Source organism: Sinohyriopsis cumingii, chromosome 13, assembly GCF_028554795.1.
Source record: "Sinohyriopsis cumingii isolate HCF-2022 chromosome 13, ASM2855479v2, whole genome shotgun sequence".
In the NCBI taxonomy this organism is placed as follows: Eukaryota; Metazoa; Mollusca; class Bivalvia; order Unionida; family Unionidae; genus Sinohyriopsis; species Sinohyriopsis cumingii.
Genome location: NC_142973.1, coordinates 42,337,923 through 42,458,257, shown reverse-complemented (window position 1 = coordinate 42,458,257; position 120,335 = coordinate 42,337,923). Strand labels below are relative to the sequence as shown.

At 35.1% G+C, this 120,335-nt stretch overlaps 1 protein-coding gene, 1 long non-coding RNA gene and 1 pseudogene across 2 annotated transcripts; 1 reads left to right on the top strand and 2 right to left on the bottom strand.

Annotated features, from left to right (window-relative positions):
- Positions 1-26,382: 26,382 nt before the first annotated feature.
- Positions 26,383-76,849, bottom strand: LOC149785293 (protein limb expression 1 homolog). Its single transcript, XM_089979169.1, has 4 exons — positions 76,049-76,849; positions 56,984-57,147; positions 38,537-38,677; positions 26,383-37,661 (listed from the first exon to the last, which is right to left on the bottom strand). Exons 1-4 carry the CDS (start codon positions 76,311-76,313, stop codon positions 37,248-37,250), a joined length of 984 nt encoding a protein of 327 aa, XP_089835295.1. The 5' UTR covers positions 76,314-76,849; the 3' UTR covers positions 26,383-37,247.
- On the bottom strand, positions 66,648-68,201 carry LOC149785294 (uncharacterized; annotated as a pseudogene).
- Positions 76,850-77,022: 173 nt separating the features above from the next.
- On the top strand, positions 77,023-89,176 carry LOC149785292 (uncharacterized). Its single transcript, XR_016413498.1, has 3 exons — positions 77,023-77,097; positions 80,477-80,690; positions 89,048-89,176. It is a non-coding gene; the product is annotated as an uncharacterized LOC149785292 (long non-coding RNA).
- The last annotated feature ends 31,159 nt before the right edge of the window (positions 89,177-120,335 follow it).

Below are 120,335 nucleotides of genomic sequence, written 5' to 3'. Positions count from 1 at the left end.
TAAAGATTTTAAGTTAGAGGTGAGGAAAATAAACCACAAACAACAACACATACAGACAAAGATACACAACACACACTAAAAAATACTTTTTTAGTATTCACACACCAACTATCAGACTAAACAGGGAAGGGTTTAAACAATCTTCATTATTCCAACAAACATTCTATTCATTACACCACCTAAACCATCCAATACCTTTTCCCCACCCACAATTGTTACGGTACTGAGGGGGCCCCTAGTGGCCGAGTGGTCTAAAGCGCTCTCCGTTACGGCTCACTGCCATCTCACCTCTGTCTGCGTGGGTTCGAGTCTCGGATTCAGGCAATGTGGGTATGTGAGAAAGCTTGCCAGTAGCTTCTCGTGGGTCGGTGGTTCTTTCCGGGGTTTTCCCGGGTTCTTCCTCCACCAATAATACTGGCCGCCATGTATAGCCTATCGTGTACTGAAAAATGGCGTTAAACCGTACAACAACTACAACAACAACTTACTGTACTGAGCTTCGGTACAAGGGATGGTGCTCTCGTCTCGAGATGAGTGTTTTGAGAGAGAGAGAGAGAGGCTCTGTTAATTGTTTTGCGGTATGATAGGACAAGGAGAAATTAGCATGAGCATACCTTGATTTTTTAAAGACAACGATACATTCTATATGAGAAATGTTGTTCGTTGGTTTTCATTCATTCATTAATTTCATAAAAAGGTAGTGTTATATTTAGTGTCAACTGATTTGCTGTATATCCCAACTTTTTTAAAGATATTTTATTTTTGCAGTACACGTCGGAAGATTACAATGTAGCAACATTTTCAAAAAAACTAAAGACAGATAAAAACAGCACCAAAACAAAGTCTTGTTCTATTGTACCGATAAAGAAGCTGAGAATAATATAGGTCAAATATTGTTACATTTGTTTCTCCTCTAAACACCAGTATTGACCCTCAACGATCGTTTACCACAGGACGGGTGATACAATGCATTGTTACTCGCGTCATTGTTAAAAGTTGTCTTTTGTTTGTTGTTTTCTTCTTCGGAAAACCGTAGATCCAATGTTACAAATTCGTCTCGTGACACACTGCAGTGCCAAAATAAGACAAAGCGGAAATGCACAAGCACAATTCAGTAAGACAAAGCGGAAATGCACAAGCACAATTCAGTAAGACAAAGCATAAATGCACAAGCACAATTCAATAAGACAAAGCGGAAAATGCACAAGCACAATTCAACTCAAGATTTATATTTACCTCTGAAAGAAGGGAAATGTTCAACCATTTTTTTGATAAAAAATGACAAGTATTCCAATAAAATTACAAAACAAACGGAACAGATCTTGTGACTAATGACTACATTTTGTGGAGAGGTATTTTAACACTGCAACAAAGACCATTCGAATTTCAATCCAAATCATTTTATACGAGACTCTGTGTGTGTGTGTGTGTGAAACAGAATTGACATTTGGATGGACATAGATAGGTAGATGAAATTGTATTCCTACCTTTAAAATTGTGAAAAATAGAATTGTCATTACGGGGGGGGGGGGGGGCAGGGACGAGAAAAAGACAGAGAATATGTTATTCCTACTTTAAAAATTATCACAATTACCTTTCTATGGTATATTTCTTTATGAAATTTCAAAAACACACATTCCACTTAGAAAATCACATCAGTAGGAAAAGATCACATTTTCGGTAAAATATCACAAGAATGAACCGAAGACATAATCGACTAAAATCCTTCTTTTTTTTAAAATTTCGATGTAATGTTTTCGGGTTTTAAAACTGACAAAACTATTTTTCACTTGCACATTTTTGACATACATACACTAAGTAGAGAGCTGAGAGTTATTCTATTTATGGACAGTTTTTTCAAACTAGTGAATTTGGGGGTTTGAATGAAGTGAAGATTTCTGGTCACATTGAAAGTGTGCGTGTGTTGAAAAATGGCAAAGATTTGATAGAAATTTGTCTTGTGACACATGTAAAATGGAGAGTTTGTGCAAGTTTCAAAACTAAAGCCATGTAGCTTTCTATCGTCTCGTAGGCATTTCGACTTTGGAAAATATGAAGTAGAGCAGGTCATTTTCACAAACAGAAGTAGAGATAGGGGCGTGACATTTGTTGTTTGGGTAAATCCAGTAAACTTTGTAGCACACCTGATGTTTTTATGCTCACGTGGACAACTCAAGACATTTTATACTTTTTATACACGTTTAATGGTGTTCAAAGTCACAACATTTATTTTACATAGAGCTGAAAAGAAGGAAATGAATTCTCACAAACATGCTGTCGAGCATCCCATACAAACACTATCCAAAACGTCTTGTGTTAGCTTAGAGTTTAAGAGACTTGTATGAAATTTAACAAAATTACTCTCACACACAACCTATACTATCCAACATCCAATACACACTATCTAAAACGTCCTTTGTTAGCTTAGAGCTTAAGAGAATGGGGTTAAATCCACCAAAAATACTATCCATCACACCATCTGTATCATCCAATACACCATACACACACTATCAAACACTTCGAATTTAAGTGAAGGCGATGAAATCTAACATATCACCTGTACTATCCAACACTCGACACACTATATCCAAAGCGTCTTGTGTTAGCTGAGACTTTAAGAGACTGAGTTGAAATCTAGCAAAATACTATCCATTACACCCTCTATACCATCCAATACCAAAGACACTCTATCCAAAACGTCTTGTGTTATGTTAGAGTTTAAGAGAAGGGGACGAAGTCCAACGAGAATACAATCCATCACACCATAGCCGAAATAAGCAACAAAATTACTATCGATCACACAACCTATACTATCAAACACTTTGTGATTCAACTACAGCAAGAAGACTAAAGAAGAAAAAGAGAAGAAGATAAGAGAATGTCTGAAGGAGCACAACAGAATGACGTTGAAAACCAAACGTTGCGTGTGCTATATGACATTTTGGTAGAGTTAAAGTATCTGAGAAAAATGTATCAGACTTCTTTAACTCCACCCAAAAGAACAAATCCTTCGCGAGTCAGGCACTCCAGCCCAGCCGTAACTATACATACTCTCACTACCACTGAGATACCAGTAGTAATAGTGACTACCAAAACATCCCCATTAGTAGGAGAAGAAGTAAGATTTGTAACGGTAATTATTTGAGAACGTTAAATCGCATCATGTCAAATACATAGGTTTGTTAAAAGAACAAACACTTAATTGTCCTGTTCAGAGTCAGCCACGTCTCTAGAAAAGAGATACTACTCAAAGATTGACAAATCAAGTAAAATTTAATTCTTTTTCACATGATTTTGAATAGTATACGTGTGTTTATCCATAATATAAAAAATCTAGACAACATCAACTAAATTTGGTTTAATAGATCGAACATCATAGAAATGTCGGAAAGGAAGAAAACGCAATCTAAATGGTTTTAAATGAGCTAGAGCTCAGAGCGGCGACAGTTCTGACGAGATGGATTTAGCAACTACAAGGCTGGAAGTTGCAGTAAAATCCATAGAATTTATAATCCTCTGTTGACTTCTTGCTGTGATTATTCTTTATGGGGTTTGGTGCAGTACCTTTCTAGGAAAAAGCTGATTTAAAGCAAAGTTTTAAAAAAAGGTAAGATAGTTACATGTGCAATAAGTACTCTAACAAGTAGATAGGATATGGTGAATATGTGTTTATTGAAATCAATCGTGAATACTTTAATTTGATCATTACTTAGTATAGCAGATACAAAGAACACTTAAGAGCTATAAAAAAATACTTTTGGAGGAATGAAACCATTTGAAAGAGAAAAATTTCTCTAGATTTTTCGACAAAATAGTAAATATGTAATGATCATAATAAAGGAAGGACGTTTAAGAGAAAAGAGATTACTCTAGTTGCATACATTTCACTTAGATGAAAGGAAAGTTAGATTTCAATAGAAAAATCCCCTCTTACAGAAACGCTACACTATCCGTTCCATTGTAGGGAATAAATTGTGTTGTTGGTTATTGCAACAGTTTCACTGAACTAAATAATTACTCAACGAAATTGATTACATCAATGAAACAAGGACTTTGAATCAATAACGGTGTCTATTACCGTCAAATGCACATGGTCAAAGTCACTCCAAATGCTAATAATGACAGTGAAGAAAGTACCATTACCGAATGTTTGAAACCCCACCCCACCCCATAAACGTTAGTAATATTCAATACGCAGATACCTATAACGATATCTACTAAATCTGATAGTCTGCGGATTTCTAAACTCAAAAATTTCAGCATTATTTTTTCTCATGTATAACACCAAAAATTATTTTAAAGGTTACCATTATTATTTTGCAAGAATCTCTACCTCTTAAAAATGATTTTCGTGGTGACTTTCTTCTGACCGTGTTTATGGTCATTATATGCAATTACAAAGAGGTAAATAAACATATTGAACATTATAATAAAGAATTTAGTTGTAAATGTAATATATTTTTCACGAGATGTATGTAAAACAAAATTCATGGCAGGAACATGGAGTAGATATTTTTAAGAGGTTCTAATTTCTTTCTATGGAGAAGAAGGAGGTGAAATATCTCATTTTACTTAACAAAGACCTAAACTTGAATAACAAGCATATATCTAAATAAAAGCATTTTTATCAACAAGATTTGATGAGGATGACATACAGTTTAGAGCGCCCTTCTCGGATGAAGAGGTCGCGGGTTTGACCCCGGGCGGAGTCATGCCAAGACTTATAAAAATGGTACTAACATCTGCCTTGCAAGGCGCTCAGCATTAAGAGATTAATGTTAGACTGGTCGGCCTCGTGTAAGGATAATGTGACTGGGTGGGACATGATTTGATGCTTCATGCCGGCGGCATGATGCCCCAATGCAAAATTTCATAGCAAGATAACTGCAATACCAATAATATATCAAAGTTGCAAAACTAGAAGAAAAAAAAACACCAAAGAAACAAGCCCCAGCCCCCAGTTGAAATATAAATATATGCAAGTCAACATACAATAACTAGTTTAAGAAAAATTATAATTTGTCTGGTACTGATTTAATTGACAAAATTAAAATGTCAACGCTGATCAAAAATATTTCATAATATCGGTAGATTACTGGGCAGTATCAACATATAAGATATTAACGAGCATGAAAAGATTTTAAAAACTTAGAAAAATCGTTAAGGTCGAAAACGGTTATTTCTAAAACTGAACTAAAACAGACATATGGAGTCTTGCATTGGGTTTTTAAAACGAATATTCAAAAATTAATTGTTTTATATTAACAAATAGGGTCTGTAGAGAAATCCAACTAATGTCCGGGTGTATATTTGCTTCTTGAATTTCACTTCAAGTAAAAAATGTCCAATTGATATTGTATCATAGGCTAGACAGCTAGGAAAAATAAATTACCAATGAAATAGCGGAATGTGGTAGTATTAATCCTGATTACGAAGAACCAAAACGGGTCTGCATAAAACATTTTCTACTCCATCCATCCACACCCACACACAAAATTACAACAAACCTAGCCAACATTAATATAGAAGGAGCTACTGGATTACGTAGAAACCAAAAGTGAGATGACAAATGCCTCTATTGCACTTTTACAACATGTAAAGAACCTAATACCTTTTCGGGTTTTGACATGGAACTTGTATCTGATGTCCAAACTATGTATTAGAAAGAACAAAATGACATAATTACATATGGTGATGCAAATCGTGTAAAGACACTGTTTACAGGAAATTTGATAGAAACGGAATTTTTAAAAATCCATGTCATTGTTGGCCTAATCTTTATGTGCAAGAAAACATAAACAAGGAAATGACTTTTTAGAATCTACAATGTAATTGTGATAGATCTTCATGATAAATTTGCAAAGTGGTTGAATAGTAATGTTGATTTTTTACCAGGGTACAAATACTCATTCGTGATAGATGCAAAGAAGAAAGCAACTAATCTAACCAACTGAGCATTCAGAGATAGACATTACACAAATATTCTCCTTGTTCTTTTTTTACCTTGTCAGGTTCCTTGCCTTCCCCCGACTTTGTCAGGGATAATAGTTAAGAAAAAAGAGAAAAGCAGACAAAAAATAAGCCCCCCCCCCCCCGTGTGATCTATTTCTAGATTTCCAGATATTAGCGGCTTTATATTATTTCTGAAACACATAAATATTTGGGTCCTCTCAGTGCTCGAAATTCAACAGATAATTGTACACCTTCCCACCATGTCATCATGTGATGGGCGCTATTTTGCACTACTCTGGGTTGATTATGAGGAGGGTGTGCAATTAACTGTTGCCCTGGTGGTGAATGTAAATATGTAAATATGTAAATTGTAAATATGTCAAGTTTTAAATATGTAAAAATATGTAAATTGTAAATATGTAAATACTGTAAATATGTAATTACTGTAAATTATGTAAATGTGTATAGAGATAATTTTAGCACTGAAGTGAGAGTGAGAGTCTCTGACAATAAAAGAAAGAAAATGAATCTCATGAAGCAGCGGCACTGTTCTGACAATGACTGGTTCATGAGAACTTTAGCACTGTACGTGAGTCAATGTGTGTGTGTGTGTGTGTGTGTGTGTGTGTGTGTGTGTGTGTGTTTGTGTGTAAAACCTGAGATTGCATTCCCGCAAAACTTAGGGATGCCAGAAAAGTATGTTTATTGTGCTGTCCTTAGAGTTAAGATACAATTAAGTATGTGTATTGGGCCGTCAATGCATTGCGAAAATGGTTTTATTTGTGTTTCTACGAAAATTTTTAAACGCGGTTACATGATTAGAATATTCAGATCTAAACGTGGTCAGTCCATCATTAATTGTCATTAACGAGGTCATCTTTGCGATGTTCCCATTGTCGACATATTTCTTCGTTGCAACGTCATCGTTTAATTCTGGTTCTCGCAAACCAACAATTCCATTATTGGCCATATTGAGATCGCCAGTCATTGTATCACCGCTTTTATCAACGCATTACTGATCTAAGTTCTGATCGTGGCGTTGTTTTTGTCCACGTATTTTGTTGTTGTTGCCACATCATCATCTGATTTTGATTCTCTCATATTAATAACTGTATTTTTGCTCATGTTGGGATCGCCACACATAATATCTCCAATTCATCTCATGCGTCCAGTAATCTCTCCCATGAGTGTTTGAATTGATTTCTCCAAGTGTTTAATTTTACTGTTTTTAGCAAACACCACTAAGTTATCTTCGGTCACAACTGGAACTTTCAGAATATCTTTAACCGTCCTTGCTGATCTTGAAACACAACTTCGTTTTGGTCCACATCTGCGAGACGCAAAAGATTAGCGGGCTCATTCTTGACCTCCTCAAAGGTTGCACATTTAGATAAGTCACCTTGGGTTTGTCTTCAGCAAATCTTCCGTAAATATCTACCATTGTATATTACACTAAGACCTGTTTAAAACGACCAATTGTGTATTCGTGCACGACTTTATGAGACGGTGTCAGGGACCTTAACACGGCATCGAGCACAGTCAGTAATTCACGGCCACATATTGATGGATCAGTTATTGTCTGTGTTGGTAATGTTGAATACCAGATCGGCGGAATGCTATGCATTCCAGTGCTGACATATTTGAAAAATTATCTTGATGGCGCCAAACCATACGAATCAAAATAAATAACTCCACGTGGATCAGCCGCGTATGCAACGAAGTGAGTACATGAAACAGAACTTCCATATACCGGTTTCAACACGGTTTGGTTGTTTTGGTAATTGATCACGCATAAAAACACCTCTGAAGTTTTGATTGTTTAATATCTTAGCAGCATAAAGTAAAGCAAAATTGGACATGGGAAGCATCAACGATGTGTCCCAGGCGCAGTCTTAGACCTCAGCCGCTCACGGCTTGACCGTATCATGAATGGTGGGTTTCTGGCAGTCTTAGATCCCGCCCTTTTTTGGAAGTTTTTAGTCCATGACCTGGTGTTTTTTTAATGCCATCCCGGAAGCAGTTCAAAATCACAAAGTGCAGCTGCTTTTGCAACAGCTGGGGATGCAGCTGCTATCAACGCTGGTATAACTGCAAGAAGAGGAAATATACCGGCCATCTTGGTGATGTCTTTAATGGTACACGCAGAAAGATCAAGTCTAACAACGGATTTTGATCGTTTGGCGTCATTGAAGTGCCTGAGCTGACGTTCCGTCAGTGATAGTTTAAAAGGACCACGTGCGACCTGTGCTGCTTTCAGTAATATTTCTTTCTAGAATTATTTTTGATCCTGATTGTAGCTTTTTAATCTGACCAGGATTCAGAGTAACATTAACATGATGATATGACATTATTTATATCATGGGTGATTAAATTACTAATCGAATGATCGGGTTCGGTGACACGTTTTCTACTTGGACATATATAATCTATGTTGGGGTTTTGACCGAGACAAGGAAATCCCAGTCAAGGGGTTATATTATTTGTCTAGCGACGAGGCTTGCCCGAGTGGGGAGACATATAATGTAACCCCGCGACTGGAATTTCCTTGTCTCGGTCCAAACCCAACGTAGATTATTTTTCTCACCCAATAGTTTCCTTTGAAGTAAAAGGAATTCTTCACTAGTGTTTACGTCCAATGTTTACATGCGGCCCATGATATAAATATGTTAATGAGGGCTGTGGTGTGACCGTTGCGTCCAAAGTACACAGTTTATACGCTTTAGCAAAGAAAAATAAAAACATAAAACGTCGCATAGTAATGAGGTAATATCACATTTAATATATGGATGTTATATGAAATTGACAATAAATAATTAATATTTATTACAAGAAACTGTTTTATTTTCATCAGTTCTAGTTTTGAAAAGGTATATTGTAAATAATAAAACGATATTGGCTACTCAGCTCTACTGTAGTTATACTTAGTACAAGATATAACGAAGAGTAACATGGTGCTTTAGATTATTCGTGGGTAATTATAGATCTGTGTCACTATCGTATATAACTATTCTTTTCTTTGGAGGAGGTGAAACTGTTTGTGACATACTTGTGTTGTCATTAAAATTGATTGTAAAATTACACACGTGTATAATAGACCCTCCAAAAACGAACTCTACCGAATAACCATAAGCTAAACTTTCAAGTTCACGGATTCTTTGAACATTTATTTTTCTGTTCTGGAAATATGGCAAGTGCTACAGTGAAATTTGCTTATGGATTAATGTGTTGACGGATAAATGATTCCTTCTGGCTGATAAGTGCATTTTTTGTCATTAAATATTGTCGGTATATTTTTCATTCAACCGGGAAACAACGGAGATGCTTAACAAAATTAGAATAAAGCATGTTGTATATAACACTTTTCTGGATGTTACTAAGTTTTACGTAGTTGTTAAGAAAGTTGGGAGGCTTTGAAGATTTATAGGTCTATAGTCTATGTGCATGGATCAGTGTTTTCTGTTATAGTTCATTTCACACAGCATTGAGAATTTTATCCTATCTGTAGCACAGTCATTTTTCAGGTAAGTGTCATTAAATGTAGTTAATAGTATATAATTTGTTGTACACGAAGTATTTAAAACTAGTTAGGTAGCTTTAGCTACATTTAACGACGCTAAAATGTACTGAGCTAGGCCTCCATGACCGTGCTGTGTGGAACGAACTAGCATGCTATCAAAAAGCTCGACATCGTATGCGTTCGTGTCTTTGTCTCTCTCGAAATGTTTTTTTATGGTGTGTTCTCAAAGATGGATTTACCTTAAGTTATGTTTTTGTTATATATTTATTGCTGTTTTTGTTGTTGTTTGATTTTAGTACAACTACGTCAGGCAGAGCAGAAGACAACAAGGGTTTCTTTTTTTTTAAAAGTAGTTCTGAGCGCGTGGACACCTTGACTGAGACAACTGGTCTGAGATGACTAGACTGAGATAAGAAAAGTAAGGTTAGGAAAACAGCTAGATTCCTCTGTCGTATGGGTGAGAAATCAATGACTCTCATTCGTGCACCAACATCTTCAATCAGCATTGTTTTGTCTGAGAGTAAAACAGCGATTGCTCTGTAGTTAGCAATAGCTGCTCCTCTTGTAACACGAGCTCAAAAGTATATATCAACGACATATTGTCTAAACAAATTCAGGTGTTCCAGTGAGAAATAATAGATCGGGTATAATGTTGTGAAATCTCGCTGGGATATCTGCAAACCAGAACCAACATTTTGATCACGTCCAACGAATGTCATCAAACGATGATATGCACGTGAAACGTGATTATTTTTAAAGATTAGTAATACTTCTTTAGATGGTTCTCGGTGTCCGTTTATCCTTATTTCAGTTTCAGTAACACCAAGTTTGTCAAATATCATTGCACTACGTAATTGTGAGTTTATTCTATCAGTATCCTTGAAAGCAATAAATATATGTCGCGGTGCAGATATACCTTGATGTGATGCTACCTGCCATGTAAATAAACCATTAATGTTACTTTGAACAATATCTGTGGTCATTTTCAAACAGGACAATGTTGATTTACCACCTTGATCCATAAAAGAAAATAACCGTTGTTCTTCGGTCAGTGATGAAGTCATTGTTGGCATCCACAACGAAAGTTTTGTCAGTATTACTTTTCTATGAAGTGCCGCGGTTGCAGCTGGATCACCTGCTTCAGCATGCCGTATTGCATCATTGTCAGTGGTTTTTCTTACACGTTCCAGTGTGTTTATCGTCAAATATAACTTTTCTAAAATGTCTGCAAAATCAAAAGATATGTGATAGTGGAATTACACATGAAAACATTCTTCATCACCGTTTAACATTGATCGACGTGATGCGAATCCCAAGTTGAAATTTTCATTCATCGATGCAACTTCAGTTCCAGCTGCATTCAGTCTCACGTTGATGCTATCGGGTTGATTAGTGGTACCTTTTACAAACATCATTGACAGACCAGCTGACCTCGAGTAATCATTGCTGAATCTTGCAAGGCCAAATATCGGAGTAGCAACATTAACGTCATTATGACAAACCCCAATTTCCCGACCATCAATCAAGGACGTTCTTGGGACAAAGTTTTTCAAGGCCACTTCCTCGAGTGACCCAATCGCTAGAGTTGGACAGGCCACTTCCAGTTCCTTCTTCCTCAATACGAGGTGGTCTAAATGATGATCTTTTGGGCAATAATGTATCTCCAAATAATGGGGATTTTCTTGCTTCATTGACTTTTTTTTGTAAAATCATGAAAATCAGGCCGAATTTTTTTAATACTGATTTTACTTATACAACGTGTCGTTCGAAATACGAACGGAAACCATTTTGATTCTAAAATATCAGCAGTTTTTTTAAAATCTAATAAAGTACTACGAATGGAATATCCTACTGCACCAACCGCTACGGGATTCTCTCGAAGTTTCCTGAGATCTTCGTCGGTAAATTTTTTTAGAGATTTTTTAGGTTCTGTTTCTTGTTCTGGTTCTGGTTCTGATATAAGATCCTTTATATCGGCTACTTCAGAACGACGCCGGTCAATATTATCAAGTATTTTTTTGTGTTTATGTTTGTGGTTGAGCAGCAGCTATTTCAGCTGGAACCTCAAGTAAAATCTCTTTTGTTTGTTTTAGTTCCTTCTGCTATTTTCCCAGTTGCTTCAGCGGCGTGCTTTAACGTGAGAAGACGATTTTTGGTAGCCTTTGTAACTCCTTCGGTAGCTTTGTAACTGGTTTAAATAACTGTTCTGTACCTTCTGTAAATTCCACCTGAGACTCTCTGACGCGATTGTAGTTGTTTCTTGACAGAATCATGAACTGGAAGATACTTTTTAATTGCATCTAGTCGCTCTCGAGCTAGTTAAGCTGTGCCAGATTCCATGGTTAGCGTAGAATCGCTCATTATTATTAATATGATAATGATTTAATTACACCACTTGACCAATACCTTATTTTTTACACACCGACGGGGGATGGGGTTAGGGGCGACGGTCTGGGGTCGGTAATACATCAATGCGCGAATCCAGTTAGAGGTCTCCGTTTAACGTTCTGTTCATTTTCGTAGGAAGCTTTTATGTTAAAAAATAAACCCTCCAGAAAATGATATGTTCACCCTACCTGCTGCTAATACATCATCCTAGTGGTCTGTTTATCATCACCTTAAGACAATTTTCACAACATTGGCTACCCATGTAATGCTAGTATTCCGTTAAATCTGAGACAAGCATGCAGAGGAACTGGAATCTCCCTACCCAGATCACCAAATATCACACATTCCCAATTGATATTAAAAAGAGGTTTCCATTTCACTGTAAGATCATAAGTTGGATTTGTTAGGTAGCAAAACAATTTATTCATAGTACATATTTTGCAAACCACATAGCTCCAACATTTCATCAGTAACATAAAAACAAAGGCATCCTTTTATATGCAAAACCATTTTGATAATTCAGAATAAGGCTTGATTGGGTTCGGTGTGGTGGTTTATGGCACAGGTGCACAAGTAAGTTATTTAGTCTGAGGCAATCGGAGTAAAGTGTCTTGCCCAAGGACACACCATAGTAAATCCCCCCAGGCTGATCTGAAGGAAGAGTTAAAACCTTCACCATGTTAGCATCGACTCCCACACAATAGTCACTAAGCGACCATGGCTCCTATCGCATTGTCTCAAACTATAATGCAAGGTTAACTTACGAGTAGCAAAAGGAGGTCTTAGACTGACATTTTTTCCTTTACAAAATATAGATCAGAAAGGATAGGAAAAATTTGTTTCTTTTGGTATAGATAATAGCAAAATATTAAATCTTAACTGAATTAAAGAAAGGTAGAAAATATAAATTGCTTTATAAAAAAAAAAAAACAATGCAACAACTAATTTCAACTTGTGACCTAGGTAAACTCAACTAGGTTAACATTCCGATGTCATATTCATCCATTCTTGCGCCTTTGATCTTATTGCTCAACCAATTAATTGTAACCTCATTTGCAATTCGAAAGGGAACTGGCAATATCTATCAGTACTATGATGTTCCAATCCCTATGTTATATACAGTCCCTGAAAAGAAAATTAACACATCAGTTTTTGTGCCATTTTTGTATCAGCTGATAATTTACCATTGATCTTTATTTAAAATTTTGACCAAAGCCCATCTAGTCTGTCAAAGACAGAAATTCGTCGATGAAAGTTCTGTGCATCAGACCATCTCTGGGAGAGGATCCATCGACTTCTTACTGAGAATTGATGGATCACATGAGCCGAGATAGCTAAGTCTATTTATCAAGATTTATTTAAATATTAAAGTATTTATTTGGCGAAAACTTCCATTGAAAGTACATTGAATTCTAAGTATATACTAACAATTTATACGAAGGTTGTATCAGAAATTTTGAAATTATGACAATTTGAGGTTATATATCTTATACAGAGGCAACATTGAAGGAGAAAGTGATGCTTTAACAAACTAGACAACACGAACTTACTTGCACACTCATACGTATTCAGTGATAACAGTGGTGAGCAGTCTATGGTAGGTGGTCTATTAACGTCTGACTGATGGGTACACAGAGTAAGCAGTAAATATCTGGAAGGGTTGTTACTGTCAGCTTGATTATTATTTAAATACTAATTTTAATTTAACCTCATTGGAACCCCCATGTGAAACAAAAGGTTAGGAGCTCCACAAGCAATGCAAGCTTTAGTCATTTGCAAAAGTATCCGTATCCCTCAATGGATTATAGTACCTGCAATGTGAAGCAATCACCCACGTGTGTCTCTTGGCACTGATCTGATGCATAACTTCCAACCACTCAGGATCTCAACCCAATTACACAGTTATACAAATGATGCATTGACGAGCGAATAGATGTGGGGAAATAAGAGAAGAAATTTATAAAGCTCAGGCATTACTTAAACCTATACTGTTGAAGTAGTTTGGATCTGTGTTCGAAATGACTTATCGCTACACTACAAAAGATGTTAAAATTAAACCTTAAGAAGAAGAAGAAAAAACATAATAAGATATACCAATTAAAACTTATGATTCGAGTCATTAATTTATTTTCAGGTTAGATACATACTAATGCAGAGATGCTACCGGCATTTTATATCAAGAGGGGGAAGGTCTCACCCTAGTCGCAAAAAAGGGATGGAGAAAGAAACTGAAATAATTCCATATTTATCGAGCATGTCAATATCCGTCTCTCTGTCTTCCTGTTTGTTAGAACTCTATTGAAATAAAATATTTCAAAGATCTCGCCTCTAGTTCTATAAGCATTGATAGGACGATTGTTTCGGAGCTTAATATATGCCTTTTCTGTGTACAAATATTGTTCTGTGCTGAAACATACCCCCCCCCCCCCTTCTGTCTGAAGGGCTATATACATAGCTAGCTTAGGCTGCTTGAGTAAGCTATTATGTACAATTTTCCAGTGCTCATAGGTATTTTCTTTTGCATACTTCTGTTCCAAAACAAGATTTTTCACTAATATAAGCACTGCCAAAGTTCTACTTTCTTCAATCAGTGCTTTGCTCACTATTATGCCAGATTCTTAGCTGCTCCATAATGCTAGGGTTTTAAGTCCATTAATGCCATAGTGTAATTTTATGACAGACCAACCTTATATGGCTGTGTAGTTCTGTAGCAGGACTAGTTTGTTTGAGAAAATAAATTAAGCATGCACTATAATTTGAAATTGTCTGTATTTTCATTAGACTTGGTATTCTGCCTTTTCTACATTTAATTTCGAAATACCGTTCAGAGAAGGGTTGACCTTAATGCCGCCAGTTCTGCCCATGAAGCATGCACACGAGACTCGTATTCAACATCATTTTCGGGGGCAAAATCACTCACTGGTAGTTTCATCAACACTTTCCCAACTCCAAAGATCTGATCTAATTCGTAACATTAAAATCATTATTGTCGTCACTATCATCATTCATTATTTGACGTACAAAATCGTCATCTGAAGATGAACAACATTGGGAATAAGCCATTTTGGTGTTCCAGGTAGCCCGCATTTTAAATATGCATTGTGCACAATTTCCTTGATGCAAGGATCAAACTACGACATAATGCTTGTTCCAGGGCACAATGTTCCAGTCAATTTAGTTTAATAACCACTCATGTCAAGCCGAAAACCCTAAATGTGTAGCAGTAACATGCTCCCCTGGCCTCCCATGCTGCTCCACGCATGAGGCCAGGCATACATTACTTTATGACTGATACTTGGACTCAGATCACAATTATTACTTCCGGTTCACTGGACTAGGTCCACAATTTCTTCCGGTTCAGTACCTTTTCCTCTCTCATTTTAGTATTGATACAAGAGTTAGATTTAGTCATTCTTGGTATTGATTTAAAGGTAACTGTTTATTCTCTAGAATATGAGCATTACCATGAGATTGTCTGTGTATTTCAGGGACAGTGTGCAGCGAGTAATGAGGAATTAATGCTGATCCGGAAGTGAAATCTTTGACCCATTGCACGTTGCTTTGTTACTGTCCAGACGCTCAACAACAAAAACTGCCGGATTAAAGTTGACAAGAACTTCACCTTGAGTTCATGAATTCATATTATAGATTAACATATGATTTATTTGGGTTTGGACACAGTGGAAATTCGCTACTAAGAAGCAAATGTTGACACTATGTAGGAAAAATAAGTTAAATCGGAGTTCACCTGTGGACACAAATTCAAGATGGTGGCAGTAATAAAAAAAATCCATTGGCAATAAAGAGATATCATTAAATCAGTTAAATCAGTCGGGTCGCCACCGACTTTTGCTTTGCATTAGTCACAACTATGTCAATTTAACAAGTACTAGGCGTTTGTTTAAAGTATCACTATGGAAAATAATAACCGATCAAACTGACAGTATTTGTCAGTTTGATCGGTTATTATTTTCCATTATTTTGCATTAAATTTCAACATTATCGAACACACTGACTTTCCTGTCGTGCAACATACTTATATTTTAAAACGCATTATCGGAACAGATAAATAATGGAGTTGGCGTGGATGGTTTAGGTTGGTAATGCAACAGTCCCCTATTTATGCAATGCAGTTTTTTGGAGTTTTACAGCTTTTGCCATTTCTATCTTGTTTAGAAGAAAAAAAATATTTTGCTAATTACAATGTGATAGCCACAGTTGGAAATTTGGACAGTTCAAGTACTAATATTAGTAGTACCCAAAATACATGATCAGAGAATATATATATATATATATATATATATATATATATATATATATATATATATATATATATATATATATATATATATATATATATATATATATATATATATATATATATATATATATATATATATATATATTAAATCACTGATTCGTTCTAGCATAGAAATTATTAGATCTATGTAGAGAATAAAGAGCACTATTAACATAAAGAAAATGTCCTCCGCTCTAAGGCTGAAGCTCGGATTACCTGGTCGCTTTTGAAGACTTACGATCTTAAGTAAAAAGTTTTAAACATAACTCATCTTAGAATTTAATAATACTTTCCGTTTTAATTAAGCCAGACATTGATGATATTTTGACTCGATGATATAAATTACTTGATATTAAGTAATATAGTTTCATGTCATTTTATAAACGAAAAATATTCTTAAGTTGCCGACAGATACAAAATGCATCAATACAGTTGCAACTTGATGAAACATAAATGCTCATGGTAGTGCCAATTTATAAACTACTGTCAAATAAGTTACCACCTAAATGAATCAAATGAAGCAACTAAGCATGCACAGATTTAAGGTTCTATTTTTAAAGAAGTGTCCAGGTTTTAATTTTCTGTTTACTTACTAAGTTGATAAGCATACCTGGTCAAATAAGCAGGACTCTTATGACTGTCTATGACCTTTTCGAACTACTGCTTACAATGTGACAATACAAGAGTATATCAAAATAATACTCATGCAGCTCTGGAAATTTTAAAATACGTCCAAATTGTGTCTAAGGCTCAGTTGATTGGATTTGATATTGCTTGTTGTTAAATATGTAGATTGTCTTTATAGAACTACTGCTAAATATATGTACTATTTTTTTAAAAATGATGACTAGGAGTGCGTCATTTCTGAAAAATGGATAATTTTATCATCATATCATCATCGTGATATTGAATTTTCTAGCTCAATGCTATCAAATTACATGAATCAATCGCACAATTTTGCAGATGCGATAATTCACCTTTATTACCCGATATTATGCAAAATGTATAAAGAAATATACCCAAATATTATCAGTTTATGACACAAAATGTATAAAGAAATATACCCAAATATTACCAGTTTATGACACAAAATGTATAAAGAAATATACCCAAATATTATCAGTTTATGACACAAAATGTATAAAGAAATATACCCAAATATTACCAGTTTATGACACAAATGTATAAAGAAATATACCCAAATATTGCCAGTTTATGACACAAAATGTATAAAGAAATATACCCAAATATTGCCAGTTTATGACACAAAATGTATAAAGAAATATACCCAAATATTACCAGTTTATGACACAAAATGTATAAAGAAATATACCCAAATATTATCAGTTTATGACACAAAATGTATAAAGAAATATACCCAAATATTACCAGTTTATGACACAAAATGTATAAAGAAATATACCCAAATATTACCAGTTTATGACACAAAATGTATAAAGAAATATACCCAAATATTACCAGTTTATGACACAAATGTATAAAGAAATATACCCAAATATTACCAGTTTATGACACAAAATGTATAAAGAAATATACCCAAATATTATCAGTTTATGACACAAAATGTATAAAGAAATATACCCAAATATTACCAGTTTATGACACAAAATGTATAAAGAAATATACCCAAATATTACCAGTTTATGACACAAATGTATAAAGAAATATACCCAAATATTACCAGTTTATGACACAAAATGTATAAAGAAATATACCCAAATATTATCAGTTTATGACACAAAATGTATAAAGAAATATACCCAAATATTACCAGTTTATGACACAAAATGTATAAAGAAATATACCCAAATATTACCAGTTTATGACACAAATGTATAAAGAAATATACCCAAATATTATCAGTTTATGACACAAAATGTATAAAGAAATATACCCAAATATTACCAGTTTATGACACAAATGTATAAAGAAATATACCCAAATATTACCAGTTTATGACACAAATGTATAAAGAAATATACCCAAATATTACCAGTTTATGACACAAAATGTATAAAGAAATATACCCAAATATTACCAGTTTATGACACAAAATGTATAAAGAAATATACCCAAATATTACCAGTTTATGACACAAAATGTATAAAGAAATATACCCAAATATTACCAGTTTATGACACAAAATGTATAAAGAAATATACCCAAATATTACCAGTTTATGACACAAATGTATAAAGAAATATACCCAAATATTACCAGTTTATGACACAAATGTATAAAGAAATATACCCAAATATTACCAGTTTATGACACAAAATGTATAAAGAAATATACCCAAATATTACCAGTTTATGACACAAATGTTATTACCAAGATTATCTGTAAAGCTTCTGAATTCTTTTAATCTTATCTCATAGGGGTGGGTCATATAGGAAATAAATGTTTTTGAAATTAAACAGGTGTTGGGTGTTTCAAAGCATTGTTATCCCTCTTTTATTGAATATATACTTGTTATTTCTCACAAGCAAAGAATCTGTCCAAAAATTCTTCTCTAAAAATTTGGGCACCATAAATAGGTATCTATTGTATTACATACCTAATTTCACCCACCCGACCCCGTTAGGTTTCATAAATGTATTCTAAAATGAAAGTATGCATAATAAGACAAAAATCCGTCTATTATAAAATGTTTAAACTTAAAGTAAAATAATGGTAAAATACTTTTGATACAACTTTAATTCAAATAAAGCATCACAAACACACACGCACGCAAAAAAGCACAACCATACAATTTCGCAATCTCTGACCGTACACAATCCACCAACCACCATTCATATAATGGCTGAAAATGATAGTATTGCATAGTGACACTTTAAACCAAAGACTCAGTATTTCTTTAACTGACATAGTTGTGATAGTTGTGACTAATACTATGATATAGCCAATGGCGACACACCTGGAAATAATTGATTTAATGCTATTTATTTATTAACAATTAATTTTTATATTACTTCTGCCATTTTCAATTTCACCACAGGCATCTGAGGATCAATGGTGCTTATCTGGCCTCGTGTGCACAGCACCACTTAAAACTAACCTGCGGGAGTTATCACGTATCACTGCTGTCTAAGTGCGCGTAATTTGTTGCGCGATTCCCGTTTCCTCGTGCCCAGGTAGAATCTTACTGGTGTCACCAAGTTATATATTTCTTTGTGAAATTTAAATATTACAGTGAAGAAAATGCATTTAAATACATGACATGTTTTGCCATTATTAATTTATTATGATGCATTCAACCATACAAAATATGTGAATACCAAGATCGACCTTCATACAGCTCACTGATTTCCAGATATTTTGAAAATTATTCAACGACATAATGACTAAAATTCATTAAAATATTAAAATGTAATAACTCTTCACTGTGCATAGCAAACATACTACTATTAACATAAATATTTACGGTTTCCAAATTCGTTAACACATAATTACAACAAACGCTATCACTAGATACAGATTTTTCATCCCCATTATGGCATAGGCATTCTATCAAACAGAAATAAACATACATAAACAAAACAACATTCACACAATACTGCAGTTTTATCCTTAAACGTGGCGAAACTGAATGACGAAGATATTTCGACAAACTGAGACCTGTTTCGCTTATTATATCCGTTTAAGTAATCAGATGGATAATGAAATCTTGATACTTTCTAACCAAGACAAAATTGTTTATTTTCTAGGGTGCAAAGTTCTTGTCATAATGTAATTATCTGGAGCTGACATATCCGATGGTTTCCCTCTTTGTAAAGACTCCTGCTGAAGGTGCCTTAAGATCCAGCACTCCAACTTTTCATATTGTCTGTGCGAATACCTTATTGTCCGTCATTAGCAGCCTTGATGATACTTATGCCACATTTTATTTCGATGATAACATAACAGTAACGAGTATTGAATGCAGAAAATTTCAAGTATCAAATTTGTACATCTATGTAACTCGCTTTACTGGCATACTAAGTTTGGTTGAATGACCTTGAATGGCTGGAAAGTTATGCTCCAGAAACAACAATAGTGCTTTGAAGGGACTGATGCTGTACTGTCTAAAACGTACTTCCAGGAATTTAAGATAAGCGCATTTCTTTTCAACAATTCCTGAGTGTTGAAACCATCTCTGATAACCTCCAACGACAAGTTTTTCAAATTATCTGTTGTGGCAGCCATTGTAGATGTAAGATCAGCAACATTTTCATTTAGAAGACATTTGGTGAAAACCCCACTCCAATATGACCATCCAATCAGGACAATTTGTGGGCAGCATTTTCAGTTTGTTCATTGTGTTCGCCATATTGGATATATGCAGGGCACTATTTTCATTAAGGCCCAACAAGATATCATAAGAAGTCTTTGGTGAAAACATTTCATTAAGGCCCAACAAGATATCATAAGAAGTCTTTGGTGAAAACATTTCATTAAGGCCCAACAAGATATCATAAGAAGTCTTTGGTGAAAACAATGTCAATATAACCATCAATTCTTCTGGAGTAGTGATAACAAGATTACTGCTTTAATGGCCATACTGGAATTACATTGACATAATTTCCATTCAGGAACATAACAAAATCAAAAGAAAATCTTCTGATGAAAACTCCATGCTGATATTAGTTTCCATTAAGGAATAGCAATGAGAAGATTTTCTTGATTGTTGACACTGGATCCAAAATTTGAGGTCAGATCAGCATCAACAAAATATCATACAAAAAACCCATGATGATACGACTTACTGTTTTAGAAGAGTAACAATAGTAATACTTTCAAGATGGCTGCCATGGTGGCCATATTGCATGCCAGATCGGCACCATTTCCGTTTAGGTCCAACTTGCCATCATAAGAAATCTTTAATTTAAAACTCCATTTTGATACGACCAGCCATTTCAGGTGGATTAGTCGTAATTTCTTTTCAAGACAACAATGATATGGTCCTGTTGGAGTCAAGGCAGCACCATTTTCATTGGACCAACTGTCCATATGACCATTTATTTATTCAGAAGTAGTAGTGACAACATCATTTTTAGGATGGCTGCCAAAGTGGTCATGTTGTGACATTGGCATTTAGGAACAACTAGACTATGCGCTGAATGTGTGGAACATCAAAGAAACAGGAGTCCTTTGATAGGACTGACACTCTACTGGGCATAAAGAATATATAGGAATTCCAAAAAAGATAATTTCCTTCCTTTTAATTGCAGAGTGTTGAGACCATCTCCGATATTCTACAGTTATAACAAAAGTTTCAAATTATCTGCCATGGTGCTCATATTGGATGTCAGCTTGGCATCATTTTCATTTAGGCCAAAGTAGATATCATTTTAAGTGTTTTGATGAAAACCTCATGTCATAATAATCATCCATTCAGGTGGATTAGTGACAAAATTTTTAAAGAGTAATTTTAGCAGTCATACTGGATGTACAAATGGCACCATTTTCATTTAGAACTAACAAGGTATCATAAGAAGGTTACTAGTAAAATCCCCATATTGATGTAGTCGTCGATTTAGAGAAGTAGAGATAAAAATATTTTTCAAGATATGACTTTCCCTTCGGTTGTACTAATGACAAGATTTTCCAGATGGCTTCTGTGGTAGCCATATTGGAGTCAGATTGGCGTCATTTTCATTTAACGGAAACTAGATATCATAAAAAGTATTTTAGATAGCATGAGTAGATATAACAATATTTTCAGAATGGCTGCTGTGTTGTGGCCATATTGGATTTGAAATTAGCAACAGTTTCATTTAATACTAACTATACATCATAATAAGTTTCTAGTGAAAACCCCATGTGGATATAAACATTCATTCAGGAGAAGTTGCAATAACAAGAGTTCTAAAATGGCTGCCATGGTGGCCAAATTTAGCATCAGATTGACGCCATTTTCACTTAGGATGAACTAGGCATCAAAAGAAGTCTTTTCATGACAATCCAATGTTGATATGACCATCCTTGCAATAACAGATTTTCAAGCTGGCTGCTGCGGCCGCTAATATTAAATCTCCAAGCAGCAGCATTTTCATTTACGACTAATTAGACCATGGGATGAATGTGTGTAAAGTTTAATGGTGATCCTCTAAGTAGTTCAGAGGAATAGCAATAACAAATTTGTGCTAATGGATGGATATCAGATGGATGATGGATGGAGAAGTAATAAAAAAGATTTTCAAGATGGCTGCTGTATTGGCCACCTTCAATATCTGTGAAACACTGTCTTCATTTAAGATCAACTAGACCAGTGCTGTCCAACCTTTTTGACACCATGGGCCACTTAAAAATGTTTTTCTTGAAGCCGAGGTCAGCAGAAGAAAACTGAAAAGCATTGACTATATAGCTGCTTGAGCTCTGGCTTGCCATTTAAAATCAGCCCGCGGGCAGCGGGTTGGACAGCACTGAACTAGACCATGAGATGAATGCGTGTCTAAATTCTTGGCAATCCTCCAAATAGTTTAGGAGGAGTAGCGACAAGAAACTTGTACTAACAGACAGAATGACAACAGTCACCAGGACATCCCGTAAGCTCTTTTAGTGAATTAATAGCAGAGATAAAAAAGGTCTCGCAAAGGGACTCACACTCTACTGACTACATTTTTTAAAGGAATTCAAGAGAAGACCATTTCTTTTCTTAACTGCGCTGAGTGTTGAGACTATCTCTGATATTCTTTAGCAGGAAGATTTCAAATTAGCTAATGTGGCAGCAAACGGGCTGTAAGATTGGCATACATTTCCTTTATGACAAATTAGAAATCAGTAGATGACTTTTGGTGAAACCCCAAATCGATATGACTATCCATGCAGGATTTTTGGTGACAAAATTTGCAGTATGTTCATTGTGGCAGCCATACATTAGGTCAGATCAGAATCATTTTCATTCAGGACCAACAAGATAGCATAATTAATCTTCCAGTGACAACATCTGTGTCAATATCACTTTTCGATTATGAGTAGCACTAACAAGATTTTTAAGATGGCTGTCATGATAATGGTGGCCATACTGGATTTCAACTCAGTAACATATTCATTTATTACCAACCAGACATTAAAAAAATCGTCTATGTAAACCCGATGTTGATATGACTTTCCAGCTAGGAGTTGTATTAAGATTTTCAAGACAGTTGTTGTGGCCATATTGGACATCAAAATGGCTCCATTTTCATTTAGGATCAAGTAAGCATGATTGTAAGTCCTTTAGTGAACCCCCACCCCATGTTGATATGACCATCCAATTCGGAGTAGTGATAAGAAATTAAAGATACGGGGTATGGCAGCCTGAATAAGCACCCTTTTCATTAGCACAAACTAGACCTTGGGATAAATGTGTTTGTAACATTTCATGGCAATCCTCCAAGTAGTTTAGGAGGAGTACAGATAGTAAATTGAAGTTAAAGAACAGTCGGATATTGGATGACAGATAATAGGCCATCCCATAAGCTTTTCTGGCCTATGACTAGTATTGCTAAAAATGTCATAGGGATATAATGAATAATGAAAAGAGTGATGGATGGATGGAAAAGCCAAAGGAAAAACAACACACAAAAGAATGCCAGGGCCTATATGTCAAGCATAGTATTAATGTACTGCTGTAAAATATTTCACCTTGATTTCAAGGTCAAAAGTTATGAGACAAAATATCATAGAATGAATTGTCAAAGCTTCATAATGATTTATCAAAGGTACAAAGATAATTGATCACAGGTTTGTTTAGGAAATATAGTATAAACAAGAGAAACAACTTGAAACAAAATCTAAACAAAGTTTTTCTGCGGGTGTGAGGTCGACTCCAAGGTCAAAAAGACTAACAAGCATTACACAGAATTAACTCACTTAGCTTCATAATGATTCATCTCAAGTATTTAAAAAATCCATCTATGAGTTAATTAAATATAAGTATATGAAAACCTTTAACCAAACATTAGTTTAAACTTTCTATGACTTTGACCCTAACTACTGTACATGGTCCTAGGGGAAAGAAGCATCTCACAAAATGAATTTTCCTAGCTTCATAGCCTTTCAAGCCAAGTGTGATGAAATCAACCAAGGGTTTTAAGAAATGTAAGCAAATGAAAAACCTTAAAACTATTTACTAGTTATCACTGGCACAGGTGCTGAAAAAATGACTTATGTCTCACTTACCATTAATAAAAGCTAATAAAAAATATCGAAACTGATAAATTTCAAAATGTATAAGACACATGAAGACCACTGGTCTACTAGATGAATGTGTACAAGTTTCATTAATATATTTTGAATGATTCTTTACTTCTGGTCTGGTCTGAAAATGTGAATAAAGGATAAATGGATAAACTGACAAATGGATGAAAATCTTAAAAAATACTGAAACTGAAGCAAATGACATATCTGGACAGTGCATAGTCTAATTATGCACCAAGTGTCATAGAGAGATCTGGACAGTGCATAGTCTAATTATGCACCAAGTGTCATAGAGAGATCTGGACAGTGCATAGTCTAATTATGTACCAAGTTTCATGGAGAGATCTGGACAGTGCATAGTCCAATTATGTACCAAGTTTCATGGAGAGATCTGGACAGTGCATAGTCTAATTATGTACCAAGTTTCATAGAGAGATCTGGACAGTGCATAGTCCAATTATATACCAAGTCTCATAGAGAGATCTGGACAGTGCATAGTCTAATTATGTACCAAATGTCATAGAGTGATCTGGAATATTTTTGGAGTGCTGCTCCATTAATGAAAATGTGACAGACGGATGGAAGAACAAAGGCAACACTATATGCCCCTAGCACTGTTAGAGTGCAGCATAACAATATTCAAACTTAAGACTAATCACATACACATGTATAACATATACCACTGTTGTGATGGGGCATCAAAGAGCAGACTTGTGGCAGACACATCTATACTATACCACTTTTATGATGGAGGATCAAAGAGAAGAGACAGACACATCTATACTATATGCTCCTACCATTGTCGTGATGGAGCATCAAACTAAAGACTTGTGACAGACACATCTACACTATATGCCCCTACCATTGTCGTGATGGAGCATCAAACTAAAGACTTGTGACAGACACATCTACACTATATGCCCCTACCATTGTCATGATGGAGCATCAAACTAAAGACTTGTGACAGACACATTTATACTATATGCCCCTACCATTGTCGTGATGGAGCATCAAACTAAAGTCTTGTGACAGACACATCTACACTATATGCCCCTACCATTGTCGTGATGGAGAATCAAACTAAAGACTTGTGACAGACACATCTACACTATATGCCCCTACCACTGTTGTCATGCAACATAACAATATTCAACATGAAGACTAGTCACAGACATGTACAATATATGCCACTGTTGTGATGGGGCATCAAAGGGGTGACTTGTGACAGACACATCTACACTATATGCCCCTACCATTGTCGTGATGGAGCATCAAACTAAAGTCTTGTGACAGACACATCTACACTATATGCCCCTACCACTGTTGTCATGCAACATAACAATATTCAACCTGAAGACTAGTCACAGACATGTACAATATATGCCACTGTTGTGATGGGGCATCAAAGGGGTGACTTGTGACGGACACATCTACACTATATGTTCCGACCACCATGTATAATTGTAATGTATAACAATATTCAAACCGAGTACCTGTGACAGACACATCTACACCCCTTGCCGAACAGTGACTCTAGTTTCATACAGATATCTTGAACAGTTTTAAAGTTCTGTTCTAGAAATGCAAGTGTAATGGAACAAAGAAACAGAAACAATAAAAGAAATTTGAAAATAAAGAGTTGTGATATCACAAGGCACATATCCACAACTAGTCTAACATTTCCCCAAATTCATTGAGATGTTTTGGTGTTTTGCTTCAGAAATAGAAGTGTGGAAAATGAATGGATGGATCGATAGTAAAACATGAAAAATATTGAAATAGAAGATATGTGAATAGCAAATCTGGACCAAAAGTCTGATGTTTACTAAGTTTCATGGAGTTATCTTGAATGATTTGAGAGTTATGCTACAGAAACAAGTAATGCTTGCAAACTGAGACACAGGCAGAGTCAGAGGGATAGGCACAAGTTATATTCCACTGTTATTACATCCTGGGAGGATAATAGATTTCATAAGTAATAATTTGCTGACATAAGTTAACTGCTGCCCATTTAGGAAAAGAAAAAAGAAAACAAAAGATGTTTTATATTTCTGTTGTTTTATTTACACAAGACTATTATGCAGAGTTAGAACAACAAAACTATCGACAAACAATAATAAAAAGAAAAAAATAACTGATTTACAAGGACATATGAGAGTAATTAGAGTGAAAATTTGCTGAAAATAAATGTGCTTTCACATTCACAAAATTAGCAAATTAAATAGTTCATTGGTTTTAATGGCACTTTAGACACACTATTGGCTTTATCATACCAAGGATACAGGAACTACCGGTAAGTGGGAATTTCCCAAGGACACACCAGACCAGTTGCTCTAGGCTGCTCTGGGTAGGTATTCAACTTGTGATCCTTGAATTACCGGTACAACTATGATGCTCTACCATCTGAGCTACCTGGTTTCTCAGAAAAATCTACAGATCTCATATGTTTTATATGCATAAAAATCTACAGATCTCATATGTTTTATATGCATAAAAATCTACAGATCTCATGTTTTATATGCATAAAAATCTACAGATCTCATGTTTTATATGCATAAAAATCTACAGATCTCATGTTTTATATGCATAAAAATCTACAGATCTCATATGTTTTATATGCATAAAAATCTACAGATCTCATGTTTTATATGCATAAAAATCTACAGATCTCATATGTTTTATATGCATAAAATGATCCATAAATGATAGGGAGTGTTACACGTTTCATATCTAGCAATATAATGTTACATTAATCCAAAAATATACATTCATAGAAAAACTAGAAACATGTCCATGGAATACAAATGCCCCAGCAGAATACGGTACATACTTATGGATGATATGTGTACAAGGGTAACTCATCTATCCCTAGCACATTCCAAATAGGGGATTTAAGAAAAAAAGAGTAATTAATTAAAGAATAATTCTAACGAGAAAAAGATAACATTGACTGATGATATTTTTCCTTTTCTATAATTTAAAAAAGAAAAAAAAAACATTTGCATAAGACACATTTTTCATATCTGAGATTTAAACATTACAATTAGCACACATATCTTCAAATTCTTCTGGTGTTGTATTGGGTGCTCCTTTGCATAATTGTATGCGCAGGGTATGTTCTGGCACTTATGACCAGAAATATGGTTAAGACTCCATCACAACTCAAATGTTATGGTGACTTTGGTTTTCTGCTGTCTTATAAACAGGAATCTTTTCTTTCAATACAAATAAGCAGTTACCAACACACCTGAACAATGAATTAAATGTAAAGCAAGTTTCTGGTCACAGCACCAAAACAGACCTCAGCAATACTGTTGTACTGCTTTAGTCCTGGTGTAGACGAGCTGGTCATGCAGTTCTGGCCTGGTTTTAGCAAGAAAATTAGCAGAAGCTGAGGAAAGCTAATTAGTGTGAGAAGAAAACATGATTACTGTGCTTATTTTATGAGAACATCTAAATCACAGATGATTATCGTGATCAGGACACATGTCATTTTGGAATCGAATTGTTTCATAGAATAGTGATGTATTAGTTATAAAAAAAGTTTGTTTTATGCACACTATAAAGACGGGTGATGTTTTTTATTTTATTTTTGGAGCCTGAAATGTATCCATGTTTACTTCAAAATGTACATGGAGATACTGCTGAATATGGTCTTGTGAGTAAACACCAGCAGGCCAGTTACATCACACACATTATTGAAAAGAAAAGTCTTCTTAAGTACAATGTACAGGTGACACACAATTTACAACATATATGCATTCCCGAGGTAATGGTATCAGTAGAAAGTTATTGCACTCTTTCGGTAAGCAATGAGATGTACATGCATGCATGTAAGCTGCACACGAGTCACAGTGCTTTCAACACTATAATGAAGAAATAACATTCCTTTGCATAACAGTGCTCATTTTTATGCCATCGATGCGCTGCACCTTTGTTCCACCTACCACATTCTTATGATGGTATGTAGATCTAGATATACCATCACATAAAGTGTTATTCTCATGATTATATGATGACCCATATATGCAGTCACATAATGTGTTATTATTCTCATGATTATATGATGACCCATATATGCAGTCACATACTGTTTTAGTATCCTCATGGTTATATGATGACCCATATATGCAGTCACATCTGTGCTGTCAACCTGGGTCTACTTTGTTTATTTTACTTATATTTGTACAGAGACATTGATCACTGTTCATTTTACTTATATTTATATGTAGACATTGATCTACCTGCATATTATGCAACAAGAGGTCTGAGTTAATGCTATTTGTAGCTGGGTGCATGTGATACAGTAAAATCAAAGTACTACGGTATTGTCTCCCCACTCCACCCCACCCAGACACCAGAAGTGCAAGAAGTACCGTGTTAGGAGGGCAGGGTGAAGCACTCTCAAAACACTGGCTAAGGACAACAATGAACAGAAAAGTCACTTCTAGTACATAACTATGCTCCAGAAAAAAGTTTTGGCTTTTGAAGCCTATTTATTTGCTAGGGTGTTAAAACATGGTACAGTGTGACCCCGCTATAACGCAAATATAACGCGGTTGTGGCATGGCTCCTGAAATTTCATATATTCATTCGCACATTTAAAAAAAAATATTTCTTCAAAGTATGTGAAATAGTGTATAAAAAAGATATTATCGTTTTGGGGAAGAGATCGTGTATGAATTTGAATATAATATGATCGTGGCATGGTTCCTGAAATTTTAAATACACGTACATGTATTTTTCTTGTACCCGGAAAAAAAAATCTTTTTAAAGTACGAGAAATAGTGTGTAAAATGTTTATTATCATTTGGGGGAAGAGTTCGCACATGAATTCGAATATAATATGGTCATGACGTGGCTTCTGAAATTTAACAATTTTACCAGGTACTTGAAGTGTTATGCCAAAATAAACATTATTGGAAATGTTACTTGTTACTGATCCATGAGTAAAGCCAAAGTCGTCTTTGTGATTGTCTTCAATTAATTCTGTATACATTCGTTGCTCAAACAATAGCCGACATGTGTTTCTTCTTTAACTGCATACACAAACAAGCAGCAGACTATGCGGTGGTTGATGAAAGATTCGTACCATATAATAAACATCAAAAAACGAAAGTCGCCAACATGCTTGCTGGGCTTGGCAGTGTTATTAGACGCAATCAATTAACCAGTAAATAATGTCCACTTTATTAGCTGGAAATTGAAAGGGTAGGAAATTGTACATGTGTTCAGCTTAAAAATCTTTATAAAAGTATTTTTCACATGTTTCTTTTGATATTCACAAAATCTTAAGTAAAAGTTATATGCATGCTGAAAGCATGTGTTGTTTGTTAATTATTCTTGCTGTACAAATGAATAGGCGTACAAGTGTTAATTATTGGGAACTTAAAATGGATAAAGGTACATGGAAACACATATGAGAAAATTTTAGCAGTATGAAATTTGTACAGACACCATTCATAGACCCTGGAACGTAACCATACATGTACTTCATCTTTCTTAACCTAATTTTGCAGTTAATGATCTGTGACAAAATTACTGAATAGTTTAAATATGTATGCAATTTTTCTATGGTATTACATGTGTTATGGATTAAATGCATGCCACGATGGTATGATATTAGATGCTGAAATTAGACGCAATTATCGGTGACCAAATTATTGAATATTTTAAATCTGTATGCAATTTTTCAATGGTATTACATGCATTATGGATGAATCGTATGCCACAACGGCATGACAGTAAATGGTGTTGATACCATATTCATGATATGCATTAGACATGAATAAACTTATATGTGCCAATGCGTTGTTCTCTGAAAAAAGAGAAATACTGTAAAACCCCACATCAACGCGACCCCGCTATTAACGCGATCCAATTTTTTTTACCCCAATTATTGTGTTATAGTGGGGTTCACTGTAATTTTAAATTAAACAGATATCGTAAACTCTTCAGCCTTGGACAATTAGTCTAACAACAGTGTGCCTTGGAGATTGAGCAAACTATTAAACAGATTTTTCATTTGACTAGATATATTAAACATTTCTTTCAGAAATAAAAACTTGTTCAAGGAAAGAAATCTCAATACCTATTGATACTGATTGAATATACCTGACTTAGTCAAAAATGGGTGGAAAAATAAATGTTTGTGGATATGAAAGTATTGTGATTTCACTGTTTCATGAAATACTATTTGTTGCCAATGTTGTGGTTGCTAAAAAAAAAAAAATTCTAAGACATAATTAAAATTACCCTTCTGTGGAAATGATAGTACCCTTTTCCAATTCATTGATTTAAGTATTCCAATCAACAAAAACTGATAATCAAGGAAATAAATGAATTCATGGTAGTTTATACATAAAAATGAACTTAAAAGCTTTGAAAATATGTAAACATAATTACAAGTTTTTGCTCAATTTAGAAGAAAAAAATGCAGATCTAGACAAAATAAGATATAAAATATCCTTGTAAAACAAGATCTCACAGATCTCTTATATACTATGATAAGAATGATCTTTCCACAGAACACATGAATTATTATATCTGTACATGGAAAATGACAAATCAATTCAACTTTAGGCACATTATAGGACATAAGCACAATAAAGAAAAACAAATATATCTGAAATATCATTATATACTTTTACAGTCAGCTTTATACACAATTTAAAATTTATATTGCAGTCTATAACTCATATGAATTCATTAATTTAATTAATGCTTACATTTAAAAAGCAAAGAAACAGTAACAATTACATTCCATGGGATATAAGTTATTTCTGGATATATAAACCCTTTGCCAACATGCAAAATATTTTATGAATGACATCATTTGTTATGAGTTAATGGACTGTGCAATAAACAAAGCATGTGATGTAAATGAGACATTAGTTCAGCTAAACTAAAAAGCAAGCTTGCACTCTTAAAGTTCAGTACTGAATCTCTAAATGCATTAGTTCTTAAACAATAAATGACCTGATAAAAGCCACCAACACAAGAGTCCCTTGAAGGGACAGACACTTTACTGGCAAAAATGACATTATAAGAATTATGATGAGTCTGTTTCTTGCCTTCTTTCGCTCATTTTAATTCCTTAGTATTGAAACCATCTTAACTTTTCTTGAAATTTTTAAAATCAAATTTGGTAACAACAAATATCTTTCAGTTAACATTTTCATAAGGTAAATGCGGTACAAACATTGTTGTCTTTTGCACTGACCTTGAGCCTGAGACCTGAGAGGGATTGTTTGTAGGTTTAACAGCACCTTTCATACCTAATTGGTTAGACCATGCCAAGGAAATAGAAACTGAGTGCTCTTCTCCAAGGATACAAATATGAGGCAACTGATCAATGCTGGCTTGGGCAGGTATTGGACCTGCAACCTTTGGATTATGAGTCCCATGCTCTACCAACTGTGTTACTGATATCATGATCTGAAGATCCCTGAATATGTCTCAGATACTATGAAGATACATCTATATGCTAAGTTTTCTTGTCTCCATAATTTAATACTTTTGAAGAAATCCAAATTAGTGAACTGGAATTTCTCAAGGCATTCTTCAGATATACCCACTGACTGGGTTTTACAAATACAAATATTCATTAAGACCCCATCCAAAACCTCAGACCTTGAAATCAATAATGGACTGCGATACACTTTTTAATTTCTTAAAGTATCATTTGTATCTGTAAAAGTAATTTTGTTTACATGCTCAGTGGAGTACAAAAATGCAAGCTGTGAATTTTGTCTTCACTCCAATGTCACATTAGTTTAATTTTCACAACAGGACCCCTTAGTGGCTAGGCTTCAACATTTTTATTCCAGACAGAAATTACATAATTCCAGAAGATTTGTGGTGAAAATTCTATAACAATGACATCATTCATTCAAAGGGATTAGTGAAAGCTCAATATCAATGACATCATTCATACATAGGGATTAGTGAAAGGTCAATATCAATGACATCATTCATTCAAAGGGATTAGTGAAAGCTCAATATCAATGACATCATTCATACACAGGGATTAGTGAAAGCTCAATATCAATGACATCATTCATTCAAAGGGATTAGTGAAAGCTCAATATCAATGACATCATTCATACATTGAGATTAGTGAAAGCTCAATATCAATGACATCATTCATACATAGGGATTAGTGAAAGCTCAATATCAATGACATCATTCATACATAGGAATTAGTGAAAGCTCAATATCAATGACATCATTCATACATAGGGATTAGTGAAAGCTCAATATCAATGACATCATTCATACATAGGGATTAGTGAAAGCTCAATATCAATGACATCATTCATACATAGGAATTAGTGAAAGCTCAATATCAATGACATCATTCATACATAGGAATTAGTGAAAGCTCAATATCAATGACATCATTCATACATAGGGATTAGTGAAAGCTCAATATCAATGACATCATTCATACACAGGGATTAGTGAAAGCTCAATATCAATGACATCATTCATTCAAAGGGATTAGTGAAAACTCAATATCAATGACATCATTCATACATACGGATTAGTGAAAGCTCAATATCAATGGCATCATTCATACATAGGGATTAGTGAAAGCTCAATATCAATGACATCATTCATACATAGGGATTAGTGAAAGCTCAATATCAATGACATCATTCATACATAGGAATTAGTGAAAGCTCAATATCAATGACATCATTCATACATAGGGATTAGTGAAAGCTCAATATCAATGACATCATTCATACATAGGGATCAGCAAAAATCAGTGACATCATTCATACAAAGGGATCAGCAAAAATCAGTGACATCATTCATTCAAAGGGATTTGTGAAAACCCCATATCAATGACATCATTCATTCAACAGGATTAGTGAAAATCAATGACATGATTCACTCAAAGGCATTTTTTAAAACCCCATATCAATGACATAATTATTACAAAACGATTAGCCAAAATTCCAAATCAGTGACATTATTCATTCAAAGGGATTCATGAAAAACTTCATATCAATGACATCATTTGCTCAAAGGGATTTGTGAAAACTTCATATCAATTACATCATTTACTCAAAGGGATTCATGAAAAACTTCATATCAATGACATCATTTACTCAAAGGGATTCATGAAAAACTTCATATCAATGACATCATTTACTCAAAGGGATTCATGAAAAACTTCATATCAATGACATCATTTACTCAAAGGGATTCATGAAAAACTTCATATCAATGACATCATTTACTCAAAGGGATTCATGAAAAACTTCATATCAATGACATCATTTACTCAAAGGGATTCATGAAAAACTTCATATCAATGACATCATTTACTCAAAGGGATTCATGAAAAACTTCATATCAATGACATCATTTACTCAAAGGGATTCATGAAAAACTTCATATCAATGACATCATTTACTCAAAGGGATTCATGAAAAACTTCATATCAATGACATCATTTACTCAAAGGGATTCATGAAAAACTTTATATCAATGACATCATTTACTCAAAGGGATTTGTGAAAAACTTCATATCAATAACATCATTCATTCAAATGGATTAGCAAAAATCAATGACACCATTTACTCAAAGGGATTCATGAAAAACTTCATATCAATGACATCATTAATTTAAAGAGAGTAGTGACAGATTTTGTTTTAATATGGCCATTATGGCTGCCATATTAGAAGCCTGATCCTCACAATTTTCATTGAGGACCTGCTACTGAGGACCTGCAACATGTGGTCATGTTTTACTGAAACTCCATCTCAATACTAACATCTACTGAGGACATGTCATCAAAGCGTTTTACTTACTGAAAACCCCATCTCAATACTACATCTACTGAGGACATGTCATCAAAGTTTTACTTACTGAAAACCCCATCTCAATACTACATCCACTGAGAAGTACATATAAAAGATTTTCAAGGTGACTGTCAAGGCAACCATTCTGAAGGCAAGTCATGATTTTAAAATAGGTTAAACTACATATTGCTGTAAGTGTTTTTGCAAAAGCTCCACATCAATAGAACCATCTTTTTGGGAGCTGTACCCATTACAAAATTTTCAAAATATAGCCACCAAAGCAACCAAGCTGGGAGTTCATATTAGCACCATTTTCATTCCAAACCAACAACAAATTGCGAAAAAAAACCCCAAAAAACAAATTAAAACCCTGTATGAATCTATTTGTGTATAAGAAAATATGATGAAAAAATAATTGCAAAGCTGGCTCTCCACCCCATGGGTCCATCTGATGAGGCTTTGATCAGCACCATTTTTATTGTGGACACACCAAGCATCATAAGAAATGTTTCTGTTGAAACCACAATGTGTTCATAAAAAAATTTCATTCAGGAGGAGTAGCCATGATAAAATTAAGATGGTCAGAAAAACTATCGTCACTGGAGAAACTACTGTCACTGGAGAAACTATTCTCACTGGAGAAACTATGTATCATAGGAATACTTTAAATGAAAACCACATGCCAAAGTCACAATCCATTTAGAAGTAGCTAAAATAACTGCTGATACTGCAACCATGTTGGCAATCAAACTGGCATTATTATCATTTAGGTTGATATGACCATCTGTTCAGGAAAAGTGAAAGTAAGATTTTCAAAATGTCGTAAGACTTGTCAAAACTGCAATAGTAAGACCATGGTGGTCATGTTGGAACTAGTATTGGCACCCTTTTCATTTAAGAACATTTACATTTCAAATGACACTGTTTAGTCAAAAATTGATGTAAATAGGACTATTCTTTCAGGAGATGTGATAACAAGTGTTATAACATGCTGTCCACATTTGACATTACATTGGCAACATTTTTATTTGGTGCCATTTACATTTCAAAAGAAATTGTTTAGCCAAAAATCCATGTAAATATGACTATTCTTTCAGAAGGAGATGTAATAACAAGCATGATAACATGCTCACAATATCTGATGTCACATGGCAACATTTTTATTTAGGACCATCTACATATCATGAGAAGTCTTTTACTGAAAACCCCATGTCAGTATAGTTTATGATGTCTGGGGATCACCATTTTCATTTCGAACCAACTAGACCTCAGGATGAAATTGTGTGCCAAGATTCATGACTCTTCTCTGCTTAGTTTACAAGCAGTAGTGATAACAGACAATGAATGCTGGACAGATCCAGGACCACTGCATAAGTTTTTCTGGTCTTTGACTTGTAAAGCTATAAACACATTGTATTGGACTCGCCTCATGAAAAGTACGAGTAACAATAATTCAAAAGAGAAAGAACCTATTAAAACTCTATGTTGAAAATTGAATACCAATTTTAAAAGGGTGATAATATAACCAGACATTTAATCTTGGAACCCAAAATCCAACTGTTATCATGCACTGTTTGCAGACACTAAAATTAGGTTTGATATTCATGGATTTAATTATAAGAAATAAATTACAATATGAATCAAGTTTTCACTATATATGAACTGCTTAAATTTTCTCCCTTGCTTGAGTGGGTTTGTCTCCCCATAGTAGAATTTTGCAACATAGTATCTAACTGCAAGATTTGTTAAAAACAGTTGACAATTTATCGACATAAAATTGTATTTATGTGAAATAATAATAAGAAATAAGCAGATAAAGTAGTTTAATATCAAATAGTATCAGCTAAAATAAACAGATGCTATATTTTCACCATGTATTGCTGAGGAAAAAGCTAGCTATACGGCTAGTAATTCCTTTATTAGAAATAGAAGCAACCTATTATGACAGTAAAAGAGTAAATATGTCTGCAATACTAGTATGGTGAAATATCCCTCGAATTAAAAGAATTTGGGAAAAGGTTTTTTTTTTTAACCATGAGTCAAATGTACTTTTCTGCCTATCTAGGAAATAAGCAAAAAAGGAAAGAAGGAAAGAAAAAAAAAACTTACTGATAATAAATAATGGACTATAATTGGATGACCACAAAAACTGTTAAGGAACACAGTGTGTTATTTTTGGTTGTTTTGAAAGCTACTTAGGTAGGTTAAAGTTTCCTTGAAGATTAAGGTGAAATTATTCATAAATGACAGCAACGAAGTTCTTGAAGTTAACTTGTAAGTACAAGGTTGTGCAAAACGTGGTGCCCCACCTGTGTTATCATTCTATAATGTACTCTGACTGTACATGAATTGCAAAAAGAACATCAACACACTTTACCATAACATTTTAACACATACTCATCCTGTTGATGTCACTCGTAGAAAAAAGATCTGCTAAAAACTGGCTACCCTTCCCCCACCATCTTTAAGTGAAATATCTAACCGTGTATCAATGCAGCTGCCTTTTTTGTTGCTGCATTATCAGATTAAACTATAGTTCAACATAACCATGTGGATACATCATTCCAGTATTTGTGAGAAAAAAATACTTCACCATGTTAATACAAACCTTGACAACATGATAGTTCAGTTTTTGCAGTAGGTTAATGAATGTAAATTACAGTTAAAACTAAAAAAAATTTTTTTAGAGACATGGTCCTATGTAATGGAAATTCCAGTAAAACAATATGCTCCATCAATACAAGACTGATATCAAATTCAAAATATTACCAATTATGACTTGCAAAAATGGATGACTGATACAGGAATTTCCATCATTTGCTGCAAACTGTAACTGAAATTGAAATTCTTTTTCCGAATCAAAATAACTGAGCATGTTGTCAAGGTCTGTAGATATAATTTTTTATTTTGTGATGTATTTTTTTCCAGAAAACTGTAGGGGTTTGTCTTTTCAAACATTTTTTTTGTTAAAGAGACTTTAATTCTTCGTGCATGAAAATTTAGAAACTTGACGTATTCCATACACTGAAAACAAATTCAAAACAATATGTACAAATTGTTTGCGTTAACGTGGAAAAAATCTGATGCATCTCACGCCAAGCTTTCTGCTGGTCCAATCTGACTTAGGGCTAATGCCAGAATATCTCTCTTTTCTTTGAAAAATCTCAACTCCCTTCCCGCTAATCTAGCAGTTTCTAACTCCTTCTCTGCAATAACCAGTTCTTTTGCAATTATTCCATGTGCTTCTTGTTCTCTTGCTATCCAATCTAAGGCCATCTGTGAACGCATGTCATCATCAAGGGCTCTGTGTGAATAATGTGCCAGAACTTCCTGTCTTGAACAATTCCGTTCACGCATGGCTTTAAGGCTGCCATTCCAGTGCAGCAACTGGAACACTGTCATTAATTCCTGGAACTCCAGCATTGTCCTTCCCCTGTTGGCTTCCAGCATGAATCTAAATGCTCCAATTCCTGTGTTGGGATTATCTGCTTCATCAATGTTTCCCTACAATAAAAAAAAAAAACTTGCAAGATGGTCACAGCACACCAAATTTATCATAAATCACTAACCACCAAAACCTCCACTCCCTTTAGAAAATAATATTAAACTTGTATGTTGCACTTTAACTTTCTACATTGTACATAACAACTAGTATTCTAAAAAAAATACATTTTGTCAAATTATCTGCAGTTGGATACAATATTTTGTAATGGTTCAAGAGAATTAGCATTATTAACTAAACAAAATAATTCCATCTGATTTTTACTTTTTTAAAACAGGTTATTTAATACTAGGTGCACAAGTTAAACCATGTATTATCACTATTGGTGTAAATTAGTCTAAATGTATATGATACATAAAACTGTCATAAATATCAAGTAACATTAATTTCCCTCCTAAGCCACCTTGTACTGATCTTATTTTTGATAAAGGTATCATTTATTACTTGCAGTAAGATACAAGCCATTAATCACCTTATTTTAATTATTGACTAAAAGGCTATATCTTTAAAAAGACACCTTATAAATGTGCCGTTAGTCACTGCTGTTTTCTTTCACTCTAAAAGTTCCAGCTCAAAAACAATATGACAATGTGTCTAAACTGGTGAGAAATAAATAATTAGTGTTCTACTTTGTGATCTAAGCAGTAAGTCCAAATGTCGTTGAAAAAAAACAACAACTTTATCAGTAAGTGAAATTAAGCCAAAATAAAAGTCTAAAACAGATATGCTTCCCAAAGCCATTATCATTTTCTTTTATCTTTAAAATGAATATGGAAAAGCTTTTCATACATTCTCCTACAGAGCATACCTGGAGAATTATCTGCAGACTAAGACAATGAAACCCAAAACTGCTAAGACAGAAGCTATTTAAACATACTTTGAATGAAGCTTGGGCATCACTGACTGCCTTTGCAATAAATTCATCTGAGATTTTTCTAGAAGGATGCTCGTTGAAGACAGAATTCATCAGAGCAATCTTGGCTGCACTTCGCCTGGCTTCAGCTTTTGTAGGGCAATGCTGCGGGGAGAAAAAAGTGATATATTAAAAACAAAATTTAATACTATTTGAAAATTTATTGTTCTGCATTATTAAATGCCAGGAATTCAACCCACAGTCATCGTGTGACTTGCATTTCATGTGGAGTCTTATCGTTCAATGATCACTTCATGGCATTACCCTTTTCATTGTTATTTATTTTAACCCCTTTTGTGTTTATGAGATATGCATTATGGGTTCGCAGTTATTATAATGCATTGGTAACTTGAACAATTACTCAAATATTGCAAACTCAGTATTTTTCATGAGTTGTCAATATTTGCAGATTTCAATACTGATACAAACCACAAATCTAGATTTAATAAACCATGGTTATTATCTTTCTGTGAAAATAATATGTCCCCTTAACAAATCCATGAATTTAGCTACCAATGAAAATGTCATTTTTCACAGAACCAAACAAACTGATAACCAGTGGGAATGAAGGAATTTACAGTTCTTTGTATCACTTCAATAAGTTTTTAGCATTATGCCTTCACTAGACTGAGTCCTGGAATTATTTTTAAAAAGTGAGAATTTAAACTGTTCAGAGCACTTTGAGTTGTAGCAGCTCAATTATATTTATATTTGGATTAGTCACGCAACTGATGTAAAACATGTAACTTTCACTTTTTCCCAAATGTTGATTACCTTTTTTGTTTTCCTGTTTGTGATAGGCGAATATATGCACAAAGCTTGAGATGGCAAATTTTTGGTAATGTTGACTGGTCCACTTTGGTCAAGCTACCTTTTTTACTTTTATTTGAATCTGATAGATTTCCGAGGTCCATTTCATTTTATGGATATGTATTTGCTTGGATCTATCATGCAGTCAAATGTAACATACCTGATCTTATCACAGAACATGAATTTTAATGCATGGGAATAGTGGACAGAGTGTTTGTTGTCATATTTATGGGTTTTGGTGGGGTAGATTTTATTTTCAAATTTACCTTAAATAAGGTAGGATGGACAAACAAACATCTTAACATATATTCTACCTTGTGGCAGATGTATAAAAATGAGTAAGAAATGCAGCTTTTTGTGTCTTAAATGTTGGTACTCTGGTTTTCTGTTCTTCTTATGACAGTGCTTAAAGGTCACAAAATAACTTATGCAATTGGCATAAACAGGTGAATATTAATAAGCATGCATTGTTAAGGGACCAACCATTTATTCCTTGAAGAGGCCCATGCATTTTCTTTCTAACCAGTTTCTTCTTTTATTCCACAATAATTTAAGTTTTTTAAGAACTAGTATGATGAATAGAATTATACATTTTTTCTACACATCAGGAAATAAGTATTTTTGAGTTTCATGCTATTTTTGGTCATAATTACCCCCCCCACCCGCCCCAATAACTGTTTCCCAAGGAACAAGATACCATTTGTCCATATGACTGAATAGTTCAAAGAAGTGGATTATGTATATTCAACATTTTACTAAATATGATGAACATAAATCAGTCTAGTGATGTTCTACTGTTTCTGGTGTGATAAATCAATTCAGGAGTTTGACTCAGAGTGAAAACTTTTTTCATACTACAAGGAGGGGTGGTTCATTGGTTAACATGCTGGACTCTCAACCAATAAAGTGCAGGCTAAAATCCTACCATTGGATCAGCCCAGGTTAGCTACACAATTTCATATAAATAAGTACTTTTAAGGGTAAAAACTGATCTGAATTATGTAATAGCTGCATCCACCTGCTACTCTTGCATTGCCTTCCTTTCTTGGGATGCTAAGTCCCCATTTGATGCCATGTCTCCAATCAAAGCTAATATTCCTTCTTCCAATTTGTAACTTAAGGCCCAGAATTGAGAAGAAATTATTTCTCTTTTGATACCGACAAAGAACATCAGGTGGAAGATTTTTCTGTTGTTGTTGTTGCAGGGTTTAACGCCATTTTTCAGCACACGATAGGCTATACATGGCGGCCAGTATTAATGGTGGAGGAAGAACCCAGGAAAACCCCGGAAAGAACCACCGACCCACGAGAAGCTACTGGCAAGCTTTCTCACATACCGACATTGGCTGAATCCGAGACTCGAACCCACGTAGACAGAGGTGAGATGGCAGTGATCCGTAACGGATAGCGCTTTAGACTACTCGGCCACTCAGGGCCCCTTCAGGTGGAACAAGGGAAACTCTGCAATAATGGCAGGTCAGTAAAGATGAGGAGGAAAGAAGAGTGAGGGTTTGATCATATGGTTGTCACTAGTGATCAGAATACAAAAACTATGAGACTTATGCACCCGTGGAGGGTTAAATACACTGTCTACAATTCTAGGTTGTTTATATGAAGGGTCATCTCTTTCTGAGATCAGTCTGATGGAAGCAATTGGTAAATTTTGTTTACTACCATGTCAAACATCCAGGTTTGTGATGATGACACATAACCCAACAATACAAAAGCTGCTGGGGACCCTAAAGGTGGGGAAGGACCCATCATAGCAGATTCCTCTAGGAACACATTTCAGTCTGCTATGATGGAAAGGACATCATTGTCCTGAGCCCACTTCCAAGGTGAGACACAACTGTCTGTGACTCCCTCACTGAAGAGAGAAACTTTCAATGGAATTGCCATCCTGTATCTGGTCATATGGGTTAATGGGACTAACTCTAATAGTTGTCTTACAAGGTTAATGAGATTGCTTATCTCTTCTTGACAGCACTGGAAGAGAGTGTTGGGCACTTTAAGAAAGTGGTGGCCATACTGGATATCAGATCAGCACCACTGTCATTTAGGATCAAGCAGACATAAGAAGTCTTTCAATGAAAACAATGCTGATATGACCATTCACTCATGGGTAGTAGTGATAGCAAGATTTTCAAGATGGCCACTGCTGTGGTCATACTGGATGTCTGAGTAGTAGTATTTTTATTTAAAACTCACTAGCCTTGGGATGAGTGTGTGTGTTTGTTTGTAAAGTTTCACGGCAATCCTCCATGTAGTTTAGGAGCAGCAGAAACAATTGGACAGACGGTCAACATACAACATGCCTTCCCATAAGCTCTTTGAGTGTATGATCAGTAGAGCTGTTCAAGGGAAACATATTCAGAAGTGAATCTTAGCTAAAATTAGATGATAAAATGACTAGCTCTCAAACAACAACAAAAATGCATTTACACACATTCATGCACCTAAACTGCTTAATTCTCCTGGACTTTTAAAAAAATAATTTTGTCAAGCTGCTAGAAAAATGATAAATTTTCATGACACAGAACACCAAAACCAATTGGCAAGGACAGTCTCAAGGATTATATTTCTTAATCATATCTAAGTATGGATAAGTTTAAAATGAATTTTAATGAGAAATTTGTATGCAGTCAGTCATTAGTCAATAAGATGTAACCACATTATTGGGATAATAAGTGCCATGTTTAATAGATCATCATTATGATAAACCACTAATATCCTACACAATATTCTATGGATTAACAGCACAAGACATAATACAGCTAGTTCCCTTTTCACATGATTTATTATACTGCTTTAATTCCAAGCATTTGAAATATGAAACGATACTTTACAAAGCAAATTTTATAATGGATGAAAGCATTTAAGTGTTTACACAAGAAAATTATTATGACTGACTGACTAGATCAGGAGAAGTAATACAATTGGTAAAACAAAACTGGTTTGCTCTTGATTAAAAGGGAAGATATGGTGGCCATTATCTACTGAATTCAAAGGCTGACCTATTGTCGCTGGGAAACATTTTTTCACACAGGTACTTTATTTGCCCTCCTGGCATGTATGTTATATCTTCAATATCTGAACTTTTTGTACTGTTTTTGACCTTGCTCCAACATACCTGACTGATAAAAGATCTCCAGCATATTATACAGTGTAGCAACAAGTGTCATGCTAGTATGTATTAATATTTAAGAATAATTTATTAATTTTTGTTTCCATTTTGGACTTCATTGGCTTAAAAATAGATAGACTTAAATATCAGGAATAAAGTCCACTCATGCCCTTTATTTCCTTGATTGGCAACAAACACTGTATAAAAAAGGAGATCATATTTAATTAGCATCTGTTTCTGGAGAATTCTCTAGCATTTCTGTTTTATCTTCAGAATTTTCTAACATATTGTTGAGCATTTAACATTGAGTTTATAAGATGTCAATGTAGGTCTGCTAAGATTCTATGGTCTTAAACTAATAGGAAAGAGAAAAACCAACAAGTTTTGAAAATTCAACAAATAATTTATTTCCCTAGAATGCAATGTATAATTTAAACAGAACTTACAGTATCATAAACTAAATCCCAAATACAGCAGTACTAAAAGTTCTATCACAAGTCCAAAAGTATATAGTTCCAACTGAATTCAAGTGGTATTCCAATTAAATTCCAATACTGAATGTGTTGATCTGCCTGCAGTCTCGAATGTGATAGGTAACAATGGTCTGGAATGTGGCATTATGTTAAAAGTCTGTTTATGTCTCACAATAATATAATCCAAATGACCTCAAATGAATTCACTATAATTCCAAGTTAATGTTTCTGTCTATGAATATTATTGAGCACTTTCTAATTCCACTGAATAATAATCTGAATAAATAAATCCACCCAAATGAAAAACACAACAATAAAACTGATTCTGCTTCAGACATTAAGGCAAGAATGAATAATCCTTAAGTAAAAGGTTTATATACCCCTCCACCTGACCTAGGTCACAATTACCATTTTCTGAAAATACGTCAACTTAATGGAAAATTTATTTTCTGGAACTTTCTAAGGTTAGAATCAACACTGTCTCTTTACTCAAACTGAAGTAAACATTTTACAATTAATAATGATCTGAATATTTAATCTAAAGTCATAGAGAAATATTAGCTGTGCATTATTTTATTTACAAAATAAATGTCACTGGTCAGGTAGACCATTAACTTGATTTTGGACTAAGGTCAATTACAAACTACACATACATATAACATATAATAACTGAGAAAATCCAACAAAGCAATACAAATTAAATATACATAACAGGTCAAACAAAGTCAACTGGCAATCTGACCTTTCTGATACAGTATAAATTAGTACCAAGTACCGCAGGGAGCTATACTAGCTCAGCTGGTACAGTGACAGACTCATAATCCATGTCAGTTTGCGTCAGTGTGTCCACAGGAAATTCACTTAACTGTCATTTCCTCTGCATGATATAGGGAAAGATGTATTAAGTTACTTTCAGAACTAACAAAATACAAGTGTAATCATAGATAACATTGCTTACCCCTACTACCATTAGTCTCCTGTTCCCATTAAAAACATGCTCATACAGAAAATAAATTTAGACAATAGAACCTAAGCTAGTAAAATATGAAAAATGGATCATAGTGACAATAAAAACATGAAATACCAAAATCAACCAAAGTCAAACATGAATTATTGGTCACAGTGACCAAAACTTGTGATGCCAACTACTCATCATGATGCATCCCATGAATGTATGTATGTATGTATGTATGTGTGTGTGCATGCATATATGTATGTATGTATGTATGTATGTATGTATGTATGTTGGCACATCAGCACAATCCTGGCTATACAGTGTATATTAAAAGTTAAGAACTAACAACATAACTTTATCATTTTTAAAACCACTTTGAACATAGACCCTTTCATATAACAGTAAACATTTACTCAGACAAGATAAAAAGAAAACATGTTAAAATACTTTAAAATGTATATTTAACAAAAGATAAAACTTCAAAGGTAAAAAAATAATGATTAGTGTAGCTTGACAACATAAGGGCAGATAATGAAGCACACACATATCCCTCCAGCTGAATAGCACAGACAGCTTTCTTTCCATTTCATGGTGAATCAAAAATTCAAACTTCAAAAGGGACTGTAATTCAGATTTTGACTTGGTCTTCACTATTTTTGTCAATCATATCTGACTGCCATTTTAACATTGCGCCTAGACAGTGTTGGATAGTTGTTGTTGTTGTTATAGGGTTTAATGCCATTTTTCAGAACAAGATAGGCTATACATAGTGGCCAGTATAACTGGTGGAGGAAGAACCAGGGAAACCCTGGAAAGAACCACCGACCCACAAGAAGCTACTGGCAAGCTTTTTCACATACCCACATTGGCTGAGCCTGAGACTTGAACCCACACAGACAGAGGTGATATGGCAGTGATCCATAATGGTGAGCACTTTTGACCACTTGGTCACTCAGGGCCCTGACAGTGGTGGATGGAAAGATGGTGGAAATAATCAGAAAGAAATCAAAGTCCTTGGTATGATAGCCTTCTGAGACAAATTTTTGGGGCAACACAATTTTTGGCAACAGACAAACATTTTAAATCAAAATATGCTGAAAATACTTTTATTTTGTGCAATCCTTTAAATTTTCTTTTCAATCAGTACACAAATTAATGGAAGGTGGGTTAGTAATTTTGAAAAATTGTCAAGATTTGCTACTGATAGAGGGGAAAAAAAACGAGTAAATGTACTACCAAAATTATCTTCTGGCTGATCTTTGGAACATCAAATATTGGTTTTGAACTTTAATGAAATTTTTGGTTTTAATTGTCACACTGAAAATTCTTCCAATTATTCTGAAGAGAAAACCCTACTAACTTAAGATGATGAAACTGCTCAATTAAAATCAAAAACAATCCCGATTGTTAAAATTATTATTGTTGGGGATCTAAATACTTATACTGGTTGTAAGCCTGATTTTATTGAGGTGATACCTAAAAAGAGCTGTATCAATATATATGACACTTTTTGCTGATTCCTGTCTGGACACTGCAATGAATGTAATAGTAATCCAAATTCTCACTATTCAGAGAACAGACACAATCACACTAGAGCCTCTGTACAACATGCTTTTCAAAATGTTCTACATGAAAGCTTTCTCAATTTCCATTTTAAGATGTTATTTATATCATAAGTGCATCATACTTTGATAATGCTTTGAAAATACTGGCACAAGCTCTACATCATGCTATTGAAGATGCTGGGATGGAGAAAGCTAGAATGAAATATATCCACTGCAAAAGAGCTTGGCAAGATTATCATGTAAAAATGCAAACATGATGACTGTTAGGGAGCTGGGAATTTTTTTAATCTGTCAGTCTTCAAGAGCATATTTAATAAAATAATATTACAAAAATTAACTTCAACAATAGGAATTCTGTAAAATGTAAATGTCTTGCCTCCTCTATTGGTATAATCCAAAAACCTTTCAAACCTACTAGAGCAAGAAAAGAAGGTCATGCTTTTATCTATGTTAAGTAGCACTGTCCAAGAGGAATAGACCCATCAGTCAGAGCTCAATATAATTGTTGTGTTGAATGAGTAACGTACCCATCATATTGAAATTTAACAAGTAACCAGCAATTATCAGTGAGTAGAGCACTTGAAATTCAGACTTATTATACTTTTGATTATACTTCAAATTCTTGGGTTGTGCTTGTTTGCTATAGTTCACACACCCTTTGAAATGGTATAGATAGAAAATTATTTTTTATTTTATTTTTCTAAAGGCATGAGGAACATATATGTCAAAATAAATTGTACTTTGGTTTAAATTTTTGGAATGTGCTTTATGCTTACTTCATAAAGGACTTTGTTCTTCTGTATCCTGCTTGACAATAAAAGTATACCACAGTAACTGAAATCTTTGCATGTTCTTCATTGTCACCTTTTACTAAGATCCATATGCCCCACCTTGATATTTTATCAACTTTTGTTGCTCTCAGGCTATGTTACAAGTCAGTCTGTAGTAAAGTAAGCATGGATTAATAATGAAGCCCAGCCATTATCGTGTAACCTGAAGGTTCCAGCCCAAGTCAGGCAAAATGCACAGATTCTTTCCCAAAAAATTATAATTAAAAATACCATTGGTATAAAATACAGCTTGATTTTAACTTGTCTTGAATTTAAGAGTCTGAAGGAAAACTCCATGCTGCTATCACCATCCATATAGGATTATTACCAATAAAAAGATTTGCAAGATTACCACTGAGGTGGCCATTTTGGAAGTTAAATATACACAATGTTCACCTGGGACCAACCTGATATCATAAGAAGTATTTTAGTGAAAAGCTCCTGATGACATGAGGAGTAGCAATATCAAGATTTTCAAGATGGCCACTTAGGTGGCCATATTGGATATTGGAGCAGCACCATTTTCATTTCGGACCAACTAGAATGTGCGATGTGTGTGTAAAGTTTCATAGCAATTCTCCAAGTAGTTCAGGAGATGTATCAATAATAGATTGTGCCAATGGATGGATGTCGGATGAAAGACTATCCAATAAGCTTTTGTAGTCTATAATCAGTTCAGCTATAAAAAAAACTTGAAAAGTAAAACCTTACTGTTCATCAAAATCAACCACACATCTAATGAACCAATTTCATTAAAACCATCCAAACGGTGTGGGTGGAAATGCAATGGTAAGCTTTGCCATGGACTGCAGAACGATCCACAGGGGCAACAACAACAACTGGGCACTTTGCTGAAGGGCTAGGATAATCACCCTTGGTAACTTTTTCAAAAAGCTGACAGAACCATGGTAGTGAATTACAGTAAGTGATTATTCAGTTCAATAGAACTGACTTATGATAATTGATGCTGATCCAGATAAAGTTGTAAGTGAATTGAGCGCTACAACTCTCTTGCCTATCGTCGCCTACCCTTACAGATGACAAATTTTAAACTGGTTGGACTGGAATAATTTTGCCCTTCATTTGATTATGGTACATCCTACTAGATATGTGTCCATACAACAGACCTGCCCCTGCCAACATGGTACAACTTGAGAAAACTTGGCTGCATTTGCAACAGCAAAGATCAAAGTCACATGGGGACTATAGTTCTCAAAAAGTTTTTTTGCTAATTAGTGTCCATTTGTCACTTCTGATCATGACATATTTGTCATAAATTTCATTTCCATAAATTTAAAAGCTTTTAAAAGAAATCACATATTAAAATCAAACTGAGTGTGACATGTTATATTAAAAAATTCATGACAAATATGTCAAGAATGAAAAGTAACAAATACCCACAAACCAACATCTATCTGTGCAGCTATTGTGCAAGTGAACTAAGTACAGCTGATGTAACATTATGTTTTAGACTTACTATACATTATAGTGTAGCTTGCATCTACTGACTGATGATGATTTTGTCCATACTCTTTTTGGAAATATTATGTATTTATAGTTCTTATTAGTAATTATCATATAATGTATTTTCACCTCTTAATTGTGCATCACAACTGTTGCTTCCATGTGGAAAAGGTATACACTATAATAAATGTTTGACTGCCACCTGCTTAATGTATTTTTTAAAATCCTTTTAGTTTCCTACAATGTGCAACCACAAGATAATTTAAGTGGATATACATAATTTATTAAAACTGAGTAATAGGTCAGAAATGCAGGCTCATGTTGATCTATTTGTCAGGTTAGTCATCTTACTTCACTGCTGAGCTATAAAATGTACATGTAACATACTGGACATGTGACCTTTCTTTCAAGTCCATAGAGCTATATATACATCTACCTGTCTTCACCACTGATAAAGATGTATAGTGTAGCTATGTATAGCCCAAAGATACAAGAATTTTCATGATTTTCCTGCCAGACCAGATCAGCTGCCTCTGTGGAAAGGCACTTGCATCTAACCCCCATCCTCTCAGTAGGACACAGCCAAGAATATGTTGCTGTTAAACCAACATAATCAAAACAAAACAAATTCCATAACCAGACCGTTACAACCCTACTGTATGTGATCATGTCAGAAATAAGGAAATGATGCCAAACAACAAGACAATGGCCTGCCGCAGATGATGCAGTACAGAGAAATGTAATTTTTACATGTCATTTATCAACTTGAATGTTGAATACAAGTATACTGATAGAGAGATGTCTGCTGCAGAGGATGAGCTATAATGATGTAATGATGCTTTCATTAAACGCATTTTAAGATTTTGAGAGGAGAATGATATAAACTGGAATTCCAATAGTAGGTGAACTTGGGCAACACCAAATTTTTCAACAAATTCATGGATTTTTTAAGGATCTAAGCAACATTTCAAATTAATGGAGTTTTCAAGGCAACCCCTCGAATTTAATTATTTTTCAAAGTTGTACTAAACATCCAATTTAAGTGACATCAATATTTATTTGTAAATGGAAAATGTTGATGTCATTTTCTACTTGCCCCATTAACATTCCTAAGATATGACAACCAGATGATGATAAGATGATATTTTTTACCTGCAAATGCAAAGTTTTAATCACCTATATGGGCACTTTGCCCACTGAGGCATAAAACATTCTTCATTCAATTCATACTAAATGTGGCTCACTTCAAAGCACTAATAGTCTCAATTATATAAATATTTTATTGAAGATAAGTCATTTCATGACACATGGGTGAAAAAATAGGCCAATTTTAGTGTAAATTTTTTATGAAAATTGTGAAGGAACTTGTATGAAACCCCTGACATATTAGTGTGCCAAAATTTAGTTACCATTCAACAAAATTAGCCATCAATATTTCAATATGGAATATCAAGAAGTCCTTGACTTTGATGTAAACTTGAAATTTGATTTCTGTGAAGAAAAAAAATATGAAAAAAAAAAAATAGGAAAGCATGATTAAATAATCTTACTTCAGAATGAATAGAACTGCTTAATATCTCACGCATTTAAGATAAAACTGCACTATTTACATCATAGAAGATTAATGGCACACACACTTTAAAATTCTTATTAAACAAACAGAAGTAAAAATTTCTTCTGCTGTGTAAATCTTGATATTACCTGCCCGAGATTGGTGCCAAGTAATTATTCTGTTTGTCATGCCAAGGTACAAATTCCATCCCCGTGATCAAAATGTACTCTCAAATGAACTCCCTTATATATGTACACAGGATAATGTATTCTTCTTATGCAATGTTGCTCTTAGCATCACAAAGGTAACTGTGGACTCCCGTCCTCCAAATGTCAGGTACACATATTTTGAGGTGACAAGGAAAATAGTATATATATAGTATTTAATGCAGTAGTAATGCTAACAGAATGATATAATTTTACTTTGTCACCTAACTTTGCTGTATGAACTATATTGCTAGCTTTTCCTTGGATACTTACAATGTACATTATTGTAATAAACATATTATTAAGTGCTCAAGTAATTCATGAAAGTATTAACGTTTGAATATCAGACAGCTCTCATTTAACATTAGTGTTCACTCATTATCTACCAGCATTTACTGTAATAATATCCATTTGTCTGAAATTATTTTCTTTTTAAACTAGTAATTCAATATTACACGAGAAAGTGAGTATTTGCATCAATTTAGTCCCTTTTTCATTAATTCATCTTGAAACATTTTAAATAATCATCACTGAAGGTGCATCTTTGCTAGCCAGTGTTCTGATATATGCTATTCTGGTCTATGGCTGGTAGGACTAACAAATTAATCAAAGGGATTTGCATTCAACTAATTTTAAAGAATTATAAATAAAACCATTTATTTTTAACTGAGTGTTGAAACTATATGTTGGGCAAAAAGGTCTTAAAATTAGCCATTGTGGTAGCCATACTAGATATCAGATTTGTACCATTTTCTTTAAGACAAACTAGACACTGAATGACTTTTGATGAAACCCCATGCTGACATGATCCCATCTATTAAGGAGAATCAGTGTCAAGACTTTCAGTATGTTCATTGTGGCAGTTACATCTGAAGGTCAGACCAGCACTATTTCAACAGAGTTAGCCAGATATCATAATCAGTCTCCTGGTGAAAACCCCCATACTGATATGACTTTTCATTTAGGAAGAGCAGCAGTATCACCATTTTCAAGATGGCTGCCATGGTATTAAAGTGTTTCAACAGGGGTATTGTAAACAGAACTTGTTTGGTCAATATAATTACTCTATAACCACAAAACACAATACAAAAGGTGTCTATATTTATCACCTGGACTTATCAATAATCCTTTAACAAGTGTTGGTACTAATAAACCTAAGATCAGTCCCTTATGCCATGTGATTTGTTTTGTCCTACTGGGTAAAACAAAAGATTGGAAGTGTCAACCCAAATTAAGAAAAAAATGATACTAGTTACACGAACTAAATTGTATTACCATCCAACAAAATTTACTTGAGTACCTGAGCAAATGAAACTTCACCATCCATCTTTACCAGAAATGTATGTTACATGTAATTAGGTGCTATGAATTTTCTAAGTAGCAAATCAGCTCGTCATAAATTATTATTAATTTTGAAAACAACAGAATTAAATAAAATACTTTTGTTGGGTAAGTTGTAAAGTATGCATGTAATTTTCTCAAGGAGAAAATGAGTTTTATAAATAATTAATTTTCGAGGAAACAAGTTAAACACAGAAGGATAATAGGTTAGTTCAAGTTTCGTGAGTTTCAAATAGCATATTTTCACAAATTCAACAGAATAACCATATGCGAAGTAGCTTTAAGCACAAATTAAACACCATATATATATATATATATATATATATATATATATATATATATATATATATATATATATATATATATATATATGGATACATACACACACACACACACACACACACTAATTACAGCATATACCAGTACTAACAGCTCACACTTCATTATCTATGGGGGAAAAAAAATCACTGAATAAACATCAGCCACTGTATCAATCATATTTCCCGGAAGGCAGGAATGTTTCTGACATAAATAATTCCAAAACTGCAGAATACACAGGACCAGCTTTTCTGAATCCACAGAAAATTTAGTCTGGTGTTTAGACATCTCATTAGTTCATTTAACATGAAGAGGGTTTGAGTCTTAATATTTGAAGGTCCACTGATAAAGACCACTGACCAGTTGTATCTTCCTTTTTCCCCTCAAGGTCTACATTATCTTCTGCTGCATATTAGTTGTGCAAATGTGATTTCAGTAGAATATGTTTCTACTAGTATGTGTGACAAGTCTAATGGTTGGAGTGTAAATGGTAATTCACTGAAAAATTATGTCAACTAAGATGCATAAATGTGCTTAAATTACTGCTTGGCTTGGTGTTTTCAATGACTGGGCTCCATTTGATGGTGAGTGCTGACAAAATAAAACAGTGCAAGGGATTGATCTTGGCAAATTCATTCTGGTGGTATTATGTTTTTAACTATTCAAGCAACCTCACTTTGGTGTTGGCATAGTTTTGTGCTTTTTTATTCATTACTTTGGGAAGGGGTTAGTCCACAAAATTAAATACCCGTATATTTTAACTTTGCAAGGCAAATACATGAATTTATGTACACATTTAATCATGTCTGGTGGTATTGTAGTTGTGTATGTCTTAGATGCGAAAATACATTTGTACATAATTTTCTTAATAAAAGTAATTATTTTGTCTGGTTTTGATAGTGGGGTACATTTGTATTTAATGTTAAATTCTTAGCAGCAATCCCTGTTAAATATGGTGTTTACATACGCCCAGTGGGGGATATTACATCCAGCAGTTCAGGTTGTCATGGAAACAAAAACAGAGAAACCTATTATTCACTGGAATGGTGTGTTTGTAGATTTACAGTAAATCACTGATAGCAAGTTTCTCTTTATAGCCAAACATTCTGATTCATGACCAATTGTTTTAAAATTTGTAGCTCTTTAAGAGAGTGTAAAGTGCTTAAAGTAGAGTTACATAGTTACAGTGTATTTTGAAATTAATTAACTCACAAGGAAATAATTTCCCGTAAGATATCGTTTCTGAAAATTCTGTCACACATTAAATCTTACTAAGCAGTGAGTGGTAAGTGGATATATGACTATAGTTTAATTACATAATTTAGGTTTTGTGCATTTTGGTTTCTATGTACGAGTTAGATAAATGTCTAAACTTAAGAATCAGACCATAACTCAGCATTAATCTAGAAAGGTCTTCAGGGAATGCTTTCTCCAAGGTCAGCTAGGATCACTGATAAACTAACGTCAACCACAGTGCAAGAGTCCTTGTTCATTCATTAGTCATCATCAGTGAAGAGAGCAGAGAGCACAAAAAGCAACAGTATTAACGATGGATACGATACTAGCCCAAGCACTGAACATACTGAAAGATCCAGGCCTGACAGTAGCCTCAGGATGGAGCTTAAAAGCCCAGGAGAAGAGAACCATTCTGCTGGCACAGAGGGAGCATCCAATGCAGACCCAGCAACCATGCATCTCAAGATGCCCAGTACAAAGACAGGGCACAATCTACATGGTCATCACCACCACAAATATGGAAGCTAGAAAGCAAAATTCAATGCCACCCCAACTAAATACATCACCTCATGGGACAAAACAGAGAAGAGAGGAAAAGAAGGCGTAAATGAAACAACCGTGTCAAGAAGCACTCTGAAATAAAGAAGAAATCACACCAAAGTATGTGGTGGCAACAAAACCACCACCCAAAACATCTGGGAAAACAAACTGTCAAAGCTCAAGAAGTGGCAGCATGTAAATTCCCCCACTTCTTCCAACATTGAAACCACAGGCAGAGACATGGGTGGAACAAGTATCCAGGACACATGTAAAGTCAAAGCAAGATGCAGACCAGTATATTCTAGATTTGGCATGCCACTTGAGAATAAGTGACAGTGGGGACAAGGTTGAACAGGACATGGAGGACATGAATGGTCTTATCTGCAAAACAGTGCTTTCAATGCAATGGCCAGATATCCAGGAACCTGAGAGATGGTGCCAAAATGACAGTAGAAAATATGAGATAACTGGTGGAGAAATACAGCAGCTGTCCAGTTACACTTGCAGCACTGATCTTTAATTCTTTAACAAAGATACAAGAATTGCAAGAATTGCAAAATCAAAAGAATCTCTCTCTGGCCTCTGATAAACAACGTTATAATATTAATAGCTGACCACACTGATCCAGACAGCATCAAGACCAGGACCAGATGGAAGTTTTGGCTATCCAACCAACTGAAACCATAGCCATGTCCGCTGATAAAGGGTAAAAGAATTACAGTTGCCAAGGGTTTTCATTTTGGCTAAGAAATCATATTTTGACTACACCTACATTAATAAGAAAATATTATTCGTGGGGAAACTGGCCTAAAATCTTACTATAACATATTACACTTGACTAAGATTGGAAATCTGGGTTATGTTAACCAGGATTTGAATTATTTTTCTGAGTAAATGTAAGTAAACTAAGTTCAAAACAGGATATGCATTGGGTAAGTTTAAAACTGATTAGTTTGATCCCAGCTGCAATGTACTGCTTAAGCACAAATAGTTGTTAAGGCCAGCCCATACTAGATAACTGGGCAGAATTTGACAGTTCATCAAAATGGTTGTTAAGGCCAGCCCATATTAGATAACTGGGCAGAATTTGACAGTTCATCCATGGAATTTCAGTAATTCTGCAGCCATCTGGGGACTCCAGCCAAACCTCGCCCACTTTTCCCTCATCCAGACATAGCAATTAAGTAGAATGCTTTGCATGCAGTAATTAGTGTGTGATGCACACATTTAAACTTGACAGATGGGTGCTTTCCACCCAACTGGCATACAATTAATTAGTATGCGGTACATACACTTTCTTTAAATAGTGGCCAAATTGTCACATAGGACTTAAATTAGAGATAACTATGTGCTAGAGTCAGTCAGGGTCAGCGTGTAAAACTAGAAGGCTTAATAATGAAATAAATGTGTAAAAGAAAACCCTCTCGCTTGTCTAATTTCCTGAGAGTAGTGCAGTTATATCAAATCCGATGCTAAAATATACCCATCAAAATGTGTTTTTTTTTTTAATTAAATATGCAGTCCCACACAAAGCAAGACCCACAAAAATAAATGAAACAAAAGTATCCCATGCATTCAAGTGACTTATATTTGACATATTTAAGTTTCTTATGACTGTTAAAATATATACAATTCCAATTAACACTTTCATCCTTAGTAATGACTGTAGATGGCATATGACAGCAATGCTACTTCCTGGGACTGTGATATCACCATTTTTTCCCCACACAGACCCCTAAGTAAGGTATTCACCAAAAGGTATGCACTAGGCTTTAAAATGTTATCAAGTAATGTAGAGTATTTATGTATTTTACAAAGTTACAGATAACACAGTAGATATTTTGAGATCCAATTTTTTTAGTAAAGAAACTCATGGTACCTGGTTTGGAGCAATGATCCAGTTTTGTGTCCCCTTCTTTTAAAGATCTAAATTAGTGCACGATGAAAGGTTAAGCTTTGTGAAAAGTCCAATTTTCACCCCACGGCATGTCATGATGGCATACACAATCCCAAACAATTTCCTCAAAACATCCAAGCAACTAGCAAAACAAAAGCAATGCATAATTGGACTTCTTTGGATACACTAAGGACACAAACTAATTTTCATCAAACCCCACGTCAGCTGAGAACTATCATCTCAAGGCAAATGAATTATTAGTTCAAAACACACTGGGAAAGTAAACTTGTATAAAGCCAAGCAAAATTTGTGGAATTCAGTGGAATGGAGGACAGTGCAACCAATATATGCAGTGAAAGACAACTTTAACTAGTTCAGACTGCTAACAAACTTCAGGATACAACTAGAAGGGAAATTAAAATTCATAAACTTTTCTTCCCAAGGTAAACTAAAAGATCTCCTTTATCCATCAATTGTAGAACATTACCCAGGTAAATATAATGTAGGGAGGAGATTGGTGTTACAACAGGTGAGGTGTTTAGTTTCGTATGTCAATCACACACTCAGATAACATTCCCTATAATGATTAGTTTCCTGGAGCACATGTAATCTCTAAATGTATACTGGTGTTAGGTCAAAGGAGTGTAACAGATCCATGTAAATAACTTTCCAAAGAGAATCACAGTTGTTAGGTAATAAACTGATTGGCTGCAAAATTATCAGAAATCAAAATAAATTCCAGCTATAAGCTTTGTGTACATAAGCAATCCTCCTCTCGAAGGTGATAATACTGAATACAAAATCTCACCTAGACAAGTATTACACACTTGAGAACAGTACACTATATTCAAGACAATAAATCACTCCTATTCTGGGTTCAAATATATGTTAAAAAAAATAATTAATATATTTCTCTTAATTAGAGTGGCAAATGAACCACATTTTTTACCATGTTGTTTCCATCCAGAAAGGCCAGCTTTCTCAAGGAACCACATTTTTTTTATTCCAAGCTGTTCCCATCAATGGCCTGCCCTCTTATTGGGCGATATTCCTCTTAACTTTAGGAATGGTTGCCCTCTTATTGGTCCTCATTCTTTTAACCATACCGTTTCCATCAAAAAAGGACACCCCTTGTATGGATCCTCATTCTTTTTACCATACCGTTTCCATCAAAAAAGGACACCCCTTGTATGAGTCCACATTCTTTTTAAAAAGGTATTCCAATCAAGACAGGCCAACCCTCTTATGGAGCCAAATTAGTAAAGCAGAAGGCCATGATAAGAAGGAAGAAATCTCTATAATTAATGCAGGTTCCTGCACCCCAAAAGAATTTTTATTTTCCAGGAGATTTTAAGTAATAAATGACCGATTTCAAGAATCTATTTTAAAATATGATACTTTGATTAATGTAACAGTTTGCTGCTCTATACGTGTTCCTCTGGTGCATCTCCGATTTCATATGTAATGTCAAGGCAGACTCTCCCATGTTGAAAATGTTGATATACCTTGAACAAATTCCACAGAATGCTTTTAAGTTTGAAAACTGACTCATCTTCTAACCACGCATCACTGAACGTTTACTATATAGCTTGGCATTTCAAATCATTATAATAACCACAGCTACTGATGTAATATGATGATCACTGCAAAATCGTCAGCTACAAAGTTGCATTGAAAAATAACTTATTTTCTCTGATAAAATTCTTTGTTTAAATCAAATTTCAAGACATTTTATAACAAAATGTAACTTTCAAAGAGGTTTCCTGGATATTTTCATTGAATTCAAATTCCAGTTCGATTTCCAGGACCTCCTTAAAAATTAGGAGGGTATGAGAACCCTGTTAATGGTCGGTCGATTAAAGCAAAGAGGCACCAAACATGAAACAAAAACATACACAGAGAACTAAATAAAACCAAGAATGTACAGTGCTGACTGCTCCTGACAATAAACATTTTTTTAAAAATATTCTTGTAAGATACACAATGCATCAGCCAGTGGTTAGAATACAAATTTTTTTCTATAATTTGTATTGATTCTATACTAATGATAGTTTTTGTTACATAAATGGGGCCTTGGCATTAATAAATGTTGTTTCTCACCTGAAAACTACCAAAGCAGCTTCCCCCAGGTAAAGATACAAAGCAAACATATGGTGGAGAGTTGGAAGGATGGGACTCATACACAACAAGGGCTCCATTCTTCAGATCTGCTCCACGCTCCAGTTTCATCTGCCAGAACTCTTGCAATGCCTCGACAACGTTGACTATAAAATAAAAAGAATGAATTTTGGCATTAATTTTACTGTTTGATGTTATGCAGGGTTTAAAAACCCAGAAAATCTTTCCTTTGTATATCAATATCATTATTGTCTTCATGGGAATTAGACCCTGGTTATACTGACCAATAGTATAGCAGTGGGGATTGCACTGAGATTACACTAAATATGTAACAATCTCTTGTTACAAAAAAAATCAAAAGTAAGACAAGTATAAACAGTGTTCATCACTGTTGGATTTAAAATACTGTGTAAATATGGTAAATTCTATTTATATGTGTATACATGTGAACGTTTGGCAATTTTAGTCATACCAGAATCATTTTTCCAATTTCTACTAAATATTCTTACTCTAAACTGATCCTTCCTCATGGACAAGCATACCCCATTCATAACCTGAACAAGAATTGTCACAAATTATTGTGGTTTTACAGCACACCAGCACTGTTAGGTTATTTAGCACCTAGAAAAGGTTACATGCTAGATTATTTACAGTCGATAAAAGGTTCTTTATTGACCAGTGATAATGATATTAAACAATCAAAAGTAAAATGATGAAATGGTGATGGTAATATATGAAGATTCCCGATCAACAGGGAATGTAAATGGTGTATATCAATGAACAGATAAAGGTACTAAGGAAGAACATATATCCTAACCATACTCAAAGAGATAACAAAAGAAGTTATATTTTAGAAATGCAAGACATGTTTACTGTATGAAAATTCCCTTTATGTGTTGAACACTAGTAACAATCATGTGTAGGTTGGAGATCAAAACAATCGATGAAAAAGTGCTTCATAGGGAAGGGTTCATTGCCAGAAATGTGCTCAAGTGGGTCTTTGCCTTTTATTATGTAGGTGTGGGTTATATAAGTATGACCAATTCTAATACTTACAGTGACATCCTTGTCCCTACGGATGGTTCTGTAGGAAGGAGCCGAGTCACCTAGGGTTGGTTTGATTATATGCAGTTTGTTATCCACTGCATCATTCTGTGATGCCTGACACATACTAAGTAAAGACTTTTTATGCAAGGTTTAAAATCAGTGTATGGTATTTTAAATGAGATGGTTCCTAGGATAGGGTCATTTTAGTAGCGCAATGAGCTTTTTCATTACCTTTAACACTGATATGGTTGGGTAACCAACAGCATGTACTATATTGTGAGAGGTGCACAGCTCAGAATGTTTGATGAGAATGCTGGTCAGAAATGGGTTTTCCAACTTCTAATTGTGTTGTTGTTGTTGTTGTAGTCTTTAACGCCATTTTTCACCACACGATAGGCTATATATGGCAGCCAGTATTAATGGTAGAGGAAGAACCCAGGAAAACCCCGGAAAAAAACACAGACCCATGAGAAGCTACTGGCAAGCTTTCTCATATACCGACATTGGCTGAATCCGAGACTCGCACCCACGCAGGCAAAGGTTCCAATTGTGTAGTGACATAAGTACCGTTAGTGAATCAATGAAGATGACAGTGTTTAAAAACATGTTTGCTTTTGATATTTTTCAGGGCAAGAAATATTGCACTGATTTTGGCGGGGAAAAAAATTGATGCACTGTCTGGCAGGCAAACTTTTGTGTTGTGAACTCCATTAACAAAGGCTGTGGTAATCTTTCTCATACTTTGACCCATTGGTATAAGTTCTTGTGTAGTTATTACATTGAGTGAGGAGTTCCTGATAAGAGTTTTGAAAGATCGCAAGGTTTGTCTTGGACATTATCTGTCGTGTACTGTAAAAAGTACTTTCGGTTATTTAAGTAGCAAGGGAGGTGTTTCTGAAATTAATGCCTTCTGTAGTTTAGAAAGGTCGATTTTTGTATTGTCCAAGCTGGATAATATATTCATGCCGAAGGCAGGTATGGCAGTGGATTTGTTGTGGTATAATGTTTCGTATTTGGGTTGGAATATTGTGGTATAATGTTTTGTATTTGAGTTCGAAAAAGCTGGGTTCAAAGGGTTTGCTCTTAATTTGATCGCAAATGATAACTGCATAAATTATTTCCACTTGAATTTTGTGTTTGTAAAATGCATACCCCCCCTCCCAACACACACACATCCCAATTAGACATCCACACCAAAGTTGGAGCTTCTTTTGTATATTCTGAGGATAGGTAATCTCCATGGGGCAAATGCCAATATTTGTCTTTTCATGCCTAGTAAGCATATCTATAATATATGGTTACAAGATAGGGATCTTAACAATTTGCAAATTATGACCATAGGCCAAGGCTGACATGTCAGAGCTAGTATATGTATTAAATATGACCCTTGCTTACAAGTCCAAAACTTTACCAACTGACCTATCATGGCTTCATACTACATAATAAAGTAGGATCCTTGATTATACACACCTTATCAAAGAAACTCTTTTAATGAGGTGACCTATAGTATGGGAGTGCTGTAGCTCTTAGCAGCCATAAAATCTATATTCATCTACAGTTATATATTTCAATAAAGTCATATACTCTTATGAAGGATTTCTCAAAGTGAGATTTATTTACATATATATTCTAAGATATATGGTCCCTGACTATACATAAACTCAAACAGTGGGAAAATTATCCCTAGGCAGGTATCACACATACAAGGACAAGACAATAACACTTGAACCACCTGTGACATGACTAGTACTTCATTACAGTCTAGACACTGACCATTAAACCTATATATATGTATGTGTATAATAATTCTGCATACTGTTATCAAGCATTCTTCTATAGGAATCCCAGGATAGCACTTTCCGTTCTGTCTGGTGTATATTTATAATTCTCTATAATTAATTTTATATACCTTGATTTCTTTCATAGGAATCTGGAATGACTGTAGATACATGAGAATTAAATACTAGGTCGTCATGCGTGCGTGTCTGCTACACACGAGTACACAGAGGACCATCTAGAAGTGGTCTTTATGACAAGGTCCTTTTTAATATAAAGGGTACATGTGTACCACTGTATGTAAAAATTGTTCCCTTGAAACTCTGACTTTATAATCTGGCAGTTCTAATAGAGGTGGCTGCTAAAGCTGGTTTTACTCTACGTACATGTACATTAATTATTTTATGTTACATCTGTCTAAATGTAAACACTAAATTACACCTTTTGTACATGTATGCAAATTAAATATCCTTTAAAAGAGCGTTTTGAAGTTTATAAGATTGAAACTGACAACTTTAAACTGATATAACTGCAATCTCACTCTCTCTCTCTCTCTCTTTCTTTAGTGTAAAAGGGTTGTCTGGTAAAAATCTGCCCACCGAAAGCCAAACAAATGCCCCTAGATAAGCAATAATGATAAAAAAAAGATGTGGTTTGTAGTCCCATTTTCACAGTAAAACGAGTGCCAGATAAAGGATACACCAGCAAGGCATTTCAGCTGAAGACAAGAGACAAAGGGGTGAAGACTGCAGCTCTGAAACCTGAGCCATATTCCTTATTCTGGAGAACAAAAAGACAGAAGGCTAGGAGAAGGAGATGTAGAGTAATTATTATATCTTCTTCCAAATGGAAAAAACACCCTAAAACTCCAATGAATGACAAAAGAATAAAATCAGCCCTTTAAAATTGGCGACCAATTATCTCATAACTAGGGAACTGGAGCCCATAGTTGCCAAAGTTTATAAGCATAAAATTCATAAGAAACCTATGCCAGTTTAAAAAAATAAAATATAACAGGTGCAACTTGGAATGGAATTAAAATTTTAATAAATAGAAGATTTCACTTTCATACAGTTAAATATACTAAATGATAACCAGTCTGAAGTGAAGGTTAAAATGATAACGAACTAAGAAATGAGTCCTCATTTTTGCCTTAGATGAGCAAAGAGGTGTGTTAGGTCAGCTGGTAGAACACTGGATTCATAATGCCATGGTCAGGGATTCAACACCTGCCCAGATCCACCTGGGTTGGCTGTCTCAGCATGTCCTCGTGAAGTACATTTAGTTCCCATATTTGGTATGATATAGCCAATGTGTTAAATGTGATATTAAAACCAACCATGTGAACTTTATGAGCAAATGTCCTACATAAGAAGCCGTCAATTTAAAGCTGCTGGTTGCATGTGAGGAAATGCATCTTCATGGCATTTACCCATAACTCCCATCCAACTTATAAAAAACGACACATAATGAACCCAGTAGATTTGACAGTGTCTATCCATTTGACACAAAATGACAACTAAAATGACCAGAGTACACCCTGATCTGCAGTCACATACTGGGCCAATACATTTAACAGGGTCTATCCATTTCACATGAAATCAGTGAAACAGTGTACACACTGATCTGCATTCATGTAATGCACCAGAAGATCTAACAAGGTCTATCCATTTCACATGAAATCTTAAGTAAAAGGGATAGTGTACAACTGATCTGCAGTCACATAATGAGCAAGTATATCTGACAGGGTCTATCCAAGTCACATAAAATCAAAAGGAAAACTATATGTACCGATCTGCAGTTATATCACAGGCCAGTGGATCTGACAGGGTCTATCCATTTCACATGAAATCAAAAGTAAAATGAACAAGTAGACCCTCATCTGCAGTCATATAATGTGCCAGTAGATATGAGTGTCTATCCATTTCTCATGAAATCAGAAGTAAAATGGACAGTGTATGCCCTGATCTGCAATCACACATAATAGATAATAGATATAATCTGGCTCTATCCATTTTAAGTGAAATCATAAGTAACATTGTGTGCTCTGATTTGTCCATGCATTATATGCTGCGCCCCCTCCCCCCCCCCCAGTAAACAAATCATTCTGAAAAAAGTGTTTCTTGAATCATAATGAATTTGTTGTTAAAATTTGATGTGGTGTCATGACTGACTGATAATCAGAACTATCTTTCTGAAGGCCTTGCAAATGAAAACAAATTCTTGTGCTATTATATTTTTGAACATATGATGTATGTACGTATGTATGTATGCATGTATGTATGTATGAATGTACATGTATATATGTGTTATGGTTTAAACTGTTTAATGGCACATAAGCATAATACTGGCTATATGGTGATAATTAAAAGTTCCAAAAATGTCAATAAAAGAAATACCCCAGAAATATTTTAGAATTAAAAAACCTTCCAAATAAATTTAAACATGAACAGGGCTCCAAGTAGGTCTAATGTCTTGGTTGCAGAAATGCAACAAACCTAAAAATAAAACTACCATTTGCATGCATTGGTTGCCAAATAAAGCTCTTGAAATGTAGCTTGAAAATATCAGCACTGATTCTTAAATAGGTCCCTTGTAGGTTTTTTAAAAATAGTTTATATCAAAGTATGATAGGTAAATTGTAAGCAACAACATGAGCCCCTGTGGTCGATGTAAGAAAGCTTGAGCCTAGTTTTTACTGGTTTTTTTTATCAACAGCTGACAACTGTTCTGCAAAATTTACTTGCCAATTAGAACTTTTGGTCAAAATTTCAAGCAATTTACATGCAACTTTGGAGTTCTCATGAAGTTCTACAAAATAAGAGATTTTTAAAAATGTACAAATTTTTTTACGGTATATAAAAAAAATGATCATGTTACAAAGCATAAAAATCCTTGAAATAATTGGTTAAACTCTGTTACATAAATTGTATTCCCTCTGGTGGTACATCATAAAGTTTCATAACTGAATTCACATAAAGAAAGACTTCTGTTTCACAGGGTGGAAGTTTATAAGCTCCACAAGAATGCATTACTGGTACACTATCAATAATCAGTGTATGCACTCAGGCTGGGGTGCACTCTTCGACAGGTATGCATTAGTCAGGTATGTGTGCCAGACCGTGACCTATATTTAAGCAATGCCATTTTCCAACAGTAGGTTTCATGTTACATAGCCTGTTTGTAGAGCAAGGGTTAAAAGTTTAGATTTTAAAAGAGTGATGTGCATCTATTAAGGGTTAGCAATAAACTGTACATTTCTGTTTTTACACATCTTTCAAATTTTGAACTAGACTTTCATTGTCACACAAATTGATAAACAAGTAATCTATATAATCATTTAATTTAAGCAGTGCTGACCTAACAAGGGACCAACAAAAAAATAGACCCTCCCCCCCAAAAAACTTTTATTTTTCACTATATCAATGCTTATTTTCTCCCTATGTAAAGTTAATAAATTTTACAATCAATTAATGCAGGAAACATGAAAATGCTTAATGTCAAAAGAGGATATGTAATCATGAATCATGGAGACAGTAGGAAAATTCAGACACTAAAACGTATTAGTAAACTGTATAAATGTGCAATTTAACTAAACTTTCACTGAAATACTAAAAGAATTTAAGTCCTGTAAATCACTTCTTGAACCCACCAGATCTACAACCACGTACCAGCAGAACTGAATCTATGCTGTTCATCCTACATGTAGTGCAACCTTGAATTAAAGGATACCTCTATATAGGGGACACTTTCAGAAATCCCTAGGAAAAAAACCTTTGCATATGACTTATGCATATAAAGGGCACCTGTCTAATGTAGACATTGGGCACACGTGTTAATAATGTATATATTTTCACTGCAAATAATTACAAAGAACTTTATCACATCAAACACTGATGATTTTGTTGTGCACCTGTTCATATTATTGCATAAATTAAGTTTTGGAACATTAATAATATTATTAAAAAAGTATTTATATCATTAATTGTCAGGGACAAAAAAACACTACTTACAGTATGTGCATAAAGATCTACAACTTACTTCCTATAATGGACACCTGTCTATAAAGGATAAATCTTCCCTGTCCCTTGTCTATCCTTTATAGACAGGCTTCACTGTGTTCAGATTTGAAGCAGATAACACTTATCTGCTAGCACATTATGTGATATCAGATCTGGATCTATGATGCTCACTGGTAGGTGTGGGTTATACACAAGATGACTTTGATAACAAATTTCTTTGCAGCCATAAGGACTAGCAGATTGTGAAATTTATTTGTCTTGCTGAATCATTACTAGTCCTTATTCACTAGCAGACTGAAGAAAACTGAAAGTTGACTAGCCACCAGACTACTGAAATTATGAAAACTATTAGTCTGAGGAATTTACTAGCCTCAGGCTAGTGGGCTACCACTAATTTCCAGCCATGTGGAGTACACACAGCAAACCCATTCAGTTAAAGCAGGGGTGCCATGGGCCAGATTGAATTTCCCAAGACCATCGAGAGCCGCAAACACTAACTTCTTGAATATAATTACTGTTCATGGGCCAGATTTTAGTGTTGTTTTAATTTGCCCTGAGGGCCAGACAGAACACATTCGTGGGCCAGATCCAGCCCACGGGCCAAGGGTTGTACACCCATGAGTTAAAGTATTAGATCTGTCATAGGACCAAACATCATCACAAGCAACGGAAGTCAACCGTCATCTCTTTTCACCTGTGGCTTCCTGCTATAAGCTTTCCTCATTTCTAATGAATATGTATAAATAAAAATGCACCATAAATGAGCCACTGAAAAAAATCTACCTATGGCAATGGAACCTGTCTTGAAAGACCATCACCTCTGCCAAAAAATAATGGTCTCTCAAGGCAGGTGGTCTCTCATGACAGGTCATAATACTATATAATCAATAAATATGTACATGGAGAACCTGGTCTATCAAGAGAGTTGGTCTCTCAAGACTGGTTTTACTGTATACATCAATACAATTAACTCTTCTTGATCAAAAATGTGACTGTTTTGGAAGAAAAGATCTGATTTAGTATAAAGGTGGTATTGGGTCAACCTACCCAGAAAATGTTACACGCACTCACAATGATTGGTTAAGTAGGTTTAGGCATATTTATGCGAAATGACCAAATCTTATCATAGGCATGCACAGATGAAAAGAGAACATAGTGGTTTTTCACCATAATCTGTGACGACGAACACCAAAGCACAAAATGACAAAGCTGCTAATGGTGAATCATACAAGTCTAGACAAGTTTTTCATGTGGTGGTACATTATGTAAACATTAAAAACTTGGTCTAATGCAACAGTTTTAAAGTAATAAGAAGTAAATAGTCAAGAAATAAATACAACTGTTTTGCTAACTGGATGGATTAAAATCGATGGCAAAATAGTATCTAACATACATCTGTTGAGGCAAAAGTTGGCAACTGTTAAGTGTACAATTTGTAATCCAAGCAACAGAGGCTCAGTACCCCCTCATTCTTGCCAAAGTCCACTGCCTTATTGAGTCATTGTTAAATGCACTTAGCTCCCATTTCCTCAGCATAATGCAAGCAATAATATGTTCAAGGTGCTGTTAAAACCAATAATCAAGGCAAGAGCTAGTATAACTGGAAAACAGGTGAAAAGGTAGCAAGTCTGAGTATGCTGTATTGTTCTGATTTCTTTCATTTCCTTTTACATTTCATATTCCTTTCTGTCTCAGCACAAAGAAAAGCTAAGGGCATGCTATGACAACCAGACTAACAGGTAAGACAAGAAAAGATGGGGACCATGGCCACTGTCAAAGGCGGGTTTACAATCAAGTGCTAAATGAGATTAGAAACTGGATGCTTCTAGCAAGTCAAAAAAAATTGCATGTTCAGAATTCAGTGACAATCCATAAAAAAAGGAGCTCCCCATACAAACAAATACTGTCACACATGCAATACCAGGCTGTGAGATTTAATAAAATATTTTGAGAGATTCAGGTATGTGAGATCTGGTTTTCCTAGGATATCCATGTACACTAATGTTGGTAAAATTGCTATATTGCTAAAATCGATTGTCCAGAGCAATGTTTTTATGTTAACTGCACTACTGATGTTAAATAAAATTTCTTGCATCATGTCTGCATTAGTTTCTAGATGCATTTAATCATAAGTTAATAAATTGCTAAATGTGCAGAATAATTTGCTAAATGTGCAGAATAATTTGCTAAATGTGCATAATCTTGACAGAAATTAATTATCCTCATTACAATATACAGGCTTACTCAAACATGCAACTGTCTATATTGTGAAATAACTTGCATGATTTGGAGGAATTTTATGTTACACCCCCCTTCCCCCATTCCAAAATCTTACCATAAGAAATGTATTATTCTTTGAGAAATGGAATTCGGGGAGTTTGAATGTGAGATGGTTCAAGATTCTGCAAGATTTTTACTCTCACTCTGAGATTTGCAGGAATCTATACATTATTATTATGCAGGTATTTGTACATTATTTTACTAAGGGCAGACTTGGGTTCAATTACTTTCATCAATTTCAATTATGATGTGCTTTCAGAAGTCAATTACAATTTATTATGAATGTTCAATTACAATTATTTTTGTTAATTACAACTAGAATAACTTTTTGGCCCATAATGAGTCATAACAAAGACAATGTTGGTTTGAGTATTTTATGCATCTGTATATGTCAAAAATATAAATTATAAGCAAACAAATATATGGATATGAAAATGATTATATTTAACACAATTTATAAAAAATATTTTATAAGGAGTACAAATATGCAAACCAGTTACATATATAAAATGCCGATTGCATCAGTGAAACAGTAAATTTTCAAAATGTTCATCTGACAGCTTGCCTCTTTCTGGTCTAAAGATCTTGTCAGATATTGAGCTGATCAGGCAGGGATCAAGACACAATATATGGCTAATGTTATTAACTCTGGAAAAGTGTCCTTTTTATCTTTCCAGTATTACAGTGAGTCACAGATGTCATCAATGGAACCCTCTGATAGGTATAAATCCACCTCATTTCTGCACTTTGGTACACTTGAAGTTGATTGTTGCGCAAAACTGAACAATTTGCATCTCTTTTTTGGTGGAGGAGCCACCTCTAACTCCGTTGGGACAATATGAGTTGCGACTTTTGATTTTATCAGGTCTGCAACCATGGCCCTCTTCTTCTCAACGTCAGTCTGCCAATCAAGCTTCCATCTAGCGTCATGAACTGTGGCCAGCTGAAATACTTCCGTTTCTTCATACTTTGCAAGTCTGGTCTCTAGTGAAGCTAATGCAGGGCAGAGATAAACGAGACTTGTACACAGTGGCTTTTTTTCATTCAATACTGCTCGCAGACCTCTGATGCAAGGTATCACCAAACTTGCAGTTATTATGTTTTCTTCCTGACACTGATCAATAGCCCCTTCAAATGGGTTTTAAAATTCTGTGCTTTCTTTAATCACCTTGAGGTCATCTGTGGTCAGAGACACAGGACATTTAATGCTTGACAGCTTGTGTAATTCTACATTTAAAATACATTTCAGCATCTTTGTTGAACTGTTCCATCTGGTTCCATTTTCTGTATGTAACTTGGGACATCCTTGTAATAATTCACAGCCAACAATAGATTTATGAATAAAGTTGACAAGCTTAGAAACCTTGGTTATAATGCCTACGATGGCTGGTCTAAGTTCTTGCAAGTCATCATTCACTACAGTTGTAATGTATGTACAAAAAAAAAGAAGATATGTTCCACACCGAATATGGGACTTTCAAGAGCTGTACAGTCATCATCATCACTTTCGCTGTTAGGGTCATCTGGGTATTGAAGATCAACAGCTGGTAATGTCACAAATGCTTTTAGCATGTTATCAGAATTATCAGTTATGACTGTAAGTAAGATTCTTCTTTACCGGATTATAGTGATGTATGATATCCATATAACTTGCCATGATGTTTTCAGCAACGTGATGCCCAGTAAATCACTTGCAAGCTAACATAGCACTTTGCAATCTGAAGTTGTCAATAAAGTGGCCAGTCATTCATATGTAGGAAGACATGCTTTGATTAGTTCATATGTCTACCGTCAGATGCATCCCTGGTACATTCTGCAGGCACTCTGGCATGGATGTCATGAATCTTGACATGCAGACTGGCCTGTTCTCAGAAGTTCACGAAATGCCTCACTGTGCAGTATAGACAGGGGAAGCAACCCACTTGTCACAAAATTGGTCACCAAGTTTGTCATGTCTGTCTGTCTTGGATCATCAGTGCAATATGGTTTTGTAGTTTGGGGGAAAAAAGATGTCACATTAGACTGTCTGATCTGTCAACAGCGGAGGTTTGGATACAGCTGTAGAAACTACTGGAATATCAGGATGATTCCTCTGCAATAAATAAACATGGGTAATTTCTAACAGAATGTTAAACAGGCATGGAACATATGCAGATATACAGGATTCTAGCATTAGTAATGGGTATTTCAATTTGACACCTGATAAGAATGATAATTTTTAAATAACAGAATAATGACAGTAAGGCTCACACATGATTAAGATCTTGCTTCCTTCATTTGAAAACATTGTAAAATAACATTGGTTTTGAAAAATCTGACTGGTTAAATGTATGTACATAAGAAAAAATCTTGCATAATTTTTTTTTCACTGCTGAAAAGTTATTTATGATTAAATAGATACATACCTTCATGGTGTGTACAGATTTGATGATGTGGCATAGGACCATGAAACAAGCCTGTCACAATGCTTGCATCTCAGCTTGAAGTGTTTTAGTACAGTCCTCTCACTAGGTTCATGAAAATGCTTGAAAATATGTGGAAGCATATTGGAACCATGACAGTCTCCAGAATTATTATGCAGTCTTGTGGCGCCTAACAAATCACTGAGTAAAATGATATATAATGGCTACAACCAATGTTCTTTTTTAATAGGCAAATAGCCTGATACTATACTGCTGCATTTCTATTGGACAAGATATTCTTTCAAATCAAATACTGTCAAACAACCTAACTTACTTGCATTTTCTTTAAATAAATTCTCATAGGCACCATAATGTCTGTCACTATCAGCATGTTGTGAAAAGACTACGATTATTCAATGGTCATAGCAGGTTTCAATGACTAGATGTCACGTTTGCTAAGCCCCAGTTATAGAGTCATGTATAAGCTATAATCTACTTGTCTTGGCAATATTACCGCAGCTATGTGTTTGATCTCTAAACATTGCCGCTGGGTTAGTGTTGAACTTACGCAAGGTTACCATGACCGGCCAGAAACCAGAAACTTGAATTGGCAAAGGTGACTGGTTGTGTCACTTAACAAAGGCTTGCTGTTATCACACCTTTATGTAAAAGGTTAGTTCAAGAATCAAAAGGAAAGTCCACAGGGTGAACGGGGTATGTTCTTATCCATCATCCATGTTGACAGTTTGATTGGATCTGTCCACAGCAATATCAAATCAAAAAAATGAGATTGAGGGTGTGATTATAATTCAGACCCTAATGATACCTTCCGAAATCTTTGGAGTAATTTAGTATTTGCCTGGAAGGATTGCAGATCAACAGGGTTTACTCTGAGAAAGAAGCCACTCATAAACTGGCAGCGGAACTAAAAGGTAGATTCTAAGAAAAGACAATGCTTCGAAAAGGTCAGTAAGTTATTTGCTCTATTTTTGCAGAATATCAATGCATCATAATTGTAATTATTTGTAGTATGTATACTTAATTACTAGCATCATTTAGTATGTAGAATTACCTTTGTAGTGTTTCATTTACATGCGTATTTGAGAAATGGGTTTCAGCCTTACATAGAGAATTATTATATGCGAAGTGGATTTTTAGCTTGTGGTCAGAATTAATTTTGTAATTCCCTATTAGGTTACTTCATAGTAAACTAGTGCATTTATTAATGCATTATGTTAGAATTTCACAAGCTTAAATTGTGAATCTGGAAACATGGTTGAAGTATGTAAGATTAGTTACTATGGACATAAGCATATATGACAGCATGGATATTTGAACATTTGCATACTTTGTATGAGTTGTAAGGTAAAGAAATGTGTCTGATTATTGTGATATTGATTAGTATAACAAGATTAGGAATATGTACTGATTTTTCAGAATTTATTGATGTATGTATAAGAAGTAATTGATACCATGCTGTATTATGATGTTTGTTTTACCAAACAAGAATGTATGGGCATCTCGATGTAAACAAATGCATGACCAAAGAAATGTAATAGCCTTTGTGTGATGATAGGCTGTGTGTAGTGTGAGATGAGAGGACTAAGGAAAAAGACTGTACTGTCCTTGTGTTTTCACAGGAAGCTTTTTAGGGGACAGAGAACTTCCGGTTCCACTGGGTACCAAGTCTTCAAGAGTTGGAGACGGAATTGAGACTGTAGCCAAGACAGTCAAAGTTGACAGAAGTGTAGTCGTGAGTGATGAAGTGGAGGAGTCTAGAGAAAGTTGAGCAGGAGGAGGAGAAGGAATTTGGAGAAAGGTCGGGGAGGAAGAGAAGGAATTGGGAGAAATAAGAGAAAGGATAAAACAGATCAGTAGAAATACAAGGACAGGTGAAAATCAATCTCACACTGTTAATCATATGACGCAATAGGCTTATTAAAGGGTCAAGTGGAAGGAGTGTAATTGTAAATTTGAGCCATTTGATTACTGAATTGTTATTAAATTGTTATTCATTGAATTTTAACATTTTTGTATATTTAACCATCTAACCATCAGCATTGCTGACTGGGGGCTCGGAACTTTACATTTATCTTTCGCTAAATTTAACTTCCAACAAAACAGAGCCTGGGTGGGACTTCTATAATAGTTTCAATAAAATACTGGGAGCACCCCACCTAAACCATACAGTTCATCACACTAGACTTGCATGAACTTACCATTGTATACCCTGACTCAAATAGCCGTATCACATGTTCACAGCTGGACACTGTGGAATCAAAATGACAGTGTGTATTCTACATGCATAGTCAATGAAACCTGCCATGACCAGGCATAATCTTGTCACAACATTCTGATAAACATTCTTTGCTGTTGTAATTAACTTGTAATTAAACAATTTTCATCTGATTTAGTATTTTAACACATTCAACGTTTAGCCAAAATTATTTGTGATGTTTCTAAAAAAAACTTTCAGCACATATAATCATTTACAAATGTAGTTTTCTTATGTAAAACTGAGCCGTATTGCTTATTCTATATTAATTCCTATATTATTAGCCTAACACCTGGCAGTTAAGATAATATGCATATTTTCTCAACTTTTGTAATTTGTTTGGAGTTGCAAAACACATTTTATCTTTGCTTTTGTAATTGAGCAATTACCCAAATATAGATTTTCAATTACAAATACAATTACCGGTACATCATATTGATGTTGCATTACAATTACAGATACACTGCAATTGTAATTAATTACTCAATTACACCAATTACATTGTAGACTAAGGGAACTCAATTTGAAAAGTAGGTGGTACATTTAGATCTAAATGCTTGACTGTTCAAAGTATTTTGACTGAAAAAGTGACTGGATTGACCTATCTATCTGCAACTGCTAATAAAGTGAAACCTGTAAAACCCCAAAAATTAAAAGAACAAAAAAGGACACACAAGGAACCACAAATTTGTATCCTCCACTGACAGGTATATGTTAAATACAGGTAAAATTTGTGCATACAATTAATAAAAGGGGTCCATAAAATGATGTCCCTTAAAAAAAGCAGGTTCCTTTTTACAGTGGTTACAGCTAGGGTAGGTTTCAGAGTATATGAAATATGCATTACACTTGGACTCTTACTGGAGGTCTCAGTATTAAGCCACCTTTAATTAAATAAAGATTCCAAAAGAACATATTAAAAATATAAAAACCTTACAATGGAATAAATCTGATACCCTACAATGGGAATGAATACAGCCATGGTATACACTGGTGTAGCAAAATCAAAACCTTACACTGGCAGAACTTTCAGTATAGATAAATTAATTGAATATTCACATGGATTACTACATTAATATTGAGACCCCATGATACACAGGGTAGTAATGCTAATGCATGTGTTTTCAGAAAGTGATTTCTCAAGTAAATGTCTTATTTCTATGACAGATCTAGAACGAACTGCATATTTAACAGAGTTGCTCTGATGACCATACCATCACATTATCACCTTAGAAATAGTGGCTGTACATGGATAATTCACCGAGAAAATTAGATTCTGAAACATATCAATAGGTTTCCAACATAAAACAACCACATTTATAATTTACAGTGCTGACAAAAATGTTAGGGTGGCAAAACTATCAATGTGAATCTAGCATTACACTGAGTACTATACAAAGAAGCCTCCTTAATCCAGATACCTTTGTTCCTAGTGAATATGTCCGGCTTAAAGAGTTTTCCGGATAATTGAATCATGCACGTTTTTATTTTACGATGTCATTATATCGTATACATGTATATGCTAACTGTAAATTTACTGTATATTCAATAATGGTTGAAATTATTTAACAAATAATCTATTGACTTGTGTTTATTTCACATTATTATAACATGTGCTTGTACATAGTACATGTACAGTAAATATAACATACACATACAGTAAATATAAGTTTAAACAATTAACACATCACACTATATACATGTACATGTATGTACTGCATATACATTTATTACGTCAATTTCCTAAAGAAATATCTGTAACCTTTGTTGCGGACGATTTGATCCCAGTGTGTTTACTTAATTATTAGCACCATCAGTGACTAGCTAAATCACTGTTTATACAATCTCAGGTTACAATATGGTCATGTTTTTCCATACATATGATCATGTGATCAATTGATAACTTTAACCCACCACTAGAATTTGACCAATCAGAGACTGATACATTGATACACCTCCAAATTTGCATAGGTGAATCTTAGTTATCCGACTATTTTCATATGTACGATTTTTCAAATTCTCTTATTTTTGGACAGATTATTTCCTGATTATTGAGACAAGTTTTATAGTAATTTTACACTTTGGTCCCCGATCTTGATTTCCAGATCTGGAACACGGATTTCTTGATTAATGGAGCAAATTAATGTTTAGAATTCCATTCCCGTTTAATTATGTCAGGATAGCAAAGTTTCCTGATAAACAGAGTTCAGATTAACAAGGTTCCTCTGTATACAACTTCCCTTTGCGACTTTAAAATGTTGTGTCCCCAAGATCTGGAAGGATGGGGTACACTTTGTCCCCTGTTCTTGGGATCCTAGATACAGCACAGATAACTGATTAAAATACAATGTAATTACCTCATAACCTTTAGGGTGAAAAAACCCCACTGTTCTGGAGACTTTAAAAAGTTACTAATCCCCTAGCCAAGCTGGTCTTCATGCCACTGGCACCAGTAAGTTTTATTGAATGCAGCCTCAAGCAACTGCAACCAATAACAAGAATCTCAAGAAGGGACTAATGCTCTACTGGTTAAAAAGAATTTCCAGGAAATAACGAAAAGACCATGTATTCTTTTTAAGTGTCAAGTGTTGAAACCATCTGTGATATTCTGCAGTGACAAGATTTTCAAATTAGCTGCTGTGGTACATAGTGTATGCCTGCTCAATGCCATTTTCATTTAGAACAAAGGAGACGTTATAAATGTTTTTATGAAAACCCCATGTCAAAATGATCATCCATTTAAGGGGATTAGTGACAAGTCATCAGCTAGCAGCTGGGATTGTTTGCTATTCATTTATAGTCTGAAATCATCTGTTAATTCAACATGTCAGTTAATTAGTTCTGATTTTTACTCTTTACAAACTTAGAACCAAATCTCTCTGCATCAAAGTTTTTGATTGATGGACCTTACGTGCACAACTTGAGGAGTTTTGTTAACTTCTCATGATCAAGTCTACACCTTGCCTTTGCCTTTAACAATTCTGGCTAGAAAATCCATGCTAACAATCCAAACTGGCAGGTCTTTTCTGAGACTAATTGATATGTTGATTAAAACACACAATTTTTTTTAATGTTTCACTGACTTAAGCAAATTGATTGCCAACAAAATGCCATTCAAGTTTGTTCACTTACCTTTGACAATTGGCTTTGCAAGCCATCATATTTTCCAGTTTTGTTTAACTGATTACAATCTGATGGGCTATTAATCAAATGCCAATATTTGAGAGAAAGGTGATCCAAGTCAAAAACGATTCAAAGTTTCTATGTGTTTCAGTGAATACTTCAAAAAATTCACCAATAAAATGCAAACTGCTATTTTTACAACAGTTTTGTCTAATTGATTATAATTTGATGGGCAATCAAACAAAGGTTTATATTTGATCAAAAGTTAGTCTAATCAGTCTTAATTGATTTGCTGTCATAAACATCAACGACAATAATCTTAATAGAACCCAACACTGATTAAGTTATGCACACTTAAGCAAGACATCAGTGACATCTTAAATCTGCAGAGTTTATATTGATTTTGCACAGGTGCAATATTATTTACTGATATTGTGTAAACAGCAGTCCAGCAAATATCTGTCATGGCTCATACATTGAACATATTCCTGACTGTCTGCATTCATTAGGAAGCAAGACCTGAGGTGAATCAAGAGTAATTAAGACTGACACTTTGGCCCAAATCAATGTTTGTCATAAAAACACAGAGTGGATCAGAAATGGGTCACATTTAAATTTCAAGTGTTAAAACTTAAGGCCGTGCATCTTACATGAGACCCATATGAAACTTCTAAATGTGTTCAAACATAATGCAAAACAATTTCATTTTATGCATTTAATCCTAAGTTGAAAGCATCTTGCTCCTGTTGTTATCAGAGTCCATGGCCAGTTAATTCGTTAGTCCAAAATAATAAATATGTAAACCCAGCTAAATAAAACACTCAGATAAGTTTGTGGCCAGAAGTGGTCAACTACTAGACCAACAAGTTGTTCTCCACCAGTCATGTCAGAGAGAAAAAAAGGTGAAGAATAATTTATCGGTCTAGTCAACTACTAGAAATCTGATGGGCAGCAAGACATCTAGTCCAATAAATCATCCCCAAACCTGCATTCCTATTATGGGTGGTTACCCTTCCATACCATTATTATATAGTACAGGTCTGGAGGTAAATTTATGAGACTACAAAACACCATGAAAAAGAAAATTGTTTGATTCTCTTTCATTTGCTGTGTATTCCTTTTTTAAGAGCTCAGTAAAGGTTAATACTAAAGGTAAAGAATATTTTATAGAGTTTAGTTAGAAATATAGCCAATAACAGACATTTAGGGGGGCAAGTTATTTGAATGATATTTCTCTAGGACAGACTGGATATGACTGGTAATAGATTTTTTTCTAAGTCTGAATTAGTGCAAGAGGTGAAACAGTAATGATTGTACTCATGGGCAGATTAAGTTGGTAATAGGCCCTCACACCATTTCAAGAAGAGTGCCCCAGTCCAATATCACTTCACTGTACTGCAGCGACCCCACCCTTGCAGCAACTGCTCCATTTGCTATCGTTAAAGTACATGGTGACCATGTGAATTGTCTAAGTCTATAAACTATGATTTCAGTCATAGATGCTGCATTCATGTTTCAGACAATAGTACCTTATCTTTATGAGAACATCCAGTCACATAATCGATTGCATCCTGCATTAGTCTGGTCACATGCCATATGACACATTCAGAAAGGCATGAATTATGTCCTGATCAGTGTTGAACAGTAATTGAGCTGTCAGGTAAACAATATATGTACCTCTTATAATGATCAAGATGTGAGTAATTTTTTTTAGGGGCCCCTGGCAGTTTGAGGTGTAAGAATATCCACTGGCTCACTTAAGGTGCCACACTGACTGACAACAGTCTAACGCTGCTGTTTGCTGATTAAGCCCCAGTCTGGAAGTACCCATTTGTGTTTTGCAATTTTCACACAGAAACCCATCAAATTTTAACAAATGCAACTAGTTCTGAAATAAGGCATAATATATTAAATTCACAATTTAAAAGTTAACCATTTTTGGCAAAATTGTAAGAATAATAGCATTAACCAAACATTCCAGTCTTTTGATCCTGCTCAATAATATACTGGGATGGCTAAGAAACTGGTTGATAGTTACATCTCTCTGACATTGTTTTACACAAAAATGCAGAACATGTACATGTTTAAATCATGCACACTTTTCTGTACATGTAACACCTACCTCTGCCATATCCATGTGTATGTTTGGCAAAACTATTTACAACTGCATCAACAGCTTCTTTGAGAACAGTCTTTGCTTTGAAGTCATTCATTTGTTCATTTGTAAATATCATCGGGTCTGCACCTCGATCCTGGGGATAATCCATTGATGGAGCATAACTTGTCATACCCCGGGGTGAGGGGGTTTGACTTGGAGATCGGCCATTCGTTGTCCCTCTAAGGGCAGGCACAGGTTTCTGACGACGTGGATATTCCTGTGATGCCATCAAATATCTGCTTTTAACATTCGTTAGACATTCTGATCGGAACAAAACCAAAAGAATAATATACCAAAAATGTTACTACACATGAAAAGTATCCTCTACAAATAATCAAGTGCAACAGATCAGTGTTTACTGTAAACAATACAAAAACAAGTCTGTGATGGACGCCAAGAACAGCAAATACAGTCTCATCATGAAAGGGATGACGGAGTACCTAAACTGATCCAATATTCCGCTTCTTACGTAATCAGTAAAAATACGTGTAAAGCAGTGACAGGTATGCGATGTACATTCCAGACCAAGTTTGACACCAATGGTTTGCACTGGAGAACGAATAAAAACGGTGTATTGTTCATACTCTTTCTGGCGTGCTTATTATTCACTTTTAATCAAAAATGTATGTGGAATACATAAATAATGAACAGTTCAAATCACTAGTGATACAGTTTGGATAGCTGACTCGATCCCATTTCGTGAAGTCCACCGCTGTCCCGATACATTTTGCCGTGAACTTAGTCATGCAAACTATTCCCTCTATGTCGCACGACCTCTGACCTTAAATTACGTGCGGGACTAATGTGTCATGAAAGGTTGTTGTCTTAAACATTGATTAGTTTGTATTAATTAAATAAATAACATTTCATGTTCTAATGATATAAAATTAGGACTAATATTTTAAAATGCGTGACATTCATATTCAACTAAGCGTGACGTAACAGTAGCCGCGCGCCAAAACGTCAACCGGTTGCAAGATTGGTCCCCCAACTAACTTGTACACATTCGGGCTGTAAGTGCATATCAGCCTGGAACCAGGCTGGCATGTTATCTATCTCTTCGACGTTTCTGTTACATTTAAAGCTAATCACTCCTTCATTTACTGGATACGGATCAACCTTAATAAACTGAATAAATCATTTTAAATTCCTTAAATTAGAATGCAGTATCGTTTTAAAAATGTTTGAAGTGCGCGAGTGAAACGGGAAGAGGCATACAATACAGCTAACGCATCTGCCCACTCAGTGTACAAAAAAAAAATGCAAACTAAGTCGTGAAGTCTTAAGAAAATAATATTTATATTTTGTTGTCAATATAAAGACTACATAATATGTGCCAAACTGTAAATTGACACTGTATTAATATGGTCTTTCAAGGGAAGTAACTGGATCATGATTTCTGATTTAATTCTTGAAGGATTATTTCCATTGGCATACTATGTCCTGTGCAACGGGCAGTGTAGCACAATTAATTTTTCGTCAGTTGTTTTAAAACTGATTGATAACTGATTATAATCACTTAAGTATATATATTTCAAAGTGAAAACATGGGAAAAATCAAGAATTGATTGACTGCCATGCTAAAAGGCTAGCAATGTATTTGCAGCATCCCAAGTCTATATGGCCGCCGTAAGATGCAGTGTCTTATGTTATGATTGGTTCTCGGTGATAAGTCTGCCCGTATGTTGGTTTCTGACTTCGTATCTGCCCAGTAACTGGAATTATTGACAATTTACAGTTTCCAAACGTTGTAGATGGTTTTGTGGTATGAAAGAAGCTTATTGATTTTGGAGTCGAAAGGTCAAAGTGCAAGATCACCTTGAAATAAATAAAAAAAGACAAAGAACATTAGTTTTTCTTCACATATCAGTACCAAACATCGTGGATGGTTCGCAGTTGGGTACAGGAAGAACCTATTGATTTTCGGGTCAAAAGGTAAATGGCAAATTTTACTGTCTCAGAGGAGAAACATGGTTTCTGCACAATAACATTTGTTCTACATCATGGACCTAACCCAAACTGTGTTGTATAATTTTGTCGAGCAGTTTTTGTGGAGAAAAAAAATTGTGTAAAGATTTGTCATTTTGGTATTCATATTTAAACATATTCTGAATTCCCGCTGACCTTTTCGGTCCCGTTTGAGATATTTGGATAGTTAAGTTAGGGGGTGGAGTCACAGCATAGTACCCATTGAAAACATGGAATTCTCCTAAAACGCACAAGTAGTTATATCTGGCACTTGGGGGATGGGTGGGTGGACAAACGGGAACTAACATTAGCCGGTAGGTTTGCAGTGTGAGCCTTCTTGACTAACGAGAACAAACCGGAAATCCTATGTTAAAATTGTTCACAGATTTTACATGGGAACTTGATTATGGGGACAAAAGTCTTTATGATGACAAAGTTGATAGGGACAAACGTGTTTATGCGGACATAAGTTTATAAGTATAACGTGTTGAAAAGTTTATGGAGATAAGCAGGAATGGTAATGTTAAAATTGTTTAGGGATAAAGGGCCGAAAGTTTATGGGGACAACAGGGAATGTCATTTTTTTTTTAAAAAATATTTTTATTTACAATCCAACACACACCTTTACAATCCAACACACCACATATACTATGAAGCGATTGATTTTTGACTTGAATCAAACACCTCACTATCCAACAACTGCTTTTTGATTATATTTTTTAATCATTATAATTCAAGCACATACCCCGCTATCATGCACCCGTGTTTTGATTATAAACCAAAGACACCTCTACAATCCAGCAAATGATTTCTGATTACATTTCAAACACACGCACCGCAATCAAACACCGCTTTTTTTAAAAAATTTATTGCTATCTAAAAATTATCCCAACTATCCAACCAAAAGAAAATAAATGTTGATACACATAAAATATACTTACATACAAACACATATACTATCAAACAAAGGTAGGAGGTGTTTACAGACACATTATTATACTCTCACGTATACTATCACATGAGTTAAGGGTTTTAATGTTTAGATTTATGTGGGGAAAGACAAGGATTTAAGAAACAGATGCATATACACAAATTAATTTTTGACAAATGATTAGCATATCTCTTGTCTGGAGATCTGAGTGGCCCCGTTTGTTTTTGCTTCCACATAAATTAGAGGCCATTACACCTCTCGGGACTGGCATCGAATGTTTCACGATTTTTCGGTGGAGACCATGAACCTAAAATTAAGCTGGCTGCACTGCCCCTCCTCCTCCTGGATGCAGTCTTTATAGCACATCTCTGGAATTTCTTCATGGATCTTTATCCAATTGGCATTTAGGCGCTGAAATCCCCATTTTCTCTTCTGGCTTTCATATTCTTTTCTCTCCTCTCCCCACGCACTCTGGATCTTCTCCACCCCTTCATTGAAGACCTCCTCACAAGGGTCTTCACTGTTTTAAAGGAGGCCATCTCCCTCTTCAGGTGACGCGTTTGAGGATATATGTCTAGTTCTTTCACCCTGTTCATGAGGTCTCTATCATATCTAATACATATACGGCAGTGATGGAACGGAATTGTGCGTACTTAATGCCAATGCATTATATATAAACGAAAATGTAAATGGGGATTTGTTGGCGCGTACAGCGTTGCCAGAGGGTGGTTTATTTTCGACTTTATAGTTGTTTTAAAATAATGGGTTAAGTTCACCCAACGCTGCAGGAGCAGGTGCTTACCTGCAGTGGAAAACCAGATACCCTTAAAGCTCTCTGGCCGTGGATTTCACCATAACCAGTTGTCGAGTAAAGTCTGACTGTATTATCGCAATACAATGATTTTTTTTTCTTCTTCTGGAAGCTGTCCGCTTTACTGGAGCAATCTTCAGACGTGAATCTGATTTTGTGACGGAGAGTTGTAAAACTCTTTCCAGTTTCGTGTAATCCCTATGATGTAGTTGATGGCGATGTTGGCTCGGATGACGATGGTATTGATTAACTTGTAGTGAGGGACCAGAACTTCGGGAGTAATGGATTTGCGGAGGATAACGAGGGATCCTTCGGCAAACTAGGAGAGGCGAGCCATGCGTGATGGCTCGTTGACCATTTGATGAGAATTGTGGAGCCGATAATACATGGTGATCGTCAGTTGGACGCCACGACGTAAATATGTTCCAGTTTTAGTCAATATCATTCACTATGACTATCGCAATGAAATCAATAATTCAGTATCCTTATGTGAGTGAAAATTAATATAATGCACACAACCTACGCGTGGATGAAATATATATTATTCATATTTTTGTAAAAATTTTATACCATGTAAATCTTTATGTCAATTAAAGGTCTTTAATAAGTTTTATTCCTTGCGGTGTTCTTCTTCTTCGAAACAATCCGCTGCATACCGTGTTTACACGTCGGTCTGTTTCAGAAATGGATCCAGTTCGTGCATCTCCGTCAGGTGTTCTGCAACTTCCACCAGATATGACAAGGGGTGGTTCCGGTATGCGTCATGGTAGTATTGTCTCAGAATGTGGAATCCAAACTGCCATTGCTGAGGTCATGGTTTCCGGGTATCCAGGGACCACCATGCCAAATATTTCATTGCATTAATAGAGTGGTCTGCCTTCGTCATGTTTTCTAATGTAGGTTGTAATGGTATATTTAAGAGCCTTTGCCTGTCTGGATCGGATTCTTCTTCTGCCACCTTCTTTATCTCCTCCTTGTCTTCTACATTGGATCGAATAATATCATAATAACTAATAAATATGACCCAGGGGGCAATGACAACCCAATCAACTTAGAATCTTATTGACAAATCTCCACTAACCAGTCTGGAAACCTAATCATTTGTGGCGTCTTCAATGCCCCCAATGAACTATGGGGAGAAAGTTGAAGGGATAAAAGAGGCAAATTAACTGAAGAATGGATTGCTGAATCAAACCTAACCATACTCAGTGATGGGTCTAAAACTCGACTTAATCCTGAGGATGGCTCCCTCTCAGCAATCGATCTTGCTATATGCGCACTCAAACTAACCCAACTTACAAATTGGTGGGTTGATCAAGATAACACATTAGGTAGCGACCATTACCCCATCATAATCTCCCTCCAAATATCAGTTCGGCACAACCCCATGAAGTCCCACCCAAGCAGAGATATGATAAAGCTGATTGGGATAACTTTAGAAACACCCTTGCCGCTATTAATACCAAAGAGCTCGAAGACCCAGATATAACAATATTCCATGACAATGTACTTAATACTATATTTAATGCAGCTACCCCAAATATTCCCCCCAAAACAAACTCTCAGACTAAATAATCAGTACCATGTTGGAATGATCAATGTCAAAAAGCACATAAAGATAAAAGAAAAAGCACCTAACAAATACAAGTGAACAAGAGACTCAATAGATTTCATCCAAAGACAAAGAAAAACACGTTAAAGGGATCATAAAACTAGCCAAAGAAAAAACAAGGCAACACTTCTGCTCCAAACTGAACCTCAAATTTAACTCTAAACAAGTATAGGACAAAATAAAATCTATCATGGGGAAAGCTATCAACTTAACACCTAAGCTGAAAAATGCTACAACCAACCATGACAAAGGTGACCTACTTACTAACCATTTCTCGGCCATGAGCAGTAATATCAATCACCTTAAGAACTTCCGAGAACAGAGACAGAAAGCTGAAACCACACTTCCTAACCTCTTTAAAGACCTAGGGTTCAAGAACTCAGATTTAAATTCCGAAATCACCCTGTACGAATGGAAAATAATGCTAGGGTCTAAAAAAGAAAGCTCACCTGGGAAAGATCAAATTGGATATATCATATACAAAAATCATCCAAACAACATTACAGCAACCATTATAAAACTGCTCAACTAAATTTGGTAAAGTGGAAAATTACCACTCAGCTGGAAACAAGCGGTTGTCATCCCAATCCCTATACCATGTAAAGACCCTAATAATATTAACTCGTATCGTCCCATTTCCCTCACTAATAACATATGTAAAATGATGGAAACAATCCTAGCCAACAGATTAAAACACCACCTAGAAAGTAACAAACTCCTGTCAGAAAACCAATGTGGCTTCCGTAACAGGCGCTCCGCCACAAATCAACTTTTAAGACTAGGAGCGGCTATCAAACTAGCTTTCAACTCCAAAAGAAAATCAGACAGACAACTTATAGCAGTCTTCCTTGACCTTGAAAAGGCGTTTGATCTTGTCTGGACCAAAGGATTGATTGCAAAACCCAACCACTTCGGAATTACTTGACGCATGTTTAACTGGATCGAAAACTTCCTAACAGGTCGCAGAATAATCACTAGAGTAGGAAACACCACCTCAAAAGAATACCCCCTTGAAAATGGTACCCCACAAGGGAGTGTACTCAGATTAACGACCTTGACCTCAACCTAGCGACAAAACGGGTTAACATTTTCCCAATTCGCTGTTGACAGCGGCATCTGGAGGACAGGAAACTCTGCTAGCAATCAAGTAGTCAAAGAAATCCAGAAAAGCATAGATAACATAGGGAGATGGGCAGATGCATGAGATTTTAAGATCTCACATGAAAAAACAGTAGCAATAATCTTCTCCCCTAAACGCAATAACCAAATAATTTACCCCAACTTCTATATTCAAAACCAGTTAGTCAAATATGCTAGTAACTTGAAAACACCAGATTGAACAACTAATTTAAAATTGCAATAAAGATATTAATCTCGTAAGAAATCTTAAAGAGACCACCTGGGGATCCAATTAAGAAACCTTACTAACCATCTATAGATCACTTTTAAGGTCGAAGCTAGATTATGAATGCCAAGTTTACAACTAAGCGAAACAAACATTACTGAGCTGGATACTATCCAAAGGAAAGCATTATCTGTTTGCACTGGCACTCTACCATCGACATCACTGGACGAACTTCAAGTCCTCACCGGTGAACTGCCATTAAAAATAAGAAGACAGGAAATATTCCTCCGGTACTCCAATCGATTAACAAATCACCCCGACTCGCATGCTACAAAAGTAACCATTAGCAAATGCAACAAACCGTTTAGCCGCAAACTCGTTCCTAACCCACCAGGTGGCAAACAAATCCTAGAACTCAGGTTAAAGCTGCCAACACTTGCTCTACAAGAAGAGTACACTCACTCTCCTGACCCCGCCCCTTGGACAAACCCTATCCCTAGGATCAATATTAGAGTCACTAATTATGGAAACAAACTGGAACAAGAATCTAAACTCAAAACCATCGTAGCAATGGAAATACAAGACACATACTCTGGCTTCGTACAAATTTTCACTGACAGATCCAAAACAACCGAACCCCCCAGAACAGCAGCTGCAGTGGTTATTCCCGAATTCAACATACAAATGGGATCCAGATTACCAGACCACTGCTCTACTTTCACCACAGAGTTATGGGCAATAATATAACCATTAAAATGGATTAAAGACCAAAAAGTTCCAAAAGCAGTTATCATCAGCGACTCACATAGTGTGATATAATCCATCAAATCTCACAGCACCAAATCAAGAGAACAATTCTTGGCTATAACATTTTATATGCTTAAGAAATTATCCACAGCGGATCAGATAGTTTAATTCATGTGGATACCCTCGCATATAGGAATCCCTGGTAATGAGCTAGCCGGCAAAGTCGCAAAAAACATGTTACGAAACCCTGCCCCACTCAGATATAGCATAACAAAAGCCCAAAGCATAACAAGAAACTATATTAACCAGAAATGGCAGGAGCACGGAACTCCACTATCAAAGACATGATACTCTATTCCATTATAAAAGAAGCCAATAGGTCCATCAAACCACCCAAAGTGAACAGCCTGGACCAAATAATTATCAATCGCTTCGTAACCGGAAAAGCAAAATTAGCAGGAAGTTTTGGCAAACATCTAGGACCCAAGCCTGCTAATATCAATTGCTATCACTGCAAAACCATTGAAGACCTGCTACATATAGTCAATAGCTGCTCAAAATATCAGGAAGCTAGAATGGAATTTCAAAAAGCCTACAAATAAATTGGATTCCCTACCACTTATCCAGATTTCCTTAAAAATAACAACCCCAACATAAATATGACCTACCAAAACATACTTAAATTCCTAGACACATCCAAGCTGAAAGAAAAAAAAAATAAAACACCCTAACAACATCAAATAAACAACCCGACCTCACTTAAAAATAAATTTCCACTAGCAGATGGGCACCCTTGATATGTCTTTGGGGACCTGAGTAGTCAGCAAGAGTGTTCCTCTAGCTTAAAAATGACAACCTGTAAAACATACATAACCCACCCAACTACTCTCACACCGCTCCGGTGGCCTAGTGGTTAGAGAGTCCGCCTCGGATGCGGGAGGTCGTGGGCTCGATCCCTGGCCGAGTCATACCAAAGACTTACAAAAATGGTACTAACAGCTGCCTCGTTTGGCGCTCAGCATTAAGAGGTTAGTGTTAGGACTGGTCGGCCCAGTGTCAGGATAATGTGACTGGGTGGGACATCATGCCACATGTCTGCGGCATGATGCCCCAGTGCTAGACATCACTAAAAACTGCCACACTGCAGACATCGTAGCGATATGACTGAAAAATTGTTAAAAGCTACGTTAAAAGTCCAAATCACACACACACACACACAACTACTCTATAAAACCAGATTAATATATATAGATAGACGGGCGCTTTTGATACGTCCCTAGGGACCTGAATACTCAGAAAAGGTTCCCGTCTTCTCAAATCCCAAATATATCCTTAAAAATCAACAAAAATAATATATATATATATATATATATATATATATATATATATATATATATATATATATATATATATATACACACACACAAAATCTTCTCTGCTTCTCTTCCTAGCTGCTGGACTGGGTAGTTCTTGTAAGCCTCTTGACAGAATTGTGTAAGGACAACCAAGGTAATACTGCGGCCTACTTCTGTGATACAGACCATACTAACACTAAAGAAGCACAGAGTTTTCCATCCAGTGCAACCTAGCTCATCTTAAGAACAATTTCAGACACAAGAACCAAAACTCCAAATTCGTGCAAGTACATCCATTTAGACCAATACCCTGGCATGAGCGGGCTCCTGCCTGTAGATGGTCGCTTGCCTTCCTGGTCACTACCTCCCTTGCCTCAGTCAGACACAAATAAGCGAGCAACGCGCGCATGAAACACGTAACATAAATAAAAGCAAAAATAAATAAATAGCGAGTGGCACTTTGGTGTCAGAATCCTTACACAATTCTGTCAAGAGGCTTACAAGAACTACCCAGTCCAGCAGCTAGTAGAAGCACCTAACTACATTTTTACGCTACTATTTCCCCGAAATTACCTGAGAGGAAAAATGACTGCAGAGAAATGTAAAGAAGCAGAAGAAAAACGGGGAACTTTTGCTTAAAAAAACCTTCTAAGGGCTACTAATATTGCCTCTTATCCAGGGAACCATTTTGGCTTGGTATCCCGTTTCTATAAGACTAGTATGTACACTAGCTTGATCCTTCAATCCACCGCTTCAAAATTCAAACCTTTTATGACCTAACAGACACCAAACTTTTTATATGTCGTTCAGACATATTAGTTATTACAAATTTGTAGGGAATCTACAACGTACACTATGTGCTAGAATTTTTACGATTGTTAGGACGTAGGAAAATTTTACAACTTGTTTTGATTTGACCCAATTGCACAGGTGGCTAACACATTATTGGCATTTTTATTGTTCAGTAGTACAACTGGACTAGATTTGACTAAGTGCGGGCTGGCGTTCTTGGGAGTGCATGGCATCCGTGGATGGCTTGCCGAGTTCCTTGCCCTATTGCCTCTCTCAGACATCGTATAACGGCGGAAATGTGGAACAATTTCCACCCGCCTAAAGCTAGGTGTCCCGATGTGACATCATCGTTGCGACCAAACGCAACGGGCGTTACATACTCCCTGGGTCGACACCCAGTACATTCAATAACGGACTGAAATCAACTCTTTGTTAACATGAGTGTGTGTTGGGCCCATTCCAAGTCATGAAAGCCCTTCATTCAGGTCGTTAGAGATATATAGTCCTACGACCTGACTACTAAATTAGCAGTGCTCATTGAGTACATAAACACCTGGATGATGTGACACTAATTCCTTCCCCCAGGAACATTTAGCATCCCGCTGTGCGGGAATAAACCCGTCGCACATGCCCGTTTGGGCGCACGCGAGGTAAATCCAATTAGTCAATCAATCGGTCAGGTAAAATAACGCGATCTTCTTACTAAACTACGAAAACTGATAACGGTAACAAATGGGTATGGGGCGTATACTGTATAGTTTAATTTCAATTCTAATTTAAAAACGTATCCATTAAACGTACAAAGAATTCATAATTACGGTTATAATAATAATAATAGTAATAATAATAATAATAGAACTAAAACTACTAGCGAAATAACCATGCAATTCAACCAATCCACGAAAATTGATAACTCCACCAATGGCGATCTAATTTCAAATAGTACTTTTAAAGTTGTAATAGTAAACAAAATAAAATGTAATTACTAGCACTGAAAATGAACGTACAATGAATTATTAGTAACGGTTAAAGTATATACACTACCGGTCAGATAACATAATACTAAATTTCTAGTAGCACAAGTCTCAATGTCAATGTTATTTAAAAAAAAAAAAATACAATGTCCAATGACAACCATCGTTTCTCCCAAAATTATTTGCATATTTGCATAAATGAATATTTAATGACTGGCATGATTTCTCCTATATCCCAAGTGCTATATAAAGATTATATCATTGTACTGCTTTGTCTGATCATGTGGATATATGAAAATCCTATTTAATATCATCTTGAATTTGTTGTGACATGCAAATGAAGTAAAATAAAAATTATAGAAAGATTTCAGCTAAACATAATCCAAATGACGAAATCATCTAGGAACCATAACTTTGGTAAGAGGCTTTTAGTAGCAAACAAATGGCCCATAGGGCATCATCAAGGTCTGTTTGGCTATGAAGCCTTGCCATCATGATTAGATTACACAAATGTGTAATTACACAAGTTCTCCCAAGGGAAGTACGCTGCGAAATTTGAGAGATGGTGCTAATCAGGATGACCCTTGTTAGTTTGTCAGTCAAACTGTTAGCATTGGGCTACATGAAAGGAAGAACATGAAAATGAAACTTGAACTAACAGTAAAATTTTACACTCCACCATGTTCCAATATCAGATTGCATTACATATATTGCTTCTATCAATTTCTTGTTTTCTAAGTACTTTTAGAGTCTCATCAAAACAGTTATTGAATAGCCACTGTGGATTAGATAATTAGGTAATAAATGGTGGAGTATTGCACTTTCATTTTTTACTTATTCCAAAGATAGATAGATAGATAGATAGATAGATAGATAGATAGATTGATAGATAGGCAGGTGGGGAGACTAAATCAAGCTAACAAGTTTAATGTCTCACATGCAGAATGCAACTGATTTACCAAGTGGATGTTTGGGCATTTAAGTATAATGAATGGAATTATGTGAGTCTGAATTCTGCCTTTAGCAAATCGTGGGAAGTAAAATACTGAAATGATTCAACATGTGCTTCCATGTTACTGGTTCATTATGCCCTCAATATCTTTGACCCGGTATCATAGAGTCGTGTGACAATTGGTATATCGATGCATCTGAGGGAGAATCCAAGCAGTTCAGCAATTCCAAAAGTAAAATTAGGTCAGTGTGACTTCATTTTCATGCTTAATGGCATTATTTCCTTCAGCTGTGTGATTATTACACCTTTGCTATGCTAAACTCTATTTCACACTCACTCGTGAAATTTGGTATGTGAGTTGTTTATAGAATTGTTACGGCATATGGACATACCACATTAAAAATGTTTTAGTCTTGTCTAAAAAAATTAATCAGTGTGACCTAAATTTAATGCTTCAGAGATATGGATTTTCATATATCTGTTCATACATTTTTTCATTCACATATTCTCATATCTTTTTCTGAGAATATCACATATGTAGCTACATAACTGAATTATATATTTATACTGATAAGCACACATACTAATGACTAATTATTAACTTCACAAATTAAATTTCATTAATTGATCAATAAGTTAAATTTAAATCACTATGTCAGTATGTATTAAATTTGTAAATGCCATGAAGACATAAAAGCTACAAAGGAATTTGACTGTCTTAAGCTTTGTTTAAATCCTTTCTCTCATTTTCAACCAAATTAATGTTTAATTAGCAATTATAAAGGTGACCATTTACTTCTTTATTTAGCATAAACAATATCTAATAAAAATGTTATTTCTTTCCGCAAAATGTTTAGTTTGCAAAATCTTGCAAATAAGCTGACATTTCAAGGATGTTTTTTCTATCAAAACTATCATTATAGTAAGTTGAAAAAAAATTTCACATACGGAAGTGTCGATATTTAACTTTTCTAAATTGTTTGCAAAATAATATGTGACCTGACGGTATAGCAATACCACATGTGTGATCTGACTGTATAACATTACCACAGGTGTGATCTGACTGTATAACAATACCACATGTATGATCTGACTGTATAACAATACCACATGTGTGATCTGACTGTTTAACAATGCCAAATGTGTGATCTGACGGAATAACAATACCAAATGTGTGATCTGACGGAATAGCAATACCACATGTGTGATCTAACGGAATAACAATACCACAAGTATGATCTGACGGAATAACAATACCACATGTGTGATCTGACGGAATAACAATACCACATGTGTGATAAGACTGTATAACAAAATCACACGTGTGATCCGAATATATATATATATATATATATATATATATATATATATATATATATATATATATATATATATATATATATATATATATATATATATATATATAGAGTCTCCTCTATATTATATTAACTATTAATGTTTGCTTTTAATTTACAGGTCATGTTCACACAGAAGGACACCCTACCTAATATGACTCGCTACATGTCATTTTACTAGAAAACAATTAGTATCATCAACTATATTGAGTGTACTATTAAAGAACTTTATGCAGAAAATACTATGTTGACTCCTTTCTGCTTGTGGACCTAACGTCTTTTATATTCGTGATGGGTCGTTGGTGAAAATTCTTCTTTGTTTCCACTTCGCCTATGCACTGAAGGCATATACAGGTTTCTCTATATTTGTGATTAATGGATACTCCTTGCTTGAGATTAAAGGGTTATCTGGGCTTGACATCAGTATTGTCTGACGAATGAGTATGTGTGAACATTTCATGTGCATATGGCAGGTCATCCATCCAAAAGTCAAACTGTAATACCTATGTTTCTAAGATCTATCTGAATATGATTGAGACTAATAAGGAGTTAGGTCAGGCAAACATAATATAGTAAGCAAGTTCTAAGATTCTAATTTTGCGAGCATGCATATATATATATATATATATATATATATATATATATATATATATATATATATATATATGGATAACACGCCAAATTTAGAAGTTCATCTCAGGTTAATAAACATGGTATTTTTGAGAAGGTCAAAGCATCAGAAATAACAAATTAGCAAATAAAGTATACTCCTTTTCTTGGTTTTTGCTCATAGTAAGTGCAAACAACTTATTTTATTGCCTGCATAAACAAAAGAATTCTCAAAAAAGTGAGCATTTTTTGTACAGTATAAATATTGAAAACAAATCCAGTAATGGAAAGTTTTTGGGGTTAATTAATGAAGCAGTCACTAGTAAATATAACCAGACTGTTCTTGAGGCATAATTTACAAATGTATGTGGTATATAAAAGGATGTTTTGGGAAAATGTGCATTGACCAATCCATAATTTGCAGTTTTAATTACTCAGAATTTACAATTATGAGTGTATGTCAAATCCAAAAGCCTTATTATGTGTAAAGCTTGTTTTTATTCTGGTAAATTTGAAAATTAAAGGGATTGGTATCATCTGCCTCCTTACTTTTCAAACGAAATCTATAAGGACAATGTAACAAGAAAATCCAGGTATATATTCCTTTTAAATGTCTACCTGTATTAGAATTAGTTTAGAATAATTAATCTAAAAATGTTGTTTTTATGACTGAAAGTTTACATAAAATATTTTTTTCTCTCTAATATTTCCTGTGAAAAGTTAATTACAGTACTGTATGTACGTTTTGTTTTTATTTATTTATTTATTTATTTTCCACTTGCTTTATTGCATATTTGGAATGTGCTGACAGTTTTGGTCATAATAATATTAACTTATTTTTTAAACTGTAAAATTACAATAAAATAACAGACAAATGAGATGTTCATGCAGGGGATATGGATGCTACAAAAGCCTGAACGGTGAGTAACCTTAAAAACTTCAAAAGTTTTTTTTTTAAATTATTACAGTGTGTGTGTGTGTTGTCTTATTCTTCAAACAGAAACAATCACGTATCATCTGTGAAGATACAAGTATAAATCTGTATTAATCTTTTTTTTACTACTACATTAATTTCATATCCAGAGGTATCAAACAGGTTTTATACTATTTTATAGCAGTAATAATAAAAACAAACTGCTGGTTACAGGTAGTGGTATCAACGATATTTATATTGAGTATATAGTTGCTACCGAAGGAGTCTGACTTTTTGTCAGTAAAGTACCTTACAATAAATCACCTGAATGTACTATAAATATATGTATATTTATTATACTGATAAGGTGATTTCGTCTTGTCACAGATTTCGTTCTACTTTATTGATAAAACTTCAGACTCTGTAGTTGCTACCTCTACCAGGTGCTCAATGGAGAGAACTGACACTCGTTTCCGGTTAAAGATGAGACGGAGGATATATTAAAATACAACCCTATTTCCAAGAAACGAAGATAAGTACCACAATATTCTTGGCACATTATAAATTTAGATACATAAATAAAACCTCTTCCATGCGAAACCCTCCATGATCGACACGTTTTGTGGATTTGTTATGAAAATATTCTTTGAACCGTATCAAATTCTTACCAATAACGTATAGTTTAAAAGAAAAGCCAAACGGTTTCCTTTGCGCTGGTTATCACATAAAATGTTCCCGCTATTCATGAAATTATCAAATCAAAATTAAAAGAATGGGAGCCCCGTAAAGAGGGTCCCTCTTTGTACAAAAATAGTAAGATGCTGGCACTCTGCCCGACTGAAGCGCCCACTAGTTACGTTGCTATCGCTAATAATAATAATAATAAACTGACTACGAACAGTGCAAAACTAGTATCTGACCAGCCTAAGCGCTTTCGACTCTTAATGAGTCTTTTTCAAAGTCAAATACAAAACACAGACAAGACAAACAAATAAAACAGAAACAGAAGTGTATGCAAAGTTGTACATGACTATAACTTGTTGCGGATGCTGAACGTTATTTTATATTGACGTAGAAACCGATGATCCATTCTGACATCTTTTATTTTATGTAAATTTATGTACGTACAAATTAAATCCCGGATATTTCATTGTTATAATTGTAATTATAGGCTATTGGGTGACTAATAACCAAATTTAGAGAATTATTGAAAAGAAAACGTGTCGGCTGCGAAAAGATAATTTTATTTGTGAACGGCTTTCTTTTTCTAGTCTTTTGGTTTAAACCGCTTGATTTAAATGCTCTAAGGCTGAGTAACCACAAAGATTCCTTTTCTTTCCTGGTTTCGGAACTCCAGTTGGGATTGTGAGCAATTGCAATAAGTGTTATATCACTGATAGTGTGGCCACGGGAGGAGAAGTGTACTGCGACAGGTCTTCTATACAGCTTCTTTGTCATCCAATCAGAGTCATGAAGGTTATTCCTTTTCTTCCAGCTTTTCAGTTTCTCCGATATACTGGATGCTACAGATCTTACATGTGACGAGATAAATTACAATCTCTGTTTTGCGCGTTTTGTTTGGACCATGTATGATCAGTTTTGCTCTAATCACTGTGCTAGAAAATGTCCTGGTCTCTATCATATGTTGGCAGGTTTTGCACTTTTTATCGCCGCAGGGGCCAGATTGACTATTGTGGTCTTGGTTAGTGATTGGCGTTAGTTTCGCATTGACTATGCTAGGATGTCTTTGATGATTTTTGGTCTCCGGTAAGCTACTACAGGTTTGTTCTGGAGGATTAACTTTAGCGCGTCACATGATTCCAAGATGGGCCAGTGTTTACCGATGATTTTGCCTACTTTTGGGTTGTCTGGATGGTAGGTCGGGATAAATGACTTCCTATCAGCCTTTTCTTTCTCTCTATATTTTAGTATGTCATTGCGACTTGTTTGTTTCGCCCTTTGGGTTGCCTCTGCAACCAGGTCTTTGTCATTTCCTTGGCAAGTCAAATGTTTAGAGAACTCTTCAGACCTTTTTTGGAATGTTTCATCGTCGGAGCACATTCTGCGTATCCTCAGTGCCTGGCTATATTGGATATTCCTAATGTGTTTTGGACGCAGCTTATTGGGTGGAGATACTGGTGTTTGTCAGTTGGTTTCAAGTAGATGTCTAAATGAAGTTTCCTTTCTGCCAGTCTGGTTGTTGTGTCCAGGAAAACGTGGTTTGAGTTGGAGACTTCTGCCGTGAATTTTATTGAAGGACGGAATTTATTTTCCTTTGTTATGAAATCATCCAAATTTTCTCATCCATGTTGCCACTTTATTTCTATATCATGGATGAAGCGCACTCTAAGGAAATAAGCGATGTACCTGGCAGTAATGGTTCGCTTGCTTTGCTTTTTATGAAGAAGTCTGTCGTGTCCGGAATACTTGATGGTAATTTGTGGACATGTGGTCTCATGAAATGATCCAAATATTCTGATATCCTTTCTGTGGGATGCCCGTTACTTTACTGGAGATCATAGGTTTCCTTACTTGTAGATTTTAGGTAGAAGATACAATCTACCTGCCCTTGGGTTTTCTGAGCTTAAGTAGTTATTCGTTTGCAGGTATATGTGTCCGATTTGGTACGCCTCGTCAATAATATTTGTGATGGTTTTTGCATATTCCAGTGTTGGATCATGGTCTAGTTTTTGATAGAACCTACCGTCACTTAGTTGCCTATTTTCTTTACTAAAGTAGTCTTCCCTATTCATAACGACCGCATCGGAACCCTTATCTGCAGGCTTAATTATGATGTCTGTTCTTCTTTGTCAAGTCGGAGTATCTGTTAGTATGGTTTATGTGTTGGGAAGTATCGTTTTCAACTGAGTCGATAAAGGCTTTAAGAGTTGGAATTGAACGTTTAGGTGGGGTTCAATTAGGACACAGACGTGATTTAAAACATTCTGTTTATTATATTGTATTGTATTGTATTGTATTGTATTGTATTGTATGAGGTTATGTATATGGGATCACCTTGGCCCTTGCATGACTTATTGAGGATCGAAAGGTTAAACGGATTGAAATCATGTTGTACGCGGACATAAAATATGACATCCGTGGTAGTTTTGGTACATTGTATTGTTGAATAGGTTTCAGTTGCATCATTTCATTTGTGAAGCATGTACGTTCTGTTCTGTGATCACATTATTATTAACCGTTTGGGTGAGATGAAGGAGTTACCTTTTTTGTGTAATCAAGCATCAGATTGGATTGTTGAGTTTGATGGTCGATCAGTAGCGCTTGTAAGTAGTTTTTTTTTTAATTTATTACAGAGGATGCTTTATTTAATAATATTACCCATCTGGTGTTTTATCAGATGTGGAAAATGACGCTTGCTATGGCAAGAAGCGTGCGAAAAAACTCCGGGAGCCTTTATTTTGTTATGAAGCATGATTATGATTACAAACTATCATCTAATCTTTGAGAACAGAAACACATAAATTCATCAAAAACAGCAATATAGAAATCTTTGTAACAGTGAGTGGACGACGTGTTTTCTTTTACGGATATTAAAAGTTGGATGAGGAATAATCAAGGTTCTATATACGGTTCTTTTTGGCAATATTTAGATTGAAATTTTGTGTTTTATTTATGTTTTTCGTTCCTTTACATATTCGCTTTGAAATCTCTAGTTATAAATCAGAAATGTACACATGGTCCTTATCTCCTATACCTAGAATATATGTAAGATTATTGATATACTTTTACGGATTGTGTGGCTTTAAACTGAGAAATAATGTGACTCAGTTTGTCTAATAAAAAAGATTTCATACCTATGTTTATGGTGGAAAACAGGAATACGGAGAGATATTTAATCTTATTACAAGGTTTTCCAAAGATACCGATATAGAAATAAGTTAAACTATCTAAATTTCTTTCAGATCTCGCTCATTCTCGCGTGTATAATACAATATAGTATGTAACATATGAGGGAATATTACATTTAATTACTTAGGATGTCGTCTTGAAACTATGAGGAAAGTCAATGGATTTTTTCTGATATAGTTTGATTGAAATTTACAATATATTTCCTATATTTAAGTACCGGGTTGATGGATCCTTTCCAACATGGCATCCTGCAATGTGAGAAGTGATCCAAATTTTGACACAAGATTTAAGTTGATAACTCTACCATTGGCCATTGGCAATTCGATAAGCAAATTATATGCATGATTGATTGATATATCTGAGGAGTCTAATATGTACATTATATAGTTTTTGCAGCAGTGCTTTCAGGAAAGTGATTGACATGTTAATGCATCATTCGTGTAATCGAGACAAGATTTTGTCTCAGTGCACTTATCGACCAATGATTTCACAGACGAAAGATTATCTGACGTTTAAAGAAAATGAAGAAAGCCACTTGAGTTATTACAGAACAATGACAAATGTGTCAAGTCAGATAGAATTATTGTTGGGAAGAATGTTTGTCTAGGTTATGGAGGGAAAATAGTCTGCAAGTTTGTATTTTCTGCCAGTTTTTTCATATGCTAATTGTATTAACGGATATGTCATTAAAGGAACCAAACTTAAACTCACTGCAAAATGCTACTATTACTACTACTAATAATAATACAAATAATCATAATAATTCTTAAAAACTGCCAATTTATTTTTAGTAGAAATAGAAGAAGATGTATTTCCCTATTTTGATGCATTAACTTGTGAAACAATGTGAAAATTAATATCCTGACCTCCTTTACCACGCATTTGCATGCACTCATTCGATAGGAACGACCAATAAAAAGAGACTTATATAGATGTTAACCGCTTTAATGTTAAATGTTAGCTGTTCTATCATCACATTAACAAGATAAATCCGAGTTTATAATCACAATTGGTTTCTATCCAGTTTTGTGTACTTAGACCTTATTTTCAAACTTTACTAATTAACTGACGCAAAATGCTATAGATAAAAAGAAATGCAGCTAGTTGCGAATGTGGGCAGATATTCTGCCAGATAGATATAAAGATAAACAGACACAATTAGACAGAAATGAGAACGTGGTTGCAGACAACGGAAAAAAAGAGCAAGCCAAGGCATGTTCTCAGAAATAATACTGTATTGAAACAGTAATGTTATTGATTTCATTTGCCTTTTCCAATATATTGCCTGCATCAAGAGGCTTCTTGTACACGAAATGCACACCTCAGACATGCATGTTGCTGCTGCAGAGATCAATGTATATATGCATGTAATAATAATGTATCGATCTTTTAAGAACGTAAGAATGTTTTAAAGGCAGTATTATGTACTATCTTATATCTACATCTGTACAAACGTAATAACGACGCACCAGTTACTGGCACTAAAAGTCAGACAACAGTTTTCAAGATCATTGCATCTTAATATTAATATTGTCTTAGAAATACTTGCTCATTCTTCTATTCTGCTCCATGTTGCTAGGTGGACAGGAATATCAACGTTCAAGAACCATCCACTAGGTGATGTATCCAGATTAAATGATTCATTAAAACGTTGTTGAGCTGCGGTTAACATTTACGTCATGGTGAAGGAGTTCCTTATAGCGAGTCTCTTTCCTACAAGATCTATTTTCTATCCTCGAATGGTCAGCTTTACTTCCATTGACTTCCAAAACCAAATAATTACCACCAGATACCAGGATTCATCAGTCACAAAGAAATCCGGTCTGCTGTAGAAGCATATACCAAGGTAAATACATTTTCTTTGATTTTTTTCTCATTTCTTATGGAAAACAAATTTTGTTGTCATGCATAGTTCTTCGTTCGTTTTATTGACATGTATAAATGATTCATGTACGTTCATTTTTCTTTTGAGTCGGTATGACATAAAGCAAAGAAAAGAAAATAAGGTTTTAAAAACATTAAAAAAATAAAATATGAATTACTGAAAACATCAAAATGAATTATCTAAACATAATAAATCAAGTAGTCGTAATATGGACACAGAATAATAATAATAATAATATAACCACACACACACACACACACACACACACACACACACACACATATATATATATATATATATATATATATATATATATATATATATATATATATATATATATATATATATATCCCATATATTGGCAAGTTCACCAATAGTCACCGTACAAGGAATACTCAAAGATGAAAATAATTCAAATATTAAAGCATCTTTAAAATATGTAATACGTTCACTAAAATTATTTTGTAAGATTATGCCATCCTACAGCAGAAAAGTAAACACATACATTACCAAGCAATTAAGGTTTACTTGGAAAATAATCTATAGCACAATCATCATGTAATTCCGCCCCATCCACATGCACGTATCACGTAAATACGCATAATTCAATATTAATTTATAGTCCAGGAAATGAGCACCATATATTAATGTTGTTGCCTTTTTGTCTTATAAAGTAGTTGAACGGGAAAATCGTGTCTAGTTTCAGTGTGAATTAGTAGCAAGTTATATATATATATATATATATATATATATATATATATATATATATATATATATATATATATATATATATATATATATATGGTTGACTGGAAGGTACAGATAAATTACTTATAAAATGATAACTGAAACTTGTATCTAATAAACCAACAACTCCTTAAACCAAACACATGCCAGTAGTTGCTAATTCTTCGCACAATACTGGGAAGATAAAAGGGGCTTATCCGTGTCATCAAATCATATGGGCCGTAGGCGTTAGTGGTTTTAACTCGGTGATAAAGCTACATATTAATTTGACTGTTTTCTTAAAATACTTTACCATAACATTATTGAAATTAGGCAGCTCAGGTATGGTAAGTGAATTCGACATAAGTAAAGAAACGTCTCAAAGGCCACTATATGTCAGTCAAATAAGAGAATAAAGCTCTAGGCGTCAAAATTTATTTTTATCTTATTGAAACATACACAACCAATAACACTGTCCATTTCGTGTAAGTCAGGCGTTTGCTTTGATAGACTTAGTTTATGTTTGGTATGATTCATTTGTTCATTCATTATCTATTCTTTTCAACAGCTTTACAACATGGAAAGTTCTGTGCTCCACTTAACCTGCTTGCTGGCCGCGCCACCCTACGGTCTCTCTAACGGAATATTCAACAGTAGATGGTATTGAAACGTTAATGGCTATGGGAGACTTCCCTTCACTTCCATATGCAATGAACTTGGGTATGGGGTTGGGCCGTATACGTATGATATCTTGGGATATGGATATTGAGTCCTGAGTCCTTACGCATATGGTGGATACGGTTTTGGACACGGACTTAGGTATGGTTAAAATGTATACGGAAGTTTTGTGGATACCCGGGACTTGGTGGATCGTATTCTGCTTTAGGCAGCTACTATGGTAATCCTATTATATATCAGAAGCACGACTGACCAAATAAAAACGAAATATAATAATTCAAGAAATAATTAAACTCTGTATTCATACTAACATGTTTAGACCATATATATGGAAAACAAAGAAAATTACCAAAGTTTATAAAGAAAATCACAGGTGGTAAATTAAAGAAGAACGCAACTAAAGGCAACTAAACAAATACATATCTGAGCTATTGTCACATTCAATATTGGCTGCTGCGCACCAATACAATTTGTGTGTCCATATTGCATACGTGTGTAGATATTAAATTTCATCATGCAATTCACTAGAAACAGTGAGAGGAATAATAGGTTAACATATGTCTATTACATGCATATATTTCAGGTAGAAAGGCTGCTTACTAAATGGAGACAGGTCGACGGCTCATATGGTATCCAACGTAAAATAACGGCAAATATAACCACCGAATTGTCAAGTGTGTGTGTTCCCATTCTCTGATATTAAAGACATACCTGTTCAGCTCCTCTATATGTTTATTTTAATTTCTATGTTGAAAAGTAATCAAAATTATGTCGATGTCATATCACGTGTTTCCTCTCTCTCTCTCTCTCTCTCTCTCTCTGTATTTGTGTAAATACACAAGAGAAGCAAATAGTTTAGATACCTGTATATGTGTATTTGTGTTACTAAGACAGATTTTATCTGCATTACATCACAGAAGTAGCAAACGTACCTCATGGTTGGGAATGCAATCCAACCAGCATCAACAATATGTGCATCCTGGAAAAAATGATAATGTTTTGTATTATTCTTGAGACATGTACTGCTTTTGCTGAAAATATTGTAACCATTAGCTACAAAAGGACTATGTCTGCTTGTCTTTGCAAATATATAAGAAATTTTAAAGGTTTCTTCTATTTCAACAAACACACTGAATACACAATATTTACGACGTTTGAATTTTAATGAATATGTTCGATTTTGCTCAGTCATTTTTCTCAAATAAGTCTTCTCATCAAGAGAAGTATAGACTATAATAATCATTTTAATTCGAACGAGTTCAGCTTAATGATTGCCTGCTTTCCCATCTCTTTGTCTCTCGGAGGGTTAGTGTTCCAGATTTGAAATTTACAATTCGTTTAAATGTTATGTGTCATGCTTGAATTGTGATACATCAAAGAAAAGACATTGATATACGTTTTGCAGTATATTGTAATATACTGTCCACTACCTTTTAAAGCGCGGCAAGGATAGAGTAACTTTAAATATATGCGGTTAGTACTGTTCATCGTCATTGGTCTAACGGAACCAAACCACCGACAGAATCAGCAATGTCAATCACTACCATAAGGCTGTCTTAAGTTCGATGTTTCCACTATGTTCAATGATCTCAATACAACCGTTGTTGTCAGCAAAAGGGTTCAAAAGCGCACCAAACATATCGATACTCTAATAAACCACAACTACGCATTCAAGAGACTCTCACAGTACACTTCTATCTTTTGTTGTTTCACATTCGTATGATAACATTACTCGTTTCAAGTCTCCAGGTCAGGTAGTTATTGTCACATACTCCACAACATAATCCAAACATCTAAAATACATTCTCATTCTTATCTGAATCCACATATTTATATCAGAATATTCGGAGAGATCTCAATCTTTAAAAAATCCATGGTACTATAAAGTCTTTTAGGTATTGAATATTTTGACGTATCCAATTAAGCGAATTGTCATACTATTCGGTTTGAGAAATATCGTTCAAAAACAGATTCCACATATTCTCAAAATGTCGTTAAAATCTAACAAAACTCTAAACATAAAAGCATATATATATATATATATATATATATATATATATATATATATATATATATATATATATATATATAAATCATGCATTAAGTTTGTTATATTAGTCCCGCTTCTGAAGTCATTCATCCCCGTGTGATCACAAATGTTATAGTCATGAATCGCCATTGATTGCTTCCTCAGTATCAACTTTATCGATACAACCCGTTGGATAACACTGAGTCGTCTATACCCCAAACGTTCAATAGCCCACCCTTTGTTTTCTGCTGCGAAATAAAATTACTATGTCTATTGATTTTTGCCTGCTGATGATTACTATTAAAGAGAATGGCCATGTATGTGAGCGTATTGTCAAAATTATATGGCTTTGAAAGTACAATACAAAAGTACTCAAACTTCCACTTAGAGAACCGGATGGGGGCGGGTTTAGAAGCAGTCCATCGCAATCTTAAAATGATGAATAACTAATATAATAATGTTTATTACCAGTCCAGATTCAACTTCAATATGTAGTGGATTAAATTGAAAATGAAACGAGAGCGATACAAGTTCTACCTGCGGAGGACTAGAATCGTACCCGGTTAATCTGTCTCACACAACTTGATCACTTGATCAAAGGTGCGAAACAGCCAGGCTGGTAATTTGTATCATGTATGTCACCTCTATAAAAGTCTCCCCTTATACAAGAGTCGAAACCAATTCTCAACCGGATAAATGTTACTAAAAATGAGCATTAGAATGCAAAGTCTACTTGTTACAGCCAAGAATGGGACCCAGTTCGTCTGGCGTACAGTCGCGTGCACAGACCAATATACTTGAAAGTCTTGACTAGCTTAGCTGCCTAGTAAATATTCATATATTGGAAGACCATTAGCTTAATATATCATTGCCACACCCCGTATTATATACAGCTGTTCTTCATGTTTGAACGTATTTCTACACTTATAAAGTTGGGAACAAGTTCATACCTGTTAAGACTCTTTACTTAGTTACAGAAACCAATGAGATTAAAAATAAAAATAAAAACTACTTTATATCTCTATGTTACAAAGTGAAAATTTAAAATGACCTAGCAGCATTCTGAACTAAATCCCAGATCTTCATATCTGTTCTATCATAAGTCCAAATGCTTGGATGTTTCAAATGAATTCCAATTTAGAATCTGCTGAAGTACTAATTGTATTAATGTTCTAATATAATAATAGTCCTCATATATCACTATGACGTAATCCAGAATTACTGTTTTAGTGTAAAACGTTAAATTCAATAAAGATCTTTCAAAAATGGCAAAAGTTAAGTATACAAAACCTTCCGTCATAACATTAGTCAGGTAGGTAACAATTCTACCTCACTCACGTACAAAGGAAACGCAACAGAAATACATAACACTACCCTTAATGCATATATGCTGTATTTTTAATTTACATCCAGAGTCATTTAGTACTTAGGAGCAAGTTACTGTTTATAATTTAATACAATTAACAATTCATGCAGATTATGTAGTCCTTTCTCGCAAAAACGAACTTCAGAATTAAATTTAGATAAACGTGGCAAGGTGACTTGTAATATATTTTCAATAAATCTCAGCATGAAAAGATAAACGGTATGAATATCATGTATTGTTCTTACGCCACATAAGTGTTGAAGTTTTTAAAAGACGGGTGTAAAAGTTATTACACGGACCCATATTTATTAAAATTATTATTATTTGTAGCATTAGTATTATATTAATATTCTTATTACGGTAAATAAATACTGCACGCCATTGTTTCAACATGGGCATTTCAAGAATAGATTGAATTTCGTGTGTCAAGGATGCCTTGCTAATGTAGTGTAAATGAATGAAATTAAAATAATTGACATGCACACAATATTTCCGTCACTTTTAAATTCATTTTCTAAGACTGTTACTAATAACCATCTCTCTCTCTCTCTCTCTCTCTCTCTCTCTCTCTCTCTCTCGTGCGATAAATCTGTAAACATTCTTTGCAGCTCGGTGAATAAAATACAAATATGCCATCCGAAAAAGAGCAAGGTGATGAAGCATCCATATGTCGACTAAAGGGTGAGTTAGTTCAAGAATAATGATACATTTTCCTTGTAATCGTAATGGGCAGTGTCAAAGATTTGGCCATAAAAACAGAAAGTCTTCCGGCACCGAAAAGAAAAGCAAGATTGCAAATCTAAAGGAAAAGGAAATAAACCACATCACAGTCAACCACGTTCAGATTTAGAAATACAATTCTTGAATAACAAAGACCGATGCAGACGGAAGTATCGGACTATATTGATAATACGTTATGGCTTATACCTCAGTGCAAAATTTTCCGAGAAGGGGGACCGCACAGTGCAAATGAAATAATGGAATATTATACTAAATCACAGACGTGAACGGCCAGGAGTACATTGAAAACGGTGAAAGGCATAGAAAGAAACGAATAGAGACAATTTAAAAGACATCATGGTTATTAGTCTTAAACTGTTAAAACAAGGAGAACCACAAAAATATCAAATTGCTATCTCAGAAATGCACGCAGAGCCACCTGAAGTTTTTTAAAGCCAGGAGCTCCCCTCTATATTGCATCCAATTCTTAGCTGATCACAGTTAGAAACCGAATGGGTTAGGAAACAAAGTTGTCGGAATTAACAAAGAGTGATGCATAGCGAAACGAATGCAGTTAAAATGCTAATATAACAGATATAAAGAAATTGACAAACATTAGTAGGAAGAACAAGCTAATTCAATGGATTATTCACAAAAGTATTCCACAACTGACAGCGTGCAAGTTTCAGACCACAATGAAGTACAGTTCATATATAGCTACTCTAACATCATTGATACACAGCAACAATATATGCTCTGCCTGGGAATGATGATGTCACATATAACCTCGCAACAAAGATATTTCAAACTGCACTGTAACAATTTACAATATCTCCAGTTCATAGGTATGCAATATACCACAGAGGTATATCATGAACAACACATTCCATAGTTCAACTAATTTATTAAACATGTTATGAACCTCTAGAAGAACAATGTAAATGAGATTCCTAGGTGGGGCAACATTTTTCTACAGCCGATTACTCATACAGAGAAACTACAACCAAAATATAGAAGAATTAGGGAAAGGTACACCGTCAATCAGTAGGAAGAGCAAAATATGGACAGTCACGACATTTATAAACTGTAATTATTTTATATATGTTCAATTACCTCTGGTTTCTTCCTTGCCTTTGTGGTTTCTGTTTCCAATCATCTAGCCTTGCAGCACGATGCAAATAGAATTGTTATCACTCTTTTGAAATGCAACGCTGCAAGTTCAATATTTGCATTTTTTAAAAGCAATTTCAATGTTAATCATCAGCCGTGTATCTTCAGTAAAATTATTAAATGCACAAAATCATTACTGCATTTTTACATTTTGCAAATCTATTAAAAAGTTATATTAAAGCAAGTGCCTGCGTTTGTGTAATTTTGAAGTATCTTAACATTATTCTCCTAGCAAAGGTGCATCTTTCCCATTCTGCGCAATTTTTATTAAAATTATATTTCATTACAATAATATGTTCAAAATTAGTCTTCAAATTTTTAATCGACTGAAGTATTGAAAAATACATATTGAAATTGTGTACCGCTTGGGGCCAAACATTCACGTAGCTCTGTAGAAGTTATTAAAAAATCCACATATAAAATAGAAATTAATGTAGATTTAAACTATCTACAGTGCCATTTTTGACTACAGTTTGCATATAGCAACGCGTTGACTTTTGTCCGTTTAACCACTGAGCCATATTGTTTTATTATGCTCAATAGGTCGTCTTTCATCACGATCTATACAGCTCTTCTCCAGCGCTAAGTCAATAATTATTTTTCCTAAACAAGAATTAGCCCCTCAAAGGCTTTCGTCTTAGTTATTTGTGTTAGTTAGGAACATGAATTTCTTATTCAGAAGATTGCTTTAATTTTACAATTGATCATTAGAGACCTACAGTTATTACAATGCACACTCAGATTAATGGTCGATATGTACTACAGGCTGACCACGTGAACGGCTTAATGTACAGTTTACGGATTTGTTGGCTGCATGCTTTCCAAATACACTTTCAAGACCCTATTGGCTATATCACGACACAAAATGTGCGCAATTTACGTTTCCGAAGGACACACTGAGTCAGTGGCCTAGGTGTTATCGATAGATTACGATTCTGGCTGGGCTGATGGTATATTATGGTTCCCACTTCAGTTGAACGAAGCGGCTGTTTTTACTTACCTATGCACCAATAGCACAATAATAGCTCATAGTACAACCAATTATCATTGCAAAACGTAATTAAAAATGTAACCAAATTGCATTATTGGAATATGCGTTCTCACAATTAGCGAATTGCAACTGAAAATGTATAGTGATCAAACCAGATCTTCTGATATCTTTTTCTTAGATTTAACTCAAGATTTGCTTTAAAGTAAGTAGTCTAACGCCATGAAGAGTACATTATGAGACCTTCACATATTGATTTAAAGATTGGCCCTCTTAAAATTTCCTAAATGATTTTCAGTAATGATTATTTCCTATTTATATGTAGACATAAACAAAGATATTTTGTGATATATATGTATCACCTTGATTCAAACATACTCAAGCTGACCCACACATGCGTACTGGCACAACCACTGAATCCTCTAAATGCAGATACGATTTTTATGTACATTACTAATAAATTATTGCCATATGTAGCTTGTTGTTGCGAAATAAACAATATGAAGTATATATGTTAATTAATGTAGCAAACGAAACATATGCATTTTAGAAACCTAGACATTTCCTTATTGAAAAAAATCATTTTAGTTTTAAGCGACTTAAGAGGCTTAGACATTTTGGCTTCCTTCTGAGTCATGGAGTTCTGTGCAAACGTGGTAAACTAATAAGAAGAAGATGATTAGTGATGTCTCTTTCAAGATTTCTTGGAGCAAGGTCCAATAAGAAGAAAGTGAAATGACCCCTGTAAGCAAAGAAATTTAGTTGAATATCATGAGATTTACAGCTCTTAACCAGCAGAATCGATCATTAAACAGGTACTCTGTGTGTGTGGGGGGGGGTCTCTGTTTCTCTCCCATCTGTCTCCGTCTCTGCAGGATGCAATAAAATACACGTGAAAGTACAATCCACGATATTCAAGGTATCGTTCGATGGATAGTCCACTGCAAAACCTAAATCATGTATGTGTGTGTGCGCGCGTGTGTGTGTGTGTGTGAGAGAGAGAGAGAGAGAGAGAGAGAGAGAGAGGAAAGCATATATATAGAGAGATATAAAAAAATATTAACAATTCCAAACGGATGTTTCTCGCCGAATCAAACCAAATCCATGCTGCATTTATATACTGAAAATAACAATGAAATAAACATTAAAAAAAAATTATTTTGACCATATAAACGAGGTTTGTATGTCTACATCTATAACACAATCGAGACATTTAAGTTTTTCATACAAAGGTGATATTGTTTTCGTTTCGTGTAAATTACAAAAATGCTATGATCTTTGATATAATATTGTCCGGGCCCCCATGCCACGATAAACAAATTTTGCTAAGATTAGGTTGTAATGATGAGGATTTGTTTTCGGTTGGCTTTTATACATTTCCTGATGATAATAAATAATATTCCATAACAAATTCTAGTTAAAACTAAGTGGCGGATATACAATCCAAACACAACATCTATCTTAATGATGATTCGAAATTCAGGTCTTGCTGATTTCTTCTTATATCAGTATTAATGATATAATATCCACATCTTAACCGTATCAAACATTTTCCGAGATTGTTATTAAATATCTGTTGGAAGGGGTTCTAAAGCAATATTGACACCATCAATACTCTGTTCTGCCAAAAAGTGAAAGCAATACCTATGAAACAGACGTGTGCCAATCCTACATTATTCATTGTTGTTTCTGAAGAAAACAATGCTTTAATTATTTCCAACCCCACGATCAAGATGAAAACGGTCGCCGTCCTTTTACTGTACTCGTTTTCTGTTGCCATAGCAACACTTGGCTACTATGGAGGATAACATTCTCGCGATGGCAGTTGATACTCACGAGGTGGATATAGCCAAGGTAGACCGGGTTATTCTGGATACAGTAGAGGTGAATACAGTGGATATCGTAGACATGGATACAGTGGATATAGTAGATACTATTATTTAGATAGCGATACTGCGATTAATTTATGGATTACACCATAATCAGGTATGTAATTCTCCACATATATTTTCTTTCTTGCAATACAACTAAGGATATATTGTTATTTTGTTTGGTTCATGATAACTGTTCTAAACAATTGCCGCTCTAATGTACTTTATAAATTGGATATTAATCGATACAATTATTTACGGGATCTTAACTTGAAAATGCAATTTTTGAATTTCTTATTTGGCAGCCAGTTTGCCTTCACAGTATCATATTATATTACAAAGAACAAAAGCAAACTTTTAAAAACATATATTTAAGCAATCTTCATTGTTTTGTTTTCTTTGTATCTATGAAACGATTAACATCATCTGAACTAATGAAATAATGTCGACCTTGACGATATTTGAGGACTTGTAAAGTTTGGATCTCCAGTGTTATGTGCCACATACCTAAGTCGACCGATACGCAATTGCCTATCTTCTTGGATCGTTTCAATTACACAAACTGTTATTTGACATGTTTTATAGTTCAGTTTAATTATGATAAAATTAAGTAGATTTCTCTAACCCGTAAGCTTATATAGCTAAAAATAGGTATTTAGTATTCTTATCATAGAGATATACAATAAACACTTTAAAGTGTTAAAATATCGTATCTGTATGGCAATCACGACATGGGTAGAGCTTTATGTACGAATCTTTCACATGTAAATATTTGTGAAAACGCAACGGTTAAAATACCTCAAATGATGTCATAGAAAATATGGCCTCAATCGAAACGGCAGTCAGAAATGTCTGTGGTATTTCTTATATCTATCAATGATATGTATTACCGAAACACCTGAAACATAGCCAGATGTGTATGTATATACCTAGTATGAATAGCTACCTGTCATGTTCCCACAAAACAATTTTTATCATCAACTATTTTGCGTGAACTGCTAAAGAACCTTATGAAGTAAATACTTTGTTGACTCCTTTCTGCTTGCAAACAGAACTACCCACTCATAACATTTATATTTCTATTTATTATTGCTCTACGTAAACGATGTTTTATATCAAGATTTAAATTTTTTCATATTCCCGATTTCAGGATGTTGATCATAAGTCAGAAATCTTTATCCTAATTATTTAGAGTACACAAAATAGTATCAGTCACCAATGATGAATGCTAATTTAAACAATCATCTTAAAATTGAATATTCAGTTTAATCCTTTTAACTGGTCTCTAGAGAATACACCCATACCGTCTTTTACATTCGTGATTGCTCGTTGGTGAAACTTCTTCTTTGTTACCACTTCCAATATGGGCAAAGGGTATATAAAGGTTTCTACTTGTTTGAGATTAATGCATAAACCTTGTCTGTGATTAAAGGGTTATCTGCGTTAGAGATTAAGGTTATCTGACAAATTAATATGTGTGAACATTCTGTGCGCATACGGCTGGTCATCCATCCAAACGCAGAATGCACAGTTCGTTAAAGTCAAAGTATCATACCTATTTTTCTAATATCTGTCTGAATATGATTGAGATTAATAAGGAGTTAGATCAGGCAAACATAATATTCCTCTAGAAAGGGTAAGATTTTGCACAATTACATGTAAAATTTATGAGCATTTATTTAAATAAAGTGTTTTTATACTGGTTATAAATTATTACCAATAATAATTAAAATGCAACGTTTGAGCTCTTGATAAAATGGATTTTTTGTCCAATAAAATTAACATTTTATTTGGCCTCCTCTATGTTTTCCAATCAGCAATCATTTTCTTTCACGATATACCACTTTCGTGTTGGTACCGTTGACTTTATGGGTAAATATCAAAGTAAAGAAAACTATTTTAACAACGAGACTTATTATTCTCCTAATGTTTTTAGAGCGAAGCAGAAAAAAAGATAATGTTTATGGGGTTGTATAATATTGCCTTTCTTGAAGTAAAAAGATAATGTTTATGGGGTTGTATAATATTGCCTTTCTTGAAGTAAAAAGGTAATGTTTATGGGGTTATATAATATTGCCTTTCCTGAAGTAAAAAAATAATGTTTGTGGGGTTGTATAATATTGCCTTTCTTGAAATAACAAGATAATGTTTATGGGGTTGTATAATATTGCCTTTCTTGAAGTAAAAAGATAATGTTTATGGGGGTTATATAATATTGCCTTTCTTGAAGTAAAAAGATAATGTTTATGGGGTTGTATAATATTGCCTTTCTTGAAGTAAAAAGATAATGTTTATGGGGTTGTATAATATTGCCTTTCTTGAAGTAAAAAGATAATGTTTATGGGGTTGTATAATATTGCCTTTCTTGAGGTAAAAAGATAATGTTTATGGGGTTATATAATATTGCCTTTCTTGAAGTAAAAAGATAATGTTTATGGGGTTGTATAATATTGCCTTTTCTTGAAGTAAAAAGATAATGTTTATGGGGTTGTATAATATTGCCTTTCTTGAAGTAAAAAGATAATGTTTATGGGGTTTTATAATATTGCCTTTTCTTGAAGTAACAAGATAATGTTTATGGGGTTGTATAATATTGCCTTTCTTGAAGTTAAAAGGCAAAATAAGCAAAGATATCTCATAACAATTTTTGTATTCCTGTGTTTATGGTTGATAACAGGTATACTCATAGATATTTAACCTTATCACAAAGTTGTCAAAAGATACCGATATAAAAATAAGTTAAACTATCTAAATTTCTGTCAGCTCCAGCTCATTTTCGCATGCATTGTACAATATAGTCTGTAACATACGAGGAAATATGAGATTTACTTAAGCTAATAGGATGACGTCTTGAAAACTAGAAAAAAGTCAAATATTTTTTATGAGATAGTTTGATTGAAATTTATAATATATTTCCTATATTTAAGTACCGGTTGATGTATCGTTTCCGACATATCATCCAGCATATTGTGAATTGATGCAAATTCTGACACAAGATTTAATCTGATGGCTCTACCATCGGCCATTGACAATTACATAAGCAGATGCTATGCATGATCGAATGATAATATCTGAGGAGTCATTTCATTCTTTGTTATTATGCACATTATGTAGTTCCTTGCACCTTTTGCAGCCAGTCCTTCAGGCACGTTATTGACAAATTACTGCATCATTTGTGTAACTGATACAAGCTGTTGTCTCAGTGTAATAATAGACCAAAGATCTCACAGGCGAAAGATTATCTGACGTTTGAGGAAAATGATCAACGCCACTTGATTTATTAAAGCAGAAGGACAAAGTGTCAGGTCTCTAAGTTATGGAGGGCAAGTTTGCATTTCTGGACAGTTTTGTCATACGTTAATTGTATTCGCGGACATGTCATTAAAAGATCCAAAATCAAACTGACTAAATAATAATAATAATAATAATAATAATAATAAATCTTAAAAACTGCCAACTTATTCTTTGTTGAAATAGCTGTTATATTGCCGTGTTATGAAGCATTAACTGTATTGCTATATTAATACACAGATTTTAAACAATGTGTCGACTAATCTGCTGGCCTCTTTTATGACAAAGTTCGTATGGACTCATCCCATATGAATGAACAAGAAAAAAGAGTCTTCTATGGATGCCAGCCGCTTTTAAATGTTAGTTGTTCCATCATCAGATTCAATATATAAATGAGAGTGTATAATCCCTATTGGTTTTTTTATCCAGTTTTGTATACTTTGGCCTTATTTTCAAAGTTTTGCCAATGAACTGATGTAACATGCTATCGATAAATAGAAAGGCATGCAGATGAGCATATGGACAGAGATACGGCCAGATACATATAACTAGAAGCATAGACGAAAATGTGGTTGCAGACAAACTGAAGTAAACAGTGAGCGATGGTATGTTCGCTCTTCTCAGAAATAATACTCCATAGAAACAGTCATGTTACTAATTTCATTTCCTTTTTTAAAGGAGAGAAATGTATATTAATTCTATACATGTCATACTAATTTATGGATCTTTTAGGAACGTAAGAATTGTTTAAAGGCAGTATTACGTTTTATCTTTCTAGATGCATATATCTACATCTATGCAAACGTAATTACAACGTTCATGTTAATGTCACTAAAATTCAGACAACAGTTTTCAAAGACCATTAACTGTTAACATTAATATTATCTTAGAAATGATTGTCCTTTCTTATATTATGCTTGATTATGATGGGTGGAAAGGAATATCATGGTTCGAGAATCATCCACTAGGTAACTTTTCCAGATTAAACGATTGATTAAAACGTTGTTGAGTTACGGTTAACCTTTACGTCATGGTAAAGAAGTTCCTTATAGCGTGTGCCTTTCCTAAAGGATATGTTTTTTATGCTCGAGTGGTCCGTTATACTTCCATTGTCTTCGAAGCCAAAAAAATACCACCAGACCCATGGATTCAACATTCACAAAGAAATGCGGTCTGCTGTACAAACAGCAAGGTTATTTTTTGTTTGTTTATTTGTTCATATTTTCTATGAAAAAATATTTTTTCTGTCGTGCAGAGTTCTTTAATAGTTTTACTGAAATGTGGGTATTAGTCGAGTACGTTACTTTTTCTTTTGAGCCAGTTCACTTTGTTATAATTGCAAAAGTATTTCGTTATTGTCTCACTTACTTCAACACAACCAGCTCTAGATCATATCGCATGCCCATGAGGTATTTGCTAACGCTACTTGTGTAGCTAGTTTTGTGTTGCACCAATACAATTAGCGTTAATTATTACATTATCTTATACTATATTAAAACTCTTTTGAATACTCTAGTCTCGCTTTGTCGTTTCTGCAATAATGAACAATAAAACACCTTTGCTTTAATCTCCGTTAAACCATCTACATGAAACAATAAATCATGAATTGATTCATTTGGAATATGATTGATATCTTTATGTATAGAACTCGAAGTACAAAGAATCAATTATTTTGTTGTAGTTTCTCTCTCTCTCTCTCTCTCTCTCTCTCTCTCTCTCTCTATATATATATATATATATATATATATATATATATATATATATATATATATATATATATATATATATATATATATATATATATAACTGGGTGGGCAGACTGGGCTCATTAGCCTTGGCAGGCAACCAGTCTAAGAGAAGGGAAAGTGTGACCCCAAACCCGGGCAGATGAAGCTCGTTAGCCTTGTCAGGCAGTTCATCTAGGAGAAGGAAACTCTGATTCAAAACCAACCAAGTCCCATCCATTGGATTATGGCTCCACTGCCTTGTGGATATCTTCGGGAGAAGGAAAGGCTAGGGAGTACACCCATACAGAAAATCAGGAGTGGAGCCCCTAAGGCGGCTGGGGGTCGACTACGACCTCCTTCCGGCAGCTCCTGCATCCAAACTGGTGCCAAATGTCATGCTCAGCATTCCTTTGGACCCCGCCAGCAAGGACGAGAGGGGGATCCTGACGTCTGGGCAGCCCAGGATCTCCATACTCCACGCCCAGGCTTGCGCTCTGGAGAGGACACTCCAGTCTCGCTACTGAGTGAGGAAACAACACGGAAGCTGACAGTTTACGGGTTATAAGTCCCACCCGACTGGCGTAGGGAAGGGGCGCCACGGGTCAGCTTTGACGGTGGGAGGGATCATCGTGTCCCACTGGCCAACTATCGCCCGCCTCAAGCCGGGCAGCCCCCGGTCAATAAGGTGTTGACCCGCCATCGTCTGCCTGCTCCACTGGGTGTCTGGAGCTCAGTGTGTTGTTCAGCATGACAAGCAGACGGTAATTCCACACCAGACAAAAGAAACAAGAAACCAATAAAGAAGACTCCAGCTCTTCGATTTGCAAGCTGGAATGTGCGCACCATGTGTACAGGCATCTCCGACGACCTCAGAGAAGTGGACGACACCAGAAAGACGGCAATCATCGATAGAGAACTCACCAGACTAAATATCAGCATAGCTGCCCTCCAGGAAACCAGGCTCGCCTCTAGTGGCTCCCTCAGAGAGGAAAACTTCTCCCTACGACAACTCCAAGAGAAGAGCAGAGAGCAAGGTCAACCACTCTACATGATGTTCATCGACCTCACCAAGGCCTTTGACTTGGTCAGCAGGAAGGGCCTTTTTGAACTTCTGAGTAAGATCGGTTGCCCCCCAAAACTCCTCAGCATGATAATCTCTTTCCATGCAGATATGAAGGGGACAGTCCTGTATGATGGATCATCCTCAACTTCCTTCCCAATTAACAGTGGTGTGAAGCAGGGCTGCGTGCTGGCACCAACACTTTTTGGGATCTTCTTCTCCCTGCTCCTGTCCTATGCCTTCGACACGTCCACGGATGGCATATATCTACACACCAGGTCCGATGGGAGGCTGTTCAACCTGGCACGACTGCGCTTAAAGACCAAAGTGAGAGCTGTGCTCTTCAGGGAGATGCTTTTTGCAGATGACGCAGCTCTTGTGGCCCACACCGAGGAAGCCCTCCAGAGACTGGGAGACCGTTTTGCTGTTGCCTGCATGCAGTTTGGTCTCACAATCAGCTTGGAAAAAACAAATGTCAGCGTGCAAGATACCACCATTGCCCCTTCAATCAAAATCAACGGTGTCACCCTGGAAGCAGTCAACAACTTTACCTACCTAGGGTCAACCATCAGCAACACACTCTCGATTGATATGGAGCTGGACAGAAGGCTTGGAAAGGCAAACACCATCATGGCTCGATTAACAAAGAGGGTTTGGGAAAACAACGCGCTGACAGAGCACACCAAGGTCCGAGTCTACCAGGCCTGCGTTCTCAGCACCCTTCTATATGGAAGTGAGACGTGGAGTACCTACATGAGGCAAGAACGCCGGCTCAACTCCTTCCATATACGGTGCCTAAAACGCATCCTGAAAATCAGCTGGCAAGACCGTGTTCCACACAGCGAGATCCTGCAGCGTGCAAGTACCCCCAGCATGTACTCCCTGCTAATTAAACGCCGCCTTCGATGGCTGGGTCACGTCCGACGCATGGAGGATGGAAGGCTGCCAAAGGACATCTTATATGGACAGCTGGCCACTGGCATGAGAAGAGTCGGACGCCCCTCACTCCGTTTCAAAGATGTGTGCAAGAGGGACATGAAGGCATGCAACATTTCACCCGATGGCTGGGAAGAGCTGGCTGAGGACCGAGGCACCTGGAGACTGATGGTAAACAATGGCATATCAGTCGCTGATGCGAGGAGAGGCCAGTTGGCGGCAGAGAAACGTAAGAGAAAGAAGAACGCAACAGCAACCACAGTAACGCAGACTTCCCAGTATGTCTGCACCAACTGCAGTAGGGACTGTCACTCACGTATAGGCCTGCACAGCCACAGCAGACGATGCCAAGAGAGACAGACAACATCCCAAGGGCGCTATTCGCATGGTCTTTCGAGACCGAGTCGCCAATGATGATGATGATGATGATGATGATGATGATGATATATATATATATATATATATATATATATATATATATATATATATATATATATATATATATGGTTCAAAATAATATTTCCTTTCTTGAAGGACCCTATTTTATACATAAATATTAAAAGAGAATTGTCAAGTCTATACCCTGTTTCCGTAGTCTCCATATCTGTGGTTTGAATACATGTACGTAAGTTCTCTAAAATAAGGAAAACATCAAACCTCGTTTGTTTGTTTCTATACTCCTTAGTATATATTGTCTCCACGATTTTCTCTCCAGGCGTCAATGGGCCAAGGCTAGTTCTTGATATTTATTAGTATCTCTTTGGCTCTTGAACTGTTCATTGGTGTTGATTTATAAGTAAATAAAAATCTTCCTCTAAACTAATTAAGTGATTATGATATTGTTTACATGAGCTTTCATCTATCATATAAAATTTGGAGAATCTTAATTTGGACAACAACTGTTAAAAACATTTTCGTATTTCACTCTATACTGTTTTGCATTTACAAGCAACTTGTAAATCCTATTATGGTTGTCATTATTAAGAGGTTAATGTTAGGACTGGTGGGCCTTGCATCAGGAGAATGTGAATGGGTGGGACATGTATGCGGTATGCGGGCCAATGCTAAACTGCCACACTGCAGACATCGTTGCAATATGACTACAATTGTTGAAGCTACGTTAAAAATCTAAATCATGCACACTATATTTCACAATATACCCCACGTGATGGAACTTACTACTCATTTTGCCATGTACTTGCCTAATTATGTGACCTAACCCAACCAATGGAAAATTACTGAATTCTTCTAGAATCGTCTAAACCCCTCAAACACTGCTGACATTTTTAATCAAAAGAGAGCTTCTTTAGCAACATGGTCGCCATATTTATTTGGGGCAGCCTCTATTTTGAAGAACAGATGTGATTTAAATTACTGACTTTGAAAATCTCAGTAATTCCATAAATTTGGGATTTACATCTCTTTGAACACGTATATGCAAGAATTGCTTCTATTTATTTGTTCAAATTGTTTTAGAAATATTAGAACATAGCATTGCAAATATTGGACGCAGAGCCAGATGACACATTTTTCTACTGAAATAGACTATTCTAGAAATCAGAAATGGACACAGTACAGGGGTTCGTTACAAAGAAAATTAGGACTATCCGTCCATGAATGAAGGGATGGGGAGTTCTAACCTGTAACAATATAACTAGTCCGAGTTTCCTGTGACCCTTGCCACCCCATTCTTTTATATTTGGACGTTTATGTTGGGGCGTAGGGTCAGAGTCCATTCCCTATCGAAAAGTTGGAATTCGCCGACACCATTTGGTGTCGGCATAGGGTAGCCGCTTACTAGCCGGCCTAGAAAACTATAACGACCGTTCATCGAGATATTTCTGCACCAAATCGATAGGAGCATGATCTATTTTCTCAGAAATAGCGAATTTAGCACTCGTTATATCTTTAATCCGCTGACAGAAATCAACTACGGCGTTGATGAAATTTGACCTGGAACTCGCCATTTGCATTCCGAGTCACATGACTTGGACATTATCAGACGACAAACTGGCTAAACAATTTATTACAGTGATAGCAATTTTAAGAATATTCTATCTGAGATCATGGGGTAAGAATATTATTTTGAAACAGTAATATTCATGGGTTTATTTCTAAAATAGCGTACTCGTCAGCAATCCAAATATTTTCCCAAAATAAACTGGTGATGCAGAACTAGTAACTTATGGTCATCTGGTGTATAAAAGTACACATACGTGGCGCTATAGAGAAAAAATACCGAAAAGTTCAAACATCGAGATACCATAGAACCAATATCGTCGGAAGCTAGGCCACACCATATTGGTTTTACAATGATTTTTGTACCAGTCCTCGAAAACGGTACTAAACCTAAAAGTGGATTAATCAGAAAGAAATGTAATTGTCAGTACCCAAATAAAATGTTACTCATTTGTTAGTAACGGTTTCAGCATACATACTACTACGTGTACTACTGTGCAGGTAAAAGCGTGAGTTGACGTCACAGCGAACAAACGTATATTTTAGCTCTGATATTTTTGAAAATTTTATTGAAGTTACTTCACAAATGGAGACAGTTATGTTACCGAATATTACACCATGTTGCCGAGAGTGAATTGTGTAAGTTTTTTTTGACGATTGTTTCAATATATCCTTTAAACATATTCAGAATTACATAGGATGACAAACTATCATATGTAAACTAACGTTGGTTAATTTAGTTATGTCATTCCCTGTGTAAAACCGGCTTGGTGTATAATGTTAAAAGTTCTACTGAGTGCGGCTACCACAATCACCAATTACCAAAGAACAAAGGAACAGGAAGACAAGAACAAAGAAACGATACTAAGAAGAGGAAATGAATAGCAGCCCGCCAAGCCGTGAACAAAGGAAGTGCACAGAACAAAGGTGCTCTCGAACAAAGGAACACGGAGTAAGATCGTAATATAGTAATATAATTTAAGTATGCGGGCAATTGCATTCTCTGTGCTGTTTTGAAGTATTTAAACTCATTACTCTTAACACTACCCTTATATATTTCTATTTTCTCTTAACTAATAATAACAATCTTATTCTATTGGCGCCATTATCCTAAAACAAGTAAAATAAGTAACTTTTTCTCATCTCCACTAAGCATAAATAAACTATTTAATCAAGAATTAAACTCTTATTAAATAAACAAAATTTAAACAATAACTACAGCATATAACAGATAGCTCTACCTTACTATAATATTAATAAGCAATCCAACTTACATAGGAAATTAAATAAGACAATACCATAAAACCAAAATTTACAATAAGAACCATCAATTGAAATCAATCTATACACAAAGTTAACTAAACCTAAAACTATAAATATCCAAACCTAAGGAATTAACAAAAGAAAGGTCTCAACTTAATAGTAACAAATCATTATTCCCACTTAGTCAAACAACTAGACAATATGACTCAAAACGAGTATACAAACTAAATGGCGCTCAACGCCAGAAAAAAAACCAAGATAGGCAACTTAACAATATCAGATAAATGTCACTCACCAACCAAACAGAAAACAATTCCCCAAATACATTAAGGAAAACTAGACACTAGCTTGAGTCCTTCAATAAAACAAATCCAACAAAAAAATCTAACATTCACTACCAGCTCCCCCACACAATCTGTTAATCGCAGCAATAAACGATCTTGACCCAACCTAACATATAGACTTCAAGCTCCCTGATTAGACATACGAATATGAGGAATTAGATGACACAATACCCACACTATATGTGGAACACATAATCCCACCCCCACCCCCGATTTGGACCAACACTTAGATGTCAAAACAACACTACCAACATACAAGCTACTTGAAATTCCCCAATCCAAAACACCAATTGGCATCCTATAAGCAAAGAACCAAAAGCCACTATTACCCCACCCAAACCACAGCTAAACCAACCTGTTGTAAACAATTCAGCAACCAATCTAAACGTAACAGCTCCAACTACAACTACACAGCAAAATTACTACCCGCCCCTCCACACTCAACACAGCAAAATCCAACAATAATGGAAAACAGGATGCCTCAAAGAATAAACAAAAAAATAAAAAATCCACAACAACCAAACCCCAGGCCCATCAGGGATCAATCAAGGTAATAAAACCAACGGCCAACCACCTAAAAAACCCAACCCTAAAACCAAATACCCTTCTACTATAGACAGCACCAGGGAACAAGTAACCATTTTAGGTAAAGGAAAGCTTCCTATGGAAGAAACAAACACCACCACTCCAACCCAAAACTGGGAAACATGATACAAGTATTAACAAACCCTCTCCCCCCGGCAACAACCAGGCAGTAAAACCAAGATTTGATTCACTGGAACATACGTTATGCATAAGCAGTAGGGACAAGCAACTGCTCCACCTAAGTAACAACAGCATTATAGACGCCCTTTCCCGAGCACACCGTGGGCAATTTAGGTTAATTAGACCAAAAACTGACTACCTAATTGTTCACTGCAGTACGCTCAACCAAAGTGGAAAAAGTCCTGCAACAAGAAATCCTATGCCACATTAGAGTTAAAATAGAAAGGCACCACAAAATACAAAATAAACCCGCTAAACCTGAAACCAAAAACCCCTCTGAATCCAAAACAGACAACAAAATTACCAAACCACTCCTAAATAAGAACTTCAAATCAGTACTAACCCTCAAAGGATATAATAAGGATCTAAATGACCAAACAATGTTTAAAAAACTCAATGAGAATGGTGCAAAATTAGAAAAAGCATACCGACTCAAAAATTGTAAAGGACTACCCACCACAAAAGCAGTTATAGTATCAAAAGAACCAATTACAACCTTGATAAAATTAGGTCCCTCCGGAGTAAGACACAGACTGGAACCTTTTGTCAACAAACCCCGATTATGCACCAACTGTCAACATTGGGGACACTACGACAACAAATGTCGATACAGATATAGATGCTGCCGCTACGAGGGCCAACAAAGAGAGGCATGTAAAAAGAGAATTATCAAATGCCCCAACTGCAGAGAACCACACCACACCAGAGCATCTGAATGCCTCTATACTATCAAAGAAAACCAAATAATTAACCTCATGAATGCCAAACATTTGACGTATCAGGCAACAAAAAATCTGTTGAAAACAGCAACACATCTTCTATCAAATAGGAACAAAGGAAGTCACCTAACCTCTCAACTCTAACCACAACAACAAAAAATCAACCTCCACAAAAAAACTAATCCGCCTCAAACTGTACCAAAATCTGAAACCAAATCAGCAGGAATGCAATCAGGAAAAAAATTAAAGCCATAACAATACCAAACAAAAAAAGTCATACCCCCCCCCCCAACAAGGTTATCAAAACATCATCACATGGCAGATGTGGATTTAACTGTTCAAAGAGATAATTAAATCTAACAGCACCAGACGCCCCATATTAGAAAACATAATAGAACACCTAAACTCATGTGTTACCAAACATTATCATGCTAAACTCACAATTATTCCTCAGACCACCATCATAACCACAACCACCACCAATCGCAATGGATAACACAACTAAAAAAAAATTACTATATGGCAATGGAATTGCAAGGGCCTATCCAAAAACATGCCTGAACTAATACACAAAATCATTAATGCAATCAATAAACCTGAATAATCTACCTCCAGGAAACACACTTACCAGAGAATCCGAAACATATACCCAAAATCGCCGGATACTCACCAGGCATATTCAAAAGTCGTAGCAGTGGGAAAAAGGGAGGAGGACTTGCAATATGTCTAATTGATTCCCTGCTCTACTCTGAAACATTAACGATCCTAATGCCAATTCGCATTTGGAATAGGTTCTGTTGTCATACTCTGATTCAGGGTCTTCTGTTTGGACCTTACGTCTATTACTAAAGTCTGCCGTGGTTGGGTTAAAGGCTGTCATCTTGACGACTGGTTGGTCGCTAGATGCGGGTCCCGGATATATGGTTGAATTTCCCGGGAAGGATGTAAAGTTGTCCAAGGCCCTCCGATGGGCCTCTTGCCTCCTCTTCGTCCGTTTTCTGTTTATCCGAGCCCTTGCTGCCTCCCATGTCCCAGTCATCTTTGTTATCCCACACCAATAAGAGTGTTGTTCTTTTCAATCCAGCTCTCAAGTTACATCTTGTAGCTAGAGCCTGGAGAACCCATGTGCTGGAATAGGTATACAAAAATTATGTGATAATTCAGCTTACCATTGATGATCGACGCCAGCTGCTTTGGGTTGTCTTCTGGAACTTTTTCGTGTAATGGATTTGTACGTAGATTATTCTTGTCACCATTGTGCATATCTTGCAAAGGTACACATTTAAGTTTGGTTTTAGCAGTACGATACAAGTTTTAAACTCCTCCGTAACCAGCCGCATGAGCAGGATTGTAGCAAATACTGGCTAAAAGTGTCTCCATGATTGGGTTGGCTGTTTTTCTTGCTGACGTCTCTCAGTAAGTCACCCACTGTTCGATACTGTTCTTATTTTGATGTTCGTATGGTACTTTTGGGGATTGTGACGAGGGTTCACGTGTCCTACGAGCAAAAGGAGTAGGAGTCGTCATCAGTTGATGGATAACGTTTTGCTTGATGCCTTTTTCACTTCTGTCTTCCTCCGTTTCTTGTGGGTTGTTTTTCTTCTGCAGAAGATTGTGTTGACATCGTCTTTTTGAACCAAGCTTTTATTTCTTCTCCTTTAAAAGTAGGGTGTTCCATCACTGTGTCTATGTCTGTTTTGTATTTCAATATGAAAGTCAGTGTACAAGAATTAAAACACACATAAGGCATACATCAATAGGGTACTAATCAAAATCACCAAAGTTTCATACACGTAAGTGTACAATGTTCCCGATCTATTTGTTACACGGAATCTGCGTAAACACTCTGGTGGTCTTCTAGTCTTTGTGGAATTCAATGTCTATGATTTCTCCGAGAAAGTAATTTATTCCTTCTTTTACACAAGTAGATTGCTATTCCATTGTGGACTTGAGTATTGATTCCAAAATGTGCATAAAAGTTTCAAAAATACCTAGTATGGAGTCCAAAAGATACTCAAAATTGACTGTATTTTTCCAAAAGTTTTCTGCACACTTTGGAATATGTTGGAATCAATACCGGATATCTTTGAATGTGTTCTCCTATTTTTGTCCGTAAAATGCAGGATTAGTCGAGATGTTTAATATATACATGTATCAATTATATTTGTTTTAAAGTTTTATTCGTTGATCCTTGTTTGCTTACTCGATTAAGTTACATGTCCTGATTAGTACCAGGTAAAAAGGATATCATTCCCTTGTATCAGTTGCTTAACTCAGTGCGTATCATTTTATTAAACCCAGTGTTGGATTTTATGCGCTCACGTTTGGTGTCAAGAGCCATTCATTTTTCAATCGTAAGCAGATCATTCACGAAATTGCTTTCTGTCTTCCCAATAATCTGATCCTAACCCGGATCATCTTGTTACACAGATCAGTGACTAATTCATACACCACTGCTGAACATTGAGGCGATACTTCTTTAGGGCGTTTTCTTTTGTTGTGTAACCCTCTAAATCTTTG

Bases quoted from the DNA above. Each gene is read 5' to 3' on its own strand.
- LOC149785293 (XM_089979169.1), bottom strand. From the start codon at position 76,313: ATGGCATCACAGGAATATCCACGTCGTCAGAAACCTGTGCCTGCCCTT. The intron at 57,148-76,048 runs GTAGGTGTTACA...TTTATTTTATAG, and splicing joins TACACATGGATATGGCAGAG to TCAACGTTGTCGAGGCATTG. The intron at 38,678-56,983 runs GTGAGAAACAAC...TTCTCCCCGCAG, and splicing joins GCTGCTTTGGTAGTTTTCAG to CATTGCCCTACAAAAGCTGA.